Here is a 144179-nt window from a genome sequence, read left to right on the forward strand (position 1 = left end):
AGGTTATGAAATATTTTCTTCTCATATATTAGCTTCAGTACATTAGACTTCAGGATGTGGATAAGAAATAGAAGTTTTGAATTTATACCTAGTAGAAATGAAAGAGATAAGCATCAAAATCTTGATTTCAGGCATTTTTTCATCATAGTAAAGTGGAAAAAATAAAAATAAGCCCATAGGACAGTGTAATCTTTAATATATATGGGAAATAAATTCCATAGAAAATATCTAAATATTAATCAAGAGCAAGAAACCTCATATATTTCTCAGGTACTAATTGGCTAAAGAAGATTTCTTTCTATTTTGTTAATAAATAATTAATTAGTTAATAATTAAATGAATTAATTAATACACATATACTTTTCTCCTAAAAGCTACTAATCACTCTATTAAAACTGGAGGTTTAATATTTAAAATACACAATTTCTTTTTGAAGGACTGAAAAACTCTTGTTTGTTAATATTTGATTCAAAAATTTAAGAAAGAAGTAGGGAGAAAGAGAAAAGAAAAGGATGCTGTGGACAAAAACAAGTTTATTTTTTTTTTTAATTTTAGTTTAACGTTTACTTGGGGCAAGAAAACATTATTTGGCTTATTTTTGAGATAACCAAAATATTTGAGATCTCCACTTTAATGTACTTGTGCAGTAAATAAATGATGACATTTACTATTTCATATCTACATTATTAATTAAATGCATACGTATATCACAAGAATCAGACATTTAAATTGTAATTGAAGGCATATTATATCTCTATTGGTGCATTCTCATACAAAGTTAAACAAGAGTCAGAAAGGTGCTAGATGACCATGAATTTAAAATGAGCCAGGAAAGCAGTGTAATGTTCAAAGCCATTAGAGGCAGTTATGGAGCCAATATAGATGATGCTTAAAGGTCATGGACTTGGAGCCCACAGTGAATTCAATTCCTGGCTCTGATGCTGCCAACCTCTGTCACCTTGGTTACTTAACTGCTCCACATTTTTCTATTTGACTGTACAAAGCTGATTGTGATTGTCATCTACATACATAATTGTTTCAGAAGTTAAAACTGGTTAAACCAATTCCTCACCCATATTGTCAGTCAACTTTTACTGGTAATTTACAATATCCTGACACATTTATCTATGGAGGAGGAATATTATCATTCCAGAGACCATGGTTCTTAAAATACAAGAGCCAGGAAACCCCTTGCATTAATAATTTGGGGTACCAATTGCTATCTTGAGGCTTTTGAAGCTTTATCTGTGTTCTGTTTACCTCACCGCCACCTGGTGCACTTTAAAATCTTTTTATGGAGAAGTGACAACAGAGTAAACGGGTTTCAGTTTACTAAGTTGCTTTTCCCCTTCATTCTGCCTCTCAGGGATTTTACTCAAGAGACTGTAAAGATGTTCTGAGTATTTTTAAATAGTTTCAGATTTGCAAATACCATTGCATTTATTTGCAAAGAGTGAAATTACTGCCAATTAAATTTGGCTTTATATTTGAATGGGAAAACCCCACTCTCTTACAAAGACCTTGAGATCTTTTTTGGTTACCTATAATCAACTACACTAAGTTAAAAATAAATAAATTTATCAGTAATTGTATTCTTAACATTTAATTTATTTTTTACATTGCTGATGGTAAACTAATACATAGATATATTTGAGGGCTTTCTCAATAAATTTCAGAACAATCAAATGATGAAAATTTTTATATTTATTACTGTATTATTAATGGCTCAGGATAATATCATGAATAATTTTTGTCCACCACAGACTCTGCATCTAATAGAAGAAAAAGTACGCCCTAATCTTCATCATGTGAGAGTAGGACCCAACTTCCTTAGTAAGACTCCTATAGCATAAGAATTAAAACCAAGAATCAATAAATGGGATGGATTCAAACTAAAAAGTTTTTTTTCAGCAAAATAAACAATCTGTGAGGTGAACAGAGAGCCTACTTCCTAGAAGCAAGTTTTTAATCCCTCACACATCAGATAGAGCACTAATCTCTAGGGTATATAAAGAAATCAGAAAGCTAAGCACCAAACAAATAACCCAATCAATAAATGGGTCAAGACCTGAACAGACACTTCTCAGAAAAGGGTATACAATCAATCAACAAAAATATGAAAAAAATGTTCATCATCTCTAGCAATTAGAGAAATGCAAATCAAAACTACTCTAAGATATCATCTCACTCCAGTCAGAATGGCAGCTGTTAGGAAGACAAATGACAATAAGTGTTGGCAAGGATGTGGGGGAAATGGTACACTCATACATTGCTGGTGGGACTGCAAATTGGTGCCAACAATATGGAAACCAGTATGGAAGTCCCTTGGAATCTGGGAATGGAACCACCATTTGACCCAGCTATCCCTCTCCTCAGTCTATACTCAAAGGACTTAAACATACTTCAGGGACACAGCCACATCAATGTGTATAGCAGCACAATTCACAATAGCTAAACTGTGGAGCCAACCTAGATGCCCTTCAGTGGATGAATGGAATTTAAAAAAAATGTGACATATATACACAATGGAATTTTACTCAGCAATAAAAAAGAATAAAATCATGACATTTGCAGGTAAATAGTTGGAGTTTGAGAAGATAATGCTAAATGAAGTTAGCCAATCCCCCCAAAAACAAATACTAGATGTTTTCTCTGATATAATGAGGTTGATTCATAGTGTGGTAGGGAGGGGGAGCATGGGAGAAATAGAGGAATTCTAGATAGGGCAGAGGGATAGGAGGGAAAGAGAGGGCGCAGGGGGTTAGCAAGGATGGTGGAATGTGATATACATCATTATCCAGAGTTCATGTATGAAGACAGGAATTAGTGTCAACATACTTTATATGCAAGAAGACATATGAAAAATTGTGCTGTATAAATATAATAAGAATTGTAATGCATTCCCTTGTCTTTTATTTTTAAAGTCAATAAAAAAAAACTAAATGTAATCTGCATTGCTCACCTTTTGTTAAAAGCACCACATAAACTCTGTTTAATATTAATAACTTTATGTATACAAACATGTTTATGGAATAGTGGGGGATATTTATTATTGATTTAGTCCAATTGATTTGCTCAAAGATATTATATTTTTCCTTTAATATATAGCTTTTACAAATGCAATTTTCCAATTTTGGTTTTAGTGATTTCTTAGTTGAGTTTTACTTGGTAATAAAAGTAAACAATAAAATAAGATGTTCTTCTAGATTTCCTCCTCCTATACTATGGAAAACTAGAAGTAGAATTTGACTAGCTAATCTTATAAATAAATCCAAGTATAATTGAAATACTCTGTAGTATTTCAGTATTCTACAGCCACTTGGGTTATCTCTCTAGTGGAGTCCAAAAGGCAATAAGACTGTACATTTTCCAGCACCTGTCCTCTAATTTAAGTCTCATACAACTGTTGGGGATACTAATTTTTGGAGAGGCTAAAGATTTAATAGAAAAAAAAACTGTGGGCTACTTTTGACTTATAATTTTTAATACTTATAAAAGTAATTGTTCCAAATAATGTTTCACATTCACCTTATTTACTTAAATTGATTCATCATTTACAAACATTATCATTTTTGTATGTTTCCCTTTTGAGGAAATGTTAGTTTAACATAGAAGTCTCAAAAAAGAGTTATACATACATTTCTGTGAAAAATTTTAGGGACTGTGTTTATTGAATAATGAAATCACTATTGCTATTTTTTCATATTTTCTAAATAAAGTCACATTAAATATATATTTGAAAACCATTTGGAATGTAAAACTATATTTCAGAAGTTGTATTCACTAAAAAGAAAAAAATAAGGGCAATTATGTAATAAAATCTGTGTTCTAGTTGTGAGACACTAAATGGGCTCATCATCTTTCTTTGCTTACATGTAACATGAATAATGAAATAGATATCTCCAAAATTGTTTTCAGATTTACATGTCAAAATTTTGAATTGTATTACTGTTCTAAAATTGTTTCTTAAAATGTACCTTCAGTTCTGATAAAGAAAGAAGAACCTTTATGAAACAGAATAATTCATTAATTATCATAACTTATGGCCTAAGCAAACAAAACATGGATTAAACAAGTCAAAGAATTATAAAAATTCTATTTTATTTACTACTCATTTTCATTTGGTAGAAATCGTGTGGAAACTCAGGAATGTAAATAGAAAATGGAGAGCATTTTTATTTTTATAACAGATAAAAAAAGATCTATCCATGTAGGTCATAGATACTGAAAATTTCCAGACTGATCTCAGAATTGACCTAGTTACTATATAATCTTTCAATAAAGAGTGATGGCAGGCCAGAGCAAATTTCTTTTTAAAAAAGACACTTTAATTTATATTCTGATATTACAAAAGTATCTGATTTTGCATATTACGTAAATTTCCAGAATTATGTAATAAGTCTTCAGGTTTTTCCTCTCCTAGTCATTTCAAGATGTGGACATTTCAGTGTACACATATAGAGAGATGAGGGGTTTAATAAATGAAGGCTATTTTCTCCTGATGAAATTTATTCTTAGAAGTGGTGTGTGCACAAGAGGATTTATTCTTTTTGATATTTTATCTGTGTTTCTAGGTCAGACATTTCAAGATGTGTAAGTTCTAAAATTTTCTGGATAACACAGAAAGATAGCATCCATCATTTTATCTTTTTATTAATATATATTTTTTCCTAAGAAGAAATATCTAAAAATTCACAAATTTTCATGTCTTTACCTTAATTTTCATGACTAAACTGATGAATTAATTATGGCATTGTTATACTTTAATAAAATAGTAATTTATATCCAGGACTGAAAGAAAACCTAGAATGATATTTTGTCTGTTTTTAATTTTGGTATGTTAATGAAATTCAAAATGAAAGTAAATCTATATTTGTTATCTTATTTCTAAAGTTTCTATGTTTAGGCAATATGTTTAAATAACATGCATGTGATTTCTGCATATAATGCATATTTATGCATTTTGTATATGTACATTGGAACATTCAGCAAATCTTCTTTCTTTATTTTATTAGCATATAATAGTTTTATAGAAAATATGGGTCCATTTTGACAAAATCATATATGCAAGAAATTATATTTCATTTCCATCCCTCTCCCTCCCTCTATTCTCCTTCCTTTAATCTATTGGCCATTTATTTATTTATTTATTTATTTATTTATTTATTTTTGTTTGGTGTTTTATAGATATAAACATATAGGTGGAATTCACTGTGTATATTTATACATTTATATGTTATAAATTTGTTCTATATTCCCTCCCATTTCCCATCCCTACTCCCTCCTAGTTGATCTCCTGCCTCTATTTCACTGATTATTCCTATATCTTTAAGCTATCTAATCCTCTTCTCTTTTCACCTTATTTTGCTCTAGTTTTTGCATATGAGAGAAAGCATTTGACACCTGATTTTTTTAAGTCTGGCTTATTTCACTTAGCATTGATGTTCTCCATTCTTATCTGCATATCAACAAATACCATAATTTCATTCTTTTTGAGTGAGTAAAAGTTCATTGTGTGCATATATGACATTTCCTTAATTCATTTATCTATTGATGGGTATCTGGGCTGATACCATAATCTGATTATTGTAAATTCTGTTTCTATAAACATTGAAGTGACTGTATCAGTATAGTAATCTGATTTTAGGCCTTTTGGACAAATACTAAGGAGTGGGATAGCTGCATCATATAGATGTTCCATTCCTGATTTGGGGGAATCTATCTACTGCTTTCTAGAGTGGTTATATTAAATTGCAGTCCCACCAACAATGTTCCCCACATTCTTGCCAGCCTTTAAAGTTATTATTTCTATACTTGCTAATTGCCATAGACAGGAGTGAGATGAAATCTCAATGTAGTTTAGATTTGCATTTTCCTGATTGCTAGAGACGTTAAACGTTTCTTTATATATTTATTGCTCATTCATGTTTCCACTTTTGAGAAGAGTCTGTTTAGTTCCTTTGCACTTTTATTGAGTGAATTATTTTGTTTTGTTTTTATGTTAAGCTTTTTCAGTTCTTGATATATTCTGGATATTAATTCTATTTCACAGGAGTATCTGGCAATAATTTTCTTCCATTCTTAGGCTCTAACTTTATGTTCTTACTCATTTTCTTTGCTGTGCAGAAGCTTGTTAATCTGATGCAATTCCACACATTGATAATTGGTTTTATTTCTTGAACTGAAGGGTCTTGTTAAGGAATTCAGTACTTGCAACAATATAATGGAGGATTGGCCCTATGCTTTCTTCTAACATTTGCATGATTCTGGTCTAATTCCAAAATCTTTTATCCATTTCTATTCGATTTTTGTTTAAGGTGAGAGATTTAATTTTATTCTTCTAAAAATAGATATCTGATTTTGCCAGTACCATTTGTTTATGGTGTTGTATTTTCTCCAACATATATTTTAGGCTCTATTGTCAAGTATCAGATGGCTATAAGTATGCAGATTTGTCTCTGTGTCCCCTACTCTATTCCACTGGTCTTCATGTATATTTTTATTCCAATACCATGATATTTTTGTTGCTATACTCTGGTGGATGATTTGAGATCAGGTGTTGTTATAATTCCTTCACTGTTATTCTCTCTCAATATTGTTTTGCCTATTTTGGATCTCTTATTTTTCCAAATTAATTCTTGGACTGTTTTTTTTTTCTAGTTCTATAAAGAGTATTGAATGAGATTGAATTGAAACTGATGGTGCTTTTGGTCATATGGTCATTTTGACAATATTAGTTCTGTCTATCCAAAAACATAGGAGGTTGTTCCATCTTCTTTTTTGGGTGGTGAAGGTACTGGGGATTGAACTCAGGGACACTCAACCACTGAGCCATATCCCCAGCCCTATTTTGTATTTAATTTAGAGAGAGGGTCTCACTGAGTTGTTTAGTGCCTCACTGTTGCTGAGGCTGGTTTTGAACTCATGATCCTCTTGTCTCAGCCTCCTGAGCTTTTGGGATTACAGGCATGCATCACCACCTTGATGTTCCATCTTCTTAGGTTTCCTTTCGTTTCTTTCTTCAGTGTCCCATTGTCGCGACCCCCTCGCCAGCAAGGAAGACACGACACAGGATTCTTCTTTCAGCGGTTTATTCAGGCCTTAATTCTAGTCTTCTCTCAAGCGCGCTTGCTTCCGCGCACCCACACACAGCCTAATAAAGCTTACTCAAGTCCAATCCAAAGCTGCCACGCGGGGTTTTCTCATAGGGTATTGAGGGACAGCGCGCCAACTCTTCCTAATAAGGAGTTGTTTACCAAGATCCACAACGGAGACCGGCGCCATCTTCTAATGGCGGCAACGGTCTACAAACACGGCTCACCACATCCCATAGTTTTCAGTTTTGAGCTCCTTCTCTCCTTGGTGGACTATTTCCCAAATTTTTGTTGTTTATCCAATTATTGTGAATGGGCTAGTTTTCCTCATTTCTTTTTCAGTAGAGTCATTATTGGAATATAATAAAGCTATTGATTTATGACTGTTGATCTTACGTCATTTTCAACTATATATATATTTTCTTATGGAGTCTTCTTTTTGTTGTTGTTTTTGTTGTTTGGGGTTTTTGGGGGGGTTCTTCAAAATATAGGATTTTGTCATTAGCAAACAGATAATTTGGATTTTTTTTTCTTTTCAGATTTCCAACACTTTAATTTCCTTCTCTTTTCTGATTTCTCCAGCTTCAGTTTCAAGAACCGCATGAATAGGGGCAGTGAGAGTCTGTATCCTTGTATCATTCTTAATTCTAGAAGAAGGGCTTGCAGACCTTCTCCTTTTATTTTGATGTTGGCTTTGAATTTGTCATATATAGTCTTTATAATATTGGGATAAATTCCTTGTATCTTTAGATTCTATAGCATTTTTAACATGAATGTATGCTGGATTTTATTAAATGCCTTTTTCCATCTACTGATATTATAACATTTTTTTGTCTTTACTTCTACTTATGTGGTGAATTACATTTATTCATTTGCATATACTGAACCAAGCTTCTCTTGGATGAAGCTCACTTGATCATATTGTATTTTATTCTTAATTTGTTTTTGAATGAAGTTTGCTAATATTTTATAAAGGATTTTTGCATCTATGTTATCAGGGATATTGGTCTGTAGTTTTCTTTTCTAGATGTGTCTTTGTCTGGTTTTGGTATCAGGGTTATACGGGCTTCAAAGAATGTATTTGAAAGTATTTCCTTCCTTTTAAATCAATGGGCTAATTCAAGAAATACTGTTGTTATTTCTTCTTTAGTATTTGGTAGAACTCACCTGAGAATCCATGTAGTCTGGGCTTTCCTTACTTGGAGGATTTTTATTTACTATTCCCATTTCATTATATGATATAGATCTGTTTAGTTTCAAATTGAGCAGTTGATATGTGTCTAGAAATGTGTAAATGTCTTTTATATTTTCCATTTGGACCACAGGTTTTTCAAATAGTTTCTAATGATCCTCTGGATTCCAAAAGTGTCTTTGGTGATATCTCTATTTGAAATTTCTATTTTTATTCATTTGGGTCTTCTCTCACTTTGGACGAGTTTGGCTAAGAGATTGTCAATCATCTTTTAAGAGACCAATTGTTTGTTATATTAATTCTGAGTGTATTTTTTTTTAATTCTCAACTGTGTTTTGACCCTGAACTTTAATTATTTTCATAATTTTGGAATTTGATTTTTTTTGTTTGTTTCTAAACATTGAAGTGAAGCAATAGATTATTTGGAATCTTTAGTTTCATATAGGCACACAGTACTGTAAATTTTATTCTTAGAATTGTCTTCATACTGTCCCTGATAAATTGAATTGCTATATAAGTGTTCTCATTTTGTTTCTAAGAAGTTCTTTATTCTTTCATTTCTTCTATGATCCATGCTTAATTTAAAAGAATATTTTTCAATATTCATGTGTTTTTATGGCTTCTATTAGATTTCTTGCTGTTTACTTCTAATTTCTTTCCATTATGATCTGATAAGATGCCAGAAACTATATATTTTTTTTTTATTTTCTAAGATTTACGTTGTGACCTAGAATATGGTCTATTTTGGAAAAATTCCAAGAGTTTCTGAAAAGGTTAATTCAGCTATTTGGGTGTATATTTTAAAGAAATGTCTGCCACCTTCATTTTACTTATAGTGTAATTTAGGTTGGAAATATCTTTATTGATTTTATAAAGTTTCTATGATCTGTCTAATGGTGATAGGGGTTTGTTGAAATCTGTTAGTATTATTATAAAGAGGTCTTAATTAGATTTAAAGTCTAGAAGCATTTTTAAAATTTTAATTACAACATTTGAGGCATACATATTTACTACCATTTTATCATCTTGTTGGATTATTCTTTTTACCAATACTTAGTGGTATTCCTTATCTCTTTTGATGAATTTTTGCCTGAAATCAGCTTTATTAAACATGAGAATAGCTACTCTTTATTATTTCCAGACTCCTGTTGCAAGTAATATTTTTTCCAGCTCGCCTGTGTGTAAATAGTTTATGAATTTTTACAAACAGCATATATTTGGATCCTTTTTTTAAATCCACTCTGCAAATCTTTGTCTTTTAATTGGGGCATGTGAACCATTTACATTCTGAGTTTTTATAAATAGGTGCTTGTTATTTCCTGCCATTTTTGTTTGTTTGAAGTTTAATTTTATATTGATTTCCATTTAATTGTTGCTTTTCTACTGATCTTCATCTATTTGGGAGCTTTGGGGTTTGTTTTTGAGTTCCACTGTGTTCCATATATTATTAGTATTCTTTATAGTGCTGTCTTGGTATTCATGGGTTATTGTAGTTTATCCTTGTTGCAGAAAGATTTTATGTCCTAATGGATTTTGAAAGATGACTTTGCTGGATATAGATATCTTGGATTGAAATTATTTTCTGGTTGATTTGGGTGTCTCAGTTGAAAATTCTTAAGTTAGACTTATGGCTTTGCCTCTAAATGTGACCTGACATTTTAACTTGCAAATGTTAATATTCTTTTCTTATTTTCTATGTACGGCATTTTGATTGTAATATGTCTTAGAGAAATTCTGCTTTGATCTTGTCTATATGGGGTCCTATATGTGTCCTTTATGTGGTTGTCAATATCACTTCTAATGTGAGAAAAAAAATTTGGTACTATTTTATGGAATAATTTCTTCATCTTTCAGCCTATATTCTTCATGTTCTGTTCTATCATAATGTACCTCTGTTTTATTATCTAGATGTTTTCCAAGAGTCCTTATGTATTCCATTCATGGCGTCTTACTTTTTTTCCTTTAATACATACTGAGTGAAGTTTTGTCTTTAAGATCTAAATTTCTATTTTCTATGCAATCTAATATTTTGATGATGCTTTAAAGTAAAATTTTAAATTGATTTGCTCTTGTCCTGCATTTCTGGCATCTCTGATTAGTTCCTTTTCAACAAACATTTTTGTTTTCTTTCTTAGGAATTTCATCCACTTCCATATTTGTGAGTTGCTTTGTGGAGGGACTGTGAATTTGACGGTAAGATTTGGTTCCACGTGTTTTCAGAGTTTGTAGACTTACACATAAATTAATATGGACTCCCCTTCTTCTTTAGTAAAAATGTCCTTTTATGTGTAATCATCTCTTTTCATTCTGAAACTTCTTCCTGTTTTTGATGTATGATTCGATATTCAGGTAAAGAACCTGAGGTCCTCCTTTGGGTATTCCTACTTTGGATCCAGTTGTTGGTTTGGGGGTTTGTCACCTAACTTTATGTGTCAATGTATTGTTGATGCCTGGGTGGACTTTGAATGGTGAAGTAAGTTTGCTGTGAGTTAACTGAGTTGTGAGTTTTGTTTGGCAGCAGAATCTCTATTCTGTGAACTTGAAGTATTCCAGTCACTTTCCAGATCCTCTTAGAGAAAGGGGGAGGAAGGAATTGCAATGTTAGTAACTGATTAACAAGATTCAATAAACGTTCAGTGTCTACTTTGACATCTATACTACTAATAATAATAATACCTGAATTCAGCATTTAACATTAGCACCACCAACAAATAACCATAAGTTAGACATTAAACGGCAGGTGTTGACTCCATCATTTGCTATGTTAATAATCAATACAAGATTAATGGAGTAGGAATTATATAAAGTTTATTATTTTATTAGATAGTAGAATTGCAGGGTTCTTTTGGTGAAGAAAAAATAGGGTAGGAAGGCAAGAGGAAGTTTGAAATATTATTTAAAACAGAGTATAGGCAGGAGATAGTTAGCAGATGATGGTCATAAAGAAAGTGGAGAGAAAATAACTAAAAGCAATAAAATAATGAAAGAGAAGAAAAGGAAAAAAGATAATTTGGCTATTATTGGGGAAAGATAGTGGATAAGGTGTGATAAGAGAAACAAAAAAAGATGTATAAAAAAACTAACAAATGTATTATCCAAACAACTGAAACACATATATAATTTTACCCCAGCATGGTCAAATTAAGTTTATATAAGAAATGGATAAAGAAACAGTTAAAATAAAAGTATGTGGTCTGCTTGATCCTATCTGCATAGTAAGAACTAACACATTCTCTCTTTCTCTCTCTCTCTCTCTCTCTCTCTCTCTCTCTCTCTCTCAGAATAGAAAAAAGTAAAAAATAGAGTTGCTTTTGCTATTCTGGGTCTTTTATTTTTCCATATGAATTTCGTGATTGCTTTCTCTATTTCTACAAGAAATGCTGTTGGGATTTTGATTGGCATTGCATTATACCTATAGAGAACTTTTGGTAATATCGCCATTTTGATGATGTTAGTTCTGCCTATCCATGAACAGGGTATATTTTTCCATCTTCTAAGATCTTCTTCTATTTCTCTCTTTAGGGTTCTGTAGTTTTCATTGTATAAATCTTTCACCTCTTTTGTTAGGTTGATTCCCAAATATTTTTTTTTTTGAGGATATTGTGAATGGGGTGTTTTTCCTCATTTCCGTTTCAGATGTTTTGTCACTGATATACAGAAATGCCTTTGATTTATGCGTGTTGATTTTATATCCTGCCACTTTGCTGAATTCATTTATTAGTTCTAGTAGTTTCTTTGTAGACCCTTTTGGTTCTCTAGGTAAAGGATCATATCATCCGGAATTAGTGATAATTTAAGTTCTTCTTTTCCTATTTTTATGCCTTTAATTTCTTTTGTCTGTCTAATTGCTCTAATCAAGAGGCATAATGATACCAGATTTCAAACTATACTACAGAGCAATAGTAACAAAAACAGCATGGTACTGGTACCAAAACAGGCGGGTAGAACAATGGTACAGAATAGAGGACACAGAGACTAATCCACAAAGTTACAACTATCTTATATTTGATAAAGGGGCTAAAAGCATGCAATGGAGGAAGGATAGCATCTTCAACAAATGGTGATGGGAAAACTGGAAATCCATATGCAACAAAATGAAACTGAATCCCCTTCTCTCACCATGCACAAAAGTTAACTCAAAATGGATCAAGGAGCTTGATATCAAATCAGAGACTCTGTGTCTGATAGAAGAAAAAGTTGGCTCCGATCTACATATTGTGGGGTCAGGCTCCAAATTCCTTAATAGGACACCCATAGCACAAGAGTTAATAACAAGAATCAACAAATGGGACTTACTTAAACTGAAAAGTTTTTTTCTCAGCAAGAGAAACAATAAGAGAGGTAAATAGGGAGCCTACATCATGGGAACAAATTTTTACTCCTCACACTTCAGATAGAGCCCTAATATCCAGAGTATACAAAGAACTCAAAAAATTAAACAATAAGAGAACAAACAACCCAATCAACAAATGGGCCAAGGACCTGAACAGACACTTCTCAGAGGAGGACATACAATCAATCAACAATTATATGAAAAAATGCTCACCATCTCTAGCAGTCAGAGAAATGCAAATCAAAACACCCTAAGATACCATCTCACTCCAGTAAGATTGGCAGCCATTATGAAGTCAAACAACAACAAGTGCTGGCGAGGATGTGGCGAAAAGGGTACTCTTGTACATTGCTGGTGGGACTGCAAATTGGTGCGGCCAATTTGGAAAGCAGTATGGAGATTCCTGGGAAAGCTTGGAATGGAACCACCATTTGAACCAGCTATTGCCCTTCTCGGACTATTCCCTGAAGACCTTAAAAGAGCATACTACAGGGATACTGCCACATTGATGTTCATAGCAGCACAATTCACAATAGCTAGACTGTGGAACCAACCCAGATGCCCTTCAATAGATGAATGGATAAAAAAAAAAATGTGGCATTTATACACAATGGAGTATTACTCTGCACTAAAAAATGACAAATCATAGAATTTGCAGGGAAATGGATGGCATTAGAGCAGATTATGCTAAGTGAAGCTAGCCAATCCCTAAAAAACAAATGCCAAGTGTCTTCTTTGATATAATGAGAGCAACCAAGAACAGAGCAGGGAGGAAGAGCAGGAGGAAAAGATTAACATTAAACAGAGACATGAGGTGGGAGGGAAAGGGAGAGAAAAGGGAAATTGCATGGAAATGGAAGGAGACCCTCATTGTTACACAAAATTACATATAAGAGATTGTGAGGGGAATGGGAAAAAAAAAACAAGGAGAGAAATGAATTACAGTAGATGGGGTAGAGAGAGAAGATGGGAGGGGAGGGGAGGGGGATAGAAGAGGATAGGAAAGGTAGCAGAATACAACAGTTACTAATATGGCATTATGTAAAAATGTGGATGTGTAACTGATGTGATTCTGCAATTTGTATTTGGGGTAAAAATTGGAGTTCATAACCCACTTGAATGTAATGTATGAAATATTATATGTCAAGAGCTTTGTAATGTTTTGAACAACCAATAAAAAAATAAATTAAAAAAAAGTAAAAAATAAAATAAAAATTTTAAAAAAATTAACAATTAAAATTCAAATAGAGGAAAAATGGTGAGGATTGGAAAAATAATATATAAATTCTTAATGAGAAATTAAGGGTTTGTTTCTGCTGAGGTGATCAAAACTGATGATAAGGATAGATTCTCACTTTTGTTTTTATTTTTGGCTTCTGTAACCCTTGAGTCAAGTGCTGGGAGTTGTTAAGTCCAATGACTTTGTATTTGCCAAGTTGCCAGGCATTGAGGCCAGAAACCAATACTGGTTTACTATCTCTTTGCTTCTCATCTCCCAGCATAGGATGGGGAAAAGTGGGAAGTGTTGAAAAACTGTGTATTCCCATAGCAGGACTGATGAAGATTTTTAAATTGGAAATTTTGGTAGTTAAACTTTAGTTTCTGTTGACCTTTGGAACTCTGTGTATATTTGAGATTTGATCCATCTTCCCTGTTACTGAGGAGATGGACGTCTGAGTCTCAAGGACCTCCCACAAATTTCACTTTAGGGTGAAGAAGCTAAACCTCTACAGATCTCACATTCACTGCCATGGATTGAATTACCCAGAATTAGTACAAGAGTGCAGATGCACCTATGTGGCCATTATTGGTGACTTTGCAATAGTTTTTATGGAATGCCAGCAACAAAGAAAACTCTCTATTAGTATCCCAAGCCTAGATACTTGTGACACGATTATTTTTGTGCTTGTGGCACTTAACACGGCTACAGGCACACTCTGGAGCTGACAATAAGTAGACTTCTGGGTGAGTTCCTTTATGAGTTCCTGATATCCCCCCTCTGCTCACTGCTGTAAAGTGCTTATAAATAGATTCTGTCTGAACAGCCCTGGTTCCCATAAGACTTTTCACCCATTGGATGAGCAATTTTGATTGCTTTTCACCCAAAAACTTTCCCTACCAACTGAGTACATTAACACCAGCCACCCCTTTATTCTAGTTTCCCCCAAGCCATTTTTCCCCCACAGTGCTCTCCTTTCACTCCCTATCTGCTCTCCCTCCTTAGTGCATAAGACTACCACAGTCACCACCACCAGTCATGCTAGTACATCTCTAATGTGTTATTTCTTATATTTAAAGTTTCCAACTTTCTGTGTCTCTATTGTTTCTTTTCCTGTACATTATTGGATTTCTCTTAGTTTCTCAACTCACTGAGGAACAATATTCCTGCTTTTGAAATCATGAGTTAAGAAATTTCTGGGAAGTCCTCTAATCTGCCATTTTCTCTTCCTCAAGCAATTCTTAATTTCTAGCACAATATTGCTTTCTTCTTGAATTTTGCAAAGATCATCTTAGAACATTTTAAAATGTACTTTCTTTGTAGTTCAAAATTGCACAGTTTTTATGTCTCTGCAATTCAATATTTCTAAGTTTAATGCAATTGACATAGTGTTAATTCTCAATTTTTGCTGAGGAGTATAATTCTACTTATGGCACCACACTGTTGGGAGGGGTATGTTGATACTTTTTATCCTTTTATTTCTTCTTTCTTTCTTTTTTTTAATTAGGTTAAAATCCAGCAGTTTCACTAGTGATTATATGCCCAAAGGAAGAAATTGGCATTCTAAATGTCACCTGCAATCCATGTTTATTGTAGAATTATACACTATATCAGATTGTGAAATCAAAGTATGAATAAGAATATGTTCCCTTACTACAAAATAAGTATGTATTATAGATATATTTGACCAAAAAAGTGTTTACAATTACTTATAAAAACAAAATGCAAAAAATTGAATTTTATTATGTAAATATAAAAAATAAATAGAAAATTTGCCATTAACATGGACTTTTCTGAAAGCAATGAATATTTTAACACATTTATGTTTGTAGAGATAACAAAATATAATTTAAACACGATCAAAATTGTTATGTTAATAGATATTCTTTTAATATGCTCATGTCATCTTTGTGATGGTTCAACTGACCTTTTGAAAATAAAGAAAATTTAATTTGGACCTGAACTTCATCTGCTAATAAGAGAACCAGGAAGTAATTCCCTAGGTTGAGGATATAGTAATGTCAGGTAGCTCAGATGTTTTTGTGATTATGGAAAGAACAGTAATCAGAAGTGTAATTTAAAAATAAGTTTTCTTATCTCTGATACAGAATATGACCTAATCTATCCAATGACAAGTTCAATTAAGGTTGAGATGTATTTGATCTAAGATATATTTCTAGAGTGAATAAACAGTCTTACAGAATATGTGTCAAATATTATAGTTGTGTTGGAAATTTTCTCAAAAAGGAGTTTTCTTTTTTTGTCGTTTTCAAAACCTATAAAAAAGTAGGAGATAATGAAAAAGGTATTGTAATGACTTTTAAAATGTCAGCTATGAATAAGTATTATAGTTAATTTAAAACTCGGTTATGCATAAATAGTGAAGAGATAAATTTTAAAGTTTATGTTCTAATGAATAACCTGGTGTTGAAATTTCTATTTTATACAAATAACACTTCAATATTGATGAGAAAAAACTAAGCAAATTCAATAGAGATTTTGTTGATTTATGAAAAGTAATTTTACAAATTTTCAAATTGCAGCAGAAGCAAGGAGATGGTCATATTTACTGACAACAAGGATAAAAATTGGAGCAATGATGATATTTTACTTAATATTAATAAGAATTTATAGTCTACCTCTATACAATACTTATATTTTAAAAGGTGTGGGGGGAAAAAGTTGCTCATATACTTTGGTGAATCAAGAAATATGAAGAGTCAGTAGTCATGTTAGAAAAAAAAGTGAAAACAGCTCTTAAAGAAAAAAAATGAAGGATTCATCAATTTTATTTTTAAAAAAATGTAATGCATAGTGTTGGGTTGGCAGCCTTCCCTTCCTGCTCCCCCTTCCATGGCAGCTGTGCGAGATGGCCAATCAGAAGCTGACACAGCAACAGACCCCAGTGACCTCGGGTTCCCACCAGCTGAAGCAATCACCCTGTCAACTCATCTCAGCCCTGACCAACCAGCCACCGATGCCCCTAAACTCAGCTTGGCCAATAGGCTGTTGGTAGCGACAATTCAGATGGCCTAGGCCCTCCTACCTCCAGCTTCTCTTATAAACATTGTTCTGGCTTTTCTGGCCTGTGACTTTCGCAGCCCTCACTCATTAGGAGACCCAGTGAACCTCACCTGGGAGCGCCCCCCAATAAATCTTCTTTTGGTGCCTTATTCTTGTTTCCTTGTTCCTGATCTTGCACATCTTTTCTGCCTTACACATAGGAAAATAATTAACAGAACACATACATATAAATACTTATTGAAACCTTTTAGACAAATATGGAATCAATTTGAGAGAAACTATTAAATTCTGCAACTTATTGTCACACATACTATCCAGTCAGTAATTAAACTTTTATTTTTCTTGCTAGATTCTTGGGTGTATTTTAAAATTTATTGGTAGATGAGAAAAATCAGAGTTTACATTTGTTAATTCATAATTTTGAAGAATATAATGTCAAAAATGGAGCTTTTATGTTTACCTCTGAAAACAGCAAATATTTGTGTAGGAACAGAGTGAATGACAGAAAGAACACACTTAAACTTCACATATTCTTTCCATTCCTGATGACATGAAAGGAGGAGGCAGCAGAAAAGTTGTTGTGGTTCTATTCTACTCCATAAAATGTTCTCCTCTACTTTTTAAAATTCAAATGCCATACATATATTTTTTTAATTTTCTTCTGTAAAATATTACTAATTCCCAAGAAATAGCATTTGGATGTTTTGGAAACTGGATCCTAGGTATATTCCTGGTTTAGTATATATATATATATATATATAAAAAAAGTTTTTGTGGTTCCAACGTCTACTTAAGTCAGAACTTTTAGGTAATGAGAACTGCAATAACTTTGATATAGTTTATTTACATTTCCTGAATACACATGTAACCATTTTCATTTAGGTCATTAATATTTTCTAATGCAGTCTCAGGACAAATACTAAGTATTGGTCATATCATAAATATATCATAAATATAATATGGTGAAAAAGACAAGCATTAATTTTAGTATTAAAATAATGTCACTAATAATGGTCATTTTTAGTAATTAATAGATTTAACCAATACAAAGTTTAGCCAAAATAGTCATCAGCATGTGACATGCTTTAGACTGTGTCTATCAAGAAAGCATTACCTTTAATCAATACAAATATGACAAATTGACACATTTCCTGGAATCATGCAACTAACAGAAATAACATTTCTAGTGATGCTAGAAAAAAAATTGTGTTTGTTTTCAGAAATTGTATTTCTGAACTAGTATTGATAACTTGGTTATTCTTGGTGAAAACCTTATTAATAATATTCAACTTATCAAGTAAATATTTCCAATGAAGTAGCCATGAGGAATTCAATAGTAATATCATGAGATAAAAATTATTAAGACTTCAGAAACTATATTCTGCATATTTGTGACTTCCATGGTGATAGGCATAGTACAAAAACTGAATGAATATTTATTAGTTTTTTGAATGATATATGTTCTAATGTTAAGGATGTTACGAAAGTATATGAAATCTCAGTACTCTATATTCTTGCCATTTAAAGATAAATTATTTTTAAACTTTATGCTTATTCATATCTATTACTTTAGGAATTACCTGATAACCAAGTAGTAAAAAATATTTGAAAAAAAATCAAAAAAATTGTCAATTTCTAACTTCTGTTTGACTATGTACTATGTTATTGTATCTTTTTTTTTTCTACTCAGTGGTTTAATTAAGCTGTATTTTTGATTTATATTTTTGAATCAAAATATTTGTCAAGAGAAAATCAAAGAAAGAAAATAACCCTGGAACAGGAATGAAAAATTATCAACTTCATTTAGATTTCTTAGTATCACATGTTCTGACTGTATTTTATCGATTAGAAAAAAAACAAAAGCAAAAAACAGAATCATATGAGTAATCCCATCTGCCCAGTTGAATGTTTAGTACTATGTCTTCATAGAAAATGACAAATCTAGGCTACTATTAATATATGGATAATAAATATTTAAAATCACAATCAGTTCTTTTGTTTTATGTGACATTGCTGACAATATACTAGTATAATATATTTATATTTTTGGTAACTATGAAAAAAACTTCTGAAACTCTCCACTTTATGATGGGTTTTGTGTTTAAAATACATTTTAAAATATATGGAAGTACTGAAAATCTTCACTAGCCTCTTATGTATTAATAATCTCTAGACATTTTGATCATTTTGAAATTCCTCTTTCTTAAAATATTAGAATTATGTTAAACTAGTTATTCAATCTAGAAGGGACATGCTGGTGTAATAAAATATTCTTTGTTAAATTTTGTTTTGTGAAACTGCTATATGTCTACAAATAGTAATGGGCTTGAATTTGGTCAGTGAAGATTATGTTTGGAATTAACCTTTCAGTATTGTACTACAAAAATAACTTTTATGCAATATACTCATGCAAAATAAGATATATGTTGGACAATTTTTAAAGAATAGTACATCTGAGGGAGAATAAAACTAGTACAGAAAAATGAATGGAATAAATAACAGAAGAGTATCAAAGGACATTAATATAAGTGATTTAGATTCTGAATATATGCAGGATGACAATGGTATGAACATAACTCATTAAATATTGGAAATAGCTAAAAATGCAGTCTAATCTTCCATTGGTGGATGAATGCATGAAGAAGGTGGTATATATACACAATGGAATACCATTGTCACTCAGAGAAAATGCTATCTTATCAGTAGCAACAACACAGATGAAATTGAGTACTTTATGCTAAATAAAATCACACAGACACAGAAAAACAGATGCTATTGATTCATGTGGGATCTAAAAAGTAAGAAGCTGAGAACAGAGTAGTGACTACCAGAGACTGGGGAGAACAGATGGGGTTAGATTGGTCAACAGGTACAACATTGGAATTAGAAAAGAATACATTCTAGTGCTTTATTGTACAGAACTGTGACTGTAGTTAACAATGCATTATCATATATTCCATAACACCTGGAAAAGAGAATATTGAGTGCTCATACTACAAAGAAATGATCAATTTGAATATTATACCTTTTACAACTATATGAAAACAACACATTATACCACACAAATACATATTATTATTTGTCAATCAAACTGAAATAAAACAAGGGAGGAGAAAAGAAAGTGTGTAGCATATAAAAGGATATTCTAAATATTTATGAAATGAATGGATGTTATTTTTTAAAACATATGGAAATAATTTTGTAATAGTATACTTCTACTTTGGAAGTAAAAATATTTCCCAAAGGCCTCATATGTTCAGCAATGCAGCAAGGTTCATAGGTGAATTGGTTAGACTGAGAGTTGGATCCACATCAGTGGATATATCCATTTGATGGATTAAAACTCTGAATAGACTATCAGTGGTAACCATATGCAGGAGAAAGTAGGCCACTGAGAGTGTACCCTCAAAGATATCCATCCATGGTACCTTCCACGCCCTCTCCCTCTGCTTCCTGTGGGCCATAAGCTAAACAGCTTTACTTTGTCTCATCCTTACAGCATGATGTGCTACAATAATTTGGACCTACAGCAATGAAGGCAGCCCATCATGAACTGAACCTCTGAAACCATGAGCTCATAATAAATTTTTCATCCTCTCAGTTGTTTCCTCACAGTGACAGAAAGATGATTAACATCTTATTATGATTAATATTTATGTATTACAATTAAAAATAATTGATTTAAGTCCCAATAGGGTAACCTAAGACAAAAGACCTGATTGTGATTTTAGATATTTATTATCCATATATTAATAGTAGCCTAGATTTGTTATTTTCTATGAAGACACAGGACTAAATATTCAGCTGGACAGACAGATTACTCATATGTTTCTGATTTTTGCTTTTGTTTTTTTTTTCCTAATCAATAATATACAATCAGAAAATGTGATACTAAGAAATCTAATGTAGATAAAGAAATCTAGTACACTAGTAGTTTGTTACAGCGGATGTAACATCAGACTGTCCGTTCACAAACTTGCATTCTTGCATGAGCAAAAACATTATGTGACCTTTTAAAATATTTCTGACACAGCCACATAATTCCATAGAACGAAATGACTCAATTGTGTTTTAGAACTCCACATAGGCTCTCACTCATTTCCCCTATAATGTTCAATACATTTTCTAAAATATATTTGAATTTTAATTAAGATATAAATGGAGAGGTCAAATTTTTATTATAAAATTCGTATTTCAATGTTGACGAAGGTACATAAATATGCTCAATGATCTAGAAGCTATCAACCATATAAGAATTCAATTAGAATAATGTGAATTAAGTTTTGACAGTCATTACTGGCCTTTGATAGATCAAAAAAGGGCATATTTTCTTGGCATGACCTTTACTTCTGCCTATGGAGAGATCATGTGTTTGTACATGCATTTAAATTCATGAGATTTCATAACTCTTAAATTTGTGACAGGAACATGAAGAACTCAGTACAAAAAAGCAAGACATTACAAAAATATCCTTCATTTCTCTACAAATGATCATGAGAATTCTGTCTATCATCGGGTATTAAAAGTTTGTGATTTATTTGCTTTTTCTCGTTTGCACGTTCAACAATGTAATGCAGTCTCTAAAGGTAAGACATATGTATATATGGTACCACCATTTAACCCTTTAACTTCACATGGAAAAATATGTTCAATGATTCCATGTACAAAACATATATGTCAAGATCTTATTTTACTTCATATCAAACATAAATAATTAATTCACTAGATAAAAATAGAATGTAATATTTGGAAGACAGGAAAAAGGAAAACTTTTCTTGTCCTCTCCTTCTTCCCTCTTCTGCTTCTCTTCTATTTCTGTGTCTCGTCAGAAGGATAGTGACAAAAAAGAATGAGAAAAAAATGGAGTTGGACATATATTATTATTACTTTTTTCAGTATCCCTTTTCCATTTAATAATGAGAGATGAAAATAAATGGCGCATTTTAAACCCTGGAAAGTAGAATTTAAATAGAAAGTGAAAACTGGGTCAGATAATTTAAACTTCCACAATATTTAGGCAAGAATATTATTCTAAAATATCTTAGTGATTAAAGCAGTGGAAATCAATGCATGAATTCAGATAAAACCAAAAAATTCATGTATTATGAGGAATTTTATTTATTCTTCAAAATTATGTTACATGTTATACTGTCATAATAGCTTATGTGCAGGCAGCTGCTAACTTTAAATGAATAAAAAGGTTACTCCAGGAAGAACACTAGTTATAATGACTTTACAGGCCAGGCGTGTGTGTGTGTGTGTGTGTGTGTGCATTTCAATTGTCTTCATAGGCTTTTCTAGCTGTGACAATTTTTGTAGAATTTCATAGTTTTGATTACTTTGACAATTTTAAGGAACACTACAATGTCCATCAAATGGAATTTGTGTGTCATGTTTCTCATGATGATGCTATGTTTAGCACTTTGGGAGTACAGGAATAATTAAGAAGAAACATGTCATTCTCATCATGTAATATGACCAGTATTAAGTATCAACAGGACAAACTTCAAGTTTTAAGCCTGATGACTGAGGTAGTGTTTAGTGGTAATCTCCACGGTAAAGCTGCTCTTTTATACTTCTTCCCACCCTGTACAGTTGGGAAATACATCATTATGGTTGCAACACACAATTAAGGAAGAGGGAGCAATACTGGACATCTTGAGAGAGGAGAAGCTAGATAAGTTCTTTAGAATTTTGCACAGGAGTTTGGTATATTCTCTTCTTTTTTAAATGTATTCAGTCATTTACTTATATCTGTTGTATTCATAGACATCTACTTTACACTTAGAACTGCAATCCAATACTAACTTTCTTAATTTATTACTCAAATTGTACCAGCTTTGGACATTAGAAGATCTTTCAGTTGACTCTGTCTCTCTTTGACATACCCTTGATGCTAAGAATGTTAAAGAATGAGTATATGTGTGAAGAACTTCATTAACTTCTACTAACATAACATGCTGCAGGCTCATCTTATAGATTTCCTCCCCTCGTCTTAGATTCAGCCATTCTCCATAGATACTTGCGGTTTTTTTGTTTGTTTGTTGTTTGTTTGTTTGTTTAAGAATGGTATTCTAAATCAAGATCTGGGGCGTAGGTTGTCCTCATCGCTAATAGCTGGCATTATATGTAGGAATGTTTTTCTGGTAGGGAAGTCATATTTGTGTATGTACTAACTTCTGTGCATTTGTACACATACTTGAAAGTATTTCTGTATTTAAGCATCCCATTCTACATCAAGCAAAACATGAGTTCATACAAATGTTCCCAAGTCTAGTCCATTACACATGCATTTTCCCTTACCCATTACTAATCTTTAACCTCTTACTAAGAAAGTAAAAAATCAGCTCTTAATATTCACAAGCCATTTAGTTCGTTTTATACGGGTACAGAAAAATCATAATTATTAATCACACTTCTGTCATAGCAACAATACTATCAACTAGAATATATTAATTTGTAGATAGCACCTTTGTATTTTAGGGTTATAGTCATCAATTACATAGGGTGGCAACTCTCCACCTTCTTCAGTGGGGTTGTTTCATACATATATAAAATAGATGATTTTATTACAGTGTGAATTCACCCTAGAATCCTTAATCTCCTAAATAATTAAATTTGCATACAACATAGTTTATTCTGTGCTAATGGCTTTTGAAAAATGCACAATGTAATTTCATTCTAGGATCACTTGAAATAGTTAAATGAATGTTATATTTCATATGATCCCTAAAAATTTATTGCTTTTTATTTGTTCAGACACCCTTCCAAACTCACACTCAACATGAACAATGGCAACCAATCAGTTTGTCATATTTATAAAACTACCTTTTTGAAGAATACTATATGATTAGAATTATACAATATATCATTTTATATCATTTTTTCACTTAGAAACAGGCGTGCATTTATACATGTGTTTGGATGGCTTCACAGTTCATTCTTTTTTTTTTGCTGAATAATATTTCACTGTTTGGAGTCACAGTTTTCAGATGAATGTACCTATTGAAAGATATCTTGGTTGCTTACAGATTAGAGTAATTGTGAATAAACTAAAAATAAATATTTCTGCATATTTTTGTAGAAACAGTTAATAAACATCTAGGAAAATACTTAGGGATGATTACTACATACCAACAAGGTAAGATTATGCTTAGCTATGTATGAAATTGTCCAATTGTTTTCTAAAGCATCCATATGATTTCATATTCTGACAGTGAACTATTTCTTTTGTTCTGCATCCTCAATAGCAAATGAAAGTTTCACTTTTTATTTTCTTTTAATTTAGAGATTCATTAGGTATGCAGTGGTGTCCCATAAAAAGAAGTATTTAAGGAAGACAAGTACTAAAATTTTCTTTTCCCAGTACACAAAAGATAATTCTTCATGGGTGTTCATAAATTTCCAAAGTAATTCCGAACTATGTGCTTAACATACTGATTAAAAATCCTCTTTTCCAATTAAATATTGTATATTTTACATTGGATGACATGAGACATAACATCATTTATAAGTTTTCCAAGAAAATAGTGTAGAGATTTATTAGATTGAATTTTTATAAAATCTAATGACATTAAATCAATATTATAGCAATGACCAATAGTACAAAATCAAGCTTAATGACATTAGCTCTGTGAAAGAATGAGTGTCTTTTATTTAAAGAAAATCATTCTTTCATAATCATTTAACATTACAGATTATTATAAAGAAAATAAACTTGAAATTTGAGTTCATATGCCTTTAATTATACAAGGGACTAAATATATCAAACCAAATATTAGTAAATTAAATATAATTATCTTTATGCTTACTCCAATTCAGTTGTGTGAGTTCAATTTTCTTTCTTTTTTTTTAATTATTTGGGTACCAGGCATTAAACTCAGGGGCACTCAGCCACTGAACCACATCCCCATCCCTATTTTGTATTTTATTTAGAGATAGGGTCTCATTGAGCTGCTTAGCACCTCGCTGTTGCTGAGGCTGGCATTCAACTCTTGATCCTCCTGCCTCAGCCTCCCAAGTCACTGGGATTACAGGCATGTGCCACTGTGGCCAGCTTGATTTTTATATTAAATTGAAAAATAGATTTGTTTCATTTTACTTTTTTAGATGAAAAGAAGCTTTAAAATGTTGCTCTTCAGCTCATCATGATACAAAAATAAGCATAATAAATATGAAAACTATTTAATCTAAAGCAATAATAAAAAGAAGAAAGTCTGAAGCTACCATCCTGCAGTGTTGAAGTTGCACTGCGGAGTAAAAAATACATGATATTTGTGTGATGGTAAACACAGATACATGAGATGAAAAGAAGGAGAAGTTCTAGTAATAGGAATAATATGTCAGGGAGTGGATATAAAATTATAATACAAATAACTTGAAATTATAAATTAAACCTAGCATTGTATACTGTACTAATACAATATTTTAACATAGATTATCTTCAATAGTTTTTTAGTCAGCTTTCTGCTATTATGACAAAATGCCCAAGAAAATCAAATTTTTAAAGCAGGAAAGATTCATGTTGGCTCGTGTTTGCAGATAATTTAATCCATGGTTACTTGGTTCCTTCATTTCTAGGCCTGATATGGAAAACATTATGATGAGGAGTATGTACTACAGAGAAGTTGCTTACCAAATGCCAGCCAGGAAAGATAGGGGAGGGGTATGCCATGAAAGAAATAAAGCCTTCAAAGGCATATCCCATACTTCTTCCAACCAGACTCTACTACTATAGATTTCAGAAACTCCTAGTAATGCCATTAGCTGGGGTCCAAGCTTTCAACAATTGAACATTTGGGGGCTTTCCAGATCCACTGTATAATAGTGAGACTTGAAAGGGTAAAGAAAGCTAGCTAAGGCACCCAGGGAGGCACACTACCTGAAATAAATAAATCCAATTCCAAAGTATATAATATTATTGACACAAATTAAAAAGATAATTGTTTCTGAGTTAGTATATAACAGAATTACAGAAAGTTAAATAGAACAGTTTACAGAAATATTGTCATCAAATTTTTAAATAGATTGTGATTTCATGAATTTGGGCCATTGATTTTTGTGATTTATTTCATTAAAAGAAAGACAGCACTAAGAATTTTACTGAATAAATGGACAAAAATATATTTACATTTTATTAATTTACATTTTATTAATTTCTGGAAAGCAGATTATGGTGATGTTGGTGGTGGTGATGGTGATGATACTGATTTATCAAGCAGTTACTATCCATTATCATCTCCTCTGTTGAGCTTTTGTCTTTCATTATGCTATTTATGTTCTTATTTCCAATTTTTATACAAAGAAAATGAGACTCAGGATAAGAAGTTCTCCCAACACTTCTTAAACTCAGAATACTATCTGAGGATGTTTCCAACCACTGCATTTTTCATTCTACCTGGAGTGCAAGTGATCATCATTAATATCATAGCCATGTGGGCATTACTCAATCACAGAACAAAACAGAAGAAAGAAATATGCTTTTATCACATCAATAAAATATACTTCATTGTAAATAGTACTAAAATATAAAATACCTGAATATTTACACTTTAAGAGTAAATATTTTGAAATAGAAAATAGTTTGAAATTTTTCTAGTGAAAAAGTATAATATTGTTAGATATAAAAATAAAACGGAGAAGAAAAGAAAAAAATGGGCAAGTAGGATTTAATTAAAATTAAAAATGCTTATGTTTCAAAGGACGTTATCTAAAAAGATAAAGGACTATACACAGAATGGGATAAACTATTTGCAATTCATCTAACTGATGAGGGAATTATCTCTAAAATATATAAAGGAAAAAGTTAACTTAAAAAAAATAACTCACCCAACTAAAATAATTAATCAAAGCTCTGATTAGACATTTCTGCAAGGAAGACAAATGGTCAGCCAATTAAATTCATGAAAAGATGATCAGCATTATTACTCATGAAGGAAATGCAAATTGAAACTCCAGTGAGCTACCATTTTAAAGCCACTATGGTAGCTAGAATCAAAAAGTAAGGTACTAATAGATGTTATTAAGAATTTGGAGTAGTTAAAATCTCATACCTTGTTGGTACAAATGAAAAAAGGGTGCATGTAAGATGGAAAAAGCATTTGACACTTAGTAAACACAGTTACCTTTTGGTGTGGTTATTTCACTTGTAGATATATACTCAGGATGAATGAAATCATGTGTTCTTACTTATACATGAATATCATTAGCAGCATTCTTCACACTTTAAAGGTTGAAGTGATACAAATTCCCAACAATTGATAATACATAAACAAAGTGTGATATGATATATAAACACAATGTAATATTATTTGAACATTAAAAATATTAAATCCTAAATATGTTCTAATATTAGACAACTTTGAAATATTATTCTCAGTTTAAAAAGCTTATAACAAAAATCCACATATTATATGATTCCATTCATATAAATTTCCAGTATAGGAAAATATGCAAAGATAGAATATAGATTAATACCTGCTTAAGGATGTGTTGAGGAGTGTGGGGAAAATAAGAAAATAATAGTTTAAAGTGAAGAGATTGGTTTTTCAGGTAATAAAAAGTTCTAAAATTGTGGTAATGGTTGCACATATCTATTTAAATCTAAAGAATTTTAGTAGAAACTTTTAAATGTTTTAATAGTGTTGTATAATTTAAATGGCTTCCTAGTACAGTATATGAATTACATGTCCAGCAGTTAAACACAATGTATAACTATTACAAACACAAGACTAAAAAAGTACAGACTGATTCTAACAACTCTAATAGAAATGAAAAAAAAAAGAAAGAAAAAGAAATAATATTTCATTCAATATGAATCTTTAGTATATTCCTTTATTAACTTTCAAGAACCTCTATGTATATATAAGCAATTTCACTACTAGATACAGAAAATATAGAATCTATATGTAAATACCTTCAGGTTTCTATGATTTATTTAACCAAGAAAATGATATCTTGATATTTCATAACAAGCAAAGAAAGAATCAACCTAAATGTTCAGCAAGATTATGCTAGATAGATAAATTGGGACCCATTAACAGTGATTAAATATTTAAAAACATGATGAACAACTACATGTAAAAATACAGATGAATCTCACAAAAAATATTAGTGCAGAATAGCATATTACAAGAAGATGAATTCAGTGTAATATAATTTATATAATATTCAACAATAAGCAATCATCAGTTGTATTGTGTAGGGATATTACCTATGTATTTAAACTCTTTAAATACCCAAATGACTTAAAACCAACATACTACAGTAATGCAGCCAAATCGATATTTATAGCAGCTCAATTCACAATGGCTAAACTATGGAAACAACATAGATGTCCTTCAATAGATGAATGGAAAATAAAATGTGGAATACTCAATGGAATATTACTTAGCTTTAAAAAAAGAGTGAAATTATGGCATTTGCCAGTCAATGGATGGAATTGGAGAATGTCATGCTAAGCGAAATAAACCAATCCCAAAACCAAAGACTGAATGTTTTCTCTAATATATGGATGTTAATTCACAATAAGGTGGGGGGCACTAGAGAAGAATATTGTTACCTTAGATTAAGTAGAGAGAAGTGATGAGGGAGGGGATAGAAAAGATAGTAGAATGAAACATACATTATTACTATATGTATATATGTGATTACATGACCAATATGATTCTGCACCGTACACTCAGAAAAATGAGAAATTATATCCCGTCTATGTATGATATATCAAAGTACATGAATGCATTCTATTGTCATGTATGACTAATTAAAGCAAATAAAATAATAATAATTTAAAAAGATCAAAGTAGTTTTATCTATGAGAAGTTTTAAAGCTTATGTAAGAGAACTAAATTCTTGTAACTTCTGGATTTTCTCTGCTTGTCTTCCGGACTAGGGAAGAATTACATGAATGTTTGATTTATACTATATTTAACTAAAATTTATTTTTATTGCACCCATCCATATAAATGGTTCACAACTTTCTTATAATTACGGAAAGTAGACGAAAAGGCATTCTCAGCAAGAGAAAACATCTATTTCCTAGTATAAACAAGAGACAGAAAAATTTTGTTATATATAGATTGGAAAACGATATCTGATATAGTGGTGATATGGATAAATAAAGAAAGAAGACATTGAAATGGGTTGATGCAAGAAATGAAGTAAAGCGACAGGTTCCTTGTGAAACTATTTAAAACGTGTTCTGAGCAACTTAGAGCCACTGGGTGCTTTAACCCATACAGAGAGAGACAGTCAAATCATTTGTGTTTTTTATTCATTATGACTACAAGACAGACTAAGAAAGAAAAGCGAGACGCCTGGAGGCAGAAAGACATAATTAGAATGTTTCTTACAAAATTTCAGTATGTGATCAAGGTATTAATGCCAAAGAAAAAAGAAGATTAGTTCCTATAATCTGGAGAGTGTGGTGAAGGCTTGGGTGTGGAGAGACAGAGAAGAATTAGTATTGCTATCAACAGTACAAACTAGGTTTATTAGACTCAGATACTTGTGTCAATGACTATGAGTAAGGGCACAGGGAATAAGGAATGTAAGGACTATCAGAACTGGACATGATGCAGGCTTATCTGAGTAAGTACATGAGAAACAACTCCAAAATTCCATGATTCTTTTATGCCTCATATCCTTACCAACCTAGTTTTCTCAGTCTCCTAAAATATACCTTAATGTTTTCCTTTCATTGGGTAGCAATTAGATACTTATTCCATGCTATGTAATAGATGTTTATTCCTTTATATTATTATCAGCTATTGGTTTTCTTTCTGAATTAAAAATATAAGATCATTGAGGACAAGATATAAATCTGTTCATTAATGCATCCCAATGTTCTAAAATACATCCCGGTACATAAAAATTTCCTGAAATTTTCTTTTCAATGTTTGCAAATCTGATTGCATCAAGTGCCTTCTACTTTTCCATACATTGCCTTAAATTAAGGAAGGAACAAAATTATGGGAAAAAAAGAATGGTGCCTACTGCAAATATCTTATGAAAGTAAGATATTTATTTTTTCTGCAATGGTTCGAAATATTATTTTGGATACTAATGATTCTGTTATTCTTTATTTATTATTTATTTATTTATTGATTGATTGATTCACATAAACATCCCACAAAGACTTTGGATATAATTAAGGTAGGTATGATTATTAATTTTGTATAAAAATTTATATGATATAAATCTATAATTTTAAAGATTTTTAAATATAAAATTCAGTGTTTTTAAGTGTAGTCACAAACTTATGCACCCATTATCATATGTAATTCTATAACGGTATTATTACATCAAATAAATGTCCTGAATTTCCAGTTCTTAGGTTTGTGTCTGATCCTATAAATTCCTGTTAATATGTTACATCTTTTAAAAATACTCATTCCCCAAAACATCTTATTCCTCTGCCTTTTCTTCCAAACTTTCAATGTATTATTTGCTCCAACTGAAGTCTTTTGTATCAGAAAGAATTGACTACAACTTTTGCTTATGTTTCTTAAAACATCCCTGGTTAGTCATTTTAGCACTGGGCACATTCCATTTAGACAAGATAAAGACATTCATTTTTAAGTCAGCCTTCTAGGGAGGCTCCCTATAGGTCAAAACAAAAATCACAATTCTTTGAAAATGACGTCCATTATGTTCTCTCTGGCACTGTTGCTGAAAATGTTGACTGGTATTTCCAGAGCTACCACTGATTTGAAAATGGCACTATGGTAAGTTGAAATATCATGAATTTTGTTGGTGTCTTTCTTTCTTTCTTTCTTTCTTTCTTTCTTTCTTTCTTTCTTTCTCTCTCTCTCTCTTTCTTTCTTTCTTTTTTTGCAAGTTCTTTCATTCTTTTTATAAAGGGGTAGAGCTTATTACTTCATCATTTTCACTGATGCCCTTTTATTTTAAACATATATCAATTTTAAAAATGGCACATCTCGACCAAGCTGTATTAGTGTGGACTGGCAATTCAACACCTCTACCCATAACCAAAACAAACACTTGTGTTTCTCATTTGCAACCCACACCCTCACTACATGGAATTCTCATTTATTTGTGTATTTTATACACTGTAGATACTATTAGTCTTAAAATTTTAGAATTAAACAATTTTCAATATAATATTAATTCTTTTTTCAGTCTTAATACATATAAATGCTGAAAACCTTTGCTGGAATAAACAAGACCATAAGAATGGAGGATTTTTTTTACAACAGTGATGATTGTAACTTCAAACATCTTTCAAATTCTAAGCAGTCATACAGTGATCTATGATTTTTTAAATTTTCCATCAGTTTACCACATAATTATATACTACCTTAGGATTTTTGAAAGCAAAAACCTGGAAAACACATTAAAATAAGTCAAAGTATTTACCCAGAAAATTAATATTATAACATTTTAAACATGACAATGAGTACCAACATGTTCTTTGTTTGTACTCCAGCAGGTATGATGCACTTCAATTCAAGATAGTTGGGAATTTGTTTTGGAAATTAAGAGATTTATTTATGGAAAAGTAAAAGAGCCAGAAGCCTTTGACATAACCTGTTTTTTGACATAACAATTCTAAGATATGTAGTGCATGAAATATACAAAAAGTAATGTTTGAGAATTTTATTTCTTTAAATGTTACTTTGTGGGCCACTTGCATATCATGTAAAAAGTTGATTGTTTATTCTTCATTGGAATACTATCATGTGGCTAGCAAAAAAACAAAAAAAGGATCATTTCAGTTGGGAAGTAAAGTCAAAGGTTAATCTAGTTATTTGGATGGTAAGTAAAAAAAAAAGTTTATACTATAATATGGTGTCATATTATTAAGGGTTCATTCCTAGAAAAGGAAAAGTCATTACCTGGTGAACAGCTGACAAATGGAATCATTTTCAGTAATTTTGTTCTTCAAATAGGTAGCTTAAATCTTAGTCCTCGTCTAGGAGAAATTTCAATAATAATTTCTTTTTTCTAAGTATTCAACCCAGAAGTATGATGCTAGACTTCAAGATGTAATTTGGTTTTATCATTATTTTTTTCAGCAGAAAAATATACTGCTACTATTGATTTATTTTTTAATTTTCAACTTTGGGAGTATTCATATTCTCTTGGCAGGATATTAATGGACAAGAAAAAGGACTTATCACATTCTTTCTAGATATCATTACATTGCAAATGTGACAATGTGATCTTTATAGAAATTTAAATTGAACTCTTTTAAACTGAAGAGAACATTCACAACTAAGGTCTTAGGGAATCTTTTTTTTTTTTTTTTAACCCTGTACTAGGGATTGAATTTAAAGTTGTTATACCACTAAACTACATACCATCACTTTTTATTCTGTTACTTTTGAGCCAGGACCTTGCTAATTCGCAGAGATTGGTCTTGAATTTGTGATCCTTCTGTCTCAGTCTTCCATAAACTGGGATTAGAGGCAGGCACCATTGGGCCCAGATAAAACTAAAAATAGCTTTATGCTATTGGTCAAATAAAATCTTTGGTGTCTCTTTTCAAATTGAAGAGAATTTACCCATAAGAAAGCTGAGGTCACAACTTTATGGGGCAGAGATGATTGGAGTGGTATGGGCTGAATTGAGTTTCCCCCAAAAAGAAAAGATTGAATATCCTTTGTACCTGTGAATGCCACTTCATTTGGAAATGGGGACTTTTCAGATAAAATCAAGATAAAAGTATCAGATTAGGGTGGGTCCTGATTCCAGTGGTCAGTGTTCTCATAAGGAAAAAGATATTAGGAGACAAAGGGACATAGAGAGTTTCACACACAAGACCATGCAAAGACAGAGGCATAGCATGGAGTTACACTGTCACAAACCAAGGAATGTCAAGGATCAACAGCAATTATCAGAAGTCAAAATAGTGATGGGTGGATTTTTTCTCTAAAGTAGATAGAAAGAGTGTAATACAGTGACCCCTGGATTTCAAATTTAAAGCCTTGGAACTGTGAGAGAATAAATTTATGTTTTTTAAGTCACTTGGTTTGTGACAATTTGTTTTGGTAGCCCTGAGAAAAATAACATATTCACTCTTCCTTAAATCTATATGCTTTCCTTCTTGGGTATGCTATTGGAAAACATTTTCCAAATTATCTTGGTTTTGACCATCTGACTGATTTCTGACTAATGGAATATAGGGGAAACAATGAGTGTGACTAAATGATGAGACATAAGATATTGTACTCAATTTTTCATCTTTGCTCTGTTCTAGCTTGATAGCCTATTAGGATAATCTTGTGATATATCAGCCTTCAGTCCTCAGGTTTCCATGAAATATAGCCCTTGAAACTGCTGAGCTACAGTGCTGCATTCAACCATTATGTTTGCAAGAAATAGCCTTCTATTTTACTATGCTGTTATAATTTTATGTTTTGTATTAAATAATAAACTGAAGATTTGAAGTATGGAAGTGCAGTTGCAAAGATTCATAGTATGATATGGTAAACTATTTTCATTATTACATGCAATAACAACTTATGAAAGTGTAGTTATACTTTTTTAAAATAAAATAAAATGAAAACTTTATTATGTACAAAGCAACTTTCAAATATGATGATTTTAATTCAATAGATAAATTTATTTTTTAACTAAAGGGGACTTTAAAACTCAACTCTTTCAGTGGGGTATTTTTTATGTTTTTGCTGTTTTATTTATTTATTTGTTTATTTAAAATGTATTTGAGATGATGGTACAGTGACAAAAGTGTGGTATTTCAATGCATGATAACTTTTAAGAAAGACTCACACCACAACAAAACTAAATCCTATCAGCAAAACTAGAACTGAAAGATTTCCCTAGGAAAACACAAAATAACAGTGAGAGAAGTCCAATCATCAACAGGTCCAAGATATACATACACGATGTCAGCCAGAAATTTCACCTTTTGCTTGGAAGAGTCTCAGAGTTGGTTTAATGCTCTACTCTTATATTCAAATTCTTAATTATTTTGGAATAAGGAGTCCCACATTTTCAGTTTTGAACTAAGTCTCACAAATTATGTAGATGTACTGTTTGTAATGTTTTTGCAGAAGAAAAATGTACTTGACACCTAAAAACGCAATTCAAAATAAGCAACAGATATGTATGAACATCTTGAAGAAGAACAGGAACATAAAAGTGCATTTTGGCTTCTGTCCGAAGCTGCCACTTAGGAACCGAGTGCCCCTTAGCTTTGAGCAATGAGAGCGTGGAGATGTGGCAAGTCAGCCATGAGCTGTGTTTGAGAACTATAAGCATTGAGCACACAAAGTGGACTGAACATACATTGCCTCTATGTTTGGGCAGGCAAGGAGCACATCTTTTCTCTTGCTCTGCCTATAATCCTCACACAGCACATGAGAAGGGCGTGGCCTTCCTAGATGTCAGTCAAACTGCTGACAGCAAGCCATCAGGAAGCTAGACTCAACCCCCTAAAACCTGCTCCCTTGCCTCATCTGAATAGCTTCTCCCAATAAAAGGGTTCAGCAGGTGCTCCTCGCTTTCTTTCTTGCTTGCCTTGCCCCCCTTGTGGGAGCTGTGGCTGAGGAGCAGTCACTGAACCCCCCAAAACAGGTACTTTCTGTGTCTGTGTCTGTATGTAGTCCCCAAATTCACTTGGAGGGACCCTGACCGGTTTAGTTGTTAGACGCAGCAAGCTTCTTCAATAAGGGGTGACTGTAAGATCCTACAGCAAGATGAGCTGATAGGCTGAAATATCTAGTCCTCAGGGCTACTCACCCTTCCCTGTAATTGATTCACTCTAAGACAGGAAGAAACATTGGCAAACAAGCCTTTGGTTGTCTGATCAAATTGAATAGGAGAGTGACAACTGAAATGGAGAAAAGAGAAGGCTCTAGACCAAAATAAAGTCAGGAAATCCCCGCAGGTAGTAGGGCAGAACTGAAATAATTTTGAACCCTGCTTCATTTTTCACATTCCATAAAACTAATTTTACATAAAAAATAGACATTAAAATATTATTGTAGTAAAATCTCGTGTTTATTAATAAAACACGACAAAGAATACAACACAGAAGGGCATCCCACTTAAGATTTAAGTCAGAGAGGTGTTTCCATTAATGAGATAAAGTTATATCCTACTATTTCACAACAGCTAAAAACAGTCAGTCAGCAAAAGAAAAATATCAGACCTGAAAAACAACTTAAACCAGAACTCAAATAACTCATATATTAGGTGAGAGAACACCGGAAAAATTAAAAACTAAGTATCAATATATATAAAAGAATTAAATTACTTGAAGCCAATTAGTGAAACATAAAATCCCATTTTAAAAAGTTCAAAGTGAAGGAAATGTATAAGTCAAAATGTTTGCAACCAAATTTGAAATATAGAAAGTAAGGAAAAAAGAGCGACTGAATGAAAAGGAATTTCAGCTCACAAAAGAGCCACTTGTTTAAATACTTCCTCTTACCATGAGCAATCTTCTCTGTGTGGAGTCCCCATACTCATTTATAGGAAGAGATTGATCACATGAATTATTGAACTCTTTTGGTAAATGGTTAATTAAATTCTTAGTCTGAAAGAAGGGAAGTAAGGTGGAGCATAAAACATTGTAGAGAATGTAAACATGAATAGTTTGGTGATTCATTCCATTATTTTTTCCTTATCAAGTCCCTTTTCCCTACCCTTTAATCTCCTCCCTCTACTTCACAGATAGATCTTTCCTCCCAACACACACAAATTTCATGGTTTTTTTTTTTTTAAGCTTATTAGGAACGTAAACCAGAGAGCAGGATAGAGACAGCATAAATCTTGGATTCAGAAATATCCATACCATCTTAATTTTTTTTTAATCTGAAAATTTTATCTTCTCAAAGACCCAGGAATTTCTTCCAACTTAGAGTAAAAGTTGGGAGGCAAGATTGAATATCATTTTAACTAAATCTATTTTGTAAAAGTCAAATTTGAAGACATGGAAGGTAGGAGAGGGAAGAAAGGAGGAAGGGATGGAGGCAGGAGAGACAGGAAGAAAGAAAGAAGAAAAGAGGTTTCTGTTTTCCTCTATTAGTACCAGGCAACAGTGTTTCTAACAGATCATTTTAGCAAGTTTCTCTGCATTAACTCTTTTTCCCAAATTCAATAAGTTCTTTGATACAGATAATATGATATTTTAAGAATGTAAATCTGAAAATATCACAAATGAAGGAGCTCTGAAACAAAATTCCCCTATACCATCATGGGAAGACATCAAGATGAAAAGAAAAAACAAAACAAAACAAAACAAAAACACGGCTTTGTGCAAAATAAAACTTTCAATCATGCCATAGTTACTTTTGTCACAGTTTGACATACGGGCTACAGAATGTTTTCTATTCACTGTACTTGTATTCAAATAGGAAAAAAAAATCTTCTACAATCAAAGAATAAGATCATATGAATACCTTGTGGCATTATTAATGCAGACTAGTTATGTCCCTAACCACAGTTTCATAATCCCAAAGGATTGTCACAGATATTAAAGCCCTATATATAGAGACTGAATAATAACCATGCTTTCAGAAAAAAGTATTTAAACAGAAATTATAATATATTTTAAAAATAAAAACTACTTTTTTTCCTGTAAGTTGTAGGATGATATTTGTGCAAATATAATATGTGTGAATATCACATTAATCAAGTTAAAACTTTTTAACTATGGTTATTTGCTTGGTTTAAAGCAATATGTGTATTTTGATAAAAACTGAGAGAAAATTAAGGAAGACTCTTAATAACTACAGAAAGTGCTTATATAGAGAATCTCTTAATTTACATTCTAAGTAAAAAATAGTGAATTATTGGTTATTTAAGTTTTTTCACTCAGAATACATTTGTATTTTGAAAGCCAGAAAGCAAAGTAAGTATCTATTCCACATCAAAAATGTTTATCATCTATAAAACATTCCAAAGCAAGTGTTAAACTGCTAATACAATTTATTTTTGTCAGGATGAAATTACCAACAACAGTCATTTTCCTTGAATTATTCAAATTGCATTTTCAGTATCAAATAAAAAATAAAAACTCCTTTAAGATGTGTATTTACAATAAAAACAGCAATAATAAAATATTTTCCTTGATTTTTAGGGTTGTAGCTAATTATTAAATCTGTATACATATGATCAAATAAATGCTTACAGATTCAAACTTTGATCAAGTAAATTACTAAGAGTCATACTTAGTATAAAAATTCAGTCTGATATCAGCATGTGGTAGATCCACCAAATTAAACCAAATTTTCCACCCAAACAGGTTAATTAGTGCTCATTAGCAAACTCATTCATTTTGCTATTCTCTGCCAGGCTGTTTGACTTTTCAGAATATTAGACAGATGTTATCCTCTAGCCCTAATGAAAACTCCTTACAGAACAGTCTCTTCCCATTCCCTTTTCAAAAGCTTTTTTGTTCCTAACAAATGTATCTCCTGCCACCACAATTTTTAAAAAATTTTAAACAACAGAGATATTGTAATAATCAGAGCAAACAGTTATAGATTAATTTTCATTAAAAAAACACTTTCTTTTCTATTATCCCATTATTTTCAACTACCTTCTTAAATGCTTTATTATTTTTATTATTTGGTTTAGGCTGAGAATATATATTTTATGGATTATTGTTTTCAGTGCTTATAATGACTTATTTTGAAGTGAGGAAATTGAGGCTTAAAAAAGTGGAAAAAATTACTGTAAATATTATTGTCCCTATAGAAAAATGGAAGTCATTCTTCTCTTATTCATCCTACATGTACTTAAGTTAGCCAAAAGTGTTGTGTTCTTAGCCAAAAGAGAATCAGTGTATTTCAACCAAGATAAAACTATTAAAAGGTGATGGGGCTGGGGAACATAGTTCAGTGGTAGAGTATTTGCCTTGAATGTTGGAGGCCCTGGGTTTGATTGCCAGCACTATAAAAGAAAAAAGAAAATAAAAACAACCACAAATAAAACCACAACAACAACAAAGACAGTGAAGAAGTTGTAGTTTCAACTCAGGAATTCAGAATGTAGCTGTGTATCATTTGCACACATGTGCACATGCACACAAACATATATGTTCAAACATGTTCAAGCCCATTTTTCAGAATACAACTTTGAATTTATGTATTATATCCACACAATTCCACAATGTGAATTCAGAGTAAAATTTAGTAAATAGTATGCGTGTGATTCAAAAATACTGTAACATATTCCAAGTGCTGTTCAAGTTTCTCTGAATAAAGTAGTCAAAGTACAACCTTTGTCCTTTCATGTACTATATAATCTCCTGGGATACAAAAAAAAAAAAAACCCAAACAGTTATTAATATATGTGCATATATACTTTTGGCTAACTTAAAAACATGCATGATGGATAAGAGAAGTCTAATTTCCATTTTTCTATTATGACAGTAATATTTAGACTAAATTATACCACTTTTTAAGCTCTCAATTTGCTCACCTCAAAATAGATTATTATAAGCACTGAAAGCAATATTATATAATATATATATATATATATATATATATATATATATATATATATAAACTAGTATGGTGCTTCTCACGGGTAAGTGATCAAGTAGTTATTTGTACTATTAAGTTATTACAGTCTAGAGGCTGAATTTTAAGTGCTTATTTAGCACTTTCTTGATGCCATTTAATTAGATATACTATATTGAGGATACAGGGTGGGACACTAAAAATTTCAGTAATATAATGGAAGCACCTTGGAAATCAATAAATTAATTAAAAGAGTGAACATTAATTAAAATGTAATTCTTCCCACTTGATTTTGAAAGCAAAAGCCAGAGGAACTGAGGTCTAAAAAACCGAAATTTCAGTATTGATGTGGCTGTATTTTTGTTCATATCCTAATGTATATATGCCAGCTATTGACATGGATTAGTTAAATACTGAACTACCTGGTGAGAGTGTTCATATACATACAATATATATTGCTCCCTTGGTGAATAATTAAAATCAATGAGTGAGATCCACCACATTAAAGCTAAGTTGACACTTCATGTAGAATGAAAACATTAGTCTACTGTTATTTAATACAACTTTGTTAAAATAGAAAATCCAAAATACTAGTATAAACACAAAAAAAATTATCTTTGAAATAATAATAAAAACATTATAAGAAATTACATATTACAAAACTCACAAACTTCTTCCATGTGATAGAAGCTAAAACATTGAAAAGACTTCTCATGACAAAAAAAAAAAATCAAAGTATAAAAATGACAATTATCTTCACAGTGACCAAAGAGTAGCTGGGAAGAGGCATTCAGGATGGGAGTCTGTGGCCCCTTCCGTACAAACCAGGCGACCTCCTCTTTGCAAAATGAAGAGATACTGGCACGGGCCAGCTTGGATGGATGAAGTCCCAGAAAAAGCTATGAAGTCTCCAGCAAACAAGTATCCTGTCACTTTGGGCACACATGAAACTGATTTTTTAGGTCCCAAAGACCTTTTCCCATATAAGGAATACAAAGACAAGTTTGGGAAGTCAAAGGGAAAGGATTAAATGAAGGATTGTGAGAAAGAGAAAATAACGCAGGAGTCAAGTTTACTGAATACAAGGCAATTCAGTAACAGAGCTCTCCAAAACCTGAGAGAAGGTGGAAACACTGCAGATGCAATCAGTGAGGAAGAAGGTGATAGAGTAGAAGATGGAAAAAAAAGAAAAAGAAAAAAATGAAAAAAAAAAGGGCCTCAAAACAGAAAAAGTCATATACATCAAAGAAATCCTCAAAACAATCCCGGAAAACTCCAGAAGTTGAAGATAATAATAAAAACTGCAAAGAAGAAGAAACAAAAGCATCTCTGAGGGTGGAGGTGCCAGCAGGGACACAAGAAACAGCACTTCAGACTTGCATAAAATCAGTGAAGGGACTGAATTACTGTAAAGAATGCTGCATATTAAGAGAAACAGAAGTTTAAAGTTTGGTTGTCTAATATTCTTGGATTTGATATGAACCAACACATAGTCCTTGTTGTCATTGACAGAACCCCATTTTGTATGTACATTATTCACATTCCTCTCTGTTTTGTTGGGAAAAGAGAACTTATAATCTTTTTAAAAAGGTTATTGATTTAATTTCATGTTATTTGGTTGCATGCAGTTGCCCTTAACACTAAGAATTGTCAAGATTTTAGCACAGACTACACCTCTAGGATCCTTTTAGCAAGGCGATTATGTTCATCATTTTCCTGCCTGTACCCTACAACCACCAAACATTTGGTTACATATTAATTAGCATTATTTTAGATGACCATGCCAAAATGCTCAAAGATGGGATTTCCTCTTTTTGACAGAACCCAGCAAGTAATTACTAGATATATAATGTTGGCATATGTTGGTATATCAAAGATGAAATTAAAATTTTCCTTCAGTTTTGTGTAAGGTTTTAACTATATTGTACAACATCTGTTCTGTATTAGAAATAGCTAGTTGAGAGCTTATATTTCTCAAAACTCATATAATTATGTACACAAGCTGAGTTTGTATATATGAAGTTAGTGAGTCTTTTTGTGTTACTACAAAATAAAGGCAGTGATTTATTTTTTTCCAGTGCCAGCACAATTTGAGTCAGTCACTCAAGGTAGATACTTTATATTTTAAGGCTGGAATCACCAGCAGCCCTGTGGGAAACAAGACAAAGCATGGACTTTTAAAAAAGAGACTTTTAAAATGAACTCTTTTATTTGGGAACTAGAATTGGAATAGTTAATATTTACCCATAAACCATTATTATGTGTACATTATTGTTGCTGTTGTAATAATAGAGAATTTTTTATGCCAGCTTATATTGTAAAAATACATTTAATCAGAGTTTTATCAATCATGTTATACTTGTCCGTGGAACATCATTTGCATATTCAAGGTTTGTACTTAAAGAGTTTACTGTTAAAAAAAAATCAAAAACAATAATATTTTTGGAGGCAATATTTTTGAAGCAAATTGTAAGCATCTCATAGTGTGCCATTTTGGGTTATTTTTATAATATATCAGTTTTATGACTTAGCCTCAAGTCTTAGTAATTTAGTTTAAGGTATTAATCTAGCCTGGAAACAAATGTATGTATCTGAGGTATATTGATCATGATAATTTATACTAAGTAAATTAAGCATGTGCTATTGTTTATATTGTCAATGTCTCTCAAAGGCCCACAATGTAAAGGCTTACTTAGTCTCAGCTTGGCACTATCAGCTGCTAACTTTAAGAGGTAGTGTCTAGTTCTTTAGGTCTTTCTTTAGGTCATTGAGGAAATGCCCTCAATGGTGATTGTGTAACCCTGGTCTTTTCTTCCTATTCTTCATTATTTCCCTGCCATGAGGTTAGTTGTGTTGCTGAACTACATGGTGCTTTCCCCATGGTATGCTACTTTGCCCAGGCCCCAACAGAACTAACCAATCATGAGCTGAAAACTCCCAAAATAGGAGCTAAAATGTACCTTTTCTATTTATAATTTGATTGTCTTCTATTTTTTATTATAGCGATGAAAAGTTGATTAGCACAACAATGAAAGTACACCTTAGCTATTGCTAGAAGATGAAGTAAGCTATTTGATGAACATATCATACCATGCCATATCTTGAAAAAATTAATACATGTGTATCTGTTGTACACATAGATATATGTATATATATATACATATATATATATATATATATATATATATATTTATCTACCTAATCTATATATCTATATAGATAGATAGATAGATATACATATAAATGGATATAGATATCTAGATATATAAAATTAATTAGATATCTAGATACATAAAAAATTAATATACCAAAGTACCATATTTTTTCTTAAGTATAAACATGGGAAATTTTAAAATAATTAATGTAAATATTTACTTATTTATTAGATATTGTGTCTGTAATGTGTTTGTATTTTTTGAGTAGAAATTTTACCCATAAGTATGTGATATCTTCTCAACTACCTGAATTGTCTCTGCCTACTTATTTGTTCATATATTTTCTTCATGTGAGCTGCCACAGCTGAAAACGTACATCGAGCTGTTTTGATATCAGATTATCTCATACTTCAAAACAATGTAGGTACCTGTGAAAATATGCTAATGTGGGCAGAATTGGTGATAGTTACTGTAGTCATTAACATGCCATCATGGCCAAGAGTATCTCTTGACCTCAAGTGCCATATGTATACATATTTGTATGTTCATAACTTCATTTTTGGTAATACACATATATTCATTCACATGTTTGTGTATGTGTGTGTGTGTATATATATATATATATATATATATATATATATATATATATGTCAAGGTCATATGTGTGGGTGTATATATATGTATACACATACATGTAGACACACATACACATACTCTTGTGCTCATGTGTGTGTGCAATAGTGTAATTGTCTGTATTTGTATGTGTATGTGCATATATATTTGCAATAATATCCATATGAATTATTTAAAAAATACTAATTATTTATTCTTATTTCAAGTAACATTAACTCTTGCTCTCCAGATTTTCTCCTAGGAGATTCATCATTCTACAGAAAACTCTGGGTATATTTATTTTCACAAAAGTTTTATAAATGCATGCTAAATACTTTCTATCTTTTCTTATGTGTTGTTCACCTTTGTCCATCTTGTTTTCTCCTCAAGAAGAGATCACTATGCTTAATTATATCAGTGGATTCTGTACCCTGTGTCTTTTTTTCATTTACCAAGTATCTGAAGTATAGCTTATAGGGATTCATTATATTCCTTTGGCAGAAGATCACTCCTTTCAAGAAAACATTCTCAATTTTACTGACCTATTCTGAATTCTAGTAAGCTCACCTTCCCTTTGTTTCTTCAGACTTGAAGGAAGTGATAGTCCATTTTGTCTAATTCTACATTGCCACACTAATCTTTGTGGTTACTTTTACCCCACCTATACTTTTATAATTTAATAGTCATCCCAATTTGATTGTACTATATTTACCCAGTTATTATTGTAATTGATATAATAACTGATATTAAGTATATTCCAGGAAATGAACTCAAAATGGGATTTTTGTTTTGGATCCCTGAAATATTTAAGGCAAATCTGTTTCTCAGCAGAAAATTGGGCAATGGCATGAGGAAGGCATCTCACAATTGCTCATATTGTCACAAGCAGTGACATGGGATGAATTATAGGTAGGAGCATAATAATAAGAGAACAAGTGCTTGTGGTATTTAGTTACTATGGCAACAAGAGTGATTATAAAGGCAGTAAAATCACCTGATTTCTTCTCATAGTTCTACAGAACAAGTACAGAAAAACAAAACAAAACAAAAATAAGGGTTATCAATATACAATTAAGAATATGTGTTGAAGCAGAAGATTTGAAGGGGCCCCTCACTTTCTATAATAATAAGGGTTAGGGTTAGAAGCAAGTCTATAAAACTTGCAGAATTTCAGTAGGAATTAAACTTACTATCACTCTAGACATTTTTCCCTTAAATACTTACATTATACTGCTTGCTACAGAAATGTGACCCTAAGAAAAGGGATGATAACTGAAGACTTGGATGAGTTTAGGAACATTGTAGTTCAAGATTTTTTCTGAATTTCCTTTGTCTTCTACCCCTACCCAGGGACATGATCTCTGCCTACAAGCATTTCAGTTGCTACATGTGACAGTTTCCTCCCAAACTGGGGCCAATTACTGTTAGATGTAACTTTCATTGTTGACAAGTCCCTAATGAAAGTAAAACACAATAGAGCTTTGATAGAGAAGTTCAAGTCCTGAACCTTGAGAAAATTGCCTTGACATTCAAAGAATTAAAACTTGAAGGCATTTTCGGAAATGATTATAGTGAGATACCCCAAATTAAACTTCATAAAGACTTGATTTAGACAAATGTATTTTAAAAAGGGGACTCAGAATTTGAGATTAAAGTTTTGATTTAATTAACAGGGGTCTAATAGTCTATTAAAAGTGCTATTCAAAGCCAGATTCAAATATAACAGTAATTAATAGCATGACATTTTTGAAATTTTCTTTTATATTGAAAACAATGGAGTTATAGGAGTTAGGAACTTCAAAATATTTAAATCAATCTATTATATGAACATTGCTCAGCATTTTCCAAGCATATCTTCTAATAAGGCCTTTCTTTATCAAACATTAAGCGTGACTTTTTTTTTTCAGGGTGTGTCCCTAATTCTCAAAGTGCTCTGTATGCTACATTATACTGAGTCTAGACTATAATACACTAGACATAAGTAGCCTGATATCTTGGGAATAATAGGATCTAGAGATATAAGGGGCCAGATGGCAATAGTAAACCATCAGGGACAGCATGAGTGCAATTACCGGAATTAAGCTACATTAGCATAAATTTAATTAGGTGTATTTAAGCTCAAGGATTTGTAACAATAGCTAAATGAACTTAAGTTTCCTAGAAATTAAACAGAATTTTAGTGTCCGAAAGTATTGCAAGAATAATTCTATTTGCTGAGCAGAAACTAACTTGACCATAGGAATGATTACTCTAATAACCTTTTAACGGATGATAAAAATAGACCTCAAATGTACAGTGAATTTTGATCACTCTAAAAGAGTTACTATACTTTTTGACTCAGTGTAAAGTTTTGTGAAAATTATCTGATAAATGAATTATTAGAGTTCAAGCAGATTAAATGGGATCAGGGTTTTCCCCTCAAATTATTTTCTATTTTTATTTAAATTTATAGTTGGACTTTGCAAATAAAAGAGATTTTGAAATTCCTGTTGTGGGAAATTAGGGCTCGAAAGATTTCAAAGTTGAAGCAGAAATATATTGGTGAACTATTAATGAAGCAGTAATTGTTTTATGCAAAAATATAAAAAATCATGATAGAACATAAAAATTGCACAAAATGTAATCCCTATTTCCAAAATAAAGAATGCTAATATTTCATCACATGGTGATAAGAATTCAACTACAATACATTTAAAACTGAAATGATTGGGAGATGTTGAATTCCTTGTGTTTTTGTTTTTTTCTTGGTTAGTTGCAAACTATATTATATGTATTATGGTTTAGATACATTGTATCCCCAAAAGTTTATGTATGACAATGCAAGAATGTTCAAAGGTGAAACCATTAGATTATGAGATTTGTTCCCTAATGAGTGGATTGAGCCAATGGAATAGATCAACTGGGTGCTGAGTATAAAAAGGCATGATATTGCTGGAGGAAATAGATTACTGGGTGTGTACCTTTGGCTATTGTGAACTGAGCAGGTTTCCTCCCCCATACCCTCTCCCATGATGTTCTGCTTCAACTTGGGCCAAAAGCTATGGAGTTGGCCAAGCATAGATTGAATTTATGGAACTGTGAGACAGAATTAACATTTCCTCCTCTAAGTCATTTTTGTCAAGTGTATTGGACTGTTTTTCTCAATTTTTTTCCCTGCTGTGACCATAAAACCCGACAAGAAAAATTTCAGAGGAAAATTTTATTTGTCACTCATGGTTTCAGATGGCTGACTGCAATCCTCAGAGCCCAAGGTGAGGCAGAACATCATGGTGGAATAATACGGCACAGGAAAGTGGCTCAGGACAGTGCACTAGGAGAACAGAGAGAGATTTCAGTGGCCAGGGACAAATATATATCTGAAAGACATATCCCCAGTGACCAATCTCCTCTAGCCACATCTAACTGCCTTTAGCTACCACTCAATTAATCCCTATCAGGGGATTAATTTACTGATAAGATTCTCATAATCCAATAATTTCACCTTTAAGCTTTCTTGATTATTTCATTAATGAGCTTTTGGGAAATATTTAATATCTAAACCAAAATGTTGTCACACCTAAACAAAGTCAGCTAAAACAGAAATTGTGACTGAGACTAGGGTCATTGCTGTGACCAACCAGACCATGTGATTCAGAAACACTTGAAATGGGTTTGAGGGAATAATTTAGAAAATTTTGGAGATGCAGGATGGAGGAGGTTTTATTAAAACCTTTTTTAATCAGAGTTTAATTGGTAATCCTGATGGGAGCTCAGAAGTTTAGAATGCTGAAAGGACCGGACAGCAAAGATTGGGCCCATGAGGTTTCAGAGGGGAAGAACTCTACTAGAAATTGAACTAGAGGCTATTCATGTTATATCCTGGTGAAGAATTTGCGTATATTTGACCCATGTCCTGAGATTTTCTGTGAGGATAAATTTAAATGTGATAAACTAAATAATCTGGTGAAGGAAATTTTCAGACAGCACAACATTCAGCCAGTGGAATGGGTATTGTTCTTGGGTTTGAGCCAAGTTCACTCTGAAAATAAGGAGTATAAAGCAGAGGAGAAAAAAAAAAAAAACCTTTCAATAAGTTCAGGAAGGTGTGGTTATTGAAGTGATTCGAAATATGAAAGAGATGATAATTTATTCACACTAAGAAAATAGGAAAGATAGCTTAATGGCATGTCAGGACTCAGCAAGACCACATCCATAATATATGGCTTTGATTTTTGCAGCAGCATAAAGTAAAAATTCCTTTAAGACTAGTGGAGTACTTTGCTTTCACAGGGGTAGGGAGTAGAACATGAGGAATTTGTTTCATTATACTCAGTTTTCAGGCTCTCAGAGGCAAATGAAGCCATGGTCCCAGGAGGCTTGGCTACTGAATGGGATTGTGGAGTCCTTGGCATCATCCACTAGGTGCTAGTTCTTCAGGAAGGAAGGATTCTAGAGATAAGGGGTCATGAAGGTTACCACTGAGATTTCAAGGAAGGCCTTTGAGACAGGCAAAGTATGGCAGGATTGGAATCCTGGAAAGCAACCCCCAAGTGGGCTGTGCCTGAAGACGTAAGAAGGAAACTACAACTGTTGTGGAGAGCCCCATTATTTATACCTGACAGTAATGTGGAATATCTGTTGCTGAAAGCTAAAGGAATCAAGCCACATAAAACCAAAGAGAAAGGTAATGTGGGATGAAACCACAGAGGTCATAGTTTTGGAAACACAAGCCCTTTGTAGGGAATGTCACAGTGACAGGTGCCCCAGGTGCTAGACAAGAAGCTACTATATTTGTTTGTCCAGCTTTGGTCCCATCCTTTCTTCTATGCCACCATTTCTCACTAATGGAATGTAAATATTGACTCTGTACCATTATATATTAAAAATACTTAACTTCCTTTTGAGCTTTCTAGGAGAGAATATCCAAGAATTCCCCTTGAGTCTCAGATGAGATTTTGGACTTTGTCTTTTGGGCATTGTTGAACTGTTAAGAGTATGGGTACCCCTGAAAATGGACTAAGTGATTTTCATTATGAGGTGAGCACAAGTTTTCAAGGGCCAGTGGAAGAACGTCATGATTTAGATATGAGGTATCTACCAAAATGTCCTGTGTGAGAAAATGCAAGAATGTTTAGAGGTGCAATGATTAGATTATGAGAGCTATAGTCTGATTAGTGAACTGATACACTGGAATGGACTAACTGGGTGGTAGACTGTAGAGTTGTTAGGTGTGTCTAGAGAAATCATGTCACTTGAGGCCTGTCATTTTCATTTACATTTTGTTCCTGGTCTCTCCCTGCCCCCACATTTGTGGCTATAGTGAACTGAGCAGCTTTTCTCCACTGTTCTTTTCTGCCTCAACTCACTCCCAGAGTTATGGGATCAACTGGCCATGGACTGAACCTGTGAAACCCTGAAATGCAATAAACTTTTCCATCTCTTAAGTTTTTCCTGTCAGGTATATTGGTCTCATCAATGTAAATTTGACTAAAACATTGTACTAAAAAGGCTCAAAGTAAATTTGAAGGAAAGAAAATACTCATTTAAAATGACAAGAATCCTTCAGAAACATAAAATGTGAGTGTTCATGTGTGGAACTATCACTAATGCCTTGTTCTTTGCAACTATATTTGAAATGTACATATCAGAGGTTATATTATACATAATAAAAACTGTGGGAGTGAGAGTGTTGCTTAATATTTGGGATGATATTTGCTTATGTATGAAAATAAATGTGAAAAGAGAAAGCATTTGGATAGGGTGTAAAGAAACAACAAGTACTTCTGATTCAAAAATGCAATACAACTATGAGAATACAAGGTAGTTAGAAAACCAAATACCTAAGGAGTGTGATCTCTAATTTGTGTAGAATATATATTGAGATTTTGAAAAGCTGAAAGATGTAACTGCTTAATAATGCTCATTTGTAACCTAATGTATAACATTGTAAGTGTTTTGCATTTTTATCTTAATTTTAATGAGTAGATATCCAAGAAAAGATACCTATTCTTTGCATATGAAGGAGTCAAAGTTTCAATAGGTTAAATATCAATTGGATACACAATAAAGACTTATTTCTGCAAGACTGAAATGACTTTTGTTACAGAATAGATCATTTCACTTGAAAAAACAGTTTCTCTTACAATTAATTACTGTGTTCCACAGATTAAGGCTACACTTGTATTTTTGAAAGACTTGGATTCAGCATTATGTTGCATCAGAATATAAAGTAAATGTTATTTTAAAATTAGGTTTGGTTCTAATATGGCAATTATATTTACTCTTCAAAATTACATTAATTTAATGCTTTTTTTTCTTTCACTTTAATCTTTTAGTTTGTGCTGATTCCTAAGCATGTGGGATAGGAATATATTTAAAAAAAAAATAGTTCAATTGAAGCAATAGTGATTTTCTGTTTTTCACCCATATGTTTCTGAGAAAACACACACACACACACATTATTTTTCCCTGTTGTCCTCAAAAAAATCAACATTTAAATAATGTTTTCTTTTTTAATTGTTTTTGGTTGTAGATGGACACAATAACTTGATTTTATATATTTAATTTTATGTAGTGCTGAGGATTGAACCCAGTGCCTCATATGTGCTAGGCAAGTGCTCTACCCCTGAGCCACAACCACAGCCCTTAAACAGTGTTTTCTTCATCATTTTATTTCTTGAAAATCCATCATATTGTTTTGAGTTACAAATAATATTTTAGATATACTTGAGGTACCGTATATGGTTTTGATTTATGTATATATTGGGAAAGTTATCACATTTTTGAAATTTCAAACTTAAATCACATTCATTATGTATTTGACTGAATTCAACAAAGAAAGAGAAAATATCTGAGTATGTAGTTTAATTTGTGTAAAAAATTTTAATTAAGAATTAAGTTATTTGAATCAATAAGAATGGTTAAATCATCTATTTTAAAGGGCATACTGTTACAAAATTATAACTAACCAAAATAAACATAAAATAAATAGATGATTTATTTTTGATTAATTCTACTGTCCAAAGGATTTTATTCTTCCCCTCCCCAGTCTCCCTTGTTGTGGGCAAGCATCCACACATTAGAGAGAAAATTTTGTCTTTGTTTTTAATGATTGGCTTATTTTACCTAGCATGATTTTCTCTACTTACATCCATTTACTGGCAAATGCCATAAATTAATTTTTCTTTATGGCTGAGTAATATTCCATTGTGTATATATACTACATTTTCTTCATCCATTCATCTGTTGAAGGGCACCTAAGTTGGTTCCATTGCTTGGCCATTGTGAATTGAGCTGCTATAAACATTGCTGTGGTTATGTCATTGGAGTATGCTGATTTTAACTCCTTTGGGTATAGATGGAAGAATGGGGTGACTGGTTTAAATGGTGGTTCCATTCCAACTTTTGTGAGGAATCTCCATACTGGTTTTCAGAGTGGTTGTACCAATGTGCAGTCCCACCAGCAATATAGGAGAGTACATTTCTCCCCCACCCTCACCAACATTTATTGTTACTTGTATTCTTGATAATTGTCATTCTGACTGGAATGAGATTGAATCTCAGTGTAGTTTTAATTTCATTTCTCTACTTGCTAAAGAAGTTGACAATTTTTTTCATATATATTTTTGACCATTTGATTTTATTCTTCTGTGAAGCACTTGTTCATTTTCTCTCCCCATTTATTGATTAGGTTTTTTTGGGGACGGGTTGCATTAATTATTTTTGTTTGTTTGTTTTAGTTCTTTGTATACCCTGGAGATTAATGCTCTATCTGATGTGAGGTGGTAAAAATTTTCTCCCATTCAGAAAGTCTCTCTCTTCACATTCTTGATTGTTTCCTTTGCAGTGAAAAAGCTTTTTAGTTTGATAACACCCTATTTATTGATTCTTGATTTTACTTATTGCACTTTAGTAGTCTTACTGAGGAATTTGGTTCCTAAGCCAACATGACAGAGAGTAGTTATACATTTTGAAATACAGAATGCTTAAATGTATCCTAAATTCTAAAATGCTATACATTTATTATTAGTAAATTAAGAAATACATAATATTTATTCTGTAATCTGGTATTTTTAGGAAAGGTATAATTAGATTTTAAATATTAGAAAGTTTTTACATAATTAGATATCTTAATGTACATGTCAGATCATATATATGTATGTTTCTAGTGATTTCAAATTAATTAAAAAAATTTGTTGATGTTCTGGTTTCTTTTATTTTCTGGTGAATTTCACATATGCAATTGAATCATATGAAATTATTTTTAGTTATGTGTTTTTAACTTTTCAGCTTAATTAGTTCTGTACTCAAATACTTGTTTACTATTGTTTTCTTTTAATATTCAAAATTATCATGCATTACTTTTGAAGAATTGCCATAACAAATTACCACAAACTGCGTGACTACAACAAATGAAAATATAATCTCCTAGTTCTGGAAACCAGAACAACAAAATCCAAGTGTCAGAAAAAGTTGTTAATTCTAGAGATTCCAAGGGAGAATCTGCCATTACCTCTTTAATTGCATGTTGCATTTGCTAACAGTTCTTGGTATGGCTTTTTTTTTTTTTTTTTGTACTTTTACCACCCCAATCTCAACCTCTGTCTTCACATGATAGTCCTCTGTGTAACTATATCCTCACATTGTCTTAAATTGGTAAATTTCTGTGTCCAACTTTTTCTCTTCTTAAAAAGCCATTAGACATGGAATTAATGCTCACCTTAACCTACTATGATCTCTTATTAACTGAATTATGTCAGCTTTCTCCTATTTCTCATAGAGGTCATACTCATAGATACCTGGTATTGGAATTTCAACATATCCTTTGACTGGACACAATTCAGCTCACAACATATGGTTATTATTTTTACTTCCTTGAAATGAAATTCTAATTTAATTATAATTCATAAAATATCTGTGTAAAATAAAGTCTTTGAAATTCTTTGTTATTAGCTCTGTGGCCTCCTCCATTATCATTTTTTTAAAAAAATGACTATGGAAGAGAAACAAAATTAAAGTAAAAGGTTTTTTGAAAGACTGCAGACAGATTAATAGTTTGTTTACAGTGATGTTGTTACCTTTTTATTATTACTAAATTTTTGTTTGACCTATCAAAAATTTAGGGATACACTCAGAAATCTCAATATAATGACATTTTATAAATATATATATATATATATATATATATATATATATATATATATATATATAATATACATAGGTAATGCAAGTGTGTGTGTGTGTATATATATATATATATATATATATATATATATACACACACATGTATACATACATATTACTATGATAAATACATACATACAATATATGTATACATACTATATACATATATAACTTTTGGACATGTTAACTTTTGTTTTATTAATTCCTTTTTAAAATAAATTGCTAATTTTTTACTATTTAATCTTAGTTTTGTTTTGGTGCTGAGATTGAACCCACGTCTTTTAGCATGAAATGCTTACACCCTGTGATTGATCTAGATCCCCAGCACTTACTATCTTTTATTTTAATTGTAGAAATTAGTTCCCATAGTACTATTGGGATTACATCTGGTTTTTTTCTTTATTTTATACTATATTTGATATTCTCTTTACACTATCTTTTGCATGCTATTTTTCTTTATTTCCATTAAAAATATATTTTTACTCACTGTACTTTGAGGCTGTGTTATTTGGATAATACATATTTAGAATAATTAGGTTGTACTTATAAGTTTATATTTTGATTATATAATATCACTTTTCATCTCTAATGATTTCCTTTGCTCTGAATTCTACTTTACCTAATAAAATATAAACATGTCTACTTTTTCTTTGTTTGCTTTTAAAATTGATATTTATATAGTGTATCTCCTTCCACATGCTTGCTTTCAACCTAACAATACACTATATTTTAAATGATATTTTGGCAGTTTGTATATATTTGAGACAAATTTCTTAATTACCAAGAGTAAAGTTAAGAGTTTGGCCAACATCTACCTTTTAAGTGCCAATTTATACCATTTACATTTAAGGTAATTATTGATATAGTAGAACTTAAGACCAGTATTTTATTTTTTTGTTTTTCATTTGTTTCTTCAGGTTGTCATTCTTCTCTTCCTCTTGTATTGCCTTCCTGTGAGTTAAATTATTTTATTTTTTAGGATTTCATTTTTATTTAATTTTAGTGTTCATTCAGTTTTTGTTTGTTTGTTTCAAATGTTTCTTAGTGGTTGCTCTTGTTCTTATATAGATGTAACATCATAATCTTATTTTATCAGTATTTTAAAATATCAGTATTTTAAATATGAATATTTTAAAAATTCAAGTGAATTTCATAAATCTATTTACATTTAGTTATTTTACCATTTCCTGAAATATAATTGTCTTAAGTATTTCCTTCATTAAGACCTTATGTATTCCTCTTTTCTGATGTTTAATACTTATTTTTTAGGTGTTATAAGTATACAGGTACATTTTCATCTTTCTGTTAGGTCTGCTTGACATCCACTAGCACCTATTTGCAGATAAATGGGGTAATGTTTCACTTCCTTTTTGGTCCTGTTAACACTTTCACAATAAGGTAGTAATCAACATTCACCCCTCATTGTCTTTTAGTGGGATATCAGACCTCACTTAGACCAAATTTGGTGGAGAGCACAATCTGACTTACTGCACACTGGTAATGGTATGGGTGAGAAGTCTGAGATTCCAACTAGGCATTCAGAAATGGATGTGAAAAGTGAAATGTTGACTATCCTAAAACAATTTTTCTGTGTTCAGTCTTTATTCATGTAAAAAAAATAAACTACATTTTTATAACTTTTTTATCTTTTTGTATTTTAATTTTAATTTGTTATATATGATAACAGAATGCATTACAATTCATATTATACATATAGAGCACAATGTTTTATATCTCTGATTGTACACAAAGTAGACTCACATACTTTGTGTGCTCTAGATGAGGGCAGACCTTGGCATCAACCATGGGGTTTTGGTGCTGGTTCTGCAGGAATGCAGGATTCTGGAATTAGGGGTTCATGGAGATTTCCACCAAGATTTGAAAGGGAGGTCTGGGAAGTCGGGCAAAGTGTAGAGTCAGAGCCCTGTGGGCACCCCCTGAGAAGTCAAAGCATGGAGATGAGAGGAGGAAGCCAAAGGTGCCAAGAAGACACCATGATTAACAAAGGCCAATTGTGTGGGAGATCATCTTAGGAAAGCTGCAGGAATCATGCAGAAACAAGCCAAAGAAAGGCCACTGGGCTACAACAAACAAGGCCACCAGGGCTGAGCTACGTGAGTCCTTTGGAGAGGACATCATGCCCTGTGCTCCAGATGACAAACACAGAACTACAAGACTTGTTTGCCCATCTGAATTTCAGTCTTGCTTTGTTCCCATCCCTTCTTTCCATGCCTTTATTTTTGTAGTTGAGAATGTTTACTCAGTATCTTTATATATTGGGTATTTGTAAATTGTTTTTAATTTTATAGGAACTCTCAATGCAAGATTGCCTGGAGCCTCAGAAAAGACTTTGAACTTGAACTTTGAGCAATCTTGGAACTGTCGAGACTATGGGGACTCTTGGAAATGAACAAAATATATTTCACATTGTGAGGTGGTTGTGAGCTTTTAGGGGCCAGGAGCAGAATGTTAGGATTTGGATGTGAGGTGACCCCCAAAAGCTCATGTGTGAGACAATGCAAGAAGTTTCAGAGGAGAAATTATTAGGTTGTAGAAGTCTTAATTTAATCTGTGCATTAATCCCCTGATTCTGATTAACTGGTAACTGAAGTGGTATGGTATAGTTGAAGGAGGTGGAAATTGGGGTGTGGCTTTGGGGTATATATTTGTATTTGGCAAGTGGAAACCTCTCTCTCTGCTTTATGATTATCATGTGAGCTGTTTTTCCACTGTCACACTCTTCTGCCATGACATTCTGCCTCATCTTGAGCCCTGGAGGAATGGAGTTGACCTTCTATGGACTAAGATCTCAGAAATCATAAGGCTTCTAATAAACTTTTCCTCCCCTAAAATTGTTCTTGTCAGAGTTTTCAGTCACAGTGGAAAAAAAACTGACTATAACAGTATTAAGAGTGTGATTTATAAGATTACTCATTTTAAAAAAATAGTACAATCAAATAAAACACAAAAGTTAATGTTATAATAGAAAATTCCTAACTGCAATTAAAATTAAAGTACTCAATGATCACTACATGTTAGAATAGTATGTTGTAGTTGTTTTCTTTTCTTTTTATTTATTTTTTATAAGCATATCCTACTTTTTTAAAAAAATATTTTTTAGTTTTAGGTGGACACAATATATTTATTTTATTTTTATGCGGTGTGGAGGATTGAACCCAGCACCCCTCACATGCCAGGCGAGCACGCTACCGCTTGAACCACATCTCCAGTCCTAGTTGTTTTCTTTAATGTAAAACATGCTTGCTACCAAAAGGAAGTTCTTCACCAAGACATATCAAACTTTTTTCAGATTAATTATGGATTGGTAAGTATTTCCTTAAGTATTATGCATATGGCATTTCTTCTGTTTTTTTTGTTGTAGCAAATTCTGACTTGTGGAGAGAATATCAGAAAGGAAAAGTGGCCAATGGATATTAATTTTAAAGATTAATCTGATTAATATTTTAGTAAAATTAATTATTATTTTTATTTATTAAGATTTCACAATCCTTGGTAAAAAGGTCCAACTCTCTTAATGAAGAAAGATTAAAGTGAGCATGATTATCATAATAGGTTCAAAAGAGAAAATCATGTCTCTGACTCATAGAAAACTTTGATTGAATGGTGTCTCTAGAACTAAAGTGTAAGGCTATACCACATGAATCTTATTTCTCAATAGACAAAAAAAATATCCAAGTCTAGTGAAAAGGAATCTCACTTAATTCATCACCATAGCCCTAAATCATTATTATGTATTTAATGGAACAGTGTCTTTATTTTTAATTTTGGTACTGGGTATTGAACCTAGGGGTGCTTAACCAGTGAGCCACATCCTCAGCCCTTTTTAGTATTTTATTTAGAGGCAGGGGCTCACTGAGTTGCTCAGGGCCTCCGTAAGTTGCTGAGGCTGGCTTTGAGCCTGAGATCCTCCTGCCTATGTGCCACCATGTCTAGCCCCAGTGTCTTTTGATTAAAGAAGAGGCTATGTCCTCATGATGAAGAAGTCTTATAGGTTGCCAACAGTTTATATCATATTCTTCCTAGGATTTCAAAAACATGCTTTCAGCCATTTTCTAGGACATACCATTTACCTATAACAAGGGAAAAGCATCAATATTTTGAGTATTATTGGATGCTAATTCTGAACTGATACTAATTCTGAGGCTCCAAATTGTTTCTGATCCACAATAAAAGCAGAACTTCAGAGAAAACAAGTGATGAGTAGAATTTTGACTCAGGTGTGTCTCATAGGGAGACTCCAAACAAATCCTGTCATTATGCAAAGTTACAAAGTGCTTAACTGCAACAGACATACTTGGTAACTGGTGAAATCCACACATTGCTTACCTGTACCATGGAATAAAGGCTCCACACAGGGCCAATTCTAGGGCAAGGTTAGGGAGAAGTAGTCTTGGGCTCCAAACTTCAGGAGGAACACATGTAACTCTGAGAGTGGGTGTTAAATATTCTGTTTTAGGTGTCTTCCTTTCCTCATTCCATTCCTGACAAGAAGGTTTAAAAGAACACATCTTAAACTTCTGGTTAGAAAACAAGTGAACCAAAATTAATACCACTTTCTCTGTGGGATCACAGGGATTTGTGCTACCATGATGGATTTGTAAGAGGAGAGAGTAGAGATTGCTCTCACATTCTGATTCAACTTGCTTATTTGTCCTTTGCCCAAAATAGCCTGATTTCAAAGAATGACAATGTATTTGTGTACATTTAATCAGGTGCTGACTCCCAATTGGAGTTGCTAATTAAATTGTAGTTTAAATGCTGCAGCAAATCAATATTTCTCATGACACACCATTACTAATCTGGGAATACTTTTTTCTCTATACCTTTTCTAAAATACCACCAGAAGCAATTTACTTCCTGTTGGGCAGGTCAGCATTGTGTCTTTGCTGTCCTAGAGAAGCAGTATGTAAATTCTATAGCTTTATGTTAGGTCACAAGTACCTTCAATATCTCCTTCCACAGCATACCATCCTCCTCTCTTTCACTGATATAAACCTGATTCGACCTGGAAGAAAATATGATTCTATTCATAAGACAGTGGTATACCTGAGAATATAAAATATATTTCTGAAATATTTAATTATATATTTAATTTTCATATTTAATCAGATTTCTATTTCTCATCATGGCATGTTTCCTAATTTATTTTTACTTGTGTTTTTTACTTTAATTTTCAAATTTATTGTTGTAAATAATTCATAATATCTTATGAATAAATCACCAATTACCCTTTTCTTTTGGACTGAATTCTTCCTCTATTTAGTTAATTTTCGATTATTCAATGTGTATTGCCTTCTAATGGACACTTTAATTATGGCATTCACTATATTCTGACTTTGATGATTATTGTTGAAATTTAGATGTCAGACTAATTGTCCATTATTTTATGGCAAATGTCTTTTTCTCTGTACTTTAGGCAGTTTATCTTGGCTTTGTTCTATAGTAGTCAGATTTCAATGTTAAAGTAAGCTTTTGTTTCTATTTATATTTTTTGGTGGGGTAAGAGTTCTTTTTACATTTCTGATTTAAAATATCTTATTCATTTTGAAAACATTTTAGTATTTATTTCCTCAATACTCTCTCCTATTATCTTTATTTTCTCCTCTCCTGGGACTCCAATTAGACATTAGAATTTTGATTTACATATATCTTAGAGATTTTTTTCTCCTTTTTTAAAAGAACCTCTTTGCTTCAGTTTACTGATCTACTTCAGCTTGGTAAAATATTCTTTTAGTTGGCTTTAGTAAATTTATTTTTGATTTCTTAGATTTTGAGTATTTTCATTTTATTTAGATTTTATATATATACCTCCCTGGCCTCTGGAGCAATGTTTATGTTTTTATTTTTTTATTGAAAATGTTTACCATATCTACATTAAAATCCATAACTGATCACTCCCAAGATAAGGGCTTATACAATTGTGCTTCTATTGCTCAATTTGTGTGTGTTTGTGTTTGTGTGTGTTGTGTGTATTATATATATATATATATATATATATATATATATATATATAGAGAGAGAGAGAGAGAGAGAGAGAGAGAGGAGAGAGAGAGGGAGAGAGAAAGAGAGAGAGAGAGAGAGAGGGAAAGAGAGAGAGATACCTGATCAATGTTTATGTGCTGTTCCAGCTATTTTCTATGAGAAATTACAGAGGTACTAGGTGATTTATTCCTTAAGGTAAGACTGACCCTATGTTTCTGTAAATGTATGTGAGAGAAGAGAGATCTCAAATCAAAGATTTCAATCTCAATCTGTTCCAATTTTTAAAAGACTGGAGCTTTTCCTGATTGAAATGTAATGTTTTAAATGTCTCAACAGAGAACATATTGTGTTTACCACTGACTTTCTTTAGAGGTTTTTGAATTTCAATCATATCACCTGTAGCAATGTGAGACTTCCAAAAACCCCAGTAAATTTTCTTATAGGTTTCTAAGCCACAGAACCTGGGAAAGTTATGGATAAGGAAATGATTGGCATATAAGAAGGGAAGTGAATGGAGATCTCATTTCTGTGCATCTTTATTTTTCTCTGTAGAATATTAGTTCTTCAAGTCCTTGCTACCTTGACTGGCTCAAATCCAGCCTTTATCCTTTATTATGTCATGAATGGAATGGTCTGCCTTCCACTGATTAGATTCCCCAGTGTCCCCTTCTTAGGTAAGTAAAAATTAAGTATATGTTTCTCACATGGTGAATACTCTTGTATTAAACTTCGTATCTTGCTAATATTATCACAGTATATACCTGACTCATTGCCATTTTATGTTAAAGTGATGCTAAATATATGTGATAAAGCTATTACCATGATTGAGAATTAATGTCAAGAAGTTGAAAAGAAGTTGCAGAATGAGACTAAGTGAAATCAGTTGGATCCTTTGAGATACCAAACTGTAGCTTGTGTGTACTTATTAGCAAGGCTACATAAAAAAATATCATCTCAGCAATAAAGTATATCTGTTTCCCTGTAAATTAAAATTGATTATTTTTTTTCTCATTATTTGTATTCCTTAGAAAGTATTTATTTCCAGTTTCAAAACACAGATAGAGTTAAAATTATTTTTTTTCTATTGGCAGTTTTAAAGCAAAAAAAAAATGGTTAGATATATCATATCACTGTTTGCTTGAAAAAAATTTATTTTAAATTGAAAATCTAGTTAAAAATATAAACAAAAGCAAAGCATTTTTTATTATTTAAGTATAAGAATTATTATAAGTTTTAACTCAGTGTGATCATCCACAGCTTACTTAGGCTGCTTGTCAGGGTTCTGTTGTTTTGACATATTTTTATTCTATTCTAGGAACTCAAAAATCAGCTTTAAAAAATGTACAGGAAGAAGAAAACAAATTCTGAACTTTGTACTGAAAAAGTCAGTCCCTGGGTCCAGGAAACAGTACTATCTATAATTAAAGGAATGATTCCCATCATTCACTCTGAACTAAAAAAAAAATACTAATGTTAAGAACTGAGAAAGATGCATGCCAAATTGATCTACAATGTGCAATATGCAGGTGGAACCTTTCATATTTAAGTCTGATGCATTAAGAGCAACAGCTGAGGTGCCTGGCATTCACCTTATCCTCAAAAGCCAAACCAAACCAAAGCAGAATAGCTAATATCTAATTCTTTGAGTCTCATTCTTCAGATGACTTGGAGATTGACATATAACTAAGTCCAGTCGTGTTGTGTGCAGAAGACACATGCACATAATGTTCAAGGAATCTAAGAATCATAGTAGAAAACAAAACTTATGAAAGGAAGGACAGAAAATCCCCTATGCTGGGCTTTCCCCCTACCACCTGCTTGGGAACTTAGCTGTAAAGAGGAACATGGAGAGAGAGCCTGTTTTGTATAATCTAAGTTTTTACCTATACTTTATTTCCTCTCAATATTCATTTAAATATTCTGATATAAGTACTTTATCACCCCTATATTTTAGTGACCATGCTCTATATTATTCCAACACTGAACTTTGATTCATAGTAGCTCCTACCAGCATTTATTGTTGTATTGTTGTTTGTTATTATTGTTGTTATGCCATGTATTATAATTGCCCATGCTTCAATAAAACAGTATGCTTCTTGAAAGTCAAAGCTAGATTTCAACTTTGTTTCCTCACTACCTTTACACAGTGAAAATTCAGCACACTAATCAAAGAGAATAGTAAATGTTCAATTTTATTTAAAACTCAATTACGCTTTTTGCAACATAGATTAGCAAAATATGGAAAAAGTGGAGAGAAAGTACTCCTCAATTGATTAATGCACACATTGTGTTGCTCTGAGATCACTAGGTAAAATCATTTCTAAAGCATTTTAAATGAAATAAAAGAGTAAACTTGAGGCTTTCTTACTTTTATATATTTTCCAAAGCTTTATTTAAATATATAAAAGTTTTTTTAATTCTAAAACCTATAACTTATTCTCTTACATAAATAATATTTTGTCATGATTAAGTACCTGAAATAATATTAAAATACCCTTTAAAATAATCCAAAATTTTATCATTTTCATATTTTTTACTATTGTTTTTAAACTTAATTCAAATATGGTTAGATGGTATCTATAATGTCTAGATTCCTGTAAATTTTTGAGTCAGGCTTTATAGCATAGTCAAGGTGAATATTGCAAATACTCTAGGTGTGTTTTAAAGAATATTTTCTAAATTAATGTATGTAAATGTGATATTTGTGCTCTAGAACACACTTGTTTAAAATTATTTGCTCTGGAAACTAATTATTGTTTTAATTTATTACTCATAAATCAGGGATTGGAAAAAAAATCTGAGAGTACAAAGTACTGTAGTTTAATCAGAATAAAATTCTTTTAAATTATAAAGACCTAAGGCCAAAGACTGATTTTAATGATAAGGAAGTATTGCCTCACTTTGTAGTTTTTATATACATTGTGTGCTATATCTTTGTACAATAAAACTTACCAATTTCAGTTATTCATTCCAATTAGTTCTATAAATATGTACAATTATGAAAAAATATAATCTACATGTTTAATACAAAGAACATTTCCTTAATCCTGAAATGTTACTCATGCCTATTTGTAATTAAAATCATCCTCATATATCCAGACTTTATTTCCTAATCTGTCTCCTGTCCCTCTAGTATTCTATTATCTGTAATTTCATATAAATAAATTATACTACAAGCTTTTTACTCATCACTGTGACCAAAATACCTAACAGAAACAACTTCCAGGAGGACAGAGTTATGTTAGCTGATAGCTCTAGAGATTTTAGACTACTTTTAGCAGTCTCCAAAGTTTTGGGCCCGAGGTGAGGAAGAACATTATGGCAAAAGAGCATCCATTCAGCTTTCAGTAGATTAATCCACTGGTGATATCAGTTTCATTGTTAACAAATCACTTCTCCAAATCCCCACCTATACACATTGTTGTACAAAACCTTCAAGAAGTGAACTTTTGGGGAACATTCCAGATTCAAACCATAACAACTGCTTTTTTCTTAGCAATTACTTTTTGTTATTCATTTATGATTTCTATTACTTTTTCCTTTTAATTTGTGATTACATCTCCCCAATTGGTTGTACAATTATTTGTCATTCACTAGTTATTGGACATATTTGCTCTTTCCAATTTTGTATAGTGTTAGACCAGGACACAAGAAAAGACCACTGACTCCAATTAAAATCAAATTAAAGCAAGCTTATTATTTCGACCAGCCAGGCTGCCTCTCCCTCCCAAAACGGTGGGAACAAGACAGTCCCCCCACCTTTCCTACAGCCCAGCTTTATAGCCCAGAAAGTTACACAAAAGGGGGGTTACAGATAACAGAACTCTGACAAGCATCACACTAATGGTAGTTTACATTTTTTTTTTTTGCTGGCCCCAACATCAGAATTTACGAGGACGATTAGAGCCTCAGAGAGGGTCGTTGTCTGGCCAGGGAAGGCCAATATTTATGAGGTGTCACTAAAGTTTCAGAGAGGGCTGCTATCTGGTCAGAGAGCCAGGCATGGGTGAGTTCAAGGCATGGGCAGGCATTCCAAGCAGGTTCAGAATTTTCAGTAATTTATAGTAAAGCCAAAATTATCTTTTCATGGCTTTGTAGCAAGATGGCTCCCAATTTTAATAAAAGATCAGGTTGGGTCTATCATATAGTAGAAATAAAAAATTTATGAAGAGATTTATTTATTTTATTTATTAGTGAAAATAAGTATGCACAACGTATTCAACACCATTGTTCACTATGGAAGTGCAAATTCATAGCATAATGCATTACCAATACATTTATAAAAGTGATGTAAATTTGAAAAAGCAGAAATAGCAAGTTTTGGAAAGGATGTTGAAACTCTTGTAATGTGCTGGTGATTTAGAAAGTGACATAGGCACTTTTTAAACAGTTCTGCAGTTTCTTTTAAAAGTATGCATTTACCATAAAACTTGGTAAGCCCACTCTTCATGTTTATCCCAGAGAGATGAAAATATATATCTACAGTAACATTTGTACATGCATGTTCGTAGATGTTTTGATCCTGATTTAAAAAGAATAACATTTGTATTTCTTTTACACATTTACTATACAGCAATATATTTGATTTTTATATATTGATAGCTTTCAAATGGAAAATGATAATGAATTCTAATATTTAATCAACTAGGTTTTGACCAAGTAACACAAATATTATTCTACATTTAGGGCCAAGAACAGAACAATAAGAAGCTAACCAACTTTGTGGTAAACAGAATGATCATAGAACTCAAGGGCCAAATTAACAGCCGGGTGCTTTGAAGCTACCTCTAAATTTGCTAATCTACATTCTTTTTCTTAGAAGTTTGACCTTGGTAATTTGTTTGACAAAGTCTAGTGTAAAAATGTATTATTTTTACATTAGTGAACACGTCAAACTTTTCAAAAATTTAGATTGTACTTATTCTATACATGTAGTTTAAGTCGATTATATTTCAATGAAGATTTTTTTAAAAAATGGGCAAAAGTTTTTACTAATAATTCCTTCATTAAATATTTCACTTAAAATATTCCAGTTTCCCATAACTTTCTTAGACTGGCCTCTAAAACTTTTACACATCCAAATCGTTTCCCTGTGTTGCTAAAATGGTAATGCAAATAAATTGCATTGGTTAGGTTGTATGAAAAATCCCATGTTGTGTCCAATGTCTCATTCTCTGTTTTTCAGTTGAATATTCATTTTTAACACTCAGGGTTTTCCCATACACTTTTGTAAGCCAAGACATGCATATGGATTTTGAAAAGATATCTTATTAACCTATAATGTTGTGTTTTGTGCATAGACTATTTTAAGATAACTAGCTTTCCATTTTTCAAAAGCTCAGAAACAGTTATTTTAAATATAAATTTTATTATTGGAAAATAATTGTTTTTATCTTGAAAACCAAATATAATACATGAGTTTGTTTCTCATGGGAGGAAATTTGCATTTGTGTCTAGGGATTAACTCAGTGATAGGGTTTTTGCCTAGCATTCGGGAGGCCTTAGATTCAGTTCCCAGTGCAAACAAAGCATGCACACACACACACACACATCTATGCATATGCATATTTGTATAAGATTAGAATTTGGGTAGAACTATAGTTTTCTATTTTTATTCACATAACATTCAATAATTATGTTCTATAGTTTGAAGTATAATTTTAGGCACCAGAAATATAGTAAAGGGATAAACAGGGGATCCTCTGCTATACAGAACTTCTCTTTGTGTAGGTTAACAACAAGCAAGAAAAAAAAAACGTATTTAAGGCAAAGTTAGGTAGACATGGTGCTTTCAACTGAAAATTAAGCTATGTATGATAAAAGATGATGGTTGAGAGGTTGTCAAACTGAGACAAGATTATCAAGAAACATTTGGCAGAGATGATATTGAAAAATAAAGGAAAGAGGCAGGATAAACTTGAATTCTCAAATTCTTCTGTAATCTTGAACCAAATCCAACTACTCTGTTCCAATGTTTCAGAGAAACAGGTGCAATTTTCTTTGTGATTATTTGCAGTTTCTCCCCTTATCATGAAATCTTTAAATCACACCATAATCACCAGATCACTTATTTTGTCTCTGCTACCCTGTTTGAACTCTTGACTGATACAATAATGTTGACTTAGAAAACAGTGAAACTTTTATGGATATTTGAACATAATAAGATAGGATTATTTCTTACTAGTTGAACTGAATACCCTGTTCTGACTCTTGTTTTCTATTTATTTTCTTCTTTTTATCTACAGTTATAATAATCAAATTGTCACTAGAGTTATCAGAAAGAAATTCCTAAATTCACATGTCAATTAAATTTAAAGATTCACAATTTAATAATTGTGGCATAAAATACCCCAAATTCAGGGGAGGGGACATGTTTCTCTATTCTTATAATATGGAGCATATAAATTGGGAGTAAAGTTTTTTAAAATAAAGGATTTTGTAAAGATTAGAAACTTAGATCCTAAAAAAAGGAAAATAATATCCCACCACTCCAACAAACAGCATAAAATAAAAAAAATGAACAGTAGACAAGTTTATTGAACACTATAGATGTTAAAAGTAGGAAAAGGAAGAAACATTGAATACTGAGTCACTGTGTTACTATTCTTTGTCTCTAATATTCTGAAATTTCAACAAATATGAGTTTGGTCATCAGATTACATAAAAGTATACAATTAATGTGATTTCAGAGACTTATGGTTTCTCAAATTATTTCTATTTTAATTACTAGAAAATTCACCTATATCAAGAAAAATGACATGATTGTTTTTACATACGAATAAAAAAATAACTGTAGAAGATAAAACTGAATTGTATAGGGTTTATGCTTTAGAAAGCATTGTTTCTTCATATAGCATATCAGGGAGCTCATATTAAATAAATAATCTCCAACAATGTAAATAAAAGGAAGTCTGTTCCTAGTATATTTGGTCATTTGCTCAATTTTTTTCTAATTATATTTTTATAATCAATTTTTCTTATCCATGTTAGATTAATTTTTTTTCCTCTGGTTGTTTCATAACTAAGATTGACTCAAACTTCAACTTTCTCAGAGTGTGTCTTGATAAAATGAATTAGGAAATTATTTTGAAATCCTGAAAGAACACAGCCCTAGGAGGAAAAAAAAATAGTACTTTGGGTATCATTTTAGACCCAGATGGCTTAAAGATAAACTATCTTCCCGTGTGTCTATTAAATATTCAGATGCTAGGGATATACACAAACAAAATTATATTTCTCTTTGCCAACAAGAATAATGCATGGATCCATAATAGCTTTAGTTACACAATGGTTTCTTTGTGACAATAATTTCAGAAGTTTATGATTCATTGATTTCATTAAAGGTTAATAGAATAAAGCTCAGGACTCACAGTATTTTAGACACATTCAGAGGTTTCAAAGATAAAGGCACAGAATGTGTTGAGATCAATCTCAACTCCTCTGGCTCTAAATCAACCTGACCTGAACTCTCAGAGCAACTGTCCTTTTATGCTGGAAGAGTCAAATGCTGAAGGTTAATGGTCCTATTTTAGTCAGTGTATTTACATGGAAACATCAACCACATTGCATACATCTTCTTTATTATTGTAAATTCTCTAGTCTTTTAACAAAAGCAAAAGAAAAATTTATATAATTTCCCTGATTTTTTTTTTTTTTTTTTTTTTTTTTTTTTTTTTTTTTTTGCTGAGACAGGGTCTCTGCCAGCCAAGTGGCTCATTTGGGATTTATGGAGATTATAAATATGTACAGTCAGGCTAATGAATCTGGTCTTATCATTTTTTCCCTTGTTTTTATATTCCATACAGATTTGGCAGTCATTTCCAAAGTGGTGCTGAAGTAGACAGATGGAAGGGTAAAGAGGAGTAATTTAGTTCTTTAGTAAATCTTATTTCACCTATTATTAGTATTCATTCCAAGAACTTATTATTGGCAAAATATTGCATTTCTTCATATGTAGGCAATACTGGTTTTCATAAGTGGATACTGAAATGTATGTCTCAAAGTTGCAAATTGTTATTGACAATAATGCATAAATATTTTCTCATATGAAAATTTTAATAATGCTTTCTACAAATTTCAGCCTCCCCTCACTCTATGTGAAAACAAAATGTCATAACATAATTGATTCTATAAAAAGTCTTAGAATGAGAGGAATAATTAACTTGGGAATGTGGCTGAATTAGTTCTCATCATTAGCTATGTCATTTGTTTGACATGGGACTGTAGTCAGTTTGCATAACTGATTTGAGGTTTAATTTCCTCAAATGTAAAATATAGACAGGCAATAATAAGCTTGAATTACTCTGTGGGTCAGATGAGAAAATATTATTGGGAAAAATCTGCTCATGGCATGAAAGAGGTGAAGAGTTCCCTGTGCTCGCATGTGTGTGTGTGCATGTGTGTACTCTTTCTGATTAGTTTTAAAGACTGATTTAAGGGGGTTTACACTTGTTTTTCACTGTTATTTACTTCTTTGCTCCTATGATCTGCACTTCTAGCCCATTCCCACAGACCTCTTATCAGTGTACAACTGTGCCATAGGAATCTTGCATCATGTAAATGAAACACCCTATCTAAGCAGCTCCATGGAGAGAGGAAAGAGCACAGGAGTAGAATCAGATGAGAATTCAGCTAATAAAGTCTATGGGGAATTCTACTTATAGCTTGCTCTCATATGGTACTGAGAAATCTTTCTTTTGATGTGGAATATCATAATTTTGCTCTAAATGACTTTCAGTCAATTTCATACTCGTGTGTGTGTGTGTGTGTGTGTGTGTGTGTGTGTATGAGCACGTTTGAGAGAGTGATATAGACATTTAAGCTTAAGAAGCTATGCATTTTTCCTTTCTTCTCCTACGCAATATTAGAAAAGAAAAGGGGAGAATTTAAGGAGACATTGTTAGTAAGCATACTTACTTAAAGATATAGTTCTCTGCTATATTCTGGAAATCCTTATAAGTTACTGTGAATTTTAAAATACAAAAGCTATAGCAATTAATTATAATACCTTTAGTAATGTGATAGTTTTCCTAATGTAGTAATATACTTTGCCCTAGGATCACTATGTAGGTAAAACTTTTTAGGTTATTTGTAATACAAATTTTATCCCTTCTTGCTTTGAATTTTTACATTGAAAAACCTAATTGAGTTCTAAGAAAAGCTAAAGTTTATAGAGGAAATTACAATATGGCCTTAAATATTCAGAAGCATTATCATTTATTATAATTATTTAGTAGTGGTAGCAAAAGAGGTGTCACAAGTGTATTTATTGTAATTATATTCTCCCCCATGAACCATAAAAAATGAATCAAAGTATACAAAAGTTGATTTTACTTAGTTATTTTCTATGGGCATAGAAAAATGCTGTATCATGATGCATTAAAAACAATCACAGAATGGATGTTCCTTATAGTTTTTATTTCCAATTTGTCATTAAAAGACTTTTCATACTGACCTGTTTTCAAATGCATATTCTTTTCTGTCTCTTTGAAAATTAATATACTTTGTTGGATTTGTTGAATGGAAATAAATTTGGCCTAAACTATCTTCTGTACTTAGACTAACAAGTTTTTACTATACACCGTGACTATATCTTAGGTACCTGTGTACACAAATGGCAACCTTATTTAACATGATACCTTTGTAACTAAGCAACTGAGTCTCCAATCCCAGGCTCATCATCACATGTTCACAAGATGCAAATGCCAGTTGCAGCACTCCAGCTTTTTTCTGTATCTACTTCCTTTCTTCTGGCTATAAATATGATCTCTGCATGAGTTAGGAAAAGAGAATTCCAAACCATCTTTGATGCGGAATACCATGCTGTTTAGAACCTTTCTTCTTGTTTAAGTAAATGTTGTTAAATTGAACTGGTTTCAGTTTTTCTCTTAACAGGTTTTAGAGTTGCTACTGTCAGTTTCTGTTGCCTTAAAATGATTAAATTAAATATTTATATATTAATATGCAATACAACTTACAGAGAAGAAAAAAAACATATTTGTCTTTTCCAATCTATTATACTTAGCCTTAATTAGTCTACGACGATCATAGCATTTGCTTAGAAATTCTGAGGCCAAACCCTTGTTCTTTTTATTTTGTCTTGTCCATATTATATGTCAAGAAGTACTCAAATTTGGAATATTTTCTCCATTTAAATATTGAGTTAATAAAAAGACTTAGGCAATATTTTTACAGCCATCATGTTTCTCCTTTAGAAAATTAACAAAATGAGTAAGGAAAGTAAAATTAACACAAAATAACAAATATGCATGCTTGTGAAAATATCTTGATGATTTTTTCTCCATAATGAGCTTGAGTCATTGAACAGGAAGCCCAATAAAATTATTCAAGTCTCTTATATGTTTGGCCTAACAATATGTCCTTTCGAATGCTAACCCAAGATAACATATGCTTCTCTGTAGAAAACTAATGTATATCCATCACTATATTTTCTGGTGTAGAAGATACAATGACCATTTCTTAAGAAATTAAAATAAACAGGAACTAAACACATGAAATTTCTGAGAAAACTTGTTGGATAATTATAAATAATTAAATTCTAAAACAAGCATGCAAGATAAGTGCTGTAGGAACTCAGAACTGGAAAACATATATAAAATGGAGATCACAGAGGATCCATATGTGTTTCCTTCTGCTGTTCCAAAAGAGTTGGGCATGCTTTCTCAAAACACACTGATAACACTATTTGTAGTAAACACATGAAATTGTTCCTTGTTTGGGAACCTGATATCCTGGCAGATTTTCAGAAAAGAGATAGTCATGTGGATCCATGATTCAGAGTATAGTTTTTTAAAACAAAAATGTGATTTTCTATACAAATGCAAATATCTAAAAGTTTTTTTTTTTTTTCCACTTAATGATTAAGTCATTCACATCAGGTATTACCAATTTATTTAAACATCTAGTCCTTCTGATGCTGTTATTACATTTGTTTACTCTGAAATTCATTACTATATTGCCAAAATAATTTTTTTATCTTTACATAAATTTATAATTTGAGTAATTAAATTCATTTTTAGGTATAAGATCTAACAAGGGTTATTTTTTCTTCTTTATATGTGCAAAACTCTATATGGTATATAATACATATTTGGAACAGGATTAATAATAGACACCAAGACCTATATCCATTGATATAATAAACTATATTTCTATAAATTTTAAATAAATATTATATCCTATTTTTATTTATTTTCTATGAACTTGCTTGACTACATGGTTTTTATAAAGATGTGACACAGGTAAACATAAGAAGGTAGAGCGAGAATCATATCCATATGTTTTAAACGTGTGTCATCATTAAAGACAATGAATCACAGTAAACATGATGTTCCTGAGACACCCCTCTCAATTCCCAAGGATATAACAAAGACCAGGGAACAAACAGGGAACCCAGAACGAATAATGTCATCTTGGAGGTCAATGACTTTCTCTCATGCATACTGGGAATTGGAGCATGCTAATGTTGACTGTAGACAGTTGAGTTTTGCATATACACTAGGAAAGTTGTTCCTTGATATGCTGATAATACAGGAGAACTAAGCAACCTTAGGCTTTTGATGTTATATCCTCTGTTCCTTATGTAAAACTTAGCTCTCAGTGGTGAATGGTGCAGAACTAAAGGTACTGTGAAAAGGATATGTGTCACTTGTCCAGAAGACTACCGTGGGACAAACACCATGATGGAAAGTAGGCACCGGTTGACAAAGCTACATGGGACAGAGGTGCCATCTGTTCTGCCTGTGGGCACTAGACCTTTTCCATAAGCATTTCCCAATAAGACCATCTCTGGGTATTTTGACTCTTGTTAACCTATTTATTACCCTGATACAACTAGCCTCTGGAATCTTAAACAGGACTTATACATGATCAATTAGGTATGATTATGTCAACTAAGATTCATTGAATCATTTCATAAAATTCCATGAATAAATTGGAACAAATTCTCCAATATTTACTGAACATATCATTTTAAAATCTCTGCTCATAACACTTTTTTATAAAATTAAAATAAAAACAGATTTTTTACTTGTATATTCTCAGGGTAAAATCTTTAGCTATTTCAGACAAATCACCATCATAGAGCAAATATCCATTACTCAATATTTGTATTATGTTGTGAGTGGAATTACAAATCACAGAAGTTATTTTTCTCTAAATGTAATGACCAAAATGTTCAATCACTACAAAAAGCTTAATTAATTTATTTTATATAATTTCACTACTCCTTCGATGTGCAGGGATTAAAGTCATTAAGCCCTTCTTTTTGTTACCATTATGAGGTCATATGGTATTTGAATGCTCACTATGATAGTCTTAGTCACTGAAAGTTCAACAAAGTAAATTGAGCAGCCTGTTGTATCTAGAAGATGAATAGGTTAGCATTTTGCCACAATTATATAGGCAGTAAGATAATGCTTCTACTCTTTTTCCCATTATACCAAGAAATATGTTCATTATTCAGTTTATCAAGGAAGTCAGATTAGTTCTGTCAGTTGGATTTTTAAACCCCCAATGCCCATGGGTTAAAGACAAGCCTGTGGCTCCTTGGGAAGTGATATGACCTTTAAGAGGTAGGGTCCAGTGGGGAAAGGTTGCTCATTGTAGGCATGTTCTCAAAAGGCATATTGGGACTCCAGCCTCTCCTATTCCATTTTGTCCACTCTCTGGTCAGCATGGGTGAACACTTTGCAAGAACATGTGCTCCGTGTCATAATATACTGAGTTGCCACAGTCCCTAAAGCAACGCATCTGCTGGACTCTAGAATAAAACCTCTGAAACTGGAGTCAAAATAAACCTTCCCTGTTTATAAACTAATTATCACAGGTATTTGTTACAGTAACAGAAAGTTGACTAACACCATTTTAACATCAACTTATGCACCTAAAAGCTGAAGGTGTATTACATGACAGAATTATTTAATTCTCCCTAAACTATTACATAAAAAGTTGGTAGTACATTTACTAACTTTAGCAAGTTACATACTTTTTCTTACTTTTCATACTACTCATCTTTGATATGAAACAGCATAATTATTATGTGTCTTCCTCCCTTTGACTGAAAATTAAGCTTAACCCATTTTTAAGCAAAAATAATAATTCATCCCTTTTATACTCAGGAAGGCATCTACCATACCATCCTTTACTTACAAAAATTTCTTTTAATTTTCTTTTAGAAGCATTCTTTGAAACATTAATCTTAATGCCATCTTTTTACATATCAACCCTAAAAGTGTTTCTAACTACATAGTTATTCATGTGTTGAGAAACATTTGGTAAGATCAAATAATATTGCATAAATAAAGAAAATAGATTATGAAAGTCAAATTATCTAAAAAAATCTTATATTCAAATAATTTGAATATTCTATTAGCAAAAAAAGTAAGTGGGAATTCCAGTGACAGTGACAATGTTTTATGTTTAACTGGATTATCTGCAGTATTTTGCAACCATTAAAATCAATTATTTGTAGATGTCAAGGCAAAAATAAATGTACTTGTAAAACATTATGTGTTTATTATAAACAGAATTATTTTTACTCTGATATCAATGCCTTATATAGAAAATGAAAATACCCATTATAATGACATTTTATTCAATTTTCATATACAAATATCAAAGTTACAGCAGAATGGGAAACATAAATGACTTATAAAAATTTTTTTCTTTGTATTTTGTAGAGAATGCTAAGTCATGACTTATGGTGATTTTTTTTTGTTGTTGTTGCTTTTGTTACATAGTGTTTATTATTAAGAAACCAAAGTATTTTATAAAGAGGAGACTGATGAATGAAGTTAATATTTTTTCCTTGGTTCCCTATGACTCTGCTAAAAGAATAAATCTCAGGATGCTCATACAGTTCTGGTTGACAATGGGCCATGAAACCAAGTCAGTTTTCCAGAGCTTAGTATTTTAGACACAGCTCCAAAACACAGGCTAAAGATGGGGAGATCAAAGTTAGTGGGCTATTACTATCTACTAATTAAAAAATGTTAAGAGAAAGAGATAAATTTGGTGAACTAGTTATTTTCATGTTTCTATTCTAATTAGGATCCCATTCTTGCAGTTGTACATGATGTGGAGTTTTACTGGTTGTTTATTCATATATGAACATAGGAAAGTTATACTCAATTTATTCTGACTTTCCTCATTCCATCCCCCACCCTTCCTTTATTTCACTTTGTCTAATCTAATGAACTTCTATTCTTCCCTCACCCACCCCCAAATTACCCAATCCCCCACAAACAAAGGCAAAATGTTCATTCTGACATGTGGATAATTTAAGGATTCTTATTGGCAATGGAATTCCCCTGCATATAGATGAGAGAAAACCTTACATCCTGAAGTTACTTTAGGACAAGAATAAATTACTTGACAATTTTCTTTGACATCATTATAATAAAGGCTTAAAAGTATCCAGAATACTGTAATAGTGCCAGAAATTATTTGTACACTCCAACTAGTACAGAATGTAACTCTTCCAGAATAATAATCAAAAACATGTGTTTTCACATTTAACTTAGCATACTAAAAGAACATCCTTATAAATTCACGCACAATGGCAGATGCTTCTTCAGTTTTTTTTTTTTTTTGCACTAAGAGTAAAACAAGTCTGACTTTTGCAAGTCAAATCACTATAAACAAGGAAAGACAAAGGTAGTAATAGAGCTTTTTTTTTTTTTTTTTTTTTTGATGGTTTCATTCCAATGGAAGAAACACCAGAAATGTTGCCACATTCATAGGAACTTCAAATTCATTTAAAGAAATACAAAATATATGTTTATGGAACATACAATATCTAAACATTATTTGAGATTCTAAGGGTACATACAATTTAGAGTCCAATAAAGTGTTACTAATGTACCAAACTTGAAACTCCAAATATAATCTGAATAGCACATTTAAAAAAATAATAATAATAAATAAATAATAATAAATAATAAATAATAAAAAATAATAATAAATAATAAACTCTTTAAGTTTACATTTCTTAGAAGTTCTTATACTTTTCAACTGAAACTTTTAAATAAACAAAATAACCTTTGATATTATGCAAATATAGAAGAAAAAAGTTTCTATAATGGATATTTTTCTTCTACATGGTATTTATAGCAGAGTCAAAATAATTCTCTTTATATTAAACATAATATTGTACATGCACATTTATTTTTTCCTTGACATCTATAAATAATAAATTTTGACTGATGCAAAATGCTACAGTTATTCCCAATTTAGCATAATACATATGACAAATTGACATAAATAATTAATGTTCAAAAACAAAATCTAAACAGTGTATTCTGAGTTTTATTTTGAACGTACTATAGGATCCCAACAGATTCCAAAATACTCAGTTATTTTGCTCCTTGCTTAATCATATATCTGTTCTTCGTTAAAAACGTTTACTTTACTAAACATAATTTATCAACCTATGATGATGTGTACAATGATGGTGTATACAAACAATGATGGTGTTTTCATTAGCATAATTTAATACAATGACTAAAATAGATCACTATTAAAGCACAAGATTATTAGAAATATATAGAAATATATATTGTGTTCATAGAGTAACAAAAATATGACTTGAGCTATCATATATATCTACTGCTCTCAAAGACACAGAAGATACCCAACAATTCCAAAAGTGGACAATTAAATTAGGACGACAAAGAGAAAATTCAAGTGTATGACTGTTTTTTATGAGCTTTAAGCAATTTAATGCCTATAGGAAGATTAACCCAAAATGAACAGAGAATTCATAAAGGAGAGAAGAAAAAGTTTTGCTTCATGAGTATAATTAAGACTAAAATTTAAAGGACACCAGTTGCTCTTATTTGTATAATCAAGATGCATAACTAATGCTTTTAATAGTTTTTCTAATGAAATCCTTAAATGAACAATGAATTATAAATTTTATAATAAACAGAACATTTCTAAGATTAGCACTACTGTCAGTATTTTTCTAATAATTAAATTTAATTTTTTAAATTTTAATTGTACAAGAATAAGTATGATGGTATTTTAGTATAGCTTCTATATTAAAAAAACTGAAAATATATCAGAGGAAACAAATATGAGATGTAGTAGTACTTTACCTTATCTTAAGTAAAATTTGTGGGGTTTTGTTTTGTTTGTTGTTGTTATTGTTGTTGTTTTCTTTTTTGGTACCAGGGATTGAACTCAGGGACACTCAACCACTGAGCCACATCCCCATCCCTATTTTGTATTTTATTTAGAGACAAGGTCTCAATGAGTTGCTTAGGGCCTTGCTCGATTGATGAGGCTGGATTTGAACTTGCAATCCTCCTGCTTCAGCCACCTGAGATGCTGGGATTATAGGCATGGGACAAGTTGCCCAGCTAGTGGAATATTTTTATTGAGCTACTCATGTTTAACTAAATATGAGTAATGACTTGTCCTATTTCATCAGTTAATAAGTTATTTTTTGACATTATATCATACTATATGCAATGTGTAAGTCGTCTTTGTATGTTTTCAAGTGTCACGAATACTTACAGTTGCATTAATGTACATGTATTCACTCCTTTGAAGTTCAACTTGGAAATCTTGTAAAATTCTTCAATTTCTTCTAGCCAATAACTAAAGTGAATTAGGCAAACCCCTCTGAGTAATATTTTGTAGATTGACTCTAGTAAAATTAGAAACAATCCAATACAAAGTAAGTGCATTCACTGAACTTGAAAATAATATATAGCTTTAGATGTATTTTGTGCTTACATGACTTCTTTAATCAGTTTTTTTCCAGTCATTGCAGTAATCTAATGTGTAAAACAAATATACGTATATACATATATTTAAGATCAAGACCTTAAAATGGGGTAATATTAAAGAGTTGTTTTTACACCTAATCCCCATAGTTGCTCTTATTATTAATGGAAGGTTTGGGTCTTGTATTGCCTAAGAGACTTTCATTGGCAACTTGGGGGTTTACATTCATTTTTTCTAAGCAACCAGAATTCCATTTGTAAATAGAGCAAAAAAGTGATAAGTACCTGTGGGATGAATCCTTCTCAAATGATCTATTTCAAAGGAGATAACAGGTGATTATGAACATGAAGCTCTTCATTGAAATGCTTACCTCTCTTGCACATTTTTTTCTTTCTGCTGGACACTGCGGTAAGTAATAGAGATTCACATATATTATATCAGAAAAGTTTCCTATCATCATGGTAGTCTTTTTCCTTTTGTGGTGTGGGCCTTCACAATGTCTTTTTATATTTTACAACCTGAATTCCAAACATCAGAAAGAAAAAGAGAGCATTTTCATATTCTGAAGGTTTGCATATTATGAAGCATATATAAGTGTCATTTAATTACACAAGCATATATAAGTGTCATTTAATTTAGGCATGAATCTGAGTTTCTAAAAAAAACATTTTAGTAATAATGATTTAAAATGCTCAGAGAAAATGGCACATGTGGTACAGAAGTTTCTATTGTATGACAATATAGAACTTGAGAAATGCTGGAAAAAAAAAACATTTACTTGTTATGTTCAATAAAACAAGTAAAATTATCTCTTAAATTATGCTAGAAAGGGCTGGGGTTGTAGCTCAGTGGCAGAGCACTTGCCTAGCACTTGTGAGGCCCTGGGTTCGAAGCTCAGCACTACATGAAGAAAAATAAATAAAATAAAGGTGTTGAATCCATTTACAACTACAAAAAAATTAAAAATATGTTAGAAAAGTGATGTAATATGTCTTTTATAATTGACATTATTCCTAAACAATGTTACACTTTATTCTTGTAATCTGGCAGTAACATAAATATGGATGTGAGGGGGGATTTATATGTGTGTAAATGTGTGCTGTTTGCGTGTGTGTGTGTATGTGTGTGTGTTTACACACCAAGTACGAGGAATGGGACCAAAGTGTTTATTTGAGCCAATATAAGGATAATCACCTTTGAAGATTAAATTCGGATCACCTAGAATTAACACTTCCCCAAATAGTGTCTAAGATACCTTGATTTTTACAGGTAAAATAAATGAAAGGAGGTCATACCAGATTGTTTTAAAATTCTATTTGTTGACAAGAACAGGAGGTGGTTTGAAGATTGGCCACTTACATTATACATTCCAGGTAAGGACTGCAATAAAATGAAAAAGGATTTTACTGAGGCTGTTTATTATACTTGTGGTACCAGGGAGTCTGCAGAAATCTGCTGTGCTGGATCAGAGTAAACTACATGACTTCAGTTTCATCTCTTATGCTTCTCCAAGCTAAAGAATTTTGTAACCTCATTTTAATTGTGCGTGTCTGTTTTTCTGTGTGTGTGCCTGCATGCATGCCCATATGTAATATTTAAAGTGTATTAATTATAATATATATATATATATATATAAATAATAAATACAAATATATATATACATATATATGTATACATATATATATGCATATATATATGTATATATATACATATATATATATGAAGTTTGTATGTTTAAAATTAAAGGTCAATTAACTGCATTAATTTTGAAGATAAACATTGAAATAATGTTTTGTTATGTTTGCTAAAAAATATAAGAAATTATATATGATATTTTATGCTTTTTAAATTTTTTATTGTACTGGGAATTGAACCCAGGGCCTCTTAACCACTAAGCCATATCCTCAGCTTTGTTTTTGTAATTTATTTAGAGATTGTGTCTCAGTAACTCGCTTAGGACCTCACTAAGTTGCTGAAGCTATCTTTGAACTCAAAATCCTCCCACCTCAGCATCCTAAGCAGCTGGGATTAATGGAGTGCACAATGCACCTGGTGAGATTTTAAATTTGTAAATTTAATAAATAAAATAATTATAACCATTTTCCCCTGAATACACACCTCTTCTATTTTTTGACTTCCTTTTCATTTAAAGATAAAATAACTATATCCCCAGTTTCTAGATTTTATTTGTAAAATGTGATACACATATATCATTTTAAACCATATAGTAAAAAATATCCTTTTAATAAGAGACATTTTCACAGGATCAAAAATTAAATATACACTTAGGTGTCAAAAAATACTATTTTCTCAATCTCAGGGCAATATTATGTGGATTTAACATCTGCTTGACTTTGTTCAGGTTTGCAAATCTGGTGTTCTCTGAGATCAAGACAGAACTTTTTGCAATTAACTTTAGTTTCATGGTCATGTGCTTATTACTCAAAAGTGTTGCCTTTTAAAAATTATACCAGTGAGATATTGGCATCACATCAAGTTCATTTCCTAGCACTCATTGGAGTGACATAAACCACAAATTACCAGAGTGTTATCTCAAATAAAATTACTTAGTAGCATTTCCACAGGGGGAAAAAAAGATTTTTATTTCTTTTCCATCATAAGGACCAATCAGGAAAAAAAATGTATTTTCAACAAATATCAAGCTTTGATTTCAGTCAACATTAGAAAACTAATTAAAAAATGAGTGCTACTTGATATAATAAGTACCAATTAAAAAGTTATCTAGTTATTTTGAGTTGAACTAACATCTCAACATTTATTTCTCCACATGTTATTCCTTATAATTATTGATGTTATGCTTAAATACTGAAAAATGGAAAGCAAAATAAAACTATATATTCTGAACAATTGAACTTTGAAATTAGAATGCACATCTTATCAATAATTAATACAAGTAGCTTTATCATTTGAAATACTACAATGCAAAGGCTTAAAAAGCACCATTGGTTAAAAAAAACATTTTTAATTGCCAAATTACATTTTTCAAAACTTGTCTATTGCTTCTTGGTGTTAGCAGACATTTTCTATACAAATTAGTTGTAATGGTGAATTCTCTCTCTCTCTCTCTCTCTCTCTCTCTCTCTCTCTCTGTATATATATATATATATATATATATATATATATATATATATACACACACACATATATTTATACATATATATATATACAAATATAAATTTCATATATATATATATATATATATATATATAGAGAGAGAGAGAGAGAGAGAGAGAGAGATACACACACACACACACATATACACACAAAAAGATATTGCTGACTTAGGATGACTTGACCTAAAGTTTTTTATTCTAACAATGCAAATTTATACACATTCTATAAAATATGTACATTGAATTTTGATCCTTTCACCAGCTAGTGACGTACAATAAGATACCCTCTCATGGACCCTGGCAGTGGCAGCCAATCTCAGCTCTCAAATTAATCATGAAGGTGAACAGCCAATGCTCTACAGTGCTCTGTGCTGCTAATCCATAATGTTGGATAAGTTAAGTGTACCCAGTGCAGTTTTTACTGAAAAGCATTTTAATTTATGGCTTTTTGGGGACATGACCCAACTCTAAGTTAAAAAATAATTAATATTTATTGTTTCTGTTTCTCTGTGGGACAATGTCTAATACACTGGTGTCACCTCCTTTTTGAGAAAGACTCATGCCATGCAGCATCACTGAGAGTCAGCTTTCTGGGTGACCGAACTCTCCCTTTTTCATACTCATCATTACTCTTTTGGAGAATGTTTTATTTTTATATATTATTAGTCTCATAATATTCAGTGGCATTCTACTACAAAGACATACGTGAATAAAGACCAATATTTACTATCTTGTACTAATACACAAACTGTTCTGAATACTTTTTTATAGAACTTCTTTAATCCTTTTGTGTAAGTTATTATAATTTCATTTTTACAGAAAAAAGAAATTCAAGTATGATTTTGAGGTTTGCCCAAGTCACAAAACCAATAAGTATGAAACTGAAAAATAAAGGTATTAAAAATAATAATAATAATAATAAAGTAAAAAAAATAATATGTAACCTAAGATTTAAACTAAGACAGTCTCCAACCTCTGTCCTGATAGCACCTATGAATAAAGCCTCTCAAAATTTAAATATAATATACTTTTGTTTATATAATATTACCCAAGAGATATTGAATCTAAAAAATATCAACTCATATAAAAATGCAAGTTTCAGCACATTATTAATTTGATTATTACCAAGAAATTTTTATATACAATAACTTTAAAATATGATTGAATTTCCAAAAATAAATAATTTCAATGTAGTTGATGTGTAGGCACAATTATATCATTTAAATTCAAATATTAATAAGTTTTGAAGTCATCACTGTAAAAATGAACATTAAAGTTATAATAAAAATACCCATTTTAAAATACAACATAGTTTCAATGGTCTATGAGGATCTTTCATCTTCCATATTTCAGGTCATTGGAATATTCACAAAATTATTTTCTCATGAATCATTTTGCTTCCAAAAAAAGCTAAACATAAAATAAATATGAGCAGATTTGTGTGAGAATGTGTCAGTAAATATCCTCATCAATAAAAATTGGACAAGCCACATACTGAAGTCACATTAAAAAGAAAATCGAGGAGTGAATCCATAGGAGGATTGTAACATGCACAGATGGAAGGGTTGTACTAACTGCTTTCCAGCCAGTACCTGTTCTGGAATGCATGAAGACACAGCTCTAGAAATTCTTATTATATTAGTGTTTTTTGGTGGCTGCCAAAATCTACATATTCCCCTCTTACAATAAAATCAAGTACAACCAGGTTTGGATGTCATAATTGAACAATATAGTAAGAGTACCAAAACTTAAGCTAAACCCCATTACTGTGAAAAGCTAGGAGTTTTGAATTTAAAATGAGCAGAAGAAGCAGCCAGTGCTGTAGATTGATGGCCGATAGCCCAGAATAGAGCAACATGGGAACACAAGCTTCTCTTCCCACTGTTAATTATAATCTTAGAGCTGGTCCCCTTTGGTTCAAAGTACAAAAACTCAGTCAGGACTGTGTTGAGCCCAGATGGTTGAATGATTGACTGGCTACCATTTTTGTGCCAGATTGGCACATATTACTACTTTTTCATCCAGGTTTGTTTCAATTGGAATTTTGCATTTGAGAAAGAACACTATATCACAACATGAGAAATAAAATATTTGTAATATCTGGAAAGGACCATACTGACAATATTTGGAATGGTTATTTAATCCAAAAGATTAATGAAATGTTATTTTACTACACAAAAAGTCTAATATGTATTCATATATATGTATATATGCTAAGTTATAATGATTACTCTAATGACAAAAATATATTTCTGAATTTTCTTATAAATTTCTACATTTTCAGAAATTCAAAGACATGTGAATAGTTATTTTAACAAAAACATTTTTCTTAGAAGAGAACTTTTGCAATAAATATTATTAGAATAGTCAAATGTATATGTTTCAAATCATTAAATTATGCTTAATATATTTTTAAAAATGGCTAGCTTTTCTACATAATTTTTTAAACTTCTGAGTACAGTGTTCTAATAAATGGCATTAACTTTCTATTGTTAATATCTTAAAGTCAACACATTAAAGTACATTCTTCTATTAATTCAGATTATCAATCAGATTTGAAAGTCATAAGTATAATCTGAATAACATTACAATAGAGCAATTAAATAAAATTCAATATATTCATGTTTTGCCTATCTTAATTTGCTCATGTAACTGAGGGGGAACTATTGATAATAAAGACAACAACTACAAGAATATGTTAAGTTTTATGGACATGGAATATTAACGCTATCATTTTTAATAAGAATATTATAGGGATTATATAATGTCCAAACATTTCTTCATTTCTGATTGTATAATTTATTAGAAATATGATCTCTATGAAGTTATTTAATACAATTAAACCTTGGCTTATTTCAAATCTTTAAATTCTGCTACAATTTTTCTTTATATCTATATTATACTTATTATTTATATAAAATTCTGTTCTCTTTTTCCTTTAGTTATACATAACAGTAGATTCCATTTTGATATAATTTTATAAGCAAGGACTATATCTTATTCTAACTAGGACCCCATTCTTGTGGATGTACACAATGATGTTTATACTGTGGTGTTTTTTGTATATATAAACTATCTTTCTTTCCTTTTCCTATCCCCTCTCCCTTCCCTTCATTCCCCTTTGTATAATCTACTAAATTTCTATTCTTCTCCACCCTTGCCTTTTGGGTTTGGGTGACTGGCTTATTTCATTTACGATGATATTTTCCACATTCATCCATTTACTTGCAAATGCTATAAAGCCATTCTTCTTCATATATATATATATATATATATATATATATATATATATATATATATATATCACATTTTCTTTATCCATTCATCTATTAAAGAGCATCTAATTTGCTTCCAAAGTTTAGCTACTATGAGTTGATCCACTATAAACATTGATGTGGCTGTGTCACTATAGTATGCTGATTTTAATTCCTTTATCTATATACTGATGAGTGGGATATCTGGGTAAAATTGAGCTTCCATTCCACCAAGTTTTCTGAGGAATCTCCATACAGCTTTCCATAGTGTTTGCACCAAATTTCAGTCCCACAGTAATGTATGAGTGTAAGTTTTCCCCACATCCTTGCCAACATTTATTGTTACTTTTATTCCTGATAATTGCCATTATGATTGCAGTGAGATGAAATTTTAGTGTAGTTTTCTTTTGCATTTCTGTAATTGCTAGAGATGTTGAGTATTTTTTTATATATTTGTTGATCATTCATATTTCTTCTTCTGTGAAGTGTCTGTTCAGTTCCTTTGCCCATTTGCAGATTGGGTTATTTGTGCCTTTGGTGTTGCATTTTTTGAGTTATTTATATATCATGGAAATTATCACCCTATTTGAGGTGCAAGTTGCAAAGATTTTTTTTTCCATTCTGTGTGCTCTTTCTTTGTGCTCTTTATTGTTCTCTTTTTATCCATAAAGTTTCCAGAACTTCACGGATTTGGAATTGGCCTTTTAACTTTTTATTCATCTATTTATGCAGGCTTTGCTTTTTGTACTTGGTTAGGTAGGCCCGCATGAAAGAAATTAATGAGAAAGGGTCAAAGTTAGTGAAAGAATACAAAATTTTACTTTGACAGGAAGAATAAAAATAAGACTCTATTCCTGTTCAGGCTCTTTTCCTTTTCTCTGGTGACCTATTGGAAAACATTGTGGCTACTGTTATTGTATTATAAATTTCAAAATCACTGAAAGAATAGATTTTCAAGTATTACACCATGCAGAAGTATTTATATGGGATAATATACAATTAAGGTCATAGAAACACTAGTTAGACTGCCATGATATTTCTACACTATATATGCATTAAAATATTGAATGTACTCCATATATATATATATATATATATATATATATATATATATATATAATATTGACTGAAAAATAATGTATATAACTTAAATTACATATATAAGTACATAATACTATATCTAGTATTATGCAAATAATGTACACAATATATTAAATTATATGTAAACATATAACACTATATATAATAAGATAGCATTATATTACTATATAATAATATAGTACATAGTATTATATAATAATAATATATTTAATATATATTATACATATTATTTATCAATTAAATATAAAACATGTTTGGTTCTGATGATTTTACTTATTTTGATGTCTTTGTATATTTTGTCATTAATAAAACCCTTAAAATAAAATGTATGTGTCAATAAAATTCAAATAAAATAAATGTATCAATAAAACCCTTGCATATCCTATCTTTTGGTAGTTTTCTGAGATTTCAAGTTTAATCTCTTTTGCTTGTTTATTTATCCATTCAGTTTAAAACAATTGAAACATAAGTTAAAAGTCTTATTATCTATGCAGTCTCTTTTCCCAATTTATTTTTCAGATTGAAGTGTGAAGATGAGAAAAAAAATTATAATCTGCACTAAGAATTTGTCAATTATGTGGCAATAGAAACTTTAAGTCATATTCAAGGTTAGTTAAGAACAGAATGATTTCCTAAATTTTAATTAAAATAATTAGTTTGATGACAAATTATAATTTTCTTAACTCCAAAAATTGTGTTGAAGTTCTAGAGTATGACTCAATAGAAGTTTCTTTTATATTTAAATCCAACATTTAAAATAAAATATTCTGGTTCTAATATAAGTAATTTGGTTTTAATAAACATCATATATCTTGAATAAATTGTATAAGGGAGAAACAAGAGCCTGTGACTCCTCTTCTTGAGATTGAGATTTTTATTCATTTTTTATGTGAATTAGATATTTTTTATTTACCTGTCACTTGGCTTCTAAAAATGTAATTTTAAGGAATAAAATAAATAGATTGTTTATAACAATAAAGCTCATGTAACTAAACATGATTCGTCTAAGCATTCTAAACCTGCATGATTTAGAATAAACATTAATAAAATGGTCAGTTGCTTTTCAGCAAGTGCATATACCCGACTTGAAGCATGTAGTATATTTTATACATTCCAAAATATGCCTGGTAAAATATAACTTTTTGCAGTTGTTACCTTTAGTTTTCAGATGATCAATTGAAATAGAGGAATCAGCTTTTTGCACAAGCAACAAAATGTGAGAGCTGGAATTTGACCTAGCTTCAAAGGCCATTATAATTATAGATACACTGTATTCCTATGACGCTATTGGAAGAAAAGTTTTTCTAATAAAATGCAGATTATCCAATTACATTTGAACTCAGAAAATCAAAAAATATTTTTTGGGCATAAGTGTATTTTTATGCAATCTTTGGGGCACAATGATACTAAAATTTTGTTGTTTACATGAAACAATTTTAACTGGTGTCTGTATTTCTATTTGCTAAACCTGGCAAACATAGAAGTACATAGAAGTGTTGCTGACTCATGAAACCAATGAAAGAGATAACAATTTTTTAAACTGTTTAATTTGAAAATCAAAAAAGAAGAAGGAGGAGGAGGAGGAGAAGGAGAAGAAGGAGAAGAAGGAGAAGGAGAAGACGATGACAGAGACTATGACATTTTCTCTTGATAACAGAGCCTAGCTAAATCTACCTTATGCCTATCTGTCAATTGTAACAGCTTCTATAGGACCAACAGACACAAATTATTTACTTCTATGCAGTTTTGGTCAAACTATATAAAATTCTGTTTTAATTTAAAAAATTGCCTGGTAATAAAAGAATTAGCAATATTATGTAAGTATTGCACAACATTTTTAGGAAGCATAAAGAATTTTTTAAATAATTACTATGTCATATTAGAGTAGAATAATTATTCTAAAATGATATTTGTCTCAAATAAGGGTTAATCTACATAGCATTTATTTTATTTATATAAACAATAATATTAATGTGAAGTATCAAGCTCAATTTCAATATTCTGCCCACCACTAAGAGAAATTTTTCAACTAAAAATGCTATGATTATTTTCATCGATGAGTATATGCTAAATTTATTATTATATTGATGAATATTGATACCAATATTCTCAAAATCTTTTAAATTTTTCTTTAAAATGGCAAAATATATTGTAAATAATGAAAAAAAGTTATCACGTGAATACCTCAGACTTTGTCAAGATTTAATTCTAAATTAATTTGGAATATCTAAAATCAGATAGAGTACTATTGTGGTTTGGATATGATTTGAGTCTTTCCCAGGGCTCTATGTGTAATATTAGATCCTCATTTTGGAGTATTGAGAAGGTATAAATAATCTATGGTTTTTAGATGTGGGGCCTTTGGAAAGTAGCTATGATTAGAAAAATTCCTCATGGTGATATTTCCATGATTGAATCCTGATGAATTTATTAAAACTGGAAGAGAAACCAGACACATGCACACATACACATGCACACTCATTGTTTGTCTGCACTTGATACCCTCTGCTGTCTTGGGATTTTATCAGCAAGAAGAGGATGAACAGATGCAATTTTGTAACTAAAGAATCATGAGCCAAAATAAGGGCCTTTTTTTTTTTTACTTACCCTATCTGTCGTATTGCATTATTAGCAACACAAAACAGAGTAGTACAGAAATATGGTCCTGAGAAGAAAAGTTGCTGCTAATAATTAATACCTTAAAATGTGAAAGAGTCTTTGGAATTTGGTAACAGGCAGAGGTTGTGAGAGTTTGGAGGAGCAGTCTAAAAAAATTGTGTGCTCTAAACAGGTCATTATGGGATACTCTAGCGATGGCTCAGAAGACATTGAGGCAAGGGAACTAATCTCCTGTCAAAATGTGGATTGTATTGGAAAGTGCACTAATGGGTCACTCTCATTACATGGTAGCAAATAAAATAGCCACATTATGTCCATGCCCTAAGTTGTGGAAGACCAAATTTAAAAGTGATGGACTTATTTGGAGGAGTATCCAATGTTGTGGCATGGGCAACATTCATTGCTTTTTGTTATATTTTTGATGATATTCAGGGACAAAATGAAACAGAGAGGAAAGATGTGGAAAATTCATAGGCTAGAAGAGAAGTAAAGAAAAAAGAGTATGGATTCAGGAGAAAAATCACATGCTAAATAGCATGCCACATAAAGAAGAAACCAGTTGATTTGATTAAGGCAGCTGGAAAAAAAAATGCCTCATGGACATTTCAAAATTCTTAAGAGGCCATTCCCTATCATGAGGAAGAACTGTTTTCCCAAGGCCACCCCATGATTCTGGCTTTCTAGCAATATACTGCATGGCTATCTTAGTGATAATTCAAGCAGGCCCAGGTGCAGCTCATGTTATTAGAAGGCTCTGGCATCAGCATTTATTTGATGTTGATTTTGCAAGCCCAAAGAATGCAAGAGATATGGGGTCATGGTGGATTCCAATGAGGTTTCAAATTAAATCCTGGGAAGCCAGGAAGAAAAATTGCTGCAAGGTTAAAATTCCAGAAAAGAGAACCCAATGTGGTGATGACTATGGAACTATGGGAGTGATTAAGTACCAGGGAAAACAGAAAGATAGAGCAAATAGCAATGTGTAATGCCCACTAAGGGAAGTTGCAGGTGGTATGCAAAACCAGCCTGACAGGAGCACCATGTGGCATATAATCAACAAGCTATAAATAGTGGAGCTGCCTAAGGCCTTGAAGGCCTACACTTCCACAATAAGCAGAAAATGATAGATTTAGAGTTTTAGGATTTAATGTTGGTCTACTGGATGTTGATTTTGCTATTGCTATGGGTCAATTAGTCTTTTTTGCTTGCATATTCTTTCATTTTGAAAAGGGATTATTTACCGTTTGGCTGTTCCACCATAATATATTGGAAGCAGATAGCTTATTTTAATTTTACAGGTGCACAACTGCAAGGAGCTTGCCTATAGTCTCAAATGAGAATTTATTCGGATTTGGAATTTGGACTTGGATTTATACTGGATGAACTGAAGACATTGGGACTATTTGGATGGAATTATTATATTTTGCATTGAGAATAAAAGAGATCTTTTGGGCCAGGGGCAAAATTCTATAGTTAAATATGGTTTGAGTGTCTCCAAAGTTGCTCTGTACTGAAATTTGATACCCAATATAAACTACAGAGAGAGTGAACACTGAATCCAACTATAGTGTTTAGAGGTGGGCCTATAAGAGGTCATTAGGATCAGAAAAATTCATTAGAATAGATTCCTAATGATTGAATTCTGATGCCTATATTACAGACATACACAAACACAGAGACAGAGAGAGAAAGGGAGAGAGAAAGTTAAAGTCAGAGACATACACACATGTTCACTCTGTATATTTTACTATGTGATGTCCTGTGCCAGCTCTGGACAATTTTATAGATAGGCCGTAACCAGGTGCTGCCTCTTGTGTTTTGAACTCCATAACCATGAGCTACAATAGACTTATTTTCTTTGTAATTTTCCTACTTTGTTTATTGTGTTAGTAGCCACCAAAAAAATGAACTAATATAATTAACCAGATTGTTAATACCCTATATATGCTACAATAAAATGATATGGTATTATCATTATATTATATATTATATTATATATGTATATATATACAGATGTATATATATATATATATATATATATATATGTATATATATGTATATGAAATATTGAATGTGTATTCTTCAAAGAAAATTTAACATATTTAATAGAGCTTTGGGTAGAATTTATTTATTATCAAGTGAATTATTATACAAAATATTTTTTTCTTAAGTCAAGTTACATATATGTTTGTTTTCAAGGGAGGACAATTAATTACATTGCTAAAAATGTTACCACTTTTTGTTAAAGAAGGGGATATCAAGAAACTTGAAATGCCTTCTATTCTAAAATTAATTTTCAATATTTTGTCCATTGATTACATTCATCAAGTAATCGGATCTTGAAATTCAAATTATTAGATCTCAACCTACATAAACTAATATAGTATCTACTCAGATTTGAAGACTCATTAAAATAAAATGATTTTCTAGCTATTGTGATATCAATATCAATAATTTGGCTTTGCTATAATGAATAAACATCAAGAAAGAATTCAATATTTACTTTAATATGATGGACTATACATGCACATTTAGAAGTTAAGCTTTAAGGTGTTAAGCAGTTAACAGTTGAGTTGTCAAATATCACCTTTATTAGAACACTAAAATAAATATTATTTAAAATTCTTGGCCACATATCCCAATTACATGTATGTAATTAAATGCAAGTTATTTGGTGTTCTCCTTATCAGATTCCTGCTTCTAAGAAAAATAACATTTTCAGAAAATGAACTTTTCTTTATTACCATGTAGTTTGATAGTAAAAGTAAAAAAAATTCTCAATATTTGATCTAAATTTGTTTCATGCATAATTTGATATCACCCCTCTAACAATAATCTATTTTAAGAATATTATATCATTTCCAATTAAGAATTACTTGTCACTAAAATGATATGGTTCCCTGAAACTCTGACTTCCATTATATATTAGATTATTAAAAATGATTTGAAGTTTAATTAAATAAATTTAATTGAAATTAAATTAACCCTTTTCACAAAGCATCATCCAGTTATAGTAATTGAAGGGCAAAAGTAACATAAGCATTATTCTTAAACAAGGAGAAGTTTCAATGCTGCTTTCAGTGAAATTGCATTATTAAAATTTAAAAGCATATGGTTACGATGATAAGGTTCTCAAGCTACTAATGTATATCTCTCCAGAAGTTCAGTTATTTATGTGGTGTTGTAATTATAGATAATGCTACGATGTTTACTTTGAGGCCAAATTAAGCTAATTCTGACAGTTTCAGTGGTAACCATATTATTCACTATGGTGTAGACTTTAATATTCCTCGATTCAGTATGTAATTTAGTAATTAAATAAGTATTTGTTTCAGACTTATAGTCATTGGAAAGAAGAAATTAATGATGGATTTTAATATTATTCAATTAAAACACTTTTATTGTCTGTTAAAAATAATTTTTCTGTTACTGTATTCTTTATATAATACCAAAAAGTCAAAATACAATAAACTAAAAATACATATTCTATCTCACAGTGTGGTTCTATTCACAGTCACCCACCATTTAGGAGGAATGAGTAAAAGACATATTGTAGGAGCTGGGGTTGTGGCTTAGTGGTAGAGCTCTTGCCTAACACGTGCAAGGAGCTAGCTTCGAACCTCAGCACCACATAAAAAATGAATAAAGGTATTGTGTCCAACTACAAGCAAAAAAAATAATTTTTAAAAAAGATATACTGTATAGAACTACTTGTTTAGTATAATGTAGATTAATATAGAGAAACCAGGATCAAATGAAGTCAGCAGTAATATGCATTTTTCAAATTGAGAAGAAAAAATGAAGTATCTGTTTTTCTTGGTAGATTTATCTCCTACAAGGCAAAAAAAAATGTTGGACCACATGTATACACATGTGCAAAAAAATCATAAAAAATATTTAAAGTCTAGAGTTATCACTCGTTGTAAATAAATTAAAAAAAAAATCAGAAAGAGTAGGACAACATAGGGAAATAGACCTTAAATGGTACCATAAGAGAATAGTGACAATGATGGTCAGATGGCCTGGCTAATATGGTTAATGATGGCTAGTCTAAATCTGATTTTGCAGCTTTTCTCCTGACCATCAATATTTTCAAACAACTGAATGCACTTTTATTGAATATTCAAAACTTGCCGAAATTATATTGCATGTTGAAGGTTCACAAAATCTCTTTCCTTAGGACTTAAATCTAGTGAGAAAAACACAAATTGAGTAAAAGAACAATATATATTAACAATATTATTTTATATATTGACATGCATCATTGTATAAAATAATCAATACAGATAAGAAGACTGTATAACAAAGTGGTACAAATATTTTAGTTAGGTGGGCTACCAATTAAGAGCAAATCAAATACTTAGTAATGATAAACTACTTGAAAATTTTCTTTTGGCTTGTCTCTGCTTGATTCCTGCAGCTTTCCTAGAATAGTATCCTATGTCACTGGCATTTCTTAATCCTGGTTGTGTCCACTGCACTATGTGCTTCCCCTTGACATATCCATGCTTTGCCTTCTCAAGGGCTTCTCTCCCTGTTGCACATTGCCTGGCCTCCCAGTTCTTCCTTTGAAATCTTGGTGGAAGCCTCCATGAACTATGAACCACTGATTTCAGCAACCTGAATTCCTGCAGAACCTGCACCACATGGTTGATGCCAAGATCTGAAGCAATCTTGAGCAGTAACCAAGCCTCTGAGTTCCTGGGTAAGTAAGCATATTGAAAAAAACTCCCTAGGTTCCCTAGTGCAAGAAGGGTTCCCCATTTGTCTCTTGTCAAGAGGATTTATATTTTTACTTTCTTGAGTCTGAGATGGCTCTTGACAATTCCTGAGATGCCCTCAAGTCATCTTTTTTATTGTTTCTAATGTCTTTAATAACTGCAACTTTCTTAGCCTCAGTTTGACTCTTGCCTTTGAAGTCCAAGTTTCTCAAATGTTTCTGCTCTGCTTTCTGCTCCTTAATATCACAATAAACTTGGCTAAAAGCCATCAGCCATTCCACTTTAGGAATGTGATGATCCCTAGAAATTTCTTTCACCAGATAAAAAAGTCCATCACTTTTAAAATTGGCCTCACAGAATGTCTCAGGACACAGGCAAAAGTAAGACAACTTCCCAGACAAAGCATAACATCGATTACCTCTAGTATAATTACCAATAGTGTCCTCCTTTTCCTCTACACTCTCTTGAGCTCTTTCTTTATTGTCCACAGTTGTATTGGCATTCTGGTTTTCTGAATTGCCTTGTAAAGTGTTATTGTTTTTTATCAGTTTTTTTTAAATATTATGTTTGTACTTGCTAAATTATGTTTACTTACTTATGTACATATTTTCTAATCTCAGGAAAATGAGATTATTATGACTACTTAATGTCAATCGTGACTTCAATCATGATTCTCCCACCAGAATTGGCCATTTAGTTCTATCTACAGCAATCTAAAGTATTTACAGCTTTCATTGCTATGCATATCAAAACTCCTCCAACCAATTCCAAAATGCTTCAAAAACATGGTCAGGTTAGTTACAGAAATGAGCGCACTTCTAAGTACCAATTTCTGTGTTAGTAAGCTTTCTCACTGCTGTGTCTGAAAGACCCCACCAGAACATCTGTAAAAAAAGGAAAGTTTATTTGAGGGGTCATACTTTCAGAGGTCTCAGACCATAGACAGCCAGATCCATTCCTTGGGGCTCAAGATGAGGCTGAATATCATGGTGGAAGAATGTGGTAGAGGGAAGCAGCTCACATGATGATCAGAGACCAGAGAGGGAGATCTCCACTTGCCAGATACAAATTATCCCCAAGCCACATTCCCAGCACCCCACCTCCCCCAGCCATACCCCTTGCCTTCAGTTACAATTCAATTAAACCCTTCAGTTGATTAATCCACTGATTGGGTTAAGACAGTCATGACCCAATCATTTCTTCTCTGAACCTTCTTGTATTGTCTCATGGGTGAGCTTATTGGGGAGACTCATATGCAATACTAACAGGGAGGATCCAAGACTGAAGTCATGATTGACGTTAAGTAGTCATAATAATCTCATTTTCCTGAGATTGGAAATATGTACATGAGTAAGTGAACATAATTTAACAAGTACAAACATGATGTTTTTAAAAAAAAACTGATAAAAAACAATAACACTTTACAAGGCAAATAAAACATTGATTCTCCTTAAGAGGACTGGCATTTTGTAATGAGGCTATAGTTTTAATGCCTGTGCTTAAATTCAAATGTCTCCTCAAAGGTATCAGACCTTGAAATCAGTTATGTAATCTTTTTATGATTTAATTTCTACACCCATAAATAAGGTGAATTGTTATTATTTATACATTTTGATATTTGCTGATTTTTATAAAACATTTTGTATATTAAGAAACTGAGGGGCTGGGGCTCAGGCTCAGCGGTAGTGCACTTGCCTAGCATGTGTAAGTAAGGCATTGGGTTCAATGCTCAGAATCACATATAAATAAATAAAATAAAGGTCTGTCAACAACCAAAAACAATTTTTTTAAAAAAGAAACTAAATTTATTTCAATTAACAAGGTTTACAATTTATGTACTTAAAATCAACAATGTTTTTATTATAAGTTTCAGATTTTTCTTTTATATCTGAAAATATTTTATCTAGTTCAGCATGGTTCTTTGTTCATATATTTATTTTAATTGCCAATGAAACTTTATTTTATTTATTTATATGTGGTGCTGACAATTGAACCCAGTACCTCTTGCATGCTAGGCAAACACTCTACCACTGAGCCACAACCCCAGCATCAGAATGGTTCTTTTAGATCTTTTACTCAAGGTGTTTAAAATGAGATGTTGATATATTTGAATGCTCTTTAGTATGTTAACAAGAATCTAGTTTTGTTTTTTCCTAAGCTTCTACCAATGTTTAGTTTCAAATTTCTACAGTGATATTTAAATATCACTTATATTACATATTGAATTATTATAATTGATTTCATTCTCTGCACTGCTCTAAAAGTAACAACTATTATGCATATAGTTGGACAAAAATATTACAGTGAATTGGGCTACAGAATACAAGTTGAGGAAAGGGTTCAGTAAGACCTAAAATCTTTGGCAATAAATAAGAGAAAAATGTGGCATAAAGAAAGAAAAAAATAGAATAAATAATGTAGGGGAATAAAAAAAATTGATATTTTTCTGAGTTTCTTTTTTTTGCTTTGTTGAAAGAGGTTGTTTTATTTTGTTTTATTAATAATTTTTATAAGGTCAGAGTAACTTAAAATGAACATATTTCTTCTCAATCAACTTTGATACTAAGAAAAATTAATATGAAAAAATTTGAAGCTTATTTACAATTAATATTCAGTAAATTGAAGGTTGATTGAAGCTTATTTCAGTTCAGTGGGTATTAATAAGCAAATTATAAATATAGTATAATCTTATAGTAATTAGACAAGAGAAGATTAAAATATTATTTTCTATGTTTTTAGAATTTAGGATGTAGGGTGACATAGATTAAAAATGTACAAGGCCATATATTAATTTTTAATGTTTTTTAAAATATACATGACAGTAGAATTTATTTTGACATATCATAAAATATGTGAAATATAACTTCCCATTTTTGTTATTGTACATTATGTGGAGTTACACTGGTCATGTACTCATAAGAACATAGGAAAGTTATTTCCAACTTATCCTATTGTTTTTTCTACTAATATTAATTTTTAAACCTAATTTTTCAGTGTTCAATAGAACTGAGAGTAATTTGGGTTATTTGCTAAAACCAAACCCCACAGTCAGAGATTATGATTAAGTTTAGAGAAGAATCCAGACATCTAATTTTTTTAACAAATCATTGAGGTTATTCTCATGCAGATGAATTGTGAGGTAAGGTTGAGAAAAGCTGTTTTAAATTATCTAATGATACAATGTTTTCCTTAGGAGTGAATACTGTCATCAAGGGAAACAATGAAGAAAAGCTACCATGAGGAACATTGGTAAGCCAATCCGTGCACCTGACATTCATATCTCATTATGATGAATGTGGCAGTCTTTTATAAACTGCTGCTGTTGGCTATTCAAATAATACAACTCAGTCTATATTGAGTACATACTCCCGGAAATTCCTCTGATCACTTGCTTTCTCCTGTCATGGCATACTGGGGAGCATACCCTAATCCGCACAATTATTCAGTTTATTCAACAACTGTATTTCACACAGCAAATTAATCCATAATGCTATTCTAGAATCCATTTCTATGAATTCTGTTAGTATGGGATGCTATAACCTATTCTAATCAGCTCTGAGACACTATAAGCTTTTGTTTCTAAACCTGTAAATTCAACTCTTGGCATTTTGTGAATTCAATGAATTAAATTCTATCCTTTGAGGCTATTTTCATTAGACAATTTGGCTGAACTAATGATCCCCTTACCATCATACTAATCTTTTCTTTCCTATGTAATTTAGAGGAGAAAATATACTCAACAGGAGTGTCGCGACCCCTTGCCCGCAAGGAAGACGCAACTCAGGAATCTTCTTTCAGCAGTTTATTCAGGCCCTTGATATTTCTTCTTCTCTCTCTCGGATGCCCCTCCCAGCCTTAATAAAGCATCTCAAGCCCCAATGCGAAGCTGCCACGTGGAGCTTTCTCATAGGGTGGTGAAAAACCATGCGCCAACTCTCCCAAATAAGGAGTTGTTTGTCACAGACCACAGCGGAGCCAGCGCCATCTTGTACTGGCGACCATAGTCTGCAGAAACGGCAGAAGCGGCTCACCACAGTTCCCCCTTTCTGTTTTCTTAAAACAATACAGGCGAGAGTAGAGGTCCTATCCCACTGTGCAGAAGTGGCTGCATAGTATGGCTCAGTCCTAAGGAGGGCCCTTCCCCAGATCTGAGGCCATATCAGCCGACGCCTTTTTTCGTGGGGCAGGGTGTGGACGCGTCTAACCCGCATGCAATAGGACATGCTCTCCTTGAGGTCCACGTCAAGGATCACTCAAGTGCAGTGCCTTGCCTCGCATCCTGTATCGTGACGATGGTGGACGAAGGGGGATAGCTGAGGCTGAACTGTGGCTGTTTATAACGACAAACAAGTTGACAGCACCCTGAAAGAAAGGCACGGACTTTAAGGCGATAGAAAAGCACTAATGTGGAAACCCATCTGCGTGCAATGGCAGTAAGACTGGCAGAGTGCAAGGGCTTTCCAACACTAAGAGAATAACAAGGAAAGTCATGTCGATCCCAGTGCAATGTTATAATAACTTGGGGTGTAACGACCATGTCAAAGGTTTACTGTTTAAGATGTGCAAGCCAGACTTGAGGTGAGTTGCCATTTTCTAAAGCTGCAAGAGCTTGTATGATCATAGCCTTATCGTGAGCACTGCGGGCCTTAAGGTGACAGAGAAACCACAAACAGAGGAACATACCGAAGCAACACATCGCACCAAAAATGCCTACCCCCACCCACTCTTTGAAGAAGGAAAAAGCAGAAGATATCCAATCGGTGAATTGACCCAAAGTCACGGGATCGACACGGGTACTGTTCAAGACAGCTATCTGGGTTAGTTGAGACTGGATCATGTCTTCCGCTGCCATGGACCAATTTCCGGCCAAATATTCGCCAATGATGCGGGAGGCATTCCTGGAATCATTAAATCTGACAGAGGTTATGCATAAATGTGCACGTTGGTCAACACAACCCAAAAGCACCAAGTCAGCCAATTCTTCTACCTGAGCTTGGAGTAAATCTATTCTTTGGTTGGCAGCTAAAATCCCTGACAAAATATGTTGATTAATTGTATTTTGGGATTCAAGTATGGTGGAAGTTTGTTGAACAACTTGATTAATGGTGGCAGCAGTTTGTACTTGACTGGCCATGGCCACTCCGGCCGTAACCGCTGCAGCAGCAGACACTGCCACAGCTGTCACTATAGCTGCCGTAATTCCAAAATCCCTGCGGACTCTAAGTAGCTCAACAATGGGGAATTTATCTGGGTCCGCAGTGACTGGGATTGGGACAAAAGTTGGAATTTTCATAACCACTGCTACAGTCCAAGAACCATTCCAACACTCAGATAAGAGACAGGTAACATTAGAACAATCCAGCATCCCCGAAGAGGTGTCATTAGCCAAAAGGAGCAAGAACGGGGATTGGACACAGACCACTGCAGGGGGCAATGTGGCATTATATAGCAGAGAGTTGAACGAAACAGATGTAAGTCTATTACCTCGTTCACTCTCCCTAACAGTGCCAGAAATATTAGCCAGCCAGCTTTTGGCTCCCAGCAATTGAGCCAATGCAGAAATATCGGCTGAAGCCCCCTTCTCATTGGAAATCAGCCATTGAAACCAGGACCAACCTACTCCTGTAGAGGAGTTGGCACTGTTGTTAAAGTTATAAACATGCCTCTTAAGAGAGGGGGAAAGGGAGAAACCTTTAGCAACTTGATGTTTCTCCCAAGAATGATCCTGACAAGGCGTAAATGTTGGGGGGAAACCAAGATTAGGGGTACAGTAAGGCTGCCCGAAAATGCAAACCACAGTGCAGCGATATCTATCTTCTGTAAAAATCTCTGTAAAGTACTATGTTTCACTTCCAGGCCCTTGGAACGTAACAGGCCATCTAGGGCCAGGAGAATCGGACTTGAAGATGCGGCACCCATGACACAACAAAAGAAGCACAAAAAACAAAAGCGAAATGAAACAACAAAAGAAACACAGAAAACAAAAGCGAAAGTACACAGTGCAGCTGCAATAAAATGTAATGCTCTCTCTTTCTTTACAGAGGAGCTGCCCCGCTTTGGTCGCGGATCCCACTTACCTGGGACTAACCCCGCTTTGATCGCGGATCCCACTTATTGGGACTAACCCCGCTTTGGTCGCGGATCCCACTTACCTGGGACTAACCGGTGCACCACCCCTGACTGCTGAAAGTTCTGGTTCCCGGGTTTCGGCACCACTTGTCGCGACCCCTTGCCCGCAAGGAAGACGCAACTCAGGAATCTTCTTTCAGCAGTTTATTCAGGCCCTTGATATTTCTTCTTCTCTCTCTCGGATGCCCCTCCCAGCCTTAATAAAGCATCTCAAGCCCCAATGCGAAGCTGCCACGTGGAGCTTTCTCATAGGGTGGTGAAAAACCATGCGCCAACTCTCCCAAATAAGGAGTTGTTTGTCACAGACCACAGCGGAGCCAGCGCCATCTTGTAATGGCGACCATAGTCTGCAGAAACGGCTCACCACACAGGAGAAAAATAAGGAAGGTCAGATAGGGTGGAATATGGGTATGTTTTTGAAAAAATAGAATTATTTCATAGTACATTGTTTAGAGAATATTGCAAAAAAAGCACTCTAATGAAGAAATGATGTAAATAAATTTGAGGAAGGCAGAAGATAAAATATATGTTAATGAAATTCAAATAAATTTATTTAGAACATTGTTCTTGGTAAAGAAAGAGGAAGAAATGGGAAATTCAGATTTTGAACAGTGTTTAGTTTGTAGAGACCCTCAAATGCAAGAAAAAGACCTTAATTTTATTCTTATAGTCATGCTATATAGCACATTAGGTTAATAGTATGGAGATGACAAAATTAGCTGAACAGATCACTTAAAAATGGCCTGATGAAAGTTTCAATACTGAAATTATTTATAGACTAGAAAATTAAAAACTGAATTGATATTAAGCATATTCTTAATTTAATTTGAAGCTGTACTCATTTATATCATCTGTTTTGTATCATTGAACTGAGTCTTAGTGAATAACAAAGTCATTTTGAAATCTTCCCACCCTTAAAATACTTTATGCCTGTACTTTATGCTATTAGAATTTCTTTGCCTAATCTATAGATTCCATATTTTTCTCTCATCAAGTTTTCATAATTGAGGCCCTGGTAAGGGAGATAATGAATTCTTTGTTTATTGTAATGAACATCTCTGTAATGGTTACTTTTGGTTGTCAACTTGACTGCATTACAGAATGCCTAGAAAATTGGTAAGGCACATATCTGGATGTGCCTGTGAGGGTGTTTCCATACAAGATTGGCATGTGGGTCCATGAATTGACTGGGGAAGACTCACACACACAAGATGTGTGTGGCACCACACAATAGTTGGTGGTTCAGGAAGAACAGAAAAAGCAGAAGGGGGAGAGCTTGTACTCACATTAGTGCACTCACTTCCCAAGAGGGTGTGTTTTATGCTGCTGTTACCTATGGAAATGACACTCCAGATTCTTCAGTTTCTGACTATGGACTTGCATCAGTAGTACTCTGGGGAGTTTTGGGCCTTGGACTGGGCTGTATATTCATCTCTCTTATTCAGAGGGTTCCAGCAGCTACATTTTACCAGGCTCCTCCAGCATGCAGATGACCACTGTGGGACTCTGCAGTCTCTGAAATGTAAGGTGATGTAATAAATTAATGTGTGTGTGTGTGTGTGTGTGTTCTGTTGGTTCAGTTTCTGTGGAGAACACTGAATTGCATAGATTTTGGTACCATGAGTGGTATAGCTTTGTACATTCCTAAGATGCCCTATGGCATTTTTCCTCTTTCTCTATTTTTTTTTTTCCTATTGCGTTTCTGTTCTTTTCACTGATGCTAATCTCTTGGGCAACCATAACTTCCTTGGCTTTATCTGTACACGAACACCTTTTTTTGGCCAAGCTGAAGCTTTTTCAAGTATCTCTACTTTGCTCCTCTCTGCTCCTTATTCTCACTGTAATTTTGACTAAAAGGACCATTAATATCCATTTCATAGTCTGAATGCTTTGTTACCTTAAAATTTCCTCTTGCACATCAACTAATCCATAACTTTCAAGCTTGGCCTTCCAAAAAGTATCAGCGTGGACATACACAACAATTTTTTTTTTCAGGATATAAAAAGGAGGATCTTTAATTCAATTTCCAGTAGAGCTTCATTTCCTTCTTAAAACTCATTGGTGTGGTCTTTATTGCCCATACTTAAAATAACATTCTGGTTTTTTGAGCTTCCACTAGAATCACCTATTTATAGCAGAATTAGGCTTTCTCTCACCTACTCCTGTGAATTCTTCCAAATTCCTCTCAAAACCAACTTTCACATTTTTTCCACATCATCAGATATTTTTACAGCAATGATCCCATATCTTGGCACCAACTTTCTGCATTAATCACCTTTCCGTAACTATAAAAAATATCTGAGCTGATTAAACTAAAAAGATAAAAGGTTTATTATGGCTCATGGTTCTGGAGTTTGAAATTCAACATCCTTCTTGCATTGGGCCTCTGGCAAGAACAAAATATTATGTGGAGCATGCAGTGAAGCAAAAGAATGCACCTCATGAATCAAAAAAGTAGAAAAGAAGCTCAAAGAAGAGACTGAGGGTCCACAGTCTCCTCAAGGGCCTGACCTCCAGTGACCTAAATGTCTTTCACTTGGCCCTGCCTCCTAAAGGCTCACAATAGCACCTAATAGCTCCTTGAGGACAAAGACTTTGATGGAACTTTGGGAACACCATTCATATTCCAACTGCAGCAATCCTCATCCCAATTCATTTGTTATTTTCCTTGATATTAGAATGACTTTTTATTTATGACTGTAAAAAGATTTTATATCCACAGCTACATGCTACATTTAGATAACTGAAAATTATATTTGTAACTATTCAGAGCATCTTTACCATGGCACACTGGCTTCTGTGTGTGCCTAGTAATTACAAACTTTCATTTTGAGTTTACAAGCAGGTTTGCTTTATATTTGAATTATAGTAGAATTTATACCCCAGTTCTATGATATCATGAGTCCAAAGGAAATAGGAATAATATTGCATTAAGAATTTTCCTGCTAACAAATAAGAAGACAAATACTATGTTCTTTATTCATCCTCCCAAATGAGCTTAAAAATTAAACTCATAAATAAAATAAGGGGGGGATCACATTTTCTACAAAATCCCAAAACAGTTGATGTAGAATATGTGATTGAACTTTCTACTTACTTAATGGAGAGATTAATAAAATCATTCCTCATTACTAAGACATGTCAATCCTGTAATATATTTAGCTTTTCCACAATATCAGTCTCTCTTTGACTCAACTGACCTTGTAGCACATGCTCTCTGCATATCTTTTTCTGCATACCAATATGAATGTAGTAATGTTACAGCAAATTTTACTCATATTTAAATGACTAAATGATAACTATTTCATTGTCATAGTACATAGATTCTGAGATAAATATTATTCACAGATTTCTATGTAAAGGTTTTTATATATTTTCCTAACAGGTTGGTAAATTGTTTCCTAAGATTAGATTCTGAACAATGCTGTTCTTGGAAAGCATACATTACCACCAAAGATATTTCTAGTGATCAGTGGAGTGTGATTATTTTAGAAAGACAACACAGTAACTGAAACCACCATTTTTTATAATTTTATTCCATTTATATCTATTTTCTAATATTATCATAGATTAGTATCATAATTATGTACTTATATTTGCCTTTTAACTAGTGACTCATTTTTCTTAAATAAAAATTTAAGAATAAATTTATAATTAAATAAAAATTTATTATTTAAATAAAAGATTATTATTTAAATAAAAAGATTGCTAGAAAAAATTAACAGTGGACTAAATTATTGTTACACTAAACTTATGCAAATATATGCAAATTTTTATAAAATAATTATGTAGGAAGTCAGTTTTATGTAGGAAGTCAGTACACATATACATAAATTATAGATATTATATATTATATATCTACTCTCTCAATTTTTACAAAGAGCTATAAATTGATTTTCCAAATTTAATAAATAGTCATTTGATCTTAATTTCTCAACCCTTCAGGAATTAATGAGATCTTGAATGTTTTTGAATGTTATTGTTTAAGGAACTGGGACAAACAAAAAACGTGCTAAGTCCAAAGTTAGTTCATCTTTTTTTTATTTGGATGTCATGAAACTTTCCTTAGTAAGCCAAAATTTTCTCTCACATTCATTATTTCTTCAATACACACCATTTTCCAAAAAATATTGAAAAATTTGTCTGCTTCATCTTTAGGTAATTACCAGAGCTTACATGGCCTCAGAAATATATTGCATATATTACACCATAAAGGATTTTTTTTCAACAATTTTGTGAGTATATCAATTAACTGTTAAATCACTTTTGAAAGTTCTTAATTTCAATATATCGACAAATATAGTTGACATAAAGGAATTCAACTTTCAAAACTATGTATCTATGCATACCTGTTATATATATATATATATATATATATATATATATATATATATAGAGAGAGAGAGAGAGAGAGAGAGAGAGAGAGAGAGAGAATGTAACATGTGACATATGGATATTTGCAGACATTAATAGACACTTAAGGATGCGATTTCTGTCTTATGCTGGTAAGAATGTGGTTGTTAATTATTTCTTAGTTTTAACCTCTTGTATCAAACCCATTCATGTCTTACATATGAGAAACAAAAGGACTTGAAAGATTATTAAGAAATTATCTGATTCCGGACTCTTTGTATTTTTAAAATGAAATACTCAGTTAAATATCTGCCTATTCTTAAAGCTCTTCACCCAAAAAGTGTAGTACCAGTCATCTGTTTCTGATAAAATTTCTAATATCAAAATTGAGAACTTTTCTATTTCCATTTAGATGCTTTAAGGATCAAGACATTAATAATTACTTAATAAATTTAGAAGATCATGATAATAACACTCATTTCTAATAAAATTTCTACATCATTTTAAATTTATGTTTGAATTTTGTATATTTGAAATTTATAATTTACTTGTGCTTCTTCAGTTTACAACATGCCTGAACATTACAGAAAATAAATTTATATATTTAATATAATTTTAAAAGTATGAAATAATATAAATTGTGTAATAAGAAATTAGTGAATATATCAACTATATCATGAGTAAATTTGCTTATTTTTAAAAGTGCAGTCCATTTCTTTTTTCACTAACACATTACATAGTTTATCTTTCCATGCCCTCGTGTTCTCTCAAACTATTATGAAAATTTTGTTTTCATTTTTTAAAAGATCATTTATATGTGTTCATTGCATGTTTTATGATTTAATGAGTTTAGTGATATATGTGTGTGTTGCCTAAGACAGTAGACTTGCAAAACTTATGCACACATATTTCTGTGTGTACACACACACACATATATTCATTTGAATATATACACACATTATGAATATGTATATGTATGTGTGTATATTTTATGTATATGAGAATCTATTTTTAAAGCATTTTTAAAATTTTATTATGTTTATTTATTTTTTATATGGTGCTGAGGATCAAACCCAGGGCCTCACACATGCTAGGCAAGTGCTCTACCACTGAGCCACAACCCAAGCCTCACAAGAATCTATTATTATGCAATAAAAATAATCACTGCCTGAAAAGAATTCATAGATAAGAAATAACAGTATCATACATAACATATATATGCACATATATACATATAATGCTAACATCTTATGAAAAGATATTTCAATAGGAGTGAGCACAGTTTATCCATTTAAAATATTTCTTTGTGACAATAGGTCAAAATAGATAAAATTAAACTCAAGAAAATACTTTGGAATCCCTAACCTCTATGATTTTTATAGCTATATTCTACATTATTAAACACAAAAATAAAACATCATTTTGTGTGTATTACAAAATTAATGTTAAGCTTTGTAATATTTAATACTTAATGTTACATTTTTTAACACCCTACAAAGATACCTCAAGATTTTAACTCATTATTGGTAGGAATATAGAACAAATTTAAACTACTTACTTGATATAAATTTATGAATAATCATAGGATGGAATAGAAAATCAGTTGCTTAGAAGTTTCCTGAACAAAAATATCTGTATACATCTGAATTTAACTTTATTCTGATCTAATAGTCATTTAGATATGGTGTCAGACCACACACTCAGAAAAATTAGCAAAACAATTTACTGGTTTATGCTTCTTGTTTAATTACTTATTTACTTAACTGGGTTTTGCCACCCCTGTTATACAACTTACTCTACATACAAATTATAAAAGAAATTAATAATTGTTGATTTTAAAATTTGTATAAATGTGTTCTGAAACTATCATATATAATATGTGTAAGGTGAATGGACATTTTACAACTGATTTAAAATTGTAGTTTTGAAATGTTATTTCGGTCTTTTAAGTTAGAACTTCTATTCAAAAACTTTTTATCAGATTTCCTTGTATGGCTAATATTCAACAATGTGATATGCTATCTGTGTGATAAAAGAGAAATAGATTATATGGGAAATTAGTTTTATAAATTATAGAATAAGAGCAAAATTTTATTCATTATAAAAAATCTCAAAGACTATGAACACTTAATATTTGAAAAATTCATACTTAGTAACAGTTTTATTTAAGAATTAATTTTGTGTTTTATTTTAGGCAAATACATCAAAATATATGTAGTAAGTGAGAATGCATAATATGGTGCAAAAGAGTATATAAGCAATTTATTAACATATATTAGGTATACACAACACTGGGTTAAGTATGTTATTTCAACACATACATACAGCAACACTTATTAAAATAGGGTAATTAGCATTTTGGTGTCTTATTTCTTTATATTTTAAGTCTTCAGCATCTCTCTTCCAGAGCTACATAAACTATACAATAGTTTATTATGAACAATGGTCAACTCACTATATTGTAGAATAGCAGAACTTATTTATTCTAGCTAATATTTTGGTGCCCAAATTATTCTACTTATCTTTGTCCACACTCACCCCAACTCTTTCCACTTTGATAGTAACCAGTATTCTATATTTGGGTTGAATTTTTGCTTTAATTATGAGACAGAAATATTGTATATGCAATTCTGTGTCTGACCTATTTCACTTAACATAATGTCTTCCAGGTACATCAGTTTGTGGCATATAACAGGATTTCATTTTTCTTTAATATGTCAGGATAATATTTTATTTTTGAGAAACATATGTTTTTAATTTGTTAATTAAAAACATATGTTAATTGGTACCAAACTTGCCTAATTCCTTATCTTATGTATTGTAAAGAGCTCAATAATAGACATAGGAGTGTGGATATCTCTGCAATAATCTTATTTCATTTTCTTTGAAAATACACATAGAAGTGGGATATATGGTCTACATTTATGTTGTTCAAGAACCTCCATATTGTTATACATAATGGCTATACTAATTTACATTACCACAACACAAAATAAGAGTTTCCTATTCTAAAAACAAAAAATCAGTAGTATTTTGTACACTATTAACAAACTTGTTCAGAAAGACATCAAAGAAGCAGTCCAACTCAAAATATTTTATTTTTGTATATTGCAAACAAGAATATTTGAATACAAAGAGAAAAACTAGGGACACCATAATACACATAATATACAATTTCAAGATATACAGAGCCTCAGTAACCAAAACAACATAAAACAGGTAATAACACACATGTATATATGTTGGTGAATAGAACAGAAAATAGATCTCAGGAAAAAAACACACACACACATCTACAGTCAACAGATTTTTGACACAAGTAGCAAAACGTCACGTTGGAGAAAGAACAACTTCCTTAATAAATGATACTGGGAAAATCACATATTCAAATGTAGGAAATTAAAACTTGACTCATCTCTCATCCTGATTTGAAATCAAGTCAAATTAGATGAGAGATTTAAATATAAGATCTAAAACTAGTAGAAAAAAAAAAAACAAGAGAAATATCTCAAAATATGTGATTGTCAATGATTTGGAAGTATATGTCCCCCAAAGCACACAGAAAACTAAAGCAAAAATGGACAAGAGGGAGTATATCAAATTAAGAATCTTGCATTAAAACAAAAAGAAAGAAACAAAGAAAGAAAAAATCAACAGAGACCACCTACAGAATGGAAGAAAACAATTGATAATACAATCATAACTTAAAAGAGAGGCCATAGAAAGTTCTAGAAAATAAATTGATATCTTGGATGCTATATTAATAAATTTGAGGGTTTTTTTTTCATTATTCTATGCTACTTTATTTCCAGACATGCCTGTTTAAATGTTTTCATAGTATTTTCATAGTTTTCTCCTTTTTAAAAATAAACGACAGTGGAATGCATTACAATTCCTATTACAAATATACTGCACGATTTTTCATATCTCTGGTTGTATATAAAGTATGTTGACACCAATTTGTGTCTTCATAAAAGTACTTTGGATAATGATGTCTATCACATTCCACCATCCTTTTTAATGCCTCCACCCCTCTGCCCTATCTAGAATTCATTTATTCCTCCCATGCTCCCAACCACCCCACTGTGTGTCAGCCTCCTTATATTAGAGGAAACATTTGGCATTAGATTGGGGGAATTGGCTAACTTCACTTAGCATTATCTTCTCCAATGCCATCCGTTTACCTCCAAATGCCATGATTTTGCTCTCTTTTATTTGCTGAGTAAAATTCCACTGTGTATATATGCCACTTTTTTTTTTTATCCATTCATCTACTAAGGGGCATCTATGGATCCACAGTTTAGCTATTGTGAATTGTGCTACTATAAACATTGATGTGGCTCAAAGTCTTTTGAGTACAGACCAAGGAGAGGGATAGCTGGGACCAATGGTGGTTCTATTCCCAGATTTCCAAGAAACCTCCATACTGCTTTCCATATTGGCTCCACCAATTTGCAGCCCCACCAGCAACGTGTGAGTGTGCTTTTTCCCCCACATCCTAGCCAACACTTGTTGTTTGTCTTCATAATAGCTGCCATTCTGACTGGAGTGAGATGGTATCTTAGAATAGTTTTGATTTGCATTTCTCTAATTGCTAGAGATGATGAATATTTTTTCATATATTTGTTGATTGAATATCCTCTTCAAGAAGTGTCTGTTCAGGTCCTTGGCCCATTTTTTTTTGACTGGGTTATTTATTTATTTATATTTTTGGTGCTTAGCTTTTTGAGTTCTTTATATACCCTAGAGATTAGTTCTCTATCTGATGTCTGAGGGGTAAAAATTTGCTCCCAGGATGTAGGCTGTCTGTTCACCTCACAGATTGTTTCTTTTACTCAGAAGAAACTTTTTAGTTTGATTCCATCCCATTTATTTATTTTTAATTTTAATTCTTTCACTATAGGAGTCTTATTAAGGAAGTTGGGGCCTAATCCCACATGATGAAGATTAGGGCCTACTTTTTCTTCTATTAGACACAGAGTCTCAGGTTTAATTCCTAGGTCCCTGGTCCACTTTGAGTTATTGACACTTATTTTCCAAGAGCTTACAGGTGTTTTCCCATGATCTGATTCTGCAAATTTTATAGTTAGCAAAGTATTGTCTGATAAGATAAGAACTTTGAGAAAAGGAAGCATTTTTCATCAATAATAAGATTTCATTGGTGCATATTATTTTTAGCCATAGGAAGAGGTAAATAACAGTTGTAATTTCTCCATTTATGGTGTGTATCATTTAAGGAATTTATAGAAATGCAATTATAGAACTTCTGTTGTAGCAGCTTTCTCTTCCCTGTTGCAAAAACACCTGACAAGAACAACACAGAGGAAGGAAAGGTTTTTTTTTTTTTTTATTCACAATTTAAGAAATTTCAGTCCCTTTCTGGCTGCATCCACCTCACCTGGGCTTAAAGTGAGGCAGACCATCATAATAGAAGGGCTCAATGGAGGAAAGCTGCGGAACTCATGGTGGGGTCAGGAAGCCAAGAGAGAAACCAAAGGGGACAAAAAGAAGATTCACCCTACCAGGGTATACCCCTGTGACTCACTTCCTCTAGCCATATCTCATATGCTTACAGTTATCATCCACTTATTCCATTTACCCTAGGAAAGATGATTTGATCTTATAATCTAGAAACAAACATTCAGTACATCTGAGTGGTACTGAACTAATAGGAGCTTTTGGGAAAACTCCCCATCCAAAATATAATAATCCACCCTTGGCCCCCAAGGATTCTATCTCATAGTACAAACTGAATTTCCTCCATTTTCTAGAGTCGTATAATCTTAATTATTATTATCCAAATGTCCAAGTCTAAAGTCTTCTCTAAGACTCAAGACCAGCTCTTGGCTTTAAACCTCTGTGAGAATTAAAAGCAAGTGGCATATATCTAATATACAGTGGCATAGAATGAACACTTGCATTCCAAAAGGGACAAATGTATGTATAGAAAGAAGGGATAGGGTCAAAAGAAGACCCAAAAAAAAAAAAAAAAAAGAAAACAACCAAACAGGTCCCAAAACTCAACATATATCATCTAGTATACATATACATGACTACCAGAGTCATTTTCAAAGGATTAACACAGCCACTGTTTTGGCCTTGCTTAAAGCACACATTGATTCTCTTTTAGCCTGGCTCCCTCCACAACCATCATCTTTTCTCAACAGACAGTCCATATTATTAGCATATCTTAATTCTTGTAAGGAATTTACCTTAAAGTTTTGTGCATTGCCCTTTCAGGAGCAGCCCACAGAGATCTAAACAAGATACATTTTTCCTAGAATGACAGGCCTTCCTTTGAAATATTGCTAGAAACCTCCAAGACCCCTTAACTCACATATACTGCACTATTGCAAAACTAACAGCATGTGGATGACATTAGGGTCTGCTGTCACCTCATGCTATACTTGGATCCCTGGAATCATGGCCTAATGGCTTTTGAGTTTCTAGATGGATTAGCATGATGAAATATCTTCCAAGGACGCCCTGTGCTTGTAGGGCAGCCCCATGGTCTCTTCTCAAATAAATTTTCTCCTTTGTACCTTAGAGCTGACAGTAGGTGTGGTCTTGTACATTCCTCAGATGCTCTCAGACATCTATTTTATTTTCTCTGTACAAAATACTTAGCATCTCTGTAGGAGTTATAAACACTTTAACACCTTGAATAATTTCCTTGGTCCCAGCTATGCATGTTATTTTCTGACTAAACTGAATTTTTTAAAAATTGCTGCATTTTGTGTTTTGATGTCAATTTTCACAGTAAATCTGGTGAGAAGATTCTAGCAACAGCCGTGCCACTATCTAAATGCTGTGCTGCCTTGAAATTTTGTCAAGCAGATCAATCCATCACTTTTAAATTCAGCCTCATACACAGTTTCAGGACATGTAGCCAAGTTCTTTCCAGAATATAACATGAATGACCTCTAGTCACATACCCAATAGAATCCTCATTTCCCTTTAAAACCTCATAAGCATTGACCACATTCCTATCACCAATCTAATTCTCTGAGCTCCCAACTGATTCAACCTTAAAACTCCATTTACAACATGCTAAGTTTTTCCAGCTTTCATCTCTAAACTTATCTCAATCCTTTCACAAAAAAAAATTTCTAAAGCTTTTGTACTACCTCATCAGATTAGTCACAAAAATGTCCCTACTTTTTGGTACCAATATCTGTTTTATTTAGCTTTTTCATTACTGTGACGGAAACACTCAACAAAGTAATACTTAGATACTTCATTTAGTGTTCACAGTTTTAGAGATCTCAGTCCATAGGTGACTGACTACATTGCTCTTGGCTCAAGATGAGGAAGTACATCATGGTTGAAGGTCCCAGTAAGGGAAAGTTGCTCAGCTCATGAAAGGATCAAGCAATGTGGGTTGGGGGGAAGGTTTCAGGAAAGACCCAATTCCAGGGTATGCACCCAGTGACCTACCTCCTTTAGCCATCTTCCTAGAGTTACCACCCAGAGTGCCCTTTCACACTATGATGTTTTAACTCCATCTCTCATAAACAAATCATTTCACCTTGAAATAGTTCTGTATTGACTGGAGATTTAGGTAGATACCTCACATCCCAATCATAGGAGTTACCAAAACTCTCATATTTATTTTCTCTATAACAATGGCCCTTTTATGGTACTTTTGAATTAGCAATGGAAAAAAAAGGAAAGAAACTGACTTTTCATTAAAAAAATTAAACTCCCCCCAAATTCAAGCTGATCTCCTAAAATTCATATGTTAAAAGTCTAAATCCAAGATGATGCTATTAGGAGATGAAGTATTTTGGTGATGATTAAGTCATGAGAGCAGTATCCTCATGAATAGGATTAGTGGCCTTAAATAAAAGACTCAGAAATCTGCCTTACCCCTCTGGTAAAATGTTATCATCTATGAATCAGGAAACGGGGGGCCTTCATCACACATTCAATTTTTTTGGCACCTTGATCTCAGACTTTCTACCTTCTGGTACTATGAGAATATTGTGTTGTTGTTTATAATCTACCCAGTCTAGCATATTTTGTTATGTCATTTCAAACATACTATAACCAAACACCAGTAACAATAGTAAAATAAAGTACCAATTTCTTAATATCTTTAAATAAAGAAGGAATAAATCTCTAAGGTATTAATATAATAAATATCTGAAATTGAGGTTGGGTGGGTGGATATTAGTAGCTTATGTCTTAGAAAACAATAACATCAAGACCTGGAACACTTTATATTAATATTTTATTTTACCTTCATCTATGTAAAATCTGAAAATGAAAGAAGAATTTATGTATCCCTGAATAAAACTTATTTTCTATCTATTTATAGTGATTCTTGTTCATATAAGAGAACGTATTTTTCAACCGTTGACCTGTTTCAGTTCATCAATTTTCCTCCTTCTCAAAAAACTTATTTTTTCTTTGTGCATATTGAATTTTTCACTCTTCATTTGAAATATTATTCTTACTCTCCAAACTTGCTTAAGTCAGTCTTACACTAACTTTTAGAAGGAAATGAAATAAAATGTAAAGATTTTCCATAATTTGATTTTCTAATCACAACTACACTTGTACATATAAGATAAGCAAACATTTATTCAATTTTAAATTACAAGAGAATCCAGTAAACATTATTCAGGACTAATCATAAATATTGACTACTTCTTCTAAAATCATTCTAAACTATTTAAAACCTCTGGTTAGCTCTTCTAATATCTTATGGAAACAAAATACCTCATTTCAGTATGCAGTGATAATCTAATTCTTTCAGGTAAAAATGGAAATGTAATATGTCAATTATGAAAAGTGTAACTGCCAAATTTTATATTTTTAAAATCTGAACTGAGGCATATTGGAAGTTTTTAAATTTTTATTGAAAATATCCCAAGACTTCAACTCAGAATTTTGAAGAGCTAGTTGCACACAGAAAGTTTTAGAATTTTCTTTAATTACTATAAGAGTCAAAATAATTACTCATAAAAACATCCTTGCTTAAGTTTTTACCTTAATATAGCTATAGAAGTTACACAAATTTGTGTCATGTTTATACATAATATATGCAGTATGAAATTGTCAAATGACATATAATGCTTTTATTCACAAATTCTGTATTAAATTTTTGTCTTTTTTGTTTATTTGTCTGTTTATTAAGTTTCTAAAGTGAAAAATCATTCCAGCTCACTAAATGACAAAATCTGAAGTGATCAATTCTGGATAAATTATTCAGGCAAGGAGACGGTCCACAGAACAACCAGGACTGCCTCATAATGATCACTTAATAAACCATTATTCTTCATTCCCTCCTTTCCAGTCACGCTTCTTGAAGACCGATTCTCTCCATATTTCATTTTGGCTGAGACTATCAATACCTTCACCCTATGAAAATATTCTTGAGTATTTGAATTGTGACTCACTCCATAAAATATAGTCTAAAAGGAATTTTTCTCTTCTGTTTTATTCTTATATTCATCCATTCATTTTCAGTTTTTAAAATTTTCTGGTTATTCTCCTAAAAATTGGTTTTCTAAAATATAGCTCTTGTTTGAATTCTACACTGCATCTAAAATGACTAAATGAATTTAGTCTAAAGCCTTCCAATTCTGTGTATTTCAGTGATTCCCAAATATATACCATGCCTCATCCATCCCTTTATTTGCACTTTTAACTCATTACTGGTTGGTTATATTTTACTGGTGGTACATCAGAAAATTCAAACTTAGTATTGCCAGATTTGCCTGATTATTATTTTCTTTCTCCCCTTTCAGGTTAATGGGAAATTTATAAAGTTATAAAAAGTTCATAAGAGAAAAAAATCATTGGCTCAAAAGATGTATAATTATTTTGGATCTCCCTAAATTAGTTGAAGTCAGTAAATCTTATTTGTCCTACCTTTTATCTGAAAGTATTATGTCCACGAATGTCTCACTTTCTCACAGACAAAAACTGAATTAATAATCATTTTCCTCATGGCAATATTGGAAGGTGATAAAACATATATTTCAAACTGTTATATAAAACATTATCTTGCAAAATATTTTAATTTTATAAAACATATCTCTAAGAGGGTATCATTTTAAGGAAACATATCTCTAAGAGGGTTTCATTTTAAGGAAATTGAGGAAGAAATACAAAGACATAGTTTGGTGGGCTCTGGAATGGGAGAAATGGGATATGGAAATGAGTCTGAAATGTTCATAATGGCAGAATCACTATATCCAAAAAATGGCTGATGAATCTGGGAGGAATTTGAGAATGTCTTTCTGAATGATCACTATGATATATGAAATTTTTCATTGATATGTTAATAATCTCAAATTACTGTGCTTAATTTTAATTAGGCTAAAATTCTAAGGGATAGAATTAATCCAAATTTGGCTGAAATGGATCATAGATGACTGAAGAAATGGTAACTATGTGTGTGGAGAAATGGTAACTATGTAGCCAATAGGGACTGAAAGGAAATCCAGAATTCATATTGTATAGATGTGTAAAAAAATGATATACAATACATCACAATCACTCAAAATCATCAAAACTTTTCAAGAAAGTCCCAGAATTATGTTACTACTCACAAGTAGAACAGGGAACTTAGCTATTTCATAGGGGAATTAATGAAAATGTCATAACAGATTTCACTAATTCAATGTACTGTCTCCTGGCAAACCTTATCACTACCCCATCCCCACACCATTTTTTTCCCTATCTAGTTGTTCAAGCATTATACATTTAAACTTTCCATATCATTGCTCAGCTTTAGAAACATTATGTATAAATGGGTCTAAGTATCTAGTTATTCAGCCTGTTTTTATTCTCTTCTCTTCATTATATTCTCCATAGTAGCTGCAGATACAATTATATTTTTTCTAATTTTATGATACAGTATTCCAAAGACTGAATTCCATTGCATGAGATACAAATTATTTCAATCTTATTTTAGTAGATCTGTCTAGATTAATGTTTCCCATATACTCAATCTGCAACACACACATATTCATAAGCATATAAATAAACATATCTTTCACTTAATTTTACTGGATTACTCTTCATGAATGAGTGGATTATACTTTGCTATGCCTTTTTTTGGCCTTTCATATGTCTCTTTCTCTGCTAGGAGCACATATTATTAGAATTCTCTCCTCTCATCTCTGTCAAATAAGACTAATGTCAAATATCACTTTTCCTCATATCTAAGAAAGATTTAATCACTCATTTCTAGATAATCCTAACATCTAATATATTTCCATTTCATCTTATCTTCAGTATTCATGTTTTTTTCTCCTAAGTTTAGACTTTTTGGAAGGCAAAAGCCACGTCTTAATCATGGTTATGCCATCATAGTTAGACAAGTCAAAGAAGGCAAATCAATATATTTCAAACATAAATGAATCAACAAATTAATAAATGTCAATGAAATTATGCATGTTTTCATCGTTTCACAGAGAAGTCTCCTCATGTATAAGGAGACGTTAAATTGAATGAGTTTCTTCCTATTATAAACTACAGAGAATGTCCCTACATGAGATTATACTTGCCTGAGTTCTCACATGTGAATAAAAGAATAAGCTGCTTGAATTTAAAACACTAAGATAATTAGCATTGCCCAGAGAGGAAATAAAGGTCCTAGTTCATTCACTGCAACACTGATTTGGCATTCTCCTTGTCTCAGAAGTTAATAATGAAAGGGCACAGATTATTAAAGTTCTCTCTACCCCATTCTTTAATTCTTCAGCATTTATTTTCACATTAATCCAAAAATGTGGTTTATTTCTTTAAAAAAAGTCAATTAAGTTTCTCTATAGATAGGTTGTATATCCGTCCAAATTTTTAGTTGGCTCAAACATAGCACATACTACCTTGTTTTAAAATATGTTAAAAGAGTACTTTGTAGGTCAAATAATCTCTGGAGAAAACAATTTCAACTTTGGGGATCTCAGGATTCTATGACCAGGATCAATGTGTGCACCTCATCCCAAGTGTCTTCCAGCAGGACCACACAGTCCTGAATTGGACACAGACACCCACTCTCCAACACTGGAGCTGGATTATACTTTGCTATGGTCCCAGAAACAGGATTATACTTTACTCAGTTCCCAGAAACAGGATGCAGTAGCATCTATTGAGGGATACCAGCAGGGTCTGGAAGTTCAACATCAAAGTGAGTTACAGACAATCTGCACAGGCACTATAAGAATATAGGGAAGAAACTGTAATATCTCAGATCCACACTGCAAAAAAGGAAGACACATGGACAACATGAAAAAACAAGGGAGAAAAGTGTCCCAAACAAACCAGGACACTATAATAACAGAACTCATGGACAGCAAAGTTGATGAAATGTCATAGAAGGAATTCAGAAGGTTCATAATTAAAATGATCTGTGAATTAAAGAATGACCTAATGAGCAAATACAAGCAAAAATTGATCATTCCAACAATGAGATAAGAGAGCAAATACAGGTAGCAAAATATTCAAGAGAGAGATAGAGACCCTGAAAAAAAAAAACAGTCAGAAATCCTTGAAATGAAGGACACAATAAATCAAATAAAAAACTCAATAGAAAGCATAACCAACAGACTAGATCACTTGGAAGTAAGAAAGTCAGATAATGAAGACAAAGTATATAATCTGTAATAGAAAGTTGATCACACAGTGAAGAAAATTAGAAAACAAGAAAAGAACATCCAATAATTAAGGGACAGCATCAAAAGACCAAATCTAAGAGTCATTGGGATACGGAAAGGCACAGAGTTTCAAACCAAAGGAATGTACAATCTCTTTAATGAGATAATATCAGAAAATTTCCCAAGTATGAAGAACGAATTGGAAAACCAAATACAAAAGGCTTACAGGACACCAAATGTACAAAATTATAACAGATATACACCAAGGCACACTATAAGGAAAATGCCTAGCATACAGAATAAGGACAGAATCTTTACCACAAGAGAGAGGAATCAGATTATATATAGGGGAGACTTATTCGAATCTCAGCAGATTTTTAACCCAGACCCTCAAAGCCAGGAGATCATGGAGCAATATATAACAAGCTCTGAAAGATAATTGATATCAACCAAGAATCTTATATCCAGCAAAACTAAGCTTTAGATTTGATGATGAAATAAAAACATTCCATGATAAACAAAAGTTAAAAGAATTTACAACTAAAAAGCCTGAACTACATAACATCCTCAGCAAAATATTCCGAGCAGAGAAAATGAAAAACAATGTTGAAAATTAGCAAAGGGAGGGATTACACTAAAGGAAAATCTAATCAGAGGAGAAAGCAAGTCACATTAAATACAAAAATTGCTGGGAATACAAATCATGTCTCAATAATAACCCTGAATGTTACTGGTCTAGACTCACCAACCAAAAGACATAGACTAGCAGATTGGATTAAAAAAAAAAATGACCCACCAGTATGCTGTCTCCAAGAGACACATCTCATATAAAAAGACATTCACACACTGAAGGTGAAGGGTTGGGGAAAATCATACCACTCACATGAACTGCAGAAACAAGCAGGGACTTCCATCCTCAATCACATAAAGTAGACTTCAAACTAAAGTCAATCAAAAAGGATAAAGAAGGACACTACATACTGCTCAAGGGAACCGTACACCAACAAGACTTAACAACTACAAATATATATGACCCAAACAATGAAGCAGCTTTGTTCATCAAACAAACTCTTCCCAAGTTCAAGAGTCAAATAGACCACAACACAATAATTTTGGGTGACTTTAACACACCTCTTTCATTACTAGATAGATCTTACAAAAAAAAAAAAGCTGAAAAAAGAAACTATAGAATTCAATTATACAATCAATAACTTAGACTTAACTTACATATATAGAATATTCCAATTTTCAACAGAATATATATTTTTTTCTCAGCAGCGCAGGGATCCTTCTCTAAAATAGACCATATAATATGCCACAAAGCAACTTTTCACAAATATAAAAAGTACAGATACTTACCTTGCATTCTATCAGATCATAATGGAATAAAATTAGAAATCAATGATAAAATAAGAAATAGAATCCACTCCAACACCTGGAGACTAAGTAATATGCTAGTGAATGAACAATGGGTTACAGAAGACATCAAGGAGGAGATTAAAAAGTTTTTAGAGGTAAATGAGAACACAGATACAACATATCAAAATCTTTGGGACACTTTGAAAGCAGTTCTAATAGAAAGATTATTGCATGGAGTTCATTCCTTAAAATAATAAAAAGTCAACAAATAAATTTCTTAACACTACATCTCAAAGCTCTAAAAAAGAAGAACAAATCACCACAAAAATCAACAGAAGACAGGAAATAATTAAAATCATATCTGAAATCAATGAAATGGAAACAAAAGAAAGAATTGATAAAATAGAACCGAAAGTTGATTCTTTGAAAAAATACATAAAATTGACAGTTAGCCATGCTAACTAAGAGAAGGAGAGATAAAACTCAAATCACTAATATACGTGATCAAAAAAGAAATATCACAATAGACACTACAGAAATACAGAAGATAATTAGAAATTATTTTGAAAACCTGTACTCCAATAAAATAGAAAATATGGATGTCATCGACAAATTTCTATCTTCATGCATGCAAAAGTGCTCTCTCTATATGGTTTAAAAGGCACAAAGTTTCAATTAGACAAGATGAATAAATTCTGGAGAGCTGTTACAAACTATGGTGACTATTGTTAATAATAATCCTTTTATACTTGAAATTTGCTAAGATATTACATCTTACATGTTCTAACTAAAAATTAATTATGTAAGCTGATATGCTAATTAGCTTAATAATCATTTTAAAAACATACGCATATGAGAATATTATGTTATACAATGTAACAATTATTTTACTATTTTATATATAAATAAAGGTAGGAAAATAAAGCCCCATCAAAGTTTCTTTCATAGGATATTGCATTTCTTCATCATTTTTTTTTCTTTATCTGCCTTCTGCCACACATCAGGAATTCCAAACTCCATTTTTATTATGGAGTGTAAAGAGTCCATGTGGTGTTCAGTTCTATAGCTTTAGCATCAATAGAGTCAAATATCATACAAATGACCTCTGCATATCTAGACAGAAATGGTCATAAGAGATGAAACACTCATAACTAGAATCCTGAAAACTAAAATTAGGATTAATTTGAGAAGAAACAAGCATGAGTGAAAGCAGAACAAAAATATTTGATCTTACCTTATTCTTCAATACAATCGGGTCCAGCATTGAAAAAGTGTCTGAGATCAATGTAACCCTTTATAAAATAATTACATCTTTCTTCAAATACAAAATACTATTATTTGTGAATATTGTCAAAGTCCATCTTTATTAAGCACCTTCTGTACAGAGCATAAATGAAACTGCATTGAATATTTTGAGTTAAGCTGCTTATATACATTTGGCTTCATTATCCAAAAGGTCAAATGTGATCTTAGTTCCTTTATGCTTCCTTGAAACCATGGTACATATAATTTTTAATATCTGTTCTGGTGGTGAACTTTGGAGCAATAGATTTTTAAAATTATCATTATCTGGGAAGGAAAAATGTAAAATGAATAAAAATAATTTAGGTGAACTACTTTCACTGAATCTTATGAGAATTTAGTAGTGAATCTAAGATTGTGTTTTATGTGGCTTGAGCTTTCTAATTTCAGAAACAAAATATTATATTAAGAGTTTTTTTTGTTTGTTTGTGTGTGTGTGTGTGTGTGTGTACTGGTAACTGAACTCAAGGGCACTAGATCACTGGGCAACATTCCCAGCCCTATTTTGCATTTTATTTAGAGACAAGGTCTCACTGAGTTGCTTAGTACCTCGATTTTGCTGAGATTGGCTTTGAACTCCCAATATTCCAGTCTCAACCTCCCAAACCTCTGGGATTACACGCACGCAAGACCGTGCCCAGTTTATTAAGAGATTTTTAAGTACTTTATTTTCAAATCCCTGAGCATTTGTAGTTCTGGTGGAAAATGCAGGAAATTCTGTGAATATAAAGGATAAGAATAACCAAAGCCACAAAAATACACAATCTGTATTTTCAAAGAAACAAAGATCAGGAAAAAAAAAATCCAAAAAGAACAAATTGTGCTTAAATGTCACCAAAAGAGGAATCCCAGAGCAAATCATGAGGAGTAACATGGGGATGAGCCACAGGAATTGATAGGGAACTACAAGAAGCCTAAAAACCAGAAGATCAGAAACCACTACAAATGCAGTAATTCAATTAAATGATATGCAAAATAATAAATCACATATAATGTTGGGTTTCATTACATTGAGGTTAAGTAAATGACCGAAATGAGACAAACCTGAGAAATACATGATCAAAACAGATTTGTTATAAAATAAATAAATGAGAAATTAATAAAAAACGAATTAAAAAGTGTTACAGATCAAAAATTTAAAGTTAAAAAAATATTCTATGTCCACTAGATGTATATATGGGTGAACTCCTTTATGTTCTTGGAGTTGGAAGTTTTTTCTATCTATGATTAATAACAAGGAGGTCATGAAAGAACATATTAATAAATAAAAAAAAATCTAAAGAAACACTCTTATGAAAAGCAAAATACCAATGAACATTAGTAGCACAGGCTTACAATGAGGAATGGAAACACTTGCAGGTATGTAAAGAAAGGGAATGGTACTTTAGACCTGATCCTTCTCGACGAGGAAGAAGAAACTGAAATCTGAGTGGGTCTCTGGAGAGGAGGTTTAAGATGAAGTGTGATCTGAGAGCTTCTGATAGCTAAGTGGGAAGGAGGAGACCTAGACGTTCATCCCTGTCTTGGAAGATGCCTATGGGAAAAATACCAGCAAAGTGTGGTTATCTCATCCACAAACCCAGAGGCAAAATGTTAGTAGACACATTTAGAACTGCACTTACTGAAAACACTGAACTGCCTTTCAGTCCAGGGAGACATGTCTCAGGTACAACACAAATTCAAAATTTATAACAGAAGATGTCCAAATTCATATTCCACAAGGGACTGATGTCCTTACTATTTAAAAGGCTTCTAAGCAATAGGGAAGAAAAAGCCCAGCAACCCTATAATAAAACAATCTAGTAACATTAGAGAAAATATTTGAGAAACATGCAAGCAAATGGCTCTTAAACATATGAAATCAGCTCAAACTGGACTTTATTATGAAAATTTAAAAATTAAATATTATTTTCCATTTCTTAAGTTTATTAAAATTTGAAAATGTGACCACATGTTCTTGAAAGGGGCTTCAGGAAAGAACTTATTACATTCACTACTAAGAAGGATAAAAATGCAACTGTTATACAGGCAAATTTGGCAATATCTTATGTATTTTCCACCTGACAATGCAACTGCAATTCTAAGAATTTATACTAAAAATATTGTGCAGAATAAAGGAACAAAGCTACTTACTGCAGGAATACATATAGCAGCCATGTATGTGAAATAATTAACACTTTCATCAGTGAAAGCTGGTGAAGTAAATCATAGTATTTCTACAAAATGAAGTGATTTTGTCTAAGAGAAATTCACAATGTCATGAGACAACAATTGAGCTGTGACCTCCATGGTGATTATTTGTGAACAAAAGTGAAACTAAGTATCCAAGAAAAACATTATGCACATATATATTTATGATTACTACAAATACATCTTAAACATGCCCAAATTGAAATATACATTAAATTCAGTGACTATCTTTACAAGTGACCTTTGGACATTCTTTTTGGATATTCATTACCAAAATATGTCCATAAGTCAATAATATTTATATAATTTAAGAGTTTTTAAAAAAATAGTATTGAGGATATTATGAATTTAGTAGCCATAGTATTGACATTTTAACATAAAAATTAAGAAAATTCAAATTTTCTTCATTCCATCAGGCTGTTTGATGGAACATGTCTGAGTCAATCCTGTATGTTTTCATTCCCATTGAACTTTTTTTTTCAATTTACTATATAAATATTCATTGCATATATATTTTATTAACAAAATATTAACCACAAATGAATCAAAATCATATTTCTAAGCATGTTTTTCAAAATAACTGTGTTAATCTTGTTATACAAACCTGGGGATGATAGCAGAAAACAACTAGCAAAGAGATTTGTCATTAGTGCATCTATAAACAGTAATTTTGGTAAAATTTTTACATGGTATATTTTATTTTTTGCTTAAAATATTTTCATAATAATATATGAATAATAGCTTAGGCTTCATTTTTCCCACCTACTTTCCTTACTTTAGAAATCTGGAAGATGCATCCTTCATGATAAATGTGACTTGTAATAACATCTTAGAAGTTAGTTATGATTTTACTGCCTTTAGACTAACCATATGACATATTTTGACCAATGTTAGCAAAATAGTTTTGCAGTGTACAATCACAGACCATAATATGATACATTTCTACCACCTTTTTTACCCTTGGTCTTTATTATAGAATGTTCACATACTATACAGGTGCTACTATGTTGTCCTGTGTTCTGAAATATAGACACTTATAAACCACACTAGAAATGGAGCAATCAGAATGCTGTAACAATCTCAACCTGAAGCTCAGTTACTCACTGGAGTAAAATTGCTGGCAATGCACAACAACATATTCTGTGAGTGATAAATACTCTTTCAAACACTGTTAGAGAAAAAGCTAAATATATTATAGTTGTATTCAATTAAAATGACCAATAAATATTTTTTCTTGTTTTTGAAAATGTTTCATTTTGAGTATAATTTTTGCCATGATTATGAACATGTGCGTGGGCACGCGCACACACACACACACACACACACTTACATACCTATATATTCTTAGGAATATTTTTTTTAATCTGGAATTTGGTTCCATAAGTATTGATACTGATTAGATTCTGATATGCAGTCATGGTACATTTTCTGCTTTAGTATTTTCACCTTTTTTTTTTCAATTTTATCCTTTAGGAAACTAAGATATTTTAACTCAAAAATATTAAACATTTAAGCAATCTCACTAACCAGACAAAAATTTCCATGCACCCAGAGCCCCCTGTGCAAGATATTTGAATTTCATGTGGATCTACCCAAAAATCTACATTGGATCTACATTCACTTTATTCACAAATATACATGTTCTGGTTCCTGTCAATTGTTGACTTGACTGTCTACCATTTTGATTGTATTTATTTATTTACTTTTTAAAATTTTGTTTTTAACAAAGTAAAATTTAACTTGAGTAATGTGAAATTTTTTCTCTCATAGATTTACTTTTATTGATTAATTCTGAACCAATAAATTCTGTAACAGTTATTCCAGGTGCGATTTAAGGAACACAGAATAGAGTTGCGAACAAAACCCAAAAATCTTTATTTTATCTTTATGGAGTGTAAAAATTTACCAAGATAATGCCATATACTCTGAATTCATTTGGAGGTAGGATGTTGGACTTCTCCTTTTGGCATATCTCTACAAATTCCATCTGCTACAATTCCCATCTGTTTTGTCAGAGTAAAGTTGTTTTTATTCATCCAGCTCATATCATGCAGGGAAGCCTGCTGGAAAGAATCAATCAATACAGCCTTTCCTATAATCCTACATTGTGTTTTGTGCTAATCAGACAAGGTAAGGTTTGAATTCAGATGGTAACCTATCAGTTGGGAATTATCTTTAAAAATGTATCTTATGTATCAACAAGTTAGTTCTGTCATGCTTCTACAACGGGTATCACTAGATTTAAGAGTTTTCCTAAACTCAACATGCGAAAAATTAGTGTAAGTGTCCCCAATTAACTGATAAACTGCAGTTTGGATTTTAATTGGATTTGTTTTTAATTACCTCTAGGATTCTCGGTAAAGCCCAATGTGGGAAATAGTCATCACTCTACATATGGTTACTTTTCTCCCATTTTTTGTATTTACCATGTACATCTTATCAAGTGTCCAAATTGGACAGAAGCCATTGCAGATACTGATAAAAAATAAAACTGAAGAACACAGGCTGGAGTTGTGGCTTAGTGGTAGAGCACTTGCCTAGCATGTGTGAGGCACTATGTTTTATTCTCAGCACTGTATACAAATAAATGAACAAAATAAAGACTAAGCAACATCTAATAAATAAATAAATAAAACTGAAGAACAAAATGAATCAGACCACAGTGAAGTTTAAGTAAAATATATTTTGGATGTAGACCTTTTGGAATACTGTTCCTCACATTTATAGCTTTCCAAATTTGGAAGCATATTGGCTTCCCAGATTTTTAATTTCTTAATCAAAGAATAAGAAGTTAATTACCATTGGTCATAAGAATTATGATTTTTAAAGTGTAACCAAAATATGTTATATAATAAATGCTTAATATTTTTAAAAACCACCTATTACTGGAAGTAAAAAATCCCTGCATCCTTACTATATTTTAATAAGAGCAATGTTGCCTAAGTGACTGTTGTGTGTGTCAATTAGGTTTTCATTGCTGTGACAAAGTACCTAAGGAAAACAATTTGAAGATGAATGATATATTTTCTCTTATTGCATCAGTTTTTAGTGAAATATTGTACAGATCCATTTCTTTTGGCCTGAGATGAGACAGAACATCATGTCTCAAAGGTTTTACAGAGCAAATTTGCTCATTTCAATGTGTCTGGGAATAAGAAAGGGAAGGAAAGGGTACAGGGAGAAGCTATAGTGCCAAAGGGCACAACCCAAAGGGTTCATCTCCTTCAACCACCTCTCAACATCTATTCAGCTATGAATCAATCAATGGTTTATCCATTAATGAAATTTAAGTTCTCATAGTCTAGTCACTTCCAAAAAGACCTCCCTCTAACCACTACTGTTTTAGGGAACAGACCTTCAACACATGAGCCTCTGTGGGATATTCCAGATCCAAACCCTAACACTATATACTATGTGCATACACAGTAGATATTTGAATAGCAAAACAAAGAAAGAAAAATATTTGATTAAGAACCTTAGAAATTTAGTATATAAATCTAAATTTTAATAGAATGATGTAGTTAATGGAAATGTCCCAGAAGAAGTGATTTGAAGATATGGGAAGACATGTCTTCCAGATGAAATATATGTGTGCATAAACTATTGGTTCCGTTTTCAACAAAATGGCCATTTTATAGTTGCTACATTAGGAGATACCATGCAAAGTATGGTAAGGGATCTTTCCTCTGTGGTCCTAAATGAAAAGTTGAAGTTTTCCAGCTGGATCATATTGGCACTGAGAAGTATCTCTAATTTTTAAATTTGAAAGGATATAATAGAAGTGGTGACTTCAGAGAAATACACCTATGTCTTTGGCCAAAAGATGATTTCTCCCAGCAGAATAATTTGCCTTACTGCTTTTGAATGTCTCTCAGCATTTTAGAGGTCATGCCTCAGACCCCTATGATTCATCTGATAAACATTTGAAGGGACAATATTAGGCAGGGAGTGATAAAAGACATCTGGAATACTTTAATCACTCGCCAATATCATTTATTTTAAAGTATTTAAATGCCTCTATCAATCAAATATGTTCCTATTTCTCCTTGAAATAGCTCTGTGAGACTAGTAACACCAGAATCGCTTTGCCTTTTTATGGTAAAGGGCAACACAGACACACATGATTAAGTAGTTCACTCAGCTTTCCACATTTTGTACTGGGAAGCACAGGGGTGAGAACCTAGATCTCCTGCTGCCTAGGATAATGCAGTAGGTTAAAGGCCCTTCTCTGCAGGTGGAAATTAATTGTATTGCTCTTGAAGATGAAGCTCCTGAGAGAGTGCCAGAAATTCTGGCAACAAAGCTCAATTCCCACATCCCATTTTCACTTTACAGGGAGGCTGATTCCCTTCGGCAAAAGACAAGATACTGTTCACATTTAAAACTATCTGCACTGTTATTAAAACTGCAAAGAATCTTATGAATGAACTACATACTCTAATAGAGCATTGTTTTCTGTTTGAAAAAAAAATGTGATTTTTCTTGGTGATAGTCATCCCTTAGTATTGGGAAGAATTGATTCCAGTATGATTTGGATACCCAAATCATCAGGTATTCAAATCTTTTATATAAAAAGGTATAGTAATTGCATAGAGCCTACTATATATTCCTATTTTAAATCATATCTTGGTTATTTATGATCGTTAATACAATGTATATATTATATACATTGTTGGTATACTGCACTGCATTATTTAGAATATTGACAAGCATAAACATGTCTATACTTGTTCAGTATAGATGATTTTTCCCATTTATTTTTGATCCACAAGCAATTTAATTCGCAGGTACAAAAACTGCAAATACAAAGAGCTAGCTGTACTCGCATATTTTTTAAATTAACTCCATAGATTGGATTTCAAAAAATTCAGGAAATAATACTTATTTTGTTACTGATAAAGTTATTTTTTAACAGCTCTTCAACTTCCATACAGGATTTAGAGAAACACACAAACACACATATTAAAGCCATTTCATGCTATTTTTAATTTGGTAGGAATAAGGAATATTTTTTTTCGTAAGTCATCATGTATTATTCCCAATTTAAAAATTCACTAAAATGTAATTTATTGTAGTCTTAGATATATTAGATTACATTTGTGAGGCAATTTCAATTGAACATTTGATAAGTTTATTTTGGATTGCTAATTTTCCTTCTTTCAGTGAAGAAAAGTAAATTCAGATTTAAAACTGAATTGGGTGTTTCATCTTTGATTAGCATGCAGATGAAAATTGTAAAAGAATTCTACTTTTTTTGGAATAAAAGGATATATTTCTTTTAAAACCAGTGGAAAATAGCAGATGCAAGAACATATGAGAGATGCTATACATGACTAATTCTTCTGAGGTAAGCAAGAAGTAGGATACTTTCCTTAATGAAGCCAGAGAGTTAGTGTGGGACTTGCTTCACCAACAAGCACCTAGCCCCACCTCTAGTTAAAAAAAAAAAAAAAAAAAAAACTGTGTTTAAATGATGGAAACCAGACACATTTTGAAAATTGCTTGGAATGACATATTATATTTGATTCTGGCAGAGCCCCAGTGTATACATAGTAATCTCAGTTCAGTAATTCTCTGTAATAATTTTGTTAAATCATTGAATAGGCAAAATACTAAGCTAGAAAGAAGAAAAACATTTGTGCTTAAGGAGATTATAGATAGTATCATGATTATATTGAAAATATCACATAACATATTTGTATGCATTCACATATATTATTTTTAAGGCTTTGCTTAAAGGTAGGCTTGTATTTCCAGGTGGCAAATTTTCCTGAATTTTTATTCTTCTAGTGGGGCATGCATAAAATGGGATAATATCATAAGGTCCAACTGTAATACTAATCTTCTCTCTCCACTATTCCTTACTTGGCACTGATCTAGTATAATGAATCAGAATTTTCAGTTAATAAAATTACCTTAATATACATAATAATTCATCATTCACATAATTACAACTTCATTAAAAGGCACAGTAATAGAACACCCAAATTATTATAATAGGCACCTAAATTTCAAGATATACTTAAGTAGCTTTTGCCATAGTATACCCAAATAATACAAATGTTCCCCCCCAAAATTAAAAATGTCATTAAGCCTAGGAAAGATCCACCAAAATTTAAACAATAGCATAGCCAATTCCAATGCTAAAAATTAAACCTAAACCACCATAAATGGGTAAATTTTATGAAGGAAAACCCTATGAAACCTTAAGCAAAAATGACATAGCATGCCAAGTTCAGCATGACTGTTAATTCAGGTACCAGAGAGGGCATGAGGTGATGGAGAAAAGACAAACAAAAACATAGAGAAAAATCTGGGCCTTGGTGGTTGACTACAACCCTGGTAGAGAGGTAGTGACACACCACAACAAGCTCAGCACGTTTGTTATACAGGTATAAACATCAATAGGATTTATTGTGAGAAAGTTTCTTCAAAGTAAGCAGAACCAAGGTCATGAGTATAAGCAGCCCAATTATGATTATTGGCTTGCACCCATAACTTTCAACCCCTGAGCAATTGGTGTTTGAACCCAAGGTTCAGGATTGATAAATCTGTGACTGACACAGAATTTCCTTTTGAACAGGGTATCACCGCAGCAACTGGGCAGTCTCAAATCGATGCCTTCTTGCAGAAAGTTCCCAGGAGGGACATCACCTCTGTCACAGGACAGTTCAAGACCCTTAATTCAGTCACATTCCCAACAGCATATGTCATAAATTCTAATTGAATTTAAACCATAATTAATGAAATGAAAAATTATTACTGTATTTCAACTATGTAAATCTTAATGGACAATATCTGAAAACCCCTCTACTTCATTAAAATTATTGTTTACCACTCTTTTATTCACTTACCAGCCCCACCAAATGTTTCAGCATGGTGAAACTTGGATCCCTAGTAGGAGTATATTTTAGTACATTCACTGGTGAGGACATTTGTCTATGGATTACTCTTTTTGGAATAATTGTAATTAAAAATTACAATTGCTTTTATAAATTTAAGGTTATTAATATTTTTCCTTTACATTATAACAATTTTTGTTAATGTTTTGACAATTACCCTTCTACCTATATTTTTAAATGTTGTGGAAATTTTGTTGTACATAATATTCTCATTTATTTTTGTTTTTTATTGTAGTAAGAGGACAACATGAATTTTACATTCATAAGAGATTTTTTTGTACTTATAACAAAATTGTTAAGAATGTGCACAATGTTGTACAACAGATTGCTAGAATTTTCTGTTGCATTCCTGAACTCTAGATCTACTGATTGTTAATTTCCCATTTCCTCCTCTTCCAGACCCTGGCAACTATGATTCTGTTTTTGTTTCTGATTTTGATCATATCACATATGTCAAATAGTGATAACATGCTCTGTTTGTCCTTCTCTTGCTTATTTCACTTAGCATGATAACATCAAGTTTCATCCATACTCCAACATATTGAAGATTTTTCTTTTTCTTCTAATTTACTTTTAATAAATTTAGACCCTTTAATAATATCTTCTTCAGTCATTTCTGGAATTGGTTGTTTGCATTTTTTCCTATTGATCTCTTGAAATTTTACTAGCCTTTTTAACGTGCAACATTTTGCCTTTGTTAAAACTCTGTAATGTGTATGTATATTCTATTTAATTTGTTTATATGTGGTTTACTTTAAGTTGATATTTTTGTATTATTTCTTAGAAATGTCCAACATTTCAATCTGTATATCCATTATATGCACGTACTAGTGATATTGTCCAAATTTTCTATGGCTATATTATGTTTTTAAATTTGATTATATACTTTTGTCTATTTCCATATATATATATATAAATTTTTGCTTTATATGTTTTTGAAGCTATTGTTCTGGCCCAATTAGAATTTTCATGTCTTCCTGGTGGAATTAACTTCAATTTGTCAAATTTATGTCTTAATATCTAATAATATTTCTTGATAAATAGTTTTAACAAAAGTCTACTTTATCTTATGTCTTTTAGCAACTTCCTTTTACCTAGTATATGTATATCATTTCATTTTATTTTTATTTCTACCTCTTATGTCTCATGTATCAATTTTGCCTTTGTGCTTGTGTGTGTGTGTGTTTGTGTGTGTGTACCTGTGTGTTGGGAATTGAATCTCACACACGCTAGAAAGCCTCTTAACCCCTATTTTTGTAGTTTATTTTGAGATAAGTCTCTCTAAATTGTTGAGTCTGGTCTCAAACTTATGATCCTTCTTCATCAGCTACCAGAATAGTTGGAATTACAGGCTTGCACTACCATACCCACTTCAAATTTATCTTCTGTTTTAGTTATGCATTTTGACTGGCCAGTAAGTCTAAGAATTTTATAAACAAGAGCCAATAGTATGTCATTATAGATATGTATTAATAATAATGGGGTTTTGATTTCTCCAAACATTATTAACACCCAGTACTATTAGTCTATGTATTCTATTTTAAAATTTGTTATAGCTATGTAATAAAATATTATTGTAACTTTAAATCTTCATTCTATAATAAATCATGTTTTAAGTAACTTTTTGTGTGCTTTTGGGATGTTTCAACACCATCTTTAGTATTTTCTCATTTTGCATATGTATATTCATATGACAATAACATGTAAATAACATATGTTGTCTCTTATTCTGTAGCTTTCCCATTTATTAACTTACTGATTATCCTAAGATAATAACACAAGTATTAATCATACTTCCTGATTTATGAGTTTTATTTCTCATATTTTTCTTATCTAAGAAATATTTACTTAATATTATGAACTATTTCAATATTTTATTCTAAATAATTTATAATTTATCCCTTTCCATTAGACATATGACCAGTTTTGTATTATTCCATAAGGTCTAATAAAAGAATTTTTTTGTTCATTGTGTGATTTTGTGTAAACACATAAGTAAAAATTGTGTTTTTCCAGGTACATTTAGTCTGACTTTTTCCATGTGGTGAAAAAGATGGTTCTTTCTCCATTTCTTTTCTTTAACTGAGATCGGTGTATTCTATATTTGGATTATTTTGTTCTATTGTCCTCCATATTTATGTTTTTGCCATTACTTGTCTAACTTGATTACAATAGCATTAGAACAATCAAGAAAATATATTCTTCAAATTTTTAAAAATACTTAAACCAATTGTGCTGAATGGCCAAGCCCACTTACAATTCCACATAAATTAAACTTGCTAATTTTTATTAAAAAATAAGAAGACATTTAAAAAATAGCTTTGGAAGTTCTCATCATAGATATTAGGAAAAACAAATCAACATCAAATTGGAAAGAAGGAAGTGAAAGTAACATTGTTCATAGATGCATGAATTTATATGCAGGAAATTCTAAAGATCTCTCCCCAACCCTCACTCCACAAACACACACAAATAAATATTAGAACTTATAAATTAATTCAGAAAATTTGCAGAATACAAAATCAATAAAATTTTCTGCTTTTCTATGCATTAACAATGAAGGATCTGAAAAGAAACCTACCATTTAAAGTGACTACACTTTTTTTAAAAAAATCTTGGGAATATACTTAATCAAGAGTATAAAAGACTTGTGCAACAAAAGCTACAAAATATTACCATCAGAAGTTAAAAATGACTGAAATAAATGGAAAAACATCCTGTTTTGTGGATTAAATGACATACTACTGTCATATATTCATACTACCCAAAGAGATCTGTAGATTCAATGCAATCTCTATCAAAATCCAAAAAAATATTTTTGAACATATGAAATTTTAATGAAGTCCATATATTTGGACAATCTTGAGAAATAAAAGCAAAACTGAAGTTCTTATATTTTCTATTTTCAGAGCAAAAACAATCAAATTAATATAAAGATGAAGACAGCAATGGGATAGAATAAAGATAATAAATTCCTGTATGAAATATATGATCAGATGATCCTTGATAAAAATGTCAAAGCTACACAGAAATCCAAATGCAAGTGTACAGATGGATCTTTACCTCACTGGACATACAAATTTCACTCCATATAAATGAAAGTCCTAAACACAAAGCGTGATACTGTAGAATTTACAGGGAAAAAATGTAGACAAATGCTTTATTCCATTGGACTTGGAAATGGTTTAATGGCTATAAAAACAAAGCAAAAAGTGAAATATGTAACTATATCAAGTTTAAAAATTGAAGAAAGGAGACAATCAACTGAGTTATATAATTTGCAAATCTTTGTGAATATGATAAAGACTTAACATCCCTAATGTATAAGGCTCTCTTTTAACTCAATGGCAAAAAAAAAAAGCTGATTAAGAAGTGGGCACTTAACTCAAATAGACTTTTCTACAAAGAGTAAATACAAATAAACATGTGTAGATGAAAAAATGATAAATGTCACTGATTATTATAAAAAGACAAATCAAAACAATAATGAGACATAATTTCACTATCAAAAGAAAACAGAAAATAACAAATGTTGGCAAAGGTGAAAAATTATAAAGCTGTTTACTGTTTGTGGTAATGTGAAATAGTGAAGCTCCTATGGAAAAATAAGAAATTTCCTCACATAATTAAAATTACATGATCTTTAAATTTGCACTCTTATCAAAAATGGGTGCTGACAAAGCTCAGCTCAAAGAGGATCAAGGACCTATGCATTAGACCAGAGACTCTTTATGTATTGTTGGATTCAATTTACTGTTACTAGAATAAAAAGTAGACCCAACTCTCTACCATATCAGTTTAGGAACCAACTTCCTCAATAAGACTCCTAAAAGTGCAAGAAGTAAAATCAAAAGTCAATAATAGGATAGTATCAAACTAAAAAGCTTCTTTACAGCAAAGGAAACAGTTAAGAATGTGAGGAGAGAGCCATACAGAATGTAGGCTCAGTAGAAAAATCTCTGCCGCCAGCATTCAGATAGTTATCAATATCCAGTATGCACCAATAACTCAAAACACTTAATGCTAGAAAAACACCAAATAACACAATTAATAAATGGACTAAGGAACTGAACAGGCACTTCACAGAAAAAGAGCACAAATGGTCAAAATATATGTTCAACATTTCTAGCAATTAGAGAAATACAAATCAAAACTACATTGAGATTTCATTTCACCCCAGTCAGAATGGCAATTATCAAGAACATAAGAAACAATAAATGTTGGCAAGGATGTTGGGGGAAAAGGTTCACTTATATGCTACTGGTGAAACTGCAAAATGGTGTAACCACTATGGAAAGCATATGGAGATTCCTTAGAGAAGTTGGAATGGAATGACCATTTGACCCATTTATCCCACTTGCCAGTTTATACACAAAGGACTTCAAATCATCATACTATAGTGACACAGCCACTTCAATGTTTATAACACCTCAATTCACAATTGCCAAGCAATGGAACCAAACTAGGAGCCCTACAATAGATGAACAGATAAAGAAAATGTGGTATTTTTACAAAATGGAATATTACTCAGCAATAAAGAAGAATGAAATAATGGCATGTGCAGGTAAATTGATGGAACTGGAGAATATCATGCTAAGTGAAATAAGCCAGTCCCTGAAAAACAAAGGCAGAATGTTCTCCCTGATATGTGGATGCAAACCCAAAACAAGTGAGGGGAAGATGAGAAGTTCATTGGACTAGACAAAAGAAAATGAAGGAAAGGGAGGAGGGATTGGACTAGGAAAGACAGTAAAATAAATCAGATATATCTTTTCTGTCCATATATATAAATACATGACCAATCTAACTTGTATGTATGTGTAATATGTCAAAATATGCTCTTCTGCTATATATATCTAGAAAGAACAAATTTAAAAATGAGTGTTGAAATTTATATAGATTTTATGCATTTGCTGAGTTGATTGTATGTTTTATCCACACGTATTTTGGTGATATGGTTAATTACATCATTAAATTTTCTAATGTTTAATTAACCGTAAATTTGAAGGAATTGTTGTAACATGTAACAGGATTTCCTCTATTTATTCCTAAATAATATGTAATTGTACTCTTTGGCCATAATTTCTTTGTCTACCCTCTTGGACATGAAAAAGAATTATTTTTATGTATTGTTAGATTCAATTTACTGTTATATTTGTTAATTTAATTTTGTACTTGTTTATAATATATATCTGAATTTATTTTCTTGTAATATTTTATATACTTTTTGTTCATAATAATGAGCTGAGAATTATTTATTATTTCTAATATTTTAATAAGCATTTTGTGAAACTGATATATTTTCTTCTATAATTTGAAAGAATTAATCATTGAAGTTATCTCAAGTTGAAGTTTTTACTATAGAAAGATTCTATTTACATATTAGATATCTTTATTAAGTACAATATTAATCAAATTTGCTCTTTATTTTGTGTCAGTTATAGTAATATATTTTTATGTGTAGTTTAATGTGTAGTTTAATATGTAGTTTAAATGTGCCATTTAATCTGGATTTTCAGATTAATTATCACAATATTAGTTAATAATATCTGTTTATTATTCTTTGTTTTCTGGCAGTTTTTTTGTGTAAATAAATTCACTTATTTAAGGGTACAATTTGATGACATTGAAATTTTATTTAATGATTATGACATAATCAAGAGGATTTTTTCATCATTTTTCAAATGTTCTCTTGTGGTACTTTATAGTCAATTCAAACTCTTGATTCTTAGTTCTAGGTTGCCAATTAACTTTTCTCACACAAAAATTTTGTCCTTGGAAATCTGTATAAGTGGATTCATACAAAATATTTGGGGCCTGACTATATTCTTTCTGCTGAACCTTTTTAAGAATCAATGATGCATTCACAACCCCTTGATTCCTTTTATTTTGAATAGTAATAGTATGAACATATCACATATTTTCTCATTCATAAACTAATGGACATTTATGATGTTTCCATTTTCCACTACTAATAATATTCCACTATTAATAATGCTAACATGAATATTTGCATACATTTGCATATTTGTGTGTATAAATATGTCAATAATTTTTAGGAAAATAACTATATTTTTATTTATATGATAAACATATATGTGTCCTTATTATACATTTTCAAAATGAATGTCTTGGTTTATGCTCACACCCTATCACATTTTTAAAAATTTAAATTTCTCCATGTTTTCAAAAACGTTTGACAGTATTAGTCTTTAATTTAATTTTAACATACATAATGTGTATAACATTGAATCCCTTTACAGATGAACAATAAATATTACTTAGCTTATGATCAGTGGATATTTATTTACATTATTTTGTATATTTCTATTGTATACAATTTTCCTTATTTGGTTTGCTGTTTTAGTTGTGTTTCAGAAATTTAGTCTAATTCAATATTCCAAAAATTATTGTTATAAATAATAATTTTTATTATTTATAATAAAATAATACTATTATTTTATTATAATAATATTATAATAAATATTATAATATTTATTATAAAAATTTCACAGTTTAACCTCTTATTTAGGTCCATGTTCTATTTTGAATCTACTTTTGAGTATTGAATAGAATAAAAGTTTTCATTTTGTTTCATTTCATTTTCATTTTTATAATAATTTATTCCAGCCCAATTTAAGAAGAAAATTGTCCATTGATTTACCTTGACTCTGGTTAAAAATCAATTGGTCATGGAAGTGTGGATCTGTTTTCAATATATTATTGTGCTGTATTGTTTTAAAATCTACACTTATGCCAATAGTGTTTTGTTTAATGTGACTTTCTAATAAGTATTAAAATAAGGAAATGAAAATTTTGTGTACAGTATCTCTCTATTTAAGTCTTTCCTTAATTCTCTCAATAAGGTTTTATAAATGTTAGTGTTCAGTTTTTTAATATTTTCATTAAATTTATTTCTAACAATTTTTTAAAAAGTTATTGCAAATGGAGAATTATCTTTTTAAAATTTTACTACACATTTCACATTGTATTTGTGGGTTAGATCTTTCTTTCATTCTTGATGCCATTAATATGTTTTTTAATCTCTTTTTTAAAAATCAGTAAAACTTACTCTTCTGCCACATTTACCAACATATATTTGTACATTTCTTTTATTTGACTAATGTCTGCACTTTTTGAAATATAAATACTTAAAATTAGAACTATTCTTATAAACTTTAATAAAGCTTTTTAAATCTGAAAAGTGCTATTTTTATTACTGCCTGCTTGGTTCATATTTTCAGGATGTTTTTCTTTTAAATATGTTGTTTAGAAGATATGGATGTCTAGGCTATTTTATTTTTATTGATTTTTAAATATTTTGATTAGCACTCCTTGTAGAGTTAAATGTTCTTTAACCAACTGAGAATTGCTTCATGACTGACATTCAATTTTAGCATTAGTGACATATGTACAAATAAAGAATGAAAATGTGTGAAATCTGCAGTTGTTGGATTTGCTAGTCCATAAATGCCAAGTAGATAAGGAGATTGATAATATCAATCAGATATTCTACATCCCTATCAGATTTTTGTCAAGTTGATGCATTAATTACTGAGAAAAGGATGTGGGTGTCATTAACTACAATTTAGACTTGTTTATATGTCCTTTTAATCTGGTCAGGTTTTGTTCAATGATTTTTAAATCTCTGATGTTGAGCACAAAGACATATACAAATATTTATTATTTTCAGTTGTTCCTGTCGTTTTTGACTTAAATGTTTCTTCATCTGCTCTTAGACTGATATAGCCAAAACTATGTGCATGTGTTCCCTATTATATGGCATATATTTTATAGTTAATTATTTTTTTTGCCATAATATTGAAGTGTATTTCTCACAAGAAACATGTAATTTTGGTCTTCCTCTTTTAGTTAATCTGAAAATTTCTTTCTTTATTTTTTTTCTTCCATTTAGGATTTCAAGCCACTTAATTTAAAATATTTTTGAGTATGTTTCAGAGTCTACTAGTTTTATTTTTAATATATCATTTGGTTTTGCTTTAATTTTTCCCCATTACTATCTACATGTTTAGTAAATATTTTTCATACTCAATTTTACCTTATTGCCTATATTTTTAGATATGTGATTTTCAAATGCTTTAGTAGTTACTTTGAGGATTATAATACACATTGTTAATTTATTACAATCTTTTTAGAATTAACATTTTATTAGTTTAGGTAACATGAAGAACTGTTGCAATTATGAATTTTCTGTAAAGTTATTTAAACATCTATGTTTTACATTAATATTATGAACCCTTAATTTAACTCCAATAAACAATTTTTCAGAAGTTAATAAAACAAAATTATGTATAGAATCTGTTATATTTATCTGCATATAAACAACATCCTTTGCTACAGATTCTTTCATATAGACAGTTACGATCTGCTATAGCTTCCTTTTACTCTCTAAAGTTTATATTTGAATATATTATAGTGTAGGCATGTCAGCGATGTTGTCTCCCCTTTCAGCTTATATATTATAATGTCTTCACATAGGCAGAGAAACTAAAATTATGAATTAATTTTCTATTAAATTATTCATTTTTCTATTCATGCATTTTTCATTTGATTTTATGTTAATGGTCTCATTTGAAATTGTATTGAATAATTTTGAGTTATGTAAGTATAAGTAAATTAATACAATAAATATACTAGATGATGCAAAGAATGTATAAAGTTTTAGCCCAATAGAAAATTCTGTATCTTTTGATTCCATATATAAACATTTCTTTTAGACTACCTATCACCACTGAGAAATAGAGGTCAGACTCTTCTGTAAACAAATAAAAACATAAATTCTAATCTGGATCCTCTTTAACACAAATATGTATGTGGTAGGATAAGAAAGACCAGATGAAGATGAGTAAAAATGTGATATTAAAAAAAAGACAACAAAGTAAAACAACATTTGTAACACATACACACATACACAAAAGATACAAGGAATGATCAAAGGAATAATATATCCTGTATCCTTATAAAAATGTTTTATGTTCTATCCAGACATTCTTTTGGATAATAACTTGGATTTTTCCTGCTTATAAACAGAAATACATTTCCATTTGTATGCCTAACTATGCGTACATTTATAATTTTATATGGTGACATTTATAATGTTTTTCCTGACATTGAGAAGAATTTGACCAACATAAAGATTACATATATATATGAAAATACATGGCTATTATTTTCAAAAGGCTTCATAATAGTCAATTCAAATGTAAAAGTAAATTGAAGACTCTAAGTTGAAATATATATATATATATATATATATATATATATATATATACATACATACACACACACATACACACACATCTGCAATTGTGAAAAAATCTTACTATTTTATTATTTTCTAATAGTTTGAATTTTTCTTTAATTGAACCTATAGTGTTTTGGTTTCTTTCTTTATAGTAGAGATTGAAGATTGACTTTGTTTTATAAAAAAATTTAAACAATGCATCTTACAGCTTAATACAAATTCTGTCAGAGTCTCTACTGTTAAAACATGTGTTTAATATTCAAGTGGCTTCACTTATTTTCTTTATATATTTCCTTCCTATCATAAGGGCTGAAATTCTTGATTGTGTACTTTCCAAATCTTTTCAGTGATAATTTTAACTCTCTGAAATTTAAAGACTTTTGTTCACAATTTGACATATAATATTCAAATCATTATTACTCCTAAGGAATTTGAGATGGCATGGAATTTGGGGCAGATTGCTAAGACAAGGTCTTTCTAGTACCTTCTGGAAAGTGATGATGTTTTTCTGTCTATAACCCATCAGTGCTTCTCTAAGCTCAGAAAACTGACATAATTGTCCTTTTTTCCCTGGAATTCTGTGTTCTTTGACTTCCTGTAGTGAGTGGAAACTCTCCTTATTCATTCTTCCTCGTGAAATTCTTACCAATGCTTTTCTACAGACTCTTTCTTTAGAAAGATAAAGTTGCTGTTGGAAAACAAACAAAACTTTCCTTGATGGGACAAATTATACACATAAAGACCCACTTATTTTCCACCCTTTACTGTCAAACTTCTCAAATCTTTTTTTTTAACCCTCGAAGTTCCTCTCCAATGACAAGTGGGTCAGGTGCTTTGCACCCAGGGCCCTCCAGATTCCATTCCCATCATCAGCAATGACTGCACTATTACTGAATTCCATGAGCATACTCTATTTTCTTACTTAATAGTTGACCTCTTTGTGACAGAGGCAATATTTACTTGATGGACATCTTTTACCTGACTCCCAGGATTCCATACTTTCTCAGTTTTTTCTCCCATCTAATTAGCTTACTGTTTTTAATCTCCTTGGCTTTTTATCCCCGGTATTCCAGATTTCCGTCCATTGCCCTTTTAACTTGTCATTCTGACTACCATGGTGATCTCATCTTATCTCATGATCTTAAAACTGTCTTTCTGCCAAATTTATATTGCTATACAAATACTCTCTCCTTGCTTTAAATTTGTATACATAATGACTTACTGGAAATTTCCACTTGAATATCTAATAAACCCTTAAATTTGCTATAATCCTTGTCCTTACCTACGCAAATTCAGATTCACAATCCACTTTTTTTCCAGTAAATTTTTGTTAAATTTATGTTTCAATTTGCTGAGAACAAGATTCTTGACATAATTGTAAATCTTTTCTTTAATTCCAATACTATGCCAAATATTTCCTGAAATAAGAATCCACATTAAAAACACATCCGAAATCCAGCCACTTCTCACTCTCTCCATTAATACCATCTTAGTTTTAGTTACTAGTCTCTTTCAGCTTGATTTCCTCCATATCTAATAATATCTCTCAATGAATGTACTCTTTTGTTTCCTGGTTGATTTTCAAAGTAACAATTACCCAAAAATGATTAAATCACAGGTAAATCATGTTCCTTCTCCCATCAACACACTCTTTCTGTATAATAAATGTAAAACCTCAATTCCCTCTTAATTTAAAATCATTCCACCTCCTATTATAGTGTTGACATGTTCTTCCTCAATCCCGTTCTTATCAGAATTGACCATTTTTCATCCTCTCAACCAATAATCCAGAAAAAGTATATTGTTCTCCTTTTAAATGCCCTTTAATATTATTTATCACCTTCAAATTTCCAGTACAAATGTTTTTGTTCTGATCCTAATGTGCATTACATGGATTATTGCAAATCCGTAGCTTTCCTAATCCTTATTCTTTCATTATTCCAATCAAATTTAAACCTTACTTGACAGTGTGACATTTCTACATTATAAATACGACCTTATGCCACTGTCTAAAAATTTAACAATTATACTCCATGCATTTCTAGTAAGACTGTGAGCATTATGCTTACAATTGAACCATCAAATTTCTATGATCATTTTACTCTTCTCTCCATTTATAGCACATACTCCTCAATTTTACACCTCTTAAGTTACTGCTCTTGCTGGAAGCCCTTCTCATCTCTTAATTTTTATGCCTCACACTTCAGCCTAAATCAATTTACTATAATACTGATTCTTTAAGAAGTCTTTCTGAGTTACTCCAGACTCCTGAGTTAAGTTTACACTTCTGTTGGTGGTACTTGTGATCCTCTCACCATAAGGTAGGAACCATGTTGTTTTTTTAATCATATTCTTCACTGTTACTCAAGGAAAGGCTTAACAAATAATGGCCTATAAAAAATATGTCTTGCTGTCAGGTTTCCCATTAGCAGCATGGTGATAATATTTAACCTGTCTGCCTTACAGAATTGTTAGATTTAAATAAGATGCATGGGATACACTTTTTTTTCAACTATTAAGTATGTTAAAAATATAACAGTTTAAACTGTGAGAATTCCTTTTGCTGAAAGAATGTTCATTGATATTGAAAAGCTATAGCTGAGACATTAAAGTATGTGTTTTCTTCCATCAGTGTAAAGGCATATAATATCCTTTGTTGTAAGTGAAAACCAAATAGTACTTTTTTTGTTTATTTTTAAGTGACAAAACCTTTATCATCTACCATCACTCCTCTGAGGATAGTATGCGAAAGTGCCATATTTCATGAGATATTATGGAAAAAATGTTGTAATCAAATAGTCAAATACTACAGAAGAAAGTATACTCAAATTTTATAATTATCTCTTATTTTTTATTTGTTCTTTTTAGATATAAATAACAGTAGAATGTGTTTTGACATATTATACATACATGGAGCATAACTTATCCTAATTATGAAGCCATTCTTAGGGTTTTACATGACGTAGAGTTTCACTGGTCATGTATTCATATATGAACATAGGAAAGCTATGTCCAATTCATGCAAAGACCCTAAGTTAAGCCAATTAAAAAAATATGAATGAACTCATATCCCTTCTGTCATGTAAAATCTTCCTATGGTTTTCCATAAAACTCAAATTTAGAAGACTCTGGCTCCATAGTTTAGCTATTGTGAATTGTGCTGCTATAAACATTGATGTGGCTGTGTCCCTGTAGTATGCTGTCTCCAGATCCTTTGGGTATAGTCAGAGGAAAGGGATAGCTGGGTCAAATGGTGGTTCCATTCAAAGTTTTCCAAGGAATCTCCATACTGCTTTCCATATTGGCTGCACCAATTTGCAATCTCACCAGCAATGCATGAGTGTGCCTTTTTTCCCACATCCTTGCCAACACTTATATTGTTTGTTTTCATAATAACTGCCATTCTGACTGGAGTGAGATGGTATCTTAAGAGGGCTTTTGATTTGTGTTTCTTTAATTGCTAGAGATGATGAACATTTTTTTCATATATTTGTTGATTGATTGAATGTCCTCTTTTGAGAACTGTTTATGTCCTTGGCCCATTTATTGATAAAACTATAGGCCAATATTTCTAACAAACACAGATACAAATATCCTTAACCAAATGGAAGCAAACCAAATTCAACAACACATTTTAAAGATCTTTGGATTTGATTAAATGAGATTTATTCCAGGGACTTGAGAATATTTCAACATGTTTGTTAATAAATGTAATGCATCAAATTAATAGAATAAAGAACAAAAATAATACAAACATTCCAATAAAGGTAGAAAAAAATATATGACAAAATTCACAATATTTTCATAACAGTTCTCAAAAACTTAGGTATAAAAGTTGCTATAATTTCTATATAATTTAAGTTGTCCTCCAAGGGTTCATATGTTGGACGTTTGGCACAGTGTGGTCACATTGGTAGGTTGTGTCATCTGTAAGAAGTGTGGCTTACTGGATAGTCCTTTGGTTACTGAAATCGCTGTTCTCAAACAGAAATACTGATCTTCTGGAATGAGTTATCCAAGGAGCAATTTGTTATAAAAGGTTGAACTTAAGTTTGAACTGCTCTCTGGCTTCCTTCCTAGGAATGTGATCTCTCCCTGTTACACTCTCTCCCTACTATTAAGGCATTATTCACTCTGATATTCTCACATTAGCCAAGATAATAAGGCCAAAACCATGCCCTTCAACTTCTAGATTTATACGCTAAACATGTTTTCTTTGTAAAGTTACACAGCTGTATGTATTTTGTTATAGTAACATAAAACAGGTTAATACAAAAGAACTATGCCTAAACATAATAAAGGTAATATATGACAAACCCATAGCTAAAATTAAACTAAACCAGGAAAAATTGAAAGAATTTCCTTTAAGTTCCAGAAAAGTCAAGAATCTCCATTTTTGCTATTTTTATACAATCTAGTATTTGAAGTTCTACATAGAGAAATTAAAAAGAAAAACAAATAAAAGGCATATAATTTGAAAAATAAAATTTGATTAGTTTATATTTGCAGATGGCATAATATTCCAAAGAGAACCAATGAAATCTTCACCAAAACTGTTTAAAATAATTTAAAAATTAGTAAAGTTGTAAAATTCAAAATCAATGTATAAAAAAGCAGTTATGGTTTTATATACTAATAGCAAACTATTTGATGCTAAATTTTAAATTCTATTTACATTAACTACAAAAAATGAAATAAAAATACTTACTTGATAGTGAAGAGATTTTGAATTTGGACTATAGGGCAATGATGATGGTATTGGTCTTGTATGGGGACTCTATGGGGATTTATTGTATTTCACATTATGACAGAAGAATAAAATTTGGGTGAACTGTAATTAATGCTTTAGATATGAGGTGTCCCCTGAAAGCTCATGTGTGAAACATTGAAGAAATGTTCAGAGGTACTATGGTTAGATTATGACAGCTGTAATCTTATCAGTAGATTCATTCATTTGATTGATTAGTAATCTGATAGAACTACTATAATGGATGGTAACTATAGGCAGGTAGGATGTTGCTGGAGGACACAGGTCATTGGTGGTATGCTTTTTGGATTTGTATTTTGTCCTGGCAAATAGAAATAGCATGCTCTGCTTCCTGGCTATCATGAACTGTGAAGCTCTCCTCTGCCACACCCTTCCGTCATGATTTCAGCCTCCCCTCAGCCCAAGAGCTATGGAGTCAGGGGAGCATGAACTGAAATTCTGAAACAATAAGGCAACATAAATATTTCCTCCTCTAAGCTGTCCTTGTCAGGAATTTTGATCATATGATGAACTTTTTAACATTCATTTTTCTTTCCCCCAGGAGAGCTGATAGTACGTGTTAATTCAGAGGCTGCAATTTTCATTCTGCAAATAATTTCTGCAAAGAGTTTTATTTCTTGTCTGTGTGATCACAGAATTTTCAGTTTTGTATATTTTCAGTCATGTAATGACAATGCAGAGATTTCTCTGTATACATGAATCCATAAATTTAAAAAAAGAGATAGAGAGACAGACACACACATGCACACGCACGCGCACACACACACACACAACCATGATAGAGACAGAGAAAATGTTCTGGTTTTTTTTTGTTGTTTGTTTGGTTGGTTGGTTGGTTTTGTTTTGTTTCATTTTCCTTTAAGTTCTATCTGCAGATGCTGCTCAGGGAGTCTCCTCAGGCCACGGAGACAGATGCAATGACAAGCCCATGCAATGATCCCTCAGTGAACAACCAGGCAGATCATAACACACAAGACTAATGTTTGAGGGAAAGGTCTTTATCGCCCAATTTGGCATCAGAATGCTAAAACAGGAAGGCTGCCCACCATCCCTTTGACTGTATGGACTGAAAGTGAGGAGATTAAAGCTGTTCTCAAATTTCATGCTTTTGTTTCATCATCACTACACTCAGTACTGTAAGTGTTCAACTAGACTTCAGAGTTCTGCCATAGTTGCTTCTCATGGTCTTGCCAAGTCCAAGTGTGTTTATTTGATTGCATTACAGAGACTTATTTCTAGACCATTCTCTCTGAGACCTTCAATGATGTCACTCTCACAATAATAAGATAAATTTTAATGACTTGGTTAATTTCTTTTATAAGTGCAATTCAGGTTTTTTATTTAAGAGAGAGAGAGAAGAGAGAGAGAGAGAAAGAGAGAGAGAAATTTTTTTAATATTTATTTTTCAGTTTTTGGTGGACACACATCTTTATTTTATTTTATGTGGTACTGAGCATCGAACCCAGAGCCCAGCTCATACTAGGCGAGCACATTACCACTTGAGCCACATCCCCAGCCCACAATTCAGTTTTATTATCATTGTCTATAAATATTTCAACAAAACATTTTACTGTAATTACCTATATTGTTTTACTAATTTGAAATTTGAAATTTTAGTTAAAATTTTCTTATATTATTTTTCTCCTTTATTTCTGAACCATATTTTCCACTGCATTGATTCATTTATCATTCATAAGAAAAAATATAATGCTGTTGTGTATTTTAATTCCATGCACTTAAAAATAAACAGGTCTATCTCATAATCTCTAATTGTCTATAATAGATTTTTAATAGTTTTACTGAACAGAATTCACAAATTATACAATTCACACATTTGAAGTTTTCAATTTAATAGGTTATAGTTATCACAGAGTTTTGCAACAATTTTAGAACCTTATAACTATACGAAAGAGAAATTCCACTGTATTAGTAGTCATTTCCTGTTTTATCACAGGTCTACCTGTCCCCTCCCCTGTCCTCATCATCCATCAATCACTTATCTTTATGTATTTGTCCAATCTTGGTAATTTAAAAATATACTCCTCCTGTATATCTGCAATAACATATCATTTGACCAACAGCACACAATTTCCTTTGCCCTTTTATTCATTTAAGCCTCTGATACTATATAAATCCTTTCAAATTTTGCTTTCAATTTTTTTTCTATTTTCACTATACATTCTGGCTTATAGCCATTTTAGATTCAGTTCTCATCATTTCTCCCTATGACCTATGCTCAGTGCTGGCTAGTAATATTTAGAAATTAAGACCTTAAACTGAGAGCTCTTGAAAAGAAAAGACACAATGGATTACAATAGTCTATTATTGAAAAAAAAAAAAAAAAACTTAAAAGATAGAGCCAGTAAAATCTGATTACAGATGTTTCTATTTGGGAAAAGTGATGTGAAACTTAATTTTTAAAATTTTTTACTTAAAAATATCTTTAATGGACACACACTAATTGTACATATTTATGTGATTTAGGAAAAATAATCAAACATGTTGATGTTTTTGTATGTGTGCACATAATAAATCAAATCATCAAATCACAGGTTTTAGCATATCTAGCACCCCATATCTGAACCATTACTCTGTGGTAAGAACATTCCAAATTCTCTCTTCTAGCCATTTGAAAATTTCATTTCATTATTGTTAAGCATAATCCAAATTTGACTGCAATATCAATAATCTTAAGAAATGCAATATTGTTGGAAGAACAAATAAACTGGTAATTAAAAGGAGTAAATAAATTTATTTTAGTTGGTAATAGTGTCATATAACTCCATAAGATAAACTTATGAAAAAGCATTCAGATAATTTTAATTCCATTATGTAAATGTGTCCCCCAAATGCCAAGATAAAAGGAAAGTACAATTCTTTGTTGAAAGAGCAAAACCTATGTTTACAACATTAGGGATTTTATAATTTTAAGGAAAGTATAAGAAAATTAAATTTTATTTCTAGAAACTATCTTGAATAAATTGGTAAAATCTTGTGAACTGTTGAATCACTGAAACTGATAAATTATTATATTTGTTCCCAAAGTCAGAATGATAAGTAGTCATATAACAAAGCTGTCAGTTATGAGCACAGTGAGAAAAAGTCATAAAAATCAATTGTGTTATAGATTGCAGTCATCAGCTATACAGTCCTTTCAAACTATCTTAAAGTTAGTAACACACTCATTGCAAATTGCATCAAGTATGACCTTGCTTTTAAAGTCAAAAGCATTATCAGTTGAATTTCTAGTAGAAAATAATATTTAAGAAATAAATGGGTTCCCTTCAGGGGAGTTCTTTGTCTCTCCAGAAATACAACCTTAAAATTTAGAAACATAAATGAGTTAATATTTTATTTATTCTTTTAGTTTTACTCACATTTTTATTTGTTTATTTTTTAAAATCAGTGAAATGTAAATTTTTATGTCATTTTTTATAAATTTAACAATTAATTATGCAATGGTTTCTGGGCAATAATCAGTGTTATAAGGATCTATATTAACCAATCTCTATTTTTAAGCAGAGGAATAAAATCCTATCAGTCTTTGCATGCCATTTAATCAAAATAAACAGATTTATTTCAAAATAGAAACAAATAATAAAATTCACAATTTGCCTTAACTTTACTTCAAACACAAAAGAAAAAGATCTCAATGCTGTAAATTAAGTATTCACACTCTACCCAACATATGCTATTTTTTGTTTAATTTTGACCTAATCATAGTTAAAAGCTAAGATCAGAGATCATTTCTTCTTGAAATTATAAAATCATCAGTGTTTTATACCTAACTCATGCTCTTTCAATAAAGAATTGTACTTTTGTTGTGGAAGTCTCATTAATTCCCATTTCCTTTAAGGCCTTCTTAACAAAGGTAAGATAGTTTAGAAAAATATATTCCCAATTAGCTTGAGGAATTATATTTATACCCCAGTATGATATAACCTGTTCCTCTTGTTGAGAATAATTTAATGATAATGTATTATTTTATCCTTACATTTTCACTTCATTTTGGTTTTGCTTAACATGTTTGCCCTTTATTACAGCAAAAGAGAATTCATGGCAATTGGAGCTTCAGGCAATGGTTTTACAGTCCAATACTCTTCACTACATCTTCCTGACTAGATGAAATTCAGAATCAGAAATTCATATGTTCCATAGTCTTCTAGGTGCTCATCAAACTAAACCTGAATAAGATGACTGATGATGATAAAGCCACTATGACAAAGAAAGTGAGGAAAAGGGACATCAAAAACAGAAATTATGAGTAAAGCTGACTTCCATGCAACAGAATCCAAGGGTTTAATATAGAGTTCTAATCTCTATTTATACTTTTATCCATGACTTATTTCCTTACATTGTTGGTGTACATTATCACCTACTGTCTATATACAAATAACTTTTAGTAATAAAAACCTAATAATTCAAAGTAAACTCAATATGTCTTATTCAAGAAACATCTGGATCCACAAAACCAAAAAAGAAAAAAAAAGAAAGATCTGAAACATGTTTTCTACATATTTTCCTTCAACAGCATTATGTTTCACAAAGAAATACTAATGCATTTTTTTCATGCCAAGTAACTGTAACAAATAGGTGTTTTAAGATTTATTGAAAGTTATCTCTGAAGTGACAGATTAGTGAAATATTATTCAGAGAAATTTCTCTCATGCTTATTAAACTTTACTGCTGCTGTTTTATAAAATCCCACATAGAATTCAATGTCATTTGTATTTTCATATCAATAGGATGGATAATATTTAATTACATTTCAAATATGTCACTAAAAATTAGAATCTATGCAGAATTTAAAATTGGCTCACATTTGTGTGAAAATATAATCAAATTATGGTAAAATAAAAGTATTATATTCTATCTCCAACAACCCTATGACCAATGAAATTCATTTTCTTCACCCTTCTGAGGAACTTATTCAAGTTCAGAAATATGTTTTTTGTTGTTGTTGTTGTTGTTAGTTAATGGTCAGAAGTTCTCTGCTCTAATATAAATGTCTCCTTCTGAACTCACATTGACATAGAATTGCCATTGTAATGTTGATATGATACAACATTTAAAAGCTGATTAGGCCATGAGGGCTCTTGCCTTGGAAATTATTGATGTTATTATCCAGGAGAGTATGTATAGGTGAACTGAGTTTTTAAATAAAAGTGAGTGTGGAAAGCAGTGACAGAGAATGGGAGAGCAGTGTCTGGGATTGGGGTCTGTGATGGCTGTGGCATGCTTGGTGCCTGGGAAAGTTTCTGTGAAAAGGTGCAGGATACCTAGTTGCTATGGTAATGCCTTCCTTGAGGAAGCTCTGTGCTAGAGTTTTATCAGCCTAGACCTTGATCTCAGGCACACAGATCCTGGGAATAAAGGAACTTTCTTGCTGGACAAACACAATGTTCCACCAGCTCTGCTGCTCCTGAATATGCCTGAATAACAGTAACTTTAAACAATGGACTTTCTTGAGAGCTACACAAATCTCATAACATTGCACATTGCAACTGTAGAATGTAACTATGGAATAAGCTGCATAATATTGCTAACTTTGTAACTTTCATGAATACAAAGAATAATTCTTGCACAGTCTTTAATCTGATGAGACATATAAAAATAAAGATTGCTGGTTTAATTCTTCAGACATTTTTCTCCATCAGAGAGCAGCACTCTACCCAATCCCAGCTGTTATCGTAAAAACCTGTGTACCTGAGTCTTTATTTTTTTAATTTCCCATCACCCCTCACTGGAACCTGCTAGTTTGGCTGCACTGGTTACAGCAAGTGAGGTTAGTCTAATTTTCTCTCTCTGCCAGGTACATGCTTCCTTGACGTTTCACTATATTATGACATAGCAAGAAGCCCCTAATAGATATGGTACCTCAATCTTGGACTTCCCAGATTCCAAAATTATAAGATCTATGTATTTTTTATTTATAAGTTACTCTGTTTCTGGTACTCTCATACAACAATAAAACAATGAACTGAGGCATACTCTCATACTGCATAAACTTCCTCTTTGGGGAATAAAATAGCTGACAAAACCATAACAAAGTTATTATCTGGAGATAATACATTGGTGAATGTTTTGGATTCTTTGCAAAATTCTGAAGTACCAAATTTTAGCTTTCTTTCACACTTCCCATATTCTCTTTCATGTCACTTTTTTGTACTTATAATTTTCTTGATTTTGTTCCAGTATATTTTAGTGCATTAATGGCATAGAGAATTGAAGGTGCTTTGGATTTATAAAAACAATCTCATAATAAATGCTACCATTATTTTAGTGCCTGCAATATGCTAGACACTACTCAGCTGTTCTACATGAATTAAACATTTTAATCCAACAAATGTGTTCATGACTACTAATAGCCCCATTTTATATGTAAAAATGGAGTTCAAAGTGTCCAAAAACCTTGTTAATGGTAATTATACTATTGAGTATCAGAATCTAAGTTTCAAATTAGTTCTATG

This window comes from Marmota monax, unplaced genomic scaffold, assembly GCF_021218885.2.
Source record: "Marmota monax isolate L192 unplaced genomic scaffold, Marmota_monax_Labrador192_F-V1.1 WCK01_AAM20220418_F8-fsc00043, whole genome shotgun sequence".
Lineage (NCBI taxonomy): Eukaryota > Metazoa > Chordata > Mammalia > Rodentia > Sciuridae > Marmota > Marmota monax.